The sequence below is a fragment of the Pan troglodytes genome, chromosome 10 (genome assembly GCF_028858775.2).
Source record: "Pan troglodytes isolate AG18354 chromosome 10, NHGRI_mPanTro3-v2.0_pri, whole genome shotgun sequence".
NCBI classification, from domain to species: Eukaryota; Metazoa; Chordata; class Mammalia; order Primates; family Hominidae; genus Pan; species Pan troglodytes.
Window position 1 is genome coordinate 39,525,431 of NC_072408.2, and position 104,401 is coordinate 39,629,831.

The 104,401-nt window shown below is 47.0% G+C and overlaps 4 protein-coding genes and 1 pseudogene across 14 annotated transcripts; 3 read left to right on the top strand and 2 right to left on the bottom strand.

Annotated features, from left to right (window-relative positions):
* The first annotated feature begins 499 nt into the window (after positions 1-499).
* GLS2 (glutaminase 2) lies at positions 500-17,938 on the top strand. 9 transcript variants are annotated; one of them, XM_509148.9, is made up of 18 exons: positions 500-990; positions 8,512-8,611; positions 8,998-9,119; positions 9,709-9,838; positions 10,625-10,704; positions 10,791-10,954; positions 11,169-11,227; positions 12,915-12,947; positions 13,210-13,268; positions 13,782-13,848; positions 13,996-14,046; positions 14,166-14,342; positions 15,296-15,427; positions 15,570-15,662; positions 16,138-16,199; positions 16,693-16,769; positions 17,052-17,115; positions 17,247-17,938. In XM_509148.9, exons 1-18 carry the CDS (start codon positions 809-811, stop codon positions 17,401-17,403), a joined length of 1,809 nt encoding a protein of 602 aa, XP_509148.2. In that variant the 5' UTR covers positions 500-808; the 3' UTR covers positions 17,404-17,938. The 9 variants fall into 9 exon arrangements, with proteins under 9 accessions (XP_509148.2, XP_009423395.1, XP_063642614.1 ...); XM_063786544.1 differs by having other exon boundaries at positions 765-990; positions 13,709-13,848; XM_009425118.5 differs by lacking the exon at positions 500-990 and adding an exon at positions 1,179-1,431.
* SPRYD4 (SPRY domain containing 4) lies at positions 17,905-20,301 on the bottom strand. The gene is made up of 2 exons (XM_001168831.6): positions 20,199-20,301; positions 17,905-19,852 (listed from the first exon to the last, which is right to left on the bottom strand). Exons 1-2 carry the CDS (start codon positions 20,281-20,283, stop codon positions 19,314-19,316), a joined length of 624 nt encoding a protein of 207 aa, XP_001168831.1. The 5' UTR covers positions 20,284-20,301; the 3' UTR covers positions 17,905-19,313.
* MIP (major intrinsic protein of lens fiber) lies at positions 20,296-38,100 on the top strand. Of its 2 annotated transcripts, XM_063786546.1 has the most exons (5): positions 20,296-20,425; positions 32,615-32,694; positions 35,108-35,272; positions 35,711-35,791; positions 37,731-38,100. In XM_063786546.1, the coding sequence occupies exons 1-5, from the start codon at positions 20,296-20,298 to the stop codon at positions 37,914-37,916; spliced, it is 642 nt and encodes a 213-aa protein (XP_063642616.1). In that variant the 3' UTR covers positions 37,917-38,100. The 2 variants fall into 2 exon arrangements, with proteins under 2 accessions (XP_063642616.1, XP_001168857.1); XM_001168857.6 differs by lacking the exons at positions 20,296-20,425; positions 32,615-32,694 and adding an exon at positions 34,235-34,609.
* Positions 38,101-39,743: 1,643 nt separating this feature from the next.
* TIMELESS (timeless circadian regulator) lies at positions 39,744-71,824 on the top strand. 2 transcript variants are annotated; one of them, XM_509535.7, is made up of 29 exons: positions 39,744-39,899; positions 54,759-54,916; positions 55,064-55,217; positions 55,338-55,452; positions 55,547-55,609; positions 55,863-55,964; positions 56,466-56,621; positions 57,383-57,516; positions 58,021-58,108; positions 58,707-58,883; positions 59,874-60,091; positions 60,324-60,427; positions 60,571-60,740; positions 63,829-63,966; positions 64,068-64,219; positions 65,083-65,180; positions 65,270-65,396; positions 65,505-65,706; positions 65,988-66,133; positions 66,789-66,874; positions 66,964-67,072; positions 67,162-67,244; positions 67,478-67,620; positions 67,837-68,008; positions 68,090-68,158; positions 68,284-68,402; positions 70,590-70,815; positions 70,941-71,042; positions 71,161-71,824. In XM_509535.7, the coding sequence occupies exons 2-29, from the start codon at positions 54,820-54,822 to the stop codon at positions 71,229-71,231; spliced, it is 3,621 nt and encodes a 1,206-aa protein (XP_509535.4). In that variant the 5' UTR covers positions 39,744-39,899; positions 54,759-54,819; the 3' UTR covers positions 71,232-71,824. The 2 variants fall into 2 exon arrangements, with proteins under 2 accessions (XP_509535.4, XP_009423401.3); XM_009425126.5 differs by having other exon boundaries at positions 56,469-56,621.
* A 12,843-nt stretch (positions 71,825-84,667) lies between these two features.
* On the bottom strand, positions 84,668-93,178 carry LOC134807529 (uncharacterized; annotated as a pseudogene).
* Between the last annotated feature and the right edge of the window lie 11,223 nt (positions 93,179-104,401).

Below are 104,401 nucleotides of genomic sequence, written 5' to 3' on the forward strand. Positions count from 1 at the left end.
CTAACCGCCAGAGCGACCTTCCCGCCGCCCAATGCCTCCCTGAGGTGCTGGTCGGCTGCTTCTGCCCGGGGTACCCAGCAGTCATCCTACTCTCCACTCAGCACCACCGCACGTCGGCCGCGCGCCACGCTACCCGCCGGGTTACTGGGCGCTGGTTTGGCCTTCGGAGGTCGAGGCTCTCTGAGTGACCTCCTGAACTGGGCTCACTCTTACTTAGCCTCCTCTCTCGAGGCAGCACCCTCCTCTCTACACGACAACTCCATCATTCGCAGCCCCACGGTGTTCCCGGGGAGCGCCTCCCGCCCCCACCGGCTTCGCCTCAGCTTGTCCTCGCCTTTCCCGCCCTCAGCATCCGCGGATACCCGCGCTCGTCGGACCCACGCGGAAGCATCCGCAGACTGTCGCAAGGTCCCACCGTCTTGCTCTCTCATTGGGCAACCTTACCCTTTCCCCGCCTCAATGTTTTTGCTTCCTCAGTGATTGGACCTGGGCATTGTCCATTCCAGCTGCCAGGCACCGCCCTCTCTCCACCCACTAGAACGCCACCCGGGTTCTCCTTCATCCCCAACGCTCCTCACCTAGCCCCTGTCCTGAGGGTGCCCCTAACCCTGGAGCCAGCTTTAAAGGGGCAGGCCCCTTCTCCTGCCCCAGCCCCAGCCCCACCCACCGGGCCCCCATTCTCCGTCTTCCAGGTCCAGCGCTCCCTCACAGAACTCCCCCGCACCTTGTCTCGCTCGCTCCGCCCCTCCTTCCCAGCCACAGCTAGAGGTCCCGGGCGCACCTGCAGAGCCGGAGGCTTGCTGGGGGCATGCGCTCCATGAAGGCTCTGCAGAAGGCCCTGAGCCGGGCTGGCAGTCACTGCGGGCGAGGAGGCTGGGGTCACCCGAGCCGGAGCCCCCTCCTTGGCGGGGGCGTCCGGCACCACCTCAGTGAGGCCGCGGCGCAGGGCAGAGAGACGCCACACAGCCACCAGCCGCAGCACCAGGATCAGTAAGGCTCCTGGGACAGGGCAGGGGACGGGCTTTCCCCCACTCCCACTGTGGTTCTCGCTAGTTCCCGAGTGCCCTTCCAAGGCAGCGCCGCTCATCTCCCCTCTCCTCGCTCACTAGCCCTCGGTGCCTTTTCCTTTGGATGTGGGGCTTTGGGTGCGCCGCGCTCGGGCGGTAATCTGCCGTCTGCCTAGGAGTGCGTTCGGGCAAGCGGGTCCTGGGGATGGCGCCTGTCCAAGGTGCGCACTTAACCCGGATCACAGATGCGCGCCGAGTGTTGCTTGGCTCACGTGTCTGAGTGCAGGGCCGGCGCACGCCGCCAGTCCTCACCTTCCCTAGTCCTCGTGTGTATTTTAGGAGATGCGTGGGTGTGGAACAGCCTCCTGCCTCCGGTCCAGGTGTACTGGGGTCTGTGTGTTGTGTTTCTGCGTGTTCTCGGCAGGTAATGTGTGATGCGCGTGTATTATTGGTGCGCAGGTACGTGCATAAGTGTTGGGTGTGTGCGTAGCAGTGCTCCCTGAACAGCAGAATGGGGGGGAATTTCCAAACTGGTTGTTGAATGGGGAGAATATTTGTAATAGAGGAAAAGTCTTTAAGACGCAGATTTCCCAAACCAGAGCCAGTCAGAGCCTTTATTTGTGCTGCCCAGGCTCCAGAATCTAAAAGGTTCTCTTCCTTTGGGTGTTTCTTCCACCCAGGATGCCAAACCTTTATCTTCCCCACCGCCTAGGACACACTTGGTGGCTGAGCCTTTTTCTCCGAGACCCAGACGGTGCTGAGCAGGAAATCTTGTCCTCCCCAGAGGGCCAGCATAGACACTGTCCAAAGAGCCCCTGCTCTACTGTAGCAGGAACAGGAAATGGGCCATCTCCCTCGTCGCTGCCATCTCCCTGATGACACTCAGAAACATGGACACCATCAGTAAAGTAGCCAGACTGACACAACACTACCTCACCACTACTCGAGTCTCTGTCGTAAGGGACACCAATAGGTATTATTTATTATTAATGACATTATGCAGTACTTTTATTTCTTTCTTTTTTGAGACGGAGTCTCACTCTGTCACACAGGCTGGAGTGCAGTGGCACCATCTCGACTCACTGCAATCTCCACCTCCTGGGTTCAAGTAATTCTCCTGCCTCAGCCTCTAGAATAGCTGGGATTACCTCGAGTAGCTGGGATTACAGGTGTGCGCCACCACAACCCGCTACTTTTTGTAGTTTTAGTAGAGACAGGGTTTCACCATGTTGGCCCTGCTGGTCTTGAACTCCTGACTTCAGGTGATCCGCCTGCCTCAGCCTCCCAAAGTGCTGCGATTACAGGCATGAGCCACCACGCCCGGCCCTTTTCTCTTTTTCATAGTCATGGTGTCTGCTTATCCATATTACACAGTACTTTCCCATCAGCTTCTTCTCAAAGAGACACAGAACATTTAAAGGATAAGCCCTCTCCCTCCTGTTCTAGTCTCCACCCCAACTTCCCCCCAGGTATTCACCATGGGAGAAATAATGGTGGGATACAGCAAAGGCTGAACTTCCCTCATCTGTCCGCCTTCTGCAGAGTAGGGAACTAGAGGTATCCCTGGTTCCCCACACACACACCTCCTTATCCAGTGGAGTCTGGTGATGGAAGTGTTTTTAGGGGACCTTGTTTCTTCTGCCCAGGGAACCCCCTATCATATCCTCGGACTGGTGCTCCCCAGGCAGAAAGGGTTGAGAGCACTGGAGAGTGATGTGCTCTGGCAGTGTGACACCATGATGGGGTGGGGTTCCTGTGTTTGGGGGAGGAAAGAGAGCAGCAAAGAGGAAATGCGCTGTTATTCAGGTTATTGTTTGTTTAATATTTAGCTATTTAGCTGTATTTATGACTTTTTTTTTTTTTTTTTTTGGAGACAGAGTCTCTTTGCCGCCCAGGCTGGAGTGCAGTGGCGCAATCTCGGCTCACTGCAACCTCTGCCTCAGCTTCCTGAGTAGCTGGGATTACAGGCACCCACCACTACGACTGGCTAATTTTTGTATTTTTAATAGAGATGGGGTTTCACCATGTTGGCCAGGCTGGTCTCAAACTCCTGACCTCAGATAATCCACCTGCCTCGGCCTCCCAAAGTGCTGGGATTATAGGCATGAGCCACCATGCCGGGCCATATTTATGACTTTAAAAGAAACACAAGAGTATCAAGAGGAAAATATCCCAACACGAAGAATGATAAATGTTTGAGATGATGGATATACTAATTACCCTTATCTGATCACTATAATTCTGTGTATTTAAACATTGCTATGCATCCCATAAACATATGTACAATTATGTTTCAATTAAAAAATATACAAATTTAGAGCCAGGCGCAGTGGCTCACACCTGTAATCCCAGCACTGTGGGTGGCCAAGGCAGGGGGATCACTTGAGCTCAGGAGTTCGAAATCAGCTTGGGCAGCATGGCAAAACCCTGTCTCTGCCAAAAAAAAAAAAAATACAGAAATTAACCAGGCATGGTGGCGCATGCCTGTAGTCCCAGCTACTTGGGAGACTGATGTGGGAGGATCACTTGAGCCCTGTAGGTCGAGGCTGTAGTGATCCATGATTGCACCACCACACTCCAGCCTAGGCAACAGAGTGAGACCCTGTCTCAAAAATAAATAAATAAGTTTATTACTTAAAAATTTTAAAAAGAAAGATCCCAGTATTAGAGATAACCAATTAATATTGTGATATATTCATATATATCCTATATATGTATATGTAATTTAACAAAAATGGGATAATAGTCATATTCTTGAACTCATCTTTTTCATTTATGAACAGCTTTTAATATCATCGAATGTGTATGACATTGTCATCTTGTCATTTTAAAAGATTCCATTGTTTGAGGTATCATAGTTTATATAACCAGTCTTCAATTTGGTTACTATATAGTCTTGTACACTTGTTCAATTATTTCATAAATTCCAAGGAAATTTTGCCCCCAGAGATAATTTGATGTCATTAATATCATGTATAGTCTTCTAGAGATATTTTATGCATAAAATACATGCTGATACTACTTAACCTTTTTTTATACAAATGGTATCCTATAAACATTGTTCCTATACCTTGCTTTTTTGGTATCATACTATACACATTGCTGTTGTACATTGCTTGTTTTCCCTCAACATTACATTGGTGATCCATCCATATCTGAGGGATATGCAGTTTTTTTAGGCTTGTGATACATTCAGTGGTATAGCATTATTTCCTGTCTTCTGTTGGCTTCCAGGCAGAGTCCTGCCTTCAAAGTGTTCCTATGTACTTTCCTTCTTGAGTTATCCCTCAGATAGCTTTTTTCCTCCTCTCCCCGCTATAGGCACTAGCTTCATTGTGACAACCGGATTTCCCCAGAAGCAGGAAAACTCTTCTGGTATTCCCTCTTCTGGTACTCCTCCTGACTCCAAACACACACATGCCTAGTCTATGCCAAGCTGTTTGAGTATTATTTTTTAATCCATTGTTTCAATAGATAATATATTCCATATGGTTCAAAATTCAAAATATACAAAAGATAGTGAAAAGTATCCTCCCATCCCTTTTTCCTGGCACCTATGTCATCTCTGTAGAAGGAGATGAATCAATCTGACCTATTTATGTATTTATGTATTTGAGATGGAGTCTCGCTCTGTTGCCCAGGCTGGAGAGCAGTGGCGTAATCTCGGCTCACTGCAACCTCCGCCTCCTGGGTTCAAGCGATTCTCCAGCCTCAGCCTCCTGAGTAGCTGGGATTACAGGTGCGTGCCACCACACCCGGCTAATTCTTGTACTTTTAGTAGAGATGGGGTTTCACCATGTTGGTCAGGCTGGTCTCGAACTCCTTACCTCATGATCCGCCCACCTTAGGCTCCCAAAGTGCTGGGATTACAGGCATGAGCCACCATGCCCAGCCAGTCTTACCTATTTCTACCTAAATGGTCTTCTAGAAATATCCTGTGCCTGAATAAGCAAACACATATATATTTTTCCCTTTTAAACCTGTGCTTCAACCTGAGAAAACTGATATAAGAAAAAAAAGAAAAAACAAATGAAAAAATAAAGCTAGCACTAAAGAACTTACTCATGTAACCAAACACCACCTGTTCCCCAAAAACCTATTGAAATAAAAAATAAATTAAAAAATAAAAATAAATAAAACTGGGCATGGTGGCATACACCTATAGTCCCAGCTACTAGGGAGGCTGAGGCAGAAGGATCACTTGAGCCCAGGAGTTCAAGGCCAGCTTGAGCAATACAGCTAAACCCCATCTCTAAAAACAAACAAACAAACATAAATACTACCACACGCTTCTTTTAGTTAATATTATACTGTTCTACAGCACGCTTCTTTTAGTTAATATTATATCTTAGAGATAATTCCATATCAATTCTTAGAGCACACCCCATTTTCTTTTTTTTACACTGCATAATATTGCATTATATGAATATACCATAATTAATCAGTTCCCTATTGTTGCACATCAAGTTGTTTCTAATCTTACTATTACTAACAGTGTGATGAGGGCCGGGCGCGGTGGCTCACTCCTGTAATCCCAGCACTTTGGGAGGGGGAGGCGGGCGGATCACAAGGTCAGGAGTTCAAGACCAGCCTGGCCAACATGGTGAAACCCCGTCTCTACTAAAAATACAAAAATTAGCTGGGCGTGGTGGCACGTGCCTGTAATCCCAGCTACTTGGGAGGCTGAGGCAGGAGAATCACTTGAACCCAGGAGGCAGAGGCTACAGTGAGCCGAGATCACACCATTGCACTCCAGCCTGGGTGACACAGCAAGACTCCGTCTCAAAAAAAAAAAAAAGAAAGAAAGAAAAAGAAAAAAGAAAAAACAACAATGTGATGAATAATTGTAAATATGTTATTTTTGAGGTGTGTAAGTATACCTGTAGGATAAATCACTGAAAGTCAAATTACTGGGTCAAAGATCTTTGAAGGGTTTTAATCGCAACTAGCTGTCATATTTGGAAATAATCTGATAAAATAACTCTGCTTGGCTGGGTGCGGTGGCTCACGCCTATAATCCCAGCACTCTGGGAGGCTGAGGTGGGAGGATCACTTGAGTCCAGGAGTTTGAGATCAGCCTAGGCAACATAGTGAGACCCCTTTTCTACTTAAAAAAACAATAACTCTTCTAAATATTTTAACATATTAATGGAAATCTTGAAAACTAAGAAGTCTTCAGTACCTGGAATTTTAGGTGTTATAAGCCAGAGAGACTTTGGGACACAGGGACCTTGCTAGCAATACAACTTAGTAATTCTTATTGAAGACCCACTGTGTGCTAGGGACTTTGCTGAGTGCTAGGAAGACAAAGATGTATAAAACACAAAGACCTAACTGTGGAGCAAGGGAGATTCTTCTGTCAGTAAGATGGTGTGTTGTGTCAAACCGGCAGCATAAGCAATATCTGGAGGTTTGGGGAAGCCTTTACAGAGTTGGTGACATTTGATCTGGACTTTGAAGAATGAGCAGGACCATACTAAGCAAAGGTCATTCTATGCAGAAGTTACAGCATAAGCAAAGGCCAGGAAGCCTCACAGTTCCTGGCCCATTTTGGGGAACCATCTATATTGCCTGTTATATCTGGAGTATGGGCATGATGGGGAATAGGAAAGTTAAGTGGGCAGGTTTTATTTATTTTACTTTATTTTTTTTTTAAACAAAGTCTCACTCTGTCACCCAGGCTGGAGTGCAGTGGCACAATCTCGACTGACTATAACCTCCACCTCCCAGGCTCAGGCAATTCTCCTGCCTCAGCTTCCCAAGTAGCTGAGATTACAGAAGCCCACCACCACACCTGGCTAATTTTTGTATTTTTAGTAGAGACGGGGTTTTACCATGTTGGTCAGTCTGGTCTCGAACTCCTGACCTCAGGTGATCTGCCCGCCTTGGCCTCCCAAAGTGCTGGGATTACAGGTGTGAACCACCATGCCCGGCCAATTGGCAGGTTTTAAAGAGCTTTTGATGTCCTACCAAGTTTTTGTTTGTTTGTTTGTTTTGAGATGGAGTTTTGCTCTTTTTGCCCAGGCTGGAGTGTAATGGCGTGATCTCGGCTCACTGCAACCTCTGACTCCTGGGTTCAAGCAATTCTCTTGCCTCAGCTTCTGGAGTAGCTGGGATTACAGGCACATGCCACTATGCCCGGTTAATTTTGTATTTTTTAATAGAGACAGGGTTTCACCATGTTGGCCAGGCTGGTCTCAAACTCCTAACCTCAGGTGATCCCCCTGCCTCAGCCTCCCAAAGTGCTGGGATTACAGGTGTGAGCCACCATGCCCAGCCTACTTCTTATTTCAGGCGCTTATTCTGTAGGCACTGGGGAGCTACCAAACGTTTTTGAGTAGAGAAATTACATTTGAGTTTAGAAAGATCACTGGCACATTTTGACTGGGCGTGGTGGCTCATACCTGTAATCCCAGCACTTTGGGAGACTGAGGCAGGCGGATCACGAGGTAAGGCGTTCGAGACCAGCCTGACTGAAATGATGAAACCCCGTCTCTACTAAAAATACAAAAAAATTAGCCAGGCGTGGTGGTGCACACCTGTAATCCCAGCTACTCAGGAGGCTGAGGCAGGAGAATCGCTTGAACCCAGGAGGCGGAGGTTGCAGTGAACCGAGATCGCGCCATTGCGCTCCAGCCTGGGCGACAGAACCAGACTCCATCTCAAAAAAAAAAAAAAAAAAAAAAAAAGATCACTGGCACATTTTAGAAGGTGGATTGAGGCAACAAGAGCAAAACTCTGTCTCAAAAAAAAAAAAAGATGGATTGAAAGTCAAGAGAGTGTAGTGGCAATTAGGTAATAGGGAATAAGGAGCTGATGATAAACATGATTTATTGAACATTTACTTTGTGTCAGGCAGTTTTTCACAGAATATTATCTTAAGCCTCACATCACCCAGGTGAAGTAGACATTACTACCCTTGTATTACAGATAGGAAGCAAGTTCAGCAATATTAAGCGACCTGCTCAAGATCACACAGCTATTAAGGGGCAAACTCTGGTCTACTACACCATGCTGGCACAGGGAAAGGGAGAAGAGAGGGTGGATTTGAGACATTATGAGGCAGATTCATCCAATGTTGGTGACCAACTAAGCATGGACTTAAGGTGTGGCAACTATCAAAATGATGCCACATTTCCAGCTTGGCACCCAGGTGGGTGGTAATGCTGTTAACCCAGGTGGGAAACAAGAGGAGAAGAAGAGGGAAGGAAGTGAGATGACTCAGGTTTGGACATATTTTTCAGTGCTTGTGGGGAACCTATAGGTGGAAGTGTGAGAAGGGAGCTAAAAATAAAGATCTGAAGGTCAGGAGTAAAAGCTAGAGAAAAGATCTACAACTTCTTAGGACAGACATGAAAGTTAGATTTATAGGGATAGATCAGATGGCTTAAGGAGGAGGCATAGAATGAGGACACTCACCTACTTATAAGCCCATGTTGCAGAAGGAGGAGCAGGTAGCAGTTCTCAGGCCCCACTTTCCTCCCCATTCTCTGCCCCCAAACAGTGATTCATCAGAAACTGGCATGCTGTCCCGCCTGGGTGATTTGCTCTTTTACACTATTGCTGAAGGACAGGAACGAATCCCTATCCACAAGTTCACCACTGTAAGTTGCCCTCTACCTGTTCAGGATCCTAATTCCTTAAGATCTCTGAAAAGTGGGGAAAGGAGGGTATGACAAGTGCAGGGCAGCTAATGGGTTGCTACATGAGGGTGAAGCATACAGATGGATGAGAATCCAGATGTCTAGGCTGACAAGACAAGCCCATCCCTGCCCCAGGGTCAGAAGATTAAACCCTCTGGAAAAAGGACAGGAAACCCTTGTTAGCCTTCAGAGCTACTCCATCCCCTCCTTTCTTATTCTCCAAACCCATTTGTTCCACCTATTGTAGTGGTTGGGGTTCAGCTAATTGGGTATCCAGTGGGAAAGATTATGAGGAGTACATCACTGTCCTTGTAGCTGACCTTTCTGGCCTCTTCTTTCCTCTAAAGGCACTAAAGGCCACTGGACTGCAGACATCAGATCCTCGGCTCCGAGACTGCATGAGCGAGATGCACCGCGTGGTCCAAGAGTCCAGTAGTGGTGGCCTCTTGGACCGAGATCTCTTCCGAAAGTGAGGGCCCCAGAAACAAGGGCACTGCTCTCTGAAAACTGTCCTGTGGACATAGACTCTCAGAGCAGGGAGGAATTTGGGAATTGTATAGTTCAATTCCTCATTTTATTACTTATTACATAAGTTATACATGAATACTCATCATAAGAGTTCAAACAATATAGAAATACATGTTCTCCTTTCCCTCCCTACTCAATCCCTGTCCTCTTTTCCCAGAAGTAAATATTAGCAGATTAGTGGGTATCTTCTAGATAATGTCCTATGTACTGACATACATACATGAATATATATATACTTTTATGATTTAGGATTTTTTAAATATCAAGGTAACATACATACATATTATTCTGGTATTTATTTTTTTTCTCATATCCCAAGACATAGTGTCTTTCCACATCATTAAAACCCCTCATTTTAGAGGTACGGAAACTAAGACCTAGAAAGGTAAACTGATTTGCCAAAGGTAACAGAGCTGTTGATCCCAAACCTGAAGACCACTCAACCTTCTTTATTCCCAATTTCCGTGGCTCCAGAGTGAGTCCCAGCTGCATTTCTCTAGCCCCCTAATCCAATCGTGTCTGGGATCCAGGTGTGTGAGCAGCAACATTGTGCTCCTGACCCAGGCATTCCGAAAGAAGTTTGTCATTCCTGATTTTGAGGAGTTCACGGGCCATGTGGATCGAATCTTTGAGGATGTCAAAGAGCTCACTGGAGGCAAAGTGAGAGTCAGGGGACTAAGGGAGGGGTCAGGGACCTGGGCCAGATTTTTTTTTTTTTTTTTTCTGAGACAGAGTTTTGCTCTGTCACCCGGGCTGGAGTGCAATGGTGCAATCTCAGCTCACTGCAACCTCCACCTCCCGGGTTCAAGCGATTCTCCTGTCTCAGCCTCCCGAGTAGCTGGCATACACCACCATGCCCGACTAATTTTTGTATTTTTAGTAGAGATGGGGTTTTGCCATATTGGCCAGGCTGGTCTTGAACTCCTGATCTCAAGTGATCCACCCACCTCGGCCTCCCAAAGTGCTGGGATTACAGGCATGAGCCACCACACCTAGATATACCTCGCTTCTCAGAGATTTCCTGGGGCTGGGAATCCTATGAATGAGAGATGAGAAGCAGAACTTCTGTAAATGGTGACATGGCTTCATGTGTTTCTATACGCGATTCCTAGAGCAGGTGAGGGAATCAAGATCGAATAGAGCCTTCAAAGGGATTTATAGGGTAACTGAGCCTAAGAACCAAAAGGGGAAGGTTGTCTCAGAATTCTCCTTTTTTAACTTCCATTGGCTTTACTGCTATCTCTACAGGATTGCGAATACACAAAGATATGGCCTTCTAGGACTTAAGGCTCGGGCATTTCTGGGAGCAACAGGCAGGAGGGAACCCCTCTGCCCTATAGAAGACAGAATTTTAGCTTTTATCTAAAAGATTCTCTTGACCCTCAACCTCAACTCTGTTCCTCTTCTCCACATCCATCTCCCTTTTCTCTACCCACTCATGTCCAGGTGGCAGCCTACATCCCTCAGCTGGCCAAGTCAAACCCAGACCTGTGGGGTGTCTCCCTGTGCACTGTGGATGGTCAACGGTGAGATGCTGGGCAAGAGGAAGGGGAGGCAGGGCACAGGTGCCGAACACAGGCCAACCCCTTTCATGGCATCTGTCTGCCTCCAGGCACTCTGTGGGCCACACAAAGATCCCCTTCTGCCTGCAGTCCTGTGTGAAGCCCCTCACCTATGCCATCTCCATAAGCACCCTAGGCACTGACTACGTGCACAAGTTTGTGGGCAAAGAGCCAAGTGGCCTGCGCTACAACAAGCTCTCCCTCAATGAGGAAGGTGAGCACTACCAAGGCTCAGACCGTACTTACAGCTGTCCCCTTCTCCTTATCCCCACCCCATCTCCCAGCCTTTTTTGTTTCTCTGCCCTTCCTGATTAGCCCTGTCATGCCTTTCTCCCTAGCAGTCTTTCTTGTCTAACCCACAAAGTGAGCGGGCTGTCAGGGAGGCTTTGTTCAGTGGCTAAGACTCTTGGTGGTTTGTATTTCCCCAGGAATCCCCCATAACCCCATGGTCAATGCTGGTGCCATTGTTGTCAGCTCCCTGATCAAGGTCAGTGCCACCTTAACCTTCTGATAGGTATCATCCTCTAAGCTCCTGTGTTCCTGTATCCCTCATATTTGTTCAGCTCTCCAGGGAGACTGGTGGGGCTCTGATTCCTTTGAGGGTCCCCAGAAGGCACATGAGGCACAGCAGGGACCCACATGTTATGCTGACAATGTCAGTATAAGAGACTGCACCACCTCCGTCATCCCCACTCAGTACTGTTCCCTGCCCCCACCTATGAGTCTAGAGCCTAGAGCTTTCTGACCCTTAGAGAAGTGAGCAGGTCCTGACCCCTGCCTAGGACCAAGGGCCAAATGCCAGAGACAAGGGGAGGACAGCACTATTGGGCACTGATTGGCCACTTCTGGGTGTGGGACACCTGCAGGCAAGGGTGAATGGCCAGGCCAGGGCAGTTATTCACGTCACCTGGAACTGTGAGTTGGCCTTGAACAGGGTGTCAGACTAGCCCATCAGCTGTAGGTCTCCCAGGGCTTGAGCAAGAACCTGGGAGCAGCTGGGCAGCAACACCCTGGAGCCAATCACAGCCCCTCCTGGGGAAGGTGGTGTTAGGAATCCTCCCCTCAGGGACTCAGGTATCAGAGTCCCTGTGGTATTGACTCTGTAGTTGACACATGAGTAAGCAATGAGTCTGGGTGAGAAAACGAGGCTGAGTCTCTCCCCTTGTTCTGTGATGGCTCCATCTACAAACCTGTATCTGGGACCTGCCTCATCCCATTCCCATCTAAGTAGGACCTTTTTTAAAAAATATAGAGGCGAGGCGCGGTGGCTCACGCCTGTAATCCCAACACTTTGGGAGGCCGAGGTGGGCAAATCACAAGGTCAGGAGATCGAGACCATCCTGGCTAGCACGGTGAAACCCCGTCTCTACTAAAAATACAAAAAATTAGCCAGGCTTGGTGGTGGGCACCTGTGGTCCCAGCTGCTCGGGAGGCTAAGGCAGGAGAATGGTATGAACCTGGGAGGCGGAGCTTGCAGTTGAGCCGAGATCCTGCCACTGCACTCCAGCCTGGGCAACAGAGCAAAACTCCATCTCAAAAAAAAAAAAAAAAAAAAAAAAAATTGAGGCAGGGTCTCTCCTATGTTGCCTAGGCTGGTCTCAAACCCCTGGTCTCAAGCGATCCTCCTGCCTCAGCCCCCCAAATTGCTGAGATTACAGGCATGAACCATCATGCTGGCCAATGGGATAGAGTAAAGCTCCAGCATGGGGTGTAAGGAATGGGGATGGAGATCAGGGATTGGGTGGGGCTAGGAGACAGGATTCGAGTCAGGAAAATGAACGTGGGAGTCAGGGATGAGGGTTTGGATTGAGAATGGAAGTGGGATGGCCCAGCAAGCTGGCTCATGCCTGTAATCCGAGCTACTTGGAGGCTGAAGTGGGAGGATCGCTTGAGCCTGGGAGGTCAAAGCTGCAGTGAGCCATGATCGTGCCACTGCACTCCAGCCTGGGTGACAAGGGTGACAAAGCAAGACTGTCTCAAAAAAAAGAAAGAGAAAGAGAGGAGCCAATGGAAGTGCGGTGTTTTCAGAAGGATAAAAAAAGGGCCATTATAAAATTGAACACATTTGCAGCAGCAGGACCAGACTAACACTAGAACTCCACTAGATCCTTCTGACCCTTCCCTCTGTCATCCTCCTACACTTAGAATGCTGACATCTCTCTCTTTCTCTGCAGATGGACTGTAACAAAGCAGAGAAGTTTGATTTTGTAAGTTCCCTTGCTACTTAGCCCCTGGCTGCATTTCTCCATGGCATGCTGTCCTCTCCAGCTGCCCCAGTGGCTCTCTAACCCCACTACCAGGTGCACCAGCCCATACTAGAAGCCTTATTTCCAGAAATGTGGAAATCTGCTGGCCTCAGAGAGGAAAGCCTCTTGACAAGACCTGAGTTCAGAAGGGCTAGTCAACCTGTGAGGTATTAATAGAGCTTCTTAACCAAGTGGAGCCTCAATGTCCCTTTTTCTCTTCCAGGTGTTGCAGTATCTCAACAAAATGGCTGGGAATGAATACATGGGTTTCAGCAATGCCACGTAAGTTCCTACTCAGAGGACTGACTGAAAGCATTGTGGTGTATGTGTGTGTACTTAGGATGGGGACAAGAGGAATGGGGGAGAGAGAATCTTAGGAGGAAGAAATCCCAGGGGAACTTTGGCCCTCCAGCTTCCTCTGAGTCCCTTCATAAACATTTGTTTATCTTGTAAAATAATTTGTTCCATTTCTAATTAGTACATAATGAGAGAGGCAGTGTGATGGTTTGTGCCTAAGCCCTTTCTTGCCAAGACTTTCAAAGCCAAAAACTTCACCAGTTTTCCTAGATGACTAGACAGTTTGGGGTGTTTGGTTTGGGTTTACTTTATAACAAAACTATGCTGAGTGTTTGCTCAGGTTCAGAAATTTCCTCTAATATTACTGTGAGAAGTTATAAAGGGGTTCATTTAGTTTGTGGTGTGATGTAGTTCTGTCTCTCCAGGGAAGGTAATTTTCCCCCTTCTCCCAACACCCACTCCTCCAACTTCAAGTACTAAATTGGGTGTTTGCTTCAGATTCCAGTCAGAGAAGGAAACAGGGGATCGGAATTATGCCATCGGCTATTATCTCAAGGAAAAGAAGGTAACCAGAAGAGGCCGGAAGAGAAAGTCCCTGGGAATTCTGCTGCTAGTGGAAGGGCAGTAGGGGTTGGGGGCTTCAGCTGAGACCCTGACAGTGTGAAAGGGCTGATGTCCTGAAGAGAAATGCTCTCCCCTCTCTTCCTTGCAGTGCTTTCCTAAGGGGGTGGACATGATGGCTGCCCTTGATCTCTACTTCCAGGTAAGAAAACATTGCTCAGGGCCGAGGGAACAGGACAGACTGTCCTTGCCCTTGCCCTACACCTGAGGGTCCCATGTGCAGGTTCACGTCACATCTTCACCTATTCTTTGTTTTCATAGCTGTGCTCTGTGGAGGTCACTTGTGAATCAGGCAGTGTCATGGCAGCCACCCTCGCCAATGGTGGGATCTGCCCCATCACAGGCGAGAGTGTGCTGAGTGCTGAAGCAGTGCGCAACACCCTCAGCCTCATGCATTCCTGCGGCATGTATGACTTCTCTGGCCAGTTTGCCTTCCACGTGAGTTTCTGGCTCTGCTATCCATCTGTCATGAGCCCAGTGCTAAGAAGAGAGAACACTGACTCTCTCAAGATAGAGGTGGAAGCTTGTTCCTGCCTCTCATTCACTAACTTCCAGGAAGGCAATTAGGTTGAGACTCCTTAGACGAGTTTCTCAAAAACACCAAGTTCCTCGAATATATAAAGAGATGTCTTTGGGAGGCCGAGGCAGGTGGATCACCTGAGGTCAGGAGTTCGAGACCAGCCTGACCTACATGGTGAAACCCCATCTCTACTAAATACAAAAAATTAGCCGGGGGTGGTGGTGTGCACCTGTAATCCCAGCTACTTGGGAGGCTGAGGCAGGAGAAGTGCTTGAACCTGGGAGGCAGAGGTTGCACTGAGCCGAGATTGTGCCATTACACTGTAGCCTGGGCAACAAGAGCAAAACTCCATCTCAAAAAAAAAAGAAAAAGAAAAAGAAAAAAAAACCAACCAGAGGTGTTGCAGCTCCTGAATTGTGCTTCACATTGCTGGCTCTTCTCCTTGGGGTCTCAGCTTAGATGTCATTTCCAAAGAAAGACTTTTCTGACCACTCTATCTCACGTGGCCCCCCTCTACCTCTATTTACAGCACCCTACTTCTCACTATTTATCACAATTACTTTAAAAAATTACGTGTCTATTTATTTACCTGTTTATTACCTATCTCCTAACACCAGAATGGAAGTTCCTAGTTCTAGCACAGCATCTAGCACAGAATGCTGTATTTCAAAAAATATTTTCTAGCTGAATCAATGAATTTAAGAGAAGGAAAGGACAGGAGTAATAAAAGAAGCTAATTAACAAGCCAAAAGGTTGAGGTGGATTGTGGTCATGCAGTCATTTGTAAACTTGTTAAGAGTACAGCCTAACTTGTTTATTTTCTGATTTGGGGCACACCCACTTTATCCTCAGCTTCAGTTCTGTTCCCCAGGTGGGCCTGCCAGCCAAGTCAGCTGTATCAGGAGCCATCCTCCTGGTGGTACCCAATGTCATGGGAATGATGTGCCTGTCACCCCCATTGGACAAGCTGGGGAACAGCCATAGGGGGACCAGCTTCTGCCAGGTGAGATGCTTTGCATGTAGTACTTACTATTTTTGAAGCAATAAATTTGTTTAATGGTACCACTTTTACTATAATAAAGCAATTTTGAGCTCCTACTAAGTGTAAGGAGTAAATAAACAATATATTTGGCTTACAATTCTAGAAGTTGGTGTCTCTCTTCAATTTCCACAACTATGACAACCTGAGGCACTGTGCTCGGAAGTTAGACCCACGGCGTGAAGGGGCAGAAGTTCGGGTAAGGAAAACTCCAGGTGACTTGTAAGAATATTTCAAAGGCCAGGTGCGGTGGCTCACGCCTGTAATCCCTGCACTTTGAGAGGCCAAGGCGGGCGGATCACGAGGTCAGGAGATCAAGACCGTCCTGGCTAACACGGTGAAACCTGGTCTCTATTGAAAATACAAAAAATTAGCCAGACGTGGTGGCACGCGCCTGTGGTCCCAGCTACTTGGGAGGCTGAGGCAGGAGAATCGCTTGAAACCGGGAGGCAGAGGTTGCAGTGAGCCAAGACCGCGCGCCACTACACTTCAGCCTGAACGACAGAGCGAGACTCCGTCTCAAAAAAAAAAAAAAAAAAAGAATATTTCAGAGTAGCATATTCCATAACACTTCAGCAATACCCTTGGACTAAGCATCCATGGAGGAGGGTCACAGGGCACAGCTGGCACAGGTGAGTTCAATTAATGTCATGTGGGTATGATTTGTGTTCCAGAACAAGACTGTGGTCAACCTGTTATTTGCTGCCTATAGTGGCGATGTCTCAGCTCTTCGAAGGTAATGCTACTGTGACCAAATATACACAATAAAATACTCCTGGTCAGAGATTTTACTAGGAGGCAGCATAACAAAATAGTTAAGTGCTTCAGCTTTGGAATTAGAATGGATATAGATTGCATTTAAATGAAATTTTTTTTAAAAAGGAGATTTTTTTAAAAAAAGTAAACTGCCTGCTCTATGATAATTAATGTTAGCCATTGTTATTGAGTGTTAAGAGCAGTGTCCTAGGAAGTAGGTACCCTGCCTCAAATGGGCACTTACCACAGGTAGGCAGTGAGTGATATTTCTGGAAGGATCACATTCCCATCTCTCTAATATGAGTATAACAGTCTCATCTGGATATGGAAAAAAGATTATTCAGAGCCAACAAATCTGGCTATAGGCTGTTTCACTTTCTCTGAAACTCATCCAGTCTGACACCAGTTCACAAAGAACACCTGTGATTCCAGTCTGATCTAGGCAACTCTAGCTGCTTTCCCACTACCCTCAGGTTTGCCTTGTCAGCCATGGATATGGAACAGAAAGACTATGACTCGCGCACAGCTCTGCATGTTGCTGCAGCTGAAGGTACTGAAGGGTTAAGGAGGGGAGGAGGAGGGTAATCATAAGACCCTTTCTTTTTCACCAAAAGTACCTTCATTATATGTGCCCTCAAGGTTATAGGGGCAGCAACTAGTTTTATCTAGACACCCTTCGGTTTGCAGCTAGACTATGACTGAGTGCTGCAGGGTACAAAATGGGAAGAGGCCTTTTCCCCTCCCCTCTTGGTAAAGACTTCAGTGGCTAAGTGTCTGCACCAAAGGGTTCAAGACCTGCGCCTTCTCATTTTCCTTCTGCCCATATTCCTAGGACACATCGAAGTTGTTAAATTCCTGATCGAGGCTTGCAAAGTGAATCCTTTTGCCAAGGACAGGTGAGGAATAGGCTAAAAGTGGAGGAGGGTGGGCACAGCTTCTCCACCTACCCTCCAGCCACCATGCAAATATATACAACCACCACACTCTCCACGTCTCCTTTGCCTGATCATATCATTATTCCTCTCAGGTGGGGCAACATTCCCCTGGATGATGCTGTGCAGTTCAACCATCTGGAGGTGGTCAAACTGCTTCAAGATTACCAGGACTCCTACACACTCTCTGAGACTCAGGCTGAGGCAGCAGCTGAGGCCCTGTCCAAAGAGAACTTAGAAAGCATGGTATGAGCACAGGTCATGGACAGCCCCTGCTCAAGAAAAAGCATGAGCTGGCCACACATGTAATCCATAACCACCAAAAATACTATGGAGAGCTACACTGCTTCAGTGGGGACCAAGCAGTCATTTGGTGACTTAGGCTAGTGCTTTCTATGGGAGTCAAAATACCCCATTCCCTCAGCAGACAGAGTACAGAGAAGGGCCTCAGAGGACACCTGCAGTAGAGCTATCCAGAGAGAATGGGCTTCAAGGTACAGCCTAATGGCTTGCCCCACTCAAAACCATCCCAGCTCTTCACCCAGGTCTCCTCTTCCTCTCCCTGAAGAAACCATCATGAGAGAGATACTCTGGTGGAGGGACTCTAGCTACCATGCACATGTACATATCCACAGAATATGGGAAGTGGGAATGGCTATATACATGGCTTTAGTAGTCTGGAGAAATCTACTCCCCTTGGCCAGGACATGCTGCTGCTACTGCTAACAGCCAATTTTATAGACAGAGAAAGTATTTTGTGTTCAAATAAACTTTAATTACCAAATCATTTTTGCTAAACCCAGTCCTTCTTTCTTCCCTAGGGGTATCTAGCTTCATCACCATCATAGAAGGTAGAAAAAGATGGAATCACAGGGTCAAAGCACAGCTTCTCTACCTACCCTACCAAACAGTACATATTCACTTACCCCACCAGGTTTTTCTCAACTCCAAATACTGCTTTAGGTTAAGTGTATTCTGCTGCCAAGGGAAGCGTAGGTTTGAGTCTAAACAGGCTCTGAAACAGATTGTGCAAAACCTCAGGCCTCCTTCCTTCCTCGGGAAGTTCCAACTGTGGCAGAAATGAAGATGGAATTTCTCAAGAATAAACAGTTTTGGCCGGGTGTGGTGGCTCACGCCTGAAATCCCAGCACTTTGGGAGGCGAAGGTGGGCTGATCACATGAGGCCAGGAGTTCGAGACCAGCCTGGCCAATATGGTGAAACCCCATCTCTACTAAAAATATAAAAATTAGACGGGCATGGTGGCACACACCTGTAATCCCAGCTACTCAGGAGGCTGAGGCACAAGAGTCGCTTGAACCCAAAAGGCAGAGTTTGCAGTGAGCCAAGATCATGCCACTGCACTCCAGCCTGGGTGACAGAGTGAGACTCTGTCTCAAAAAATAAATAAATAGTTTCTAGCACTCATCCCCTAGATATCGCCCAAGTGTCTCTCTTCCCCTTTGGTCAAGGTTATAACTGGGATAATGATTATGACAGACTGGCTGGGTGTCAGAGGTACAGATTTAAGGTAGATGGACTCAGGGTAAGGATAGCTACAGCTGTGTGGGGCTGAAGGTCTGTGGCACTGAGCTACTGGGGAAGGAGGGCTCTGTTTTCATTTTGACACACTGAGTTAATAAAGCACTTACTGAGGGAGCCAGAGCCCAAACTCTAAATGTGCTGTAGAAAAAGGGCCAAGTCATTGACTGCACCACTCCTTCAGCCAGAGGTAGAAAGGATTTACTCTTCAGCGATCTGGTAGAGCCCCAAGAACAAGTTACATGTGGACAAAGGGAGGGAGAGGTATCATGGTGATTAATAAATTCAAACAAAGCTGAATGATAAGACCCCAGGATGGAATACAGTCTGAGAAAGGCCTGGGCAAAGGGAGGCAGAGAGACTGAAGGAAGCAGGTCAGGGAAGATACACCCATGGTAGCCTAGGAAATTGGCAGTAGTTGGTGGGTGGGGAAAAGGAGGGTTTGGCTGTATGCCTAGCTTTCACAAGGTAGGGGATGAGGAAGATGATTATGATATTGCACAGAGGATCCAACACTGAATTGTGGGAGCTAGAGGTTGCTTGAGGCAAAGTAAAAAGGCTTCAGACACTTTCAAAAGGAGGCTGGCCAAAGGCGTGATTAGGGACTCCAGTAATGGACATACTAGAGGCCCTCGGGCACCTCAAGCCCTGAATGGGTCAGCAGCTCCCCATCCCAGAGAGCAAAGGCAGGCACCACTGGACCCCGGAAATCTGTCTGTAGCGTGTGAACCACAGAGACCTGGCTCACATCCACCAGGCTCAGCTTCTGGGCCTCATACTCCAGCAACAGCCCCACCTTCTCTGGCTGCCCAATACCCTCAACTGGGGCTTTCTCGTTGGCCAACATGGTGTACCACTTGCGCTGGGCATAGGTGAACACCCAGGAACGATCATCAACACCAATGCAGCTATCCCGGGACATGTCCACATCTGCCACTCCTATCCGGAACTGCTGGGAGCGCTTCACTGTCACTTCCCAGTAGTGTCTGCCACTGGTGACCGCTGTGTCTGCCAGCACCACTGCCCACTCCCGGAAGCGCTCCACATTCAAGGCCACCTTGGTGGGCTCCAATCCCACCAAGCCATATTTGACACCCGTATCATCTCTGAAGAGTGCCAGGCTGCTGTGGGCGGTTTTTTCTTCCAGTTTGAAACTGACGCCTGCGGGCAGAGCAAAAAGACGGGATAATAACAGGGGCTAGAACCCTAGGGCTGGTGATATATTCAGATCTGAGGCAGGCAGCCATGATACACGAGCAACTAGGGAAGAGTCAGAATGCCAAGCGGGCAAGAGAGTCGCGAGGTCGCTTTACTACGGATAGCTCACGGAGCTGAAAAACTCGGAATTTAAAGAAACCAAATGGTATCACAGGTTTGGAATCTCGAGACCAAGGCAGGTAAGGAAGGAAAAGACCCGAGAGGGTTGGAGTTGCTTCTCGGAGTGGGGTCTGGGAATAATAGACGGCAGCCATTCTGGAGGTAAAAGAGTAAAAACAGATAATCCTACCTCTCTGGGCCTCTGTGGAGGCAACTCCCAATCGTTTGGCTCCCCAGCGGCACAAGCGCAAAGAACGTGCAAAAAGCAGCGCCATCTTGCGCCTTGGATGAACCGGGCACGCCTCCCGCTTACAAACACAGCCATCTGCCCGCCCGCTCCCCTAGCACGTGGTGCGCGAGGGGCGGCCGCGCAGTGTTATGACGTAGAGCGACGCCCGGGGGCGGGCGGCCGCCAAGGTAGTGGTTTCTGTTCTGTTTCTACCCGCGGTTAATGCTGCTTATTCAGTTTTTCTGCGTAGACGAACGCTGCTCACATTTGAACTACGTAAAACTTTTAGAGATATAGTGTAGCCAGATGCTTAGAAGTATAGATTTTAAAATTAGACAGTACTGTAATTAGCTTTGATCCCGGCTTCACTGTGTGAGTTTGGGCAACTCACTCCACTTTTCTGAGCCTTAGTGTTCTAATTTATAAAATAGAAATTATATACAGACCTTAGTAATAATTAAGTGAGAATAATCTAGGCCGGGTGCGGTGGCTCACGCCTGTAATCTCAGCACTTTGGGAGGCCGAGGCAGGCGGATCACGAGGTCAGGAGATCAAGACCATCCTGGCCAATATGGTGAAACCCCGCCTCTACCAAAAGTACAAAAATTAGCCGGGCGTGGTGGCGCGCGCCTGTAATCCCAGCTACCCGGGAGGCTGAGGCAGGAGAATCGCTTGAACCAGGGAGTGGGAGGTTGCAGTGAGCCGAGATTCTGCCACTGCACTCCAGCCTGGTGACAGAGCAAGACTCCATCTCAAAAAATAATAATAATAATAATTAATCTAGATATATATTGGCAAATAGCAACCATTGGGTAATTCACAGTTGTTTATAATTAATAGTAAATACATAAATACTGTTAATGTTGGTTTTGTATGTTCAAGGCTAGGAACGGATGGTTTAACTCAGCATTCAGTTTTCTGAACTTAACCAAGAGTAGCAATATTTTGGTTCAGGGTATGAGGTAGGAGATTATGGACAGCCTATATTGAACATTTCGATCTGCATTCCATTTTATTTTATTTTTTGAGACAGGGTCTCATTCTGTCACCCAGGCTGCATGCAGCACAGTGGCGCAAACACAGCTCACTGCAACCTTCATCTCCGAGGCACAAGCGATCTTCCTGCTTCAGCCTCCCATGTAGCTGGGACCACATGTGCACGCACCATGCCCCGTTAACTTTTTTGTAGAAACGGGGGTTTCACTTTGTTGACCAAGTTGTTCTCGAATTCTCGGGCTCAAGCCATCCTCCCTCCCACCTTTGCCTCCCAAAGTGCTGTGATTACAGGTGTTAGCCACTATGCCAGGCCTACATGTTTTGAATCAGTCCACTTCTCAAGGTTCTGCTGGCCAGTGCAATAGCAACATACATCCCACCTCCATCCTCCTACCCCTCAAAAAAGGATTTTAGATATATATTTTTAAAATGTATATTCTGAGACGGAGTGTCACTCTATCACCCAGGCTGGAGTGCAGTGGTTTGATCTTGGCTAACTGCAGCCTCTGCCTCTGGAGTTCAAGCAATTTTCCTGTCTCAGCCTCCTGAGTAGCTGGAATTACAGGTGCCCACCAACCACACCTGGCTAATTTTTATTTGAGACTGAGTCTCACTCTGTTGCCCAGGCTGGAGTGCAGTGGCGCAACCTTGGCTCACTGTAACCTCCGCCTCCCGGGTTCAAGCAATTCTCTTGTCTCAGCTTCCTGAGTAGCTGGGACTATAGGCGCATGCCGCTAATTTTTGTATTTTTAGTAGAGACGGGTTTCACCATATTGGTCAGGCTGGTCTCAAACTCCTGACCTCAGGTGATCCACCCATCTCAGCCTCCCAAAGTGCCGGGATTACAGACGTGAGCCACTGCACCTGGCCTAATTTTTGTATTTTTAGTAGAGACAGGGTTTCACCATGTTGGCCAGGCTGGTCTCGAACTCCTGACCTCAAGTGATCCACCCACCTTAGCTTCCCAAAGTGCTGGGATTACAGGTGTGAGCCACCACACCTGGCTTCTGGCCTAGATATTTAAAAGCCTAAATAACTAACCAAAAATTCTTCCTCCTCTCCCAGAGTGGTAACTGCCTTGAATGGTGCACATGGCCCTAGTTCAGGCCACTGTCATCCTTGGCCTTAAGGCTTTCTCATTTCTTTTATTTATTTATTTTATTTTATTATTTTTTTATTGAGACTGAGTCTCACTCTGTCACCCAGGCTGGAGTGCAGTGGCACAGTCTCGGCTCACTGCAACCTCCACTGCCCAGGTTCAAGCAATTCTCCTGCCTCAGCCTCCTAAGTAGTTGGGACTACAGGCGCCCACCACCACGCCCTGCTAATTTTTGTACTTTTAGTAGAGACAGGGTTTTGCCATGTTGGCCAGGCTTGTCTCAAACTCCTGACCTCAGGTGATCTGCCCGCCTCTGCTTCCCAAAGTTCTGGGATTACAGGCATGAGCCACCGCGCCTGGCCAAGGCTTTCTCATTTCAATGTAGAAATGTGAGTAGTTTCTAAGCTGATCTGCCAGCTTCTATCTGTCTGCTTCTAATTCAATGTCGGCATTACAGTCAGACATGCAACCTCCCTGCTTAAATCTGTTAATGTGCCTGCCTCAAATTCCCTTACATGGTCACAAGGCTTTACATGATATGACTACTGCCTACCTTCTTTGTTCATTTTCACAAAACATGATTTCTTCAAGAGTTCACAGGGCCATTGCAGTATAATTCACTAGGTGCCATGACTGAAGTCATACAGGATGCTCAGGAAACAAAGGAGAAACCTCTGATTTAGTATATTTGAGAGTGGTGGGAAGAGACTTCCCAAAAGCCATACCTATGGCTTGAAAAGCAGAAATGGTTAAGCAAGTGAGGGAATCTCATGAATTGCAACCCATATTCAGCCAGTTGCCCAGAAACCATGGAGTCCTTGGCTTGTCTGTCTCCTCTCACATATCTGATTGTCACTGAATCCCTATCACATTCCCCCTACTCCTACCAGCCCCCACCGTCAACTGCATCAGCCGTCTAACTTGTCTCCATTCTCCCCAGTGCTGCTGAGTGAAACCTATATCACCCATTAGGTTGTGAATTCTTTTTTTTTTTTTGAGACAGAGTCTCACTGTGTTGCCCAGGCTCAAGTGCCGTGGTGTGATCTTGGCTCACTGCAACCTCCGCCTCCCAGGTTCAAGCGATTCTCTTGCCTCAGCCTCCTGAATAGCTGGGATTACGTGCACCTGCCACCACACCTGGCTAATTTTTTTGTATTTTTAGTAGAGACGGGGGTTTCACCATCTTGGTCAGGCTGTTCTTGAACTCCCGACCTTGTGATCCACCTGCCTCAGTCTCCCAAAGTGCTGGGATTACAGGCATGAGCCACCACTCCCGGCTTAGGTCGTGAATTCTTAAGAAAGGTGATTAAATACTGTGTTCTCTTTGCCCCAGGGCCTTAGTGTTCCCTTTACCACAGAATATGTGCTCATTAAAACGAATGAGTATAAAAGGAGAGGGTGGTTGGGCATGGTAGCTCATGCCTGTAATCCCAGCACTTTGGGAGGCTGAGGTGAGAGGATCACTTGAGCCCAGGAGTTCGAGACCAGCCTGGGCAACATAGGGAGACCGTATCTCTACAAAATAAATTTTAGAATTAGCCAGGTGTGGTGGTGCACGGCTGTAGTCCCAGCTAATTGGGAAGCTGAGGCACGAGGATTGCTTGAGCCCAGGAGGTCGAGGCTACAGTGAGCCTGGGCAACGAAGTGAGACCCTGTCTAAAAAAAAAAAAAAAAAAAAAAGTTTTGTTCCCATATTTTTTGGACTGCAGTGGCTCATTCTCTCCACCAGTTTTTTTTTTTTCTTTTGAGACAGAGTCTGGCTCTGTCACCCAGGCTGGAGTTCAGTGGCGTGATCTCAACTCACCGCAACCTCCGCCTCCCAGGTTCAAGCGATTCTCCTGCCTCAGCCTCCCGAGTAGCTGGGACTACAGGCATGCACCACCATGCCTGGCTAATTTTTTGTATTTTTAATAGAGACGGGGTTTCACCGTGTTGGCCAGGCTGATCTTGAACCCCTTTCCTCAAGCGATCTACCCGTCTTGGCCTCCCGCCCGGCCTCGCCACCAGTTTGGAGTGCAGTGGCCCATTGTCTCCACCAGGGGTCAGCATGGCCCAGACTTTTCAGTCAGCTAAATAACGTGAGAAGAGAGCTTAGAGATTTCCTTCAGCAAAGTCCTGCTCTGTCAATACTTTGCATTTTGGTAGTAATGGGAAGGTTCCAGGATTGTGTTTCTGTAGGATTTCCCCTTTGGTTCCTGTGAGAGCTGAAGCAATCACTACACATCCCTCACACCGTCACTTAAGACACATCCATTACTTTATTCCTTATTCAGGGAATAGCCTTGCTTGTCATCTCTTGTATTATTTACCTTTTACAGGCTGACCATTCATTTGATAAACTCACCTTCCTCATTCAGATGATTTAGCTGCCTCGTTGCTCATTGTAATTATAATTCTTTTTTTTTTTTTTTTTAAACAGATTCTCGCTCTGTCACCCAGGCTGCAGTGCAGTTCAGCTCACTGCAAACGCCGCCTCCTGGGTTCAAGCAGTTCTCCTACCTCAGCCACCCAAGTAGTTGGGATCACAGATGCGCACCACCATGCCTGGCTGTATTTTTAGTAGAGACGGGGTTTCACCACGTTGCCCAGGCTGGTCTCGAACTCCTGGCGTCCAGTGATCCGCCCACCTCAGCCTCCCAAAGTGCTGACCACACCCAGCCTATAATTCTTAACTTAAATGCAAAATAATTAGAATATGATAGAATTTTACTTAACAGACAAAACGGGAAAGACATTGAGGCAACAGGAACAGCTTAGACTAACGCACTGCGTTATGAAATTTAGAACAGAATATTGGAAGGAACCACAAGGAACACGATATTGCCAGAGTCTCATGTTGGGGAGACAAGGAAAGCAGTTGGAAAACTTGAGGCTGGATGATGAAGTGGCTTACATGCCATGAGAAGGAGTTTAGACTGTCTTTCAGGCATTCAGGAACTGTTGAAGGGAACACAGAGAAGTTACAAATTATGGGTACCATATAAAGATAAAGCTGGCAGCAATATGGAGAATGAATTGGAAGGGACGAGACTAGAAACAGGGACAAACAGGGTCTGAGACCACTAAAGTTCTCAGGTGAAACGTGGTGCAGACTCAGTTAACTGAGAGGTAGAATTCTTGGAGCTTTGGTGACATTAGATGGAAGTGAGAGGATGAGGGAAGGTGTCAAAGCTGATTCATAAGTTTCTGACTTTCTGACTTAATAAGGGAATGCAGAAGGAGAAGCATGTTTGGATGAGAAGATAATCAGTTCAGTTTTGGACAGGCTAAATGAAATGTTCTATAGATATATGGATATGCATCTCAAGGGTGAGGTGGATGTAGATGTAGATGAGGTCATCCAAAGAGAGGGTATATGGTAAGTAGGGAATAAACGGAAGGTACAACCCTAAAAAATACCAATACATGAGATAAATATAAAATGCTTAGAACAGAACCTGACCATAGTGAGCACTGGTCTGCTTGGCTTGAAGTTGTATCTGACTCCCTAGGAAAAGAAAGGAGGAGGCAAGGTGGGCTAATCTCTTTATTACTTGATTTCTTGGATTACCCCATTTCTAATTTGTGGGAATCCTGGCCTGATCCAAGTGCTAATTGGATCCCTTAACTATGGATGGGAGAAAGATGATGCACTCAGTGCTTGGTGATTGTTCTGGACTTTGCCAGTAGTCAGCAGTCAGCAAAGCATAACCAGAGAAAGAGAGAGAAGGGCAGGGGGTGGGGAGGGCCTCAGGAGCTAGCCAAAGGGGCTGCTGGGCTGGCTTGTGCTATGCTGGGGCCTTTGTCCTGCTGAAACTGTCCACACAATGGAGCTGGGTTACATGCTGACCTGGCATTCTGAGTAGGGGGCTGGGATAGAGATTCTGTACGGTGGAAGCAGAGATGGATAGTCACCTAGTTCCTGAGGACTGCATCTCCATTCATCCACAATGAAATCACTAGAGAGGATGTTCAATATATGATAATAATAACTTATGTTTATATGTGATTCACACGTCAATTCATTTATACTTTGATTTTTTTTTTTTAAGAGACAGGTCTGCCTACACTGTCCAGGCTGGATTTAAATTCCTGGGCTCAAGCAATCCTTAACCTCAGGCTCCCAAATAGCAGGGACTACAGGCATGTGCTACTGCACCCAGCTCATTTATTTGTATTTATTTTATTTTGTTTTTATTATTTTTATTTTATCTATTTATTTATTTTTTTTTTTTTTTGTGAGACGTAGTCTCATTCTGTCACCCAGGCTGGAGTGCAATGGCATGATCTCAGCTCACTGCAGCCTCCACCTCCCGGGTTCAAGCCATTCTCCTGCCTCACCCTCCCAAGTAGCTGGGACTACAGGCATACAACACCATGCCCAGCTAATTTTTATATTTTTAGTAGAGACGGGTTTCACCATGTTGGCCAGGCTGGTCATGAACTCCTGGCCTCAAGTAATCTGCCTGCCTCGGCCTCCAGAGTGCTAGGATTACAGGTGTGAACCCCTGCGCCTGGCCTTTATTTATTGTTTTGAAGAGAGTCTCCCTCTGTTGCCAAGGCTAAAGTGCAGTGGTGCCATAAGCTTACTGCAGCCTTGAACTCCTGGCCTCTGGTGATCCTCCTGCCTTGGCCTCCCAAAGTGCTGGGATTACAGGCATGAGTCACCATGACTGGCTATTTTTCCTTTTACATTTTATTTATTTATTTTATATATAATTTATATATATAATTTATTTATATATATTTACATTTATTTATATTTTTACAATCTGGCCGGATAGGCAATAAAATACTATTTTGTTTTCTTTTAAAGAGACACAGTCTCGCTCCATCACCCAGGCTGGAATGCAGTGACATAATCATAGCTCACTGTAGCCTTGAATTCCCGGACTCAAGTGAACCTTCCACCTCAGCCTCCTGAGTAGCTAAGACTACAGGCACGTGCCACCACACCCTCTAATTTTTAAAAATTTCTTGTAGAGACAGGGTCTTGTTATGTTGCCCAAGCTGGACTTGAACTCCTGACAAGGTAGTCCTCCTGCCTTGGCCTCCCAAAGTGTTGAGGTTACAGGCACGAGCCACCACACCTGTCCAGCGTAGATCGTTTATGGAACTCAAACCTGATATATTCTTCAGGTCCTGATAATATGAGCTGGCTAGGGAGTAGCTGCAGTAAGATGGTGAGTCAGTCCTGGACATCCTTAGAGGTGACTATGGTAATCACATGGGACCCACTGTGGAGGAACACAGCAAGAAAAATAGCTCTGCCTGCAGATTTCCTAAGCTATATAGACCCACTTGCTCTCTATTACTATGGATTATGGTTGTATAGCACTCTCTGGGACTAAGCAATGGAACCTTCCTTATTGAAGTGGGGAGTAAGCTAGGATCACTGTCACTGTCCTAAAGTTTGAAAGACTGATCATTAGTAATCAAGAGCTAACTCAGTTAAGTATAGAGACAAATGAGAATTCAGGGTGATTACTGCTAGGAGCCATTAAGATTTATAATAACTTTGTAATTACTCAAATTTGTTATTTTACAAATCCTTTCTCCATTTTCATAGTCCCTGTTGGAAAAAACTTCAAAAACATTTGTATACTTACTTAATGCCAGAAGAAAAGAAAGGTGGAGAATCTATAGCTAAAAACATTTTGCAATCCCTGAAAAGAACCCCAAATACAAGAATGAAGTAGAATAATAGCAAAGGGGGGAACAAGTGAACAAGAAAAAAAGAGGAAGATGAATTGGAGTGTGTCCTGGCATCACCCGGGAGGGTTAGACCCCAGAAATCCCCTTATTCCTAGGCAATTCTCCAAAGTCACCTTCCTTGGCAGATTTCTTTTCTTTTGTTTTTGTTTTTGTTTTGTTTTGTTTTTTAAGACAGAGTCTCACTCTGTGGTCCAGGCTGGAGTGCAGTAGTGCAATCATGGCCCACTGCAGCCTCAACCTCCACAGGCTCAGTGAACCAGGCTAAGGCCTGGTTATTTTATGGTGTTGTTTTGAGACAGGGTTTCACTCTGTTGCCCAGGCTGGAGTGCAGTGGCACCATCACAGCTCACCGCCTCAGCCTTCCAAGTAACTGGGACCACAGGTGCATCCCACTTCTGAAGGGAGACACAGCCTTTTTTTGTTTTTTGTTTTGAGATGAAGTCTTGCTCTGTCGCCCAAGCTAGAGTGCAGTGGTGCAATCTCGGCTCACTGCAAGCTCCACCTCTCTGGTTCACGCCATTCTCCTGCCTCAGCCTACCGAGGAGCTGGGACTACAGGCGCCCGCCACCACGCCCGGCTAATTTTTTGTATTTTTAGTAGAGACGGGGTTTCACCGTGTTAGCCAGGATGGTCTCGATCTCCTGACCTCATGATCCGCTCGCCTCGGCCTCCCAAGGGCTGGTATTACAGGCGTGAGCCACTGCGCCTGGATTGTATTTGTTTTTTGTTGTTTTTTTGTTTAAAAGGCTAGGCTAAGGCTGGGTGAGGTGCCTCACGCCTGTAATCCCAGCACTTTGGGAGGCCAAGGCAGGCAGATTGCTTGAGCCCAAGAGTTCAAGATAAGCTTGGGTCACACGGCAAAACCCCATCTCTACAAAAAATACAAACATTAGCTAGGTGTGATGGTGCATGCCTGTAGTCCCAGCTATTTGGGAGGCTGAGGTGGTGGGAGGATTGTTTGAGCCTGGGAGATTGCGTCACTACACCCCAGCCTGGAGTCTCTCCTTTTTTGAGACAGAGCAAGACCCCGTCTCAAAAAAAAGAGGCCAGGTTCTATGGCTTATGCTTGTAATCCCAGCACTTTGGGAGGCTGAGGTGGTAGAATCGGTAGGTTGGCTTGAAGCCAGGAGTTTGAGACTAGCCTGGGCAACGCAGTAACACCTCATCTCTAAAAAAAATTTTTAAATAAGCTGGGTGCAGTGGCACGTGCCTGTAGTCTCAGCTACTCAGGGGGCTTAGGTGGGAGGATTGCATGAGCCCAGAAGTTTAAGACTGCAATGACCTTTGATAGCGCCACTGCACTCCAGCCTGGGCAACACAGTGAGACTATGTCTGTAAAAAAAATAAAAATAAAAGGCTAGGCTAGTAGAAAACAATAAGCATACTAATTGTATGTAAATCTATGCAAAAACTCAAGTAAGCTTTTAAGAGTTCATCTCTAGTTAGGTTTGAAAGAGGCTGGCATTTATCTAAGTGGGGAGACTGATGTCAAAGGAAATGGGCCGAGGTTTAGTTCTCCATGGAATTCTTGTCAACGTTTGATGAAGAATAGAGGCAAGAGGATGGTAGCTGCAGATAAGGAAAGCTAGCCATTTTATTTGTCATCTATAAGAGATTGAATTAACTGCCCTTTGCTGTTCCATCTCTTATTATAAGAGGCTACAGGATTAGTGGGTAGAGATAACCCGTTCCTGTTAATAAAACCCCATTGAGTGGTTTCTGTTTACTTTTTAAATTTTTTAATTATAATTTTTTTTTTTTTTTGAGACGGAGTCTCACTCTGTCTCCCAGGCTGGAGTGCAGTGGTGTGATCTCAGCTCACCACAGCCTCCACTTCCTGGGTTCAAGTGATTCTCTTGCCTCAGCCTCCCAAGTAGCTGGGATGACAGGTGAACACCATGACGCCTGGCTAATTTTTTTGTGTATTTTTAGTAGAGATGGGGTTTTGCCATGTTGGCTAGGCTGGTCTTGAATTCCCAACCTCAGATGATCCGCCCACCTCAGCTTCCCAAAGTGCTGGGATTACAGGTGTAAGCCACCGCACCCAGCCAAATTTTCAATTTTTTTTGAGACAGGGCCTGACTCTGTCACCAAGGCTGGAGTGCAGTGGTGCCATCTCAGTCCACTGCAACCTCTACTTCCCAGGCTCAAGTCATCCTCCCACCTCAGCCTCCCCAGTAGCTGGGACTACAGATGTGTGCCATTGTGCCTGGCTAATTTTTGTATTTTTTGTACAGGAGGGGTTTTGCCATATTGCCCATGCTGCTCTCTGACTCCTGAGCTCAAACGATCCTCCTACCTCAGCCTCCTGATTTGCTGGGACTACAGGTGCAGGTAGCTCCTGTTTTTAAATGCTTTATTCTGTGCCAGACACTGTACTGGTCTCTTTACCTACATTATCTTATTTGATACAGAGGAAACTGAGACTCAGAAAGCTTATGCTAATCTGGCCAGGTGCAGTGACTCAGGCTTGTAATCCCAGCACTTTGGGAGGCCTCGGCAGGCGGATCACTTGAGGCCAGGAGTTCGAGATCAGCCTGGCCAACGTGGTGAAACCCTGTCTCTACTAAAAATACAAAAATTAGGCAGGTGTGGTGGCGTGCACCTGTAATCCCAGCTATTTGGGAGGCTTGAACCCAGGAGGTGGAGGTTGCAGTGAGCTGAGATGGCACCACTGCACTCCAGAGTGAGAGACTCTGTCTCAAAAAAAAAAAAAAAAAAAGCAAGCAAGCTTATGCTAATCTAATCTATTCGGCAAATATTTATTTACTGCCTTCTGTGTGTTAAGCACCAGGTTCGCACTGGTGAAAAATCAGACATGGGCCCTGCCCTCCTGGAACCTATATATAGCGGGGATAACTTGCCCAACTAGAAAGTGGTAAAGCATATATTGTTGTCACTGCTGTTTTTAATTAATTTGGGGTACACAGAATATTTTGTTGTTCATGATATCCTCTCCTCATTGGCCTATATATATGGCTCCCACTTATTTGTTTTTAATAATGATGATTAAGCATCATTTCTAACCATCCATCCAATAGAAAAACTAGAACCTTGACAATTACTTTATTTTATTTTATTTTATTTTATTTTTGAGACTGAGTTTCGCTCTTGTCGCCCAGGCTGGAGTGCAGTGGCACAATCTTGGCTCACTGCAACCTCCACCTCCCGGGTTCAAGCGATTCTCCTGTCTCAGCCTCCCGAGTAGCTGGGATTACAGGCACCCACCACCATGCCCGACTAATTATTGTATTTTTAGTAGAGATGGGGTTTCACCATGTTGGCCAGGCTGGTCTCCAACTCCTGACCTCAGGTGATCCGCCTGCCTCAGCCTCCCAAAGTGCTGGGATTACAGGCATGAGCCATTGCCCCCAGCCAACAATTACATAAAGTTACATGATGTGCTACCCAAGTTTCTCTTGGGTATATAAGTGAGAAGTGGAGATGCTGAGTCAGAAATTATGTAATTTGACCTGGCATGGTGGCTCACACCTGTAATCCCAGCACTTTGGGAGGCCGAGAGGGGCAGATCACTTAAGGTCAGGAGTTCGAGACCAGAGTGGCCAACATGGTAAAACCCCGTTTCTACTAAAAATACAAAAATTAGCTGGGCATGGTGGTGGGCACCTCTATAGTCCCAGCTACTTGGGAGGCTGAGACATAAAAATTGCAGAGGTTGCAGTGAGCTGATTGTGCCATTGCACTCCAGCCTGGGCAACAGAGTGAGACTCTGTCTCAAAGAAAAAAAAAAAGAAATTATGTAATTTGTTCATCTTTATAAGTAGGTGTTAAACTGTGTCCCAAAGTCATTATCTCAGGTGGGGAACAGTGCCTCACACCTGTAATCTCAACACTTTGGGAGGCTGAGGTGACAGGATCACTTGAGCCCAGGAGTTTGAGACCAGATTAGGCAACACAGTGAGACCCCATCTCTACAAAAAATAAAAAAGTTAGCTGAGCATGGTGGTAAACACCTGTAGTCCCAGCTATTTGGGAGGCTGGGGTAGGAGGATCGCTTGAGCCCAGGAGGTTGAAAATGCAATGAGCTGTGATTGCACCACTCGACTCCAGCATGGGTGACAGGGTGAAACCCTGTCTAAAAAAAAAAAAAAAAAAAAAAAAAAAAAGTAATATCTCAGTTTATATTCCCACCAGCAGTTGTAACTGGTTCTTTTTTTTTTTTTTTTTTTTTTTTTTTTGAGACGGAGTTTCGCTCTTGTTGCCCAGGCTAGAGTACAATGGCGTGATCTTGGCTCACCACAACCTCTGCCTCCCGGGTTCCAACGATTCTCCTGCCTCAACCTCCCGAGTAGCTGGGATTACAGGTACCCACCACCATGGCCAGCTAATTTTTCGTATTTTTAGTAGAGACGGGGTTTCATTATGTTGGTCAGGCTGGTCTCGAACTCCTGACCTCAGGTGATCCACCCGCGTTGGCCTCCCAAAGTGCTGAGATTACAGGCGTGAGCCACTGCACCCAGCTGGTTCTGTCACTTTTTATCCTCACCTAATTGGACCAGAGTATCTGTGGCCAAAATCTCTGCTCTTAACACTATGATGTGCTACCCTCTCTCTTTATCCTGTCCAGGGGAACTTTTCTGGAGGCAGCGTGAACCTGCATGCTTCCTGAGGCCAGCAGTGGTGACTGGGATCTGGGAGCATTACTGGGTGAGATGCACTGAGGGTTACAGGGCCTTAAGTCAGGAGACTGATGAGGCTTCTAGAATATAGGAGATTCCAATGACTTCTAGTGGACTGTTTCTCTTCTATGTAATTGAGAGCTCCAAACCCTTTGGGTGCTCTCTGACCTGTTCTCAGCAACTCTTCCTGCCAGTGGATAGGTTAGATGGACCCTCTACCTTCACTATAACTCTCTTTCTGTCCATCCCCAAGCTGGGTATTATGAGGAGAAAGCACAGCCCCTGATCTGTGTTCCTTCTCTCTCCCCACAGGTGTACTGGGTAGGACCCATGCTGGGCACCATTCTTGCAGGCCTCGCCTCGAATTTCTGCTCTCTGGTGCTTCATGAGAAAAGTTTGTGGCCGGTATGACTTGCCACTATGTGGAGATGGTAGAACCTATCAGTATGTCCCATTCTACCTTCTCCATCACCACACATCCCCACGCCTAGGTCCCAAGTCCCTCACCAAGCCCGAGCACAACTGAACCTCTTTCCCCAAACTTTCCTTCCCCATATTATCCTTTTCCCTCTCCTTGATCGGCTGTTTCCCCAGATCTGATCCCAGCACACCCATACCTTTCCCTGGGGATCAAGGCTTAGGGTGTGCTGATCATGGCTGTATTAAAGGACATTAGACCTTCCCATTGCTTCATAGCCATGACTGTTTCCTTCCTTTCAGTACTTCTTGCTATGACCATGTGAGTTAGGAAAGATGAAATACAAGCTGATTCTAAGGTTTAAATACGAGTCCCTTTCTTATTCCTATCCCTCCAACCCCACTCCCAGCCCATGCAGGGATGATAGTGTCTTCTCTCTGTCGGTCCCTGTAGTTTAAAAAGCCAGGCCTAGGGTTTGAAAAGGGAGGTGCCGTCATGGACTGGGGGTAGGGAACCCGGGCTCAGAGAAAGCCAGACGCAGCAGAACTATTTTGTCCCAGAGCTGCAGGGTCCACAGATTCCAGCCCAAACTAGCCAATGGGAGAAAGGCTTCTAATCCCTGGGAACTAAAGAATTCTCTTTAGTTATCCAACTTCCCTGCTGAACCCCACTCCTTACCACTCCCCCCAACCCTTACCCCTGGCAGACTCAGAGGAGGCTGAGGCCCCCAGGAGCTCAGTCCCAAATGCCATGAAGTGAGCTCAGCTTGATGGACCTTCCAAAGAGAGCTGAAGAGTATTCTAATGTTGATGTCAATCAGGACAATGAACCCCAATTTTGACACACACAGAAGGGCAGACTCTTCCAGTCCTGCTGTTCTTCACCCCCACTTCTTGTAGTCTCTCTTGCTGTGACCCCAATCCCACCCTCACTGCCATGGGTCTGTCGGCTCATCTCCCAGTTGAGAAAGGCGGGAAAATCCAGCATCTTTACCATGTAGGGGAGGGGACTTAGCCCTCCACAGCTGTGAAGGGGTTAAGAGGCTGGGCCTGCTACCTCAGCCTGCCCCTCCCAGGGATTAAGAGTCCTCTATAAAGGGGACTGTCCACCCAGACAAGGCCATGGGGGTAGCAGGGACCCAGGCACTGTGACCATCCCCCCTGCCATGTGGGAACTGCGATCAGCCTCCTTTTGGAGGGCCATATTCGCTGAGTTCTTTGCCACCCTCTTCTATGTCTTCTTTGGGCTGGGGTCCTCACTGCGCTGGGCTCCTGGACCCCTGCATGTTCTGCAGGTGGCTATGGCATTTGGCTTGGCCCTGGCTACACTGGTGCAGTCTGTGGGCCACATCAGTGGAGCCCACGTCAATCCTGCAGTCACTTTTGCTTTCCTTGTGGGCTCCCAGATGTCCCTGCTCCGTGCCTTCTGCTATATGGCAGCCCAGCTCCTGGGAGCTGTGGCTGGGGCCGCTGTGCTGTATAGCGTTACCCCACCTGCCGTCCGAGGAAACCTAGCACTCAACACGGTAATGGTTGGCTGAGAGGGGATGGGGAACCTGGTGTCCTGACTCTCTGTTGCCCTGACTCCCTGACTGGTGCAGGTGAATCAGCTCCCCTGGGGTCTGGGACAATATGTGCATGTGTGAGCATGTGTGTGTTGAAGTGGTGAGGATTGACAGGTGGTTTAGAGCTTTAAGGAAGGCATAGGGCCCTGGACTGAGAATTAAGAAACCTGAGTTTGAGTTTCAGCTTTCCTTCCAACTCCTTGCAGGTTCTTAAGGAAACTTATTTTACCTTTCAAGGCCTCAGTTTCCTCATACATGTAAGTGGCTGCAATCATTTCCATCATGAAGGAGCACTGTTAGGAGACGCTAAGATGCAAATACAATGATTATGAACGGGGTTGTATTATCCTTCCTCTCCAGGGACCTGATGCCATAACGAGATCCTTGCCGGGGAAGTCTTGAGGAGGTAACACTGTGGCAGCCCTCCTGAGCTGTCTCTCTTCTTCTTCCTTTGCACAGTTGCACCCTGCGGTGAGCGTGGGCCAGGCAACCACAGTGGAGATCTTCCTGACGCTCCAGTTCGTGCTCTGCATCTTTGCCACATACGACGAGAGGCGGAATGGCCAACTGGGCTCCGTGGCCCTGGCCGTTGGCTTCTCCCTTGCCCTGGGGCACCTCTTTGGGGTAAGCAGGAAGGAGAGCAACTTCTCATTCAAGGATTCCGGGGCCCCTAAACCTTTCCCAGCTTTTAAGGGTTCTTCCTGCCTACTTCACTGTCAAACATGAACATTGTCCATTGCACTCTCTACTGGCACAAAGGAATCAACTCTGCCCTATCCCTCTCTTGTGACTGCTATATCTAGTCCTTCTTGACCCCAAGGTAGAAATGAACGTATCATGGCTAGACATGGGCTTTGCCTATGGATCCATAGTCTGTTCCCAGACAGGGCATCAGTCGCCCTCACCCCATTGCAGGAACCCCTGGAGAGTCATGCAGGCTGTCCCTCTCCACTTGCTGCTGGCTGGAGAAAAGATGGCAGCTCTCAGGGGCAATGTGGGTTGTGGGGAGAGAAGCTGGGGTGCAGTAGGGGGGTGTCTCAGTTACAACTGTCTCTTTTGCAGATGTATTATACTGGTGCAGGCATGAATCCTGCCCGCTCCTTTGCTCCTGCCATTCTCACTGGGAACTTCACTAACCACTGGGTGAGTGAAGGGAGAGGGGCAAGATCCTGGAGCCCTTCTGGATGGTTGTGGACTGCAGGTTCCAGGCTGGATTCCTGCTTTCCTTCTGTGTGTGTTGGCTTCTCTACCAGCACTCAGCTAAGGGGGCTGTCAGAGAGTTTGGCATGCCTGTGTAAGCAGGATTCATGATTTTGCTAGAAGGAGAGGCTCTTGCTCATATTTTTCCTTCTCTGGTTAGTCAGGGAGTATGCACTGAGTATTCACTGGTTGCTGAACTAGGGGGTATGAAGAGAGACAACTAAATATGAGCAGAATAAATTCTGCTCTCAGAGATCAAGATGTGTTGTGAGCACAGATGGGCCTCAGCCCCATTCCAGTTCTAATACGTTATCGGCTTTGTGTGTGACCATGGGCAAATAATCACTCTGTGCTTCAGTTTGTTTTACTATAAAATGGGACATTACGAGAAATGTGTGAAAGTTATATGTGAGAAACATTTAGCACAGAATCTGATATAAAGTAAGCACTCAATAAATATTGCTTATGTTGATGTTGTGCAAGCCAAACATATGGAAATAATTTAAAAATTTTTCAAAGCTGTACACCCATTTTCATAACAGCATTATTCACAATAGCCAAGAGGTAAAAGCAACCCAAGTGTTCCTCAGTGGATGAATGGATAAACAAAATGTGGTATATACATAAATGGAATATTAGCTGTAAAAAGGAAGGAAATTGTGACACATACCACAACATGGATGAATCTTGAAGACATTATGCTAAGTGAATAAGCCAGTCACAAAAAGACAAATACTGTATGATTACATTTATATGGGGTACTTAGAGTACTCAAATTCACAGACGCAAAGTAGAAGGATAGTTACCAGGGGCTGATGGGGGTGGGGTGGAATAGGCAGTTGTTTAATGGGTATAGAGTTACAGCTTTGCAAGATGAAAAAGTTCTACACATAGGTTGCACAACAATGTGAATATACTTAACACTACTAAACTGTACACTTAAAAACATATATATATTTTTTTGAGACGGAGTCTCCCTCTGTCACCCAGGCTGGAGTGCAGTGGAGCTTGATCTCAGGATCTCAGCTCACTGCAACCTCCGCCTCCTGGGTTCAAGCAATTCTCCTGCCTCAGCCTCCCGAGTAGCTGGGATTTCAGGCGCCTGCCACCACGCCCAGCTAATTTTTATATTTTTAGTAGAGATGGGGTTTCTCCCTGTTGGTCAGGCTGTTCTCAAATGGCTGACCTTGTGATCCGCCCGTCTTGTGATCCGCCCGTCTCAGCCTCCCAAAGTGCTGGGATTACAGGCGTAAGCCACTGCGCCTGTCCAAAAATATTTATTTATTTATTTATTTATTTTTTTTATTTTTTTTTTTTGTGAGACAGTGTGTCACTCTGTCACCCAGGCTGGAGTGCAATGGCACGATCTCAGCTCACTGCAACCTCCACCTCCCAGGTTCAAGCGATTCTCCTGCCTCAGCCTCCTGAGTAGCTGGGATTACAGGCATCTGCCACCACGCCCAGCTAATTTTCTTATTTTTAGTAGAGATGGGGTTTCACCATATTGGCCAGGCTGGTCTCGAACTCCTGACCTCAGGGGATCCGCCCACCTCGGCCTCTCAAAGTGCTGGGATTACAGGCGTGAGCCACCACGCCCGGCCCAAAAATATTTAATATGGTAAATTTTATATGTGTTTTACCACAATTTATAAAATTTTTTTGAAAGCAACATACAAACTAGTGCAAATTGATAACAAATAGAATATACACATGCTAAGGTGTGGGATAAAGGAGTAATTTGATGAATCAGAAAATAAATGGTGAGTTTATTGTAGATATCAAGTGTACAATATCTTGTTTTCCACTAAGGTGGCTGGAAAAAGAGCAGCGTTGCTGCTCTGTCCCCTCCCCAAGCCTGAGTATTCCTTTTCTCTTTCCACAGGTGTACTGGGTAGGCCCAATCATTGGAGGGGGTCTGGGCAGCCTCCTGTACGACTTTCTTCTCTTCCCCCGGCTCAAGAGTATTTCTGAGAGACTGTCTGTCCTCAAGGGTGCCAAACCCGATGTCTCCAATGGACAACCAGAGGTCACAGGGGAACCTGTTGAACTGAACACCCAGGCCCTGTAGAAGCTCCAGCTGAATAGAGGGAGTAGAAAGCTTCTGAGTTTACGTGGAGGGGTTTAGCCAGCCCCTAGATGAAGAAAGAGACTGTGGGGAGGGGCATGTACTTCTTTATTTTTTAACTTATGTATGTGGTTGTTTTTTTTTTTTTTCCTTTTGCTGTGTGAAATCTTTCAAGTTGCATTCATGAGCTGGTTGGTGCAAACTTCCCTTCCTCCCCATCCCACCACCCTTCGCCGTGTGTGCTGATTGTGCATATGAATGTGAGTGTGGCTGTGTCTGAGTTTTGGGGCATGAGAGCTAAGGAAGCAAAAAGAGGTGCCATCCTATACCTCCCTTCCTCGACCCAGTATGGTGAGTACTGGGTAACCGACACCTTAAGTTTCTGGCCTTTACCCTGCTGCCAGTCAAGTGTGTGGCTCTTGATTTCTGAGGGAACAGAGAAGCAGGGAGTTACTCCTCACACGAGGCAGATGGAGAGAAGTGGAGGAGACAAGGCTTCCAAGGGTTAGGAGAAGGGACTCAAGGGAGGTGGGTGGTGAAAATGGAGTATTAGCCCCAGATCAGGATGTAGGTGTACTGAAGAATTGGGGGGAAGTTAATGGGAATATATAGCCTACTTATCTTAGGGATGCTTGCCCCAGGGACTTGGGTGGGGAAGTAGCTCTGAGAAAAGTGAACACTAGGATTTAGCTGTTCTGTAAAGCCACGTAAACCTGTCTACATCCGCTGGCTGGTTGTGTTCATTCTGACATAATGGATCTCTTCAGAGGTCCTGGGCCAAGGAGCTTCCAACCTAAATAGAGCTTGAGCAAGCCTAGAATCTAGAAAAATTAAGCAGCTTAACTGGTCAGCCTGACATCCACTGTTGTGGCTGCCTGGCAGATGGTATTTAAGCCCCACAATTGTTCCCTAAGGCCAACACAGGAAATCTGATTCCTGGAGCAAATAAATGAACGGGTGGTAGTAGGGGGCATGAGGGGAGAGGCTTTGACGCTGTTCTAATTTATTTAGAGCAAATCAAAACACTCCTCAAATGGCATCTTTCTGCTTTTATCACTAGTTCCGTGTTTTTTTTCTTGTTTTGTGTCTGTGTATTTTCATCTCTCTGTCATCTGTCCTTTCATCTTGAAGCAAATCTCTTCTAACTCCCTCATACCCCAGAAATTGATTCCTTCTATTCAAATGCTTAATAATTCAGGAGATTATTATTTGTTTGAGCCCTATCTTCTTTTTTTTTTTTTTTTTTTTTTTTTTGAGAGGGGGTCTTACTATGTTGACCAGGTTGGAGTGCAATGGATATTCACAGGCACGATCATCGCACACTACAGTCTAGAAATCCTGGGCTCAAGCGATCTTCCTGCTTCAGCCTCCCCAGTAGCTGGGATTACAGGGGGCCAGAGCACAGCCCTATTTTATTTTCCTTTTGGCAAGATCATCTCAGCAGAGGCCAGAAGAGACCCTCAACTGTTCAATGAATATTTACGGTTGCTTTCTTCCTTTTATGAGCCTCTTGCATACTTTGAAAGCTTTAAATTTATACCTATAATACAACGGACATCCCCTATCCCAGAAGACCATTCCTCCCTGTACTTCAGCTCTTTACTTCCTCCCAAATAAAACCTAACTTTTCTAACTAACTATTTAAGACTTGGAATAGTCCGCTTGACTAGAAGAAGGGGAAGAATGTTTGTAAATTCACCTCTAATCGGACTTTGATTCTACTATAATTCAGCAGAAAATTCATAGCGCTGTGATTTTTAGATCGACCTCACATAAAACAGTCCCTGCACTCGCTTCCCTTTTCCTTCCTTCTTCACCAATCTCCGCCCCAGCTCGCTCGGAGTCACGTGGACCAGCCCGGCGCGCCCCGCCTCGCTCTCCGCGCAGGCGGGGACCGGTCCAGCTGAGCCTGGTGGCGGAAAGGCTGCGGCCCCGCGCCGGAGGGCCGGTGGCTCCTCCGGGCTTCTGAGGACCCGCAGGGAGCGGGTGAGTGAGTGTGTGGCGAGAGGGCGCTAAGCGGACACGGGGATCCTTTCGAAGCTATGGGGGCATTCTCGGGAGACGCTGAGTCCCTTTTCCCGCCACCCGGTTTAGAGCCAGGGGGCGGGGCTCGTGCTGCAGGCGCGCACGCGCAATTCTGTACTCTGCTCCTTAGTCTCCCGCGCCGCGTTCCCGGGTCTCACCGGACGCGGGCTTATCCCTGCGCTGCTCCGCACAGCTTGGGTCTCCCGCGGGATGGGGTTGTGATGGAAAGGGGCTTGGAATTCCTGAATTAGAACAGAAAGTGCCTGGGGGAGTTCCACTTCGGAGCTTAGCATCTAGTTGAGACCTCCTGAAAAAAACCGGTGTGTGGCCTGGCGGTCAGCAGTGGTCGGAATTCACAGGCCGCTTTACTTATATCGTGGGTTTTATGGAATGAATTTCTCACTCCCTCCCTTCGTTGCCTTGTTTGGGTTTGTCACCTGGACCTCAGCCGCTAATGAAGCTTTTTTCCTTGAGCCTCTCAATTCTTTGCCATTCGTGCTTCGACTAGTACTTTCAATTTTTTATTTATTTTCTTTTATTTTGAGACGGAGTCTCGTTCTGTCGCCCAGGATGGAGTGCAGTGGCGCCATCTCGGCTCACTGCAAGCTCCGCCTCCCGGGTTCAAGCGATTCTCTTGCCTCAGCTTCCTGAGTAGCTGGGATTACAGGCGCGCGTCACCATGCCCGGCTAATTTTTGTATTTTTTTTTAGTAGAGATGGGGGTTTCACCTTATTGGTCAGGATGATCTCAAACTCCTGACCTCGTGATCCGCCCGCCTCGGCCTCCCAAAGTGCTGGGATTATAGGCGTGAGCCACCGCGCGTGGCCTGTTTGTTTTTTTTTGGTTGTTTTGTTTTGTTTTTGAGATGGAGTCTGGCTCTGTCGCCCAGGCTGGAGTGCAGTGGTCCGATCTCGGCTCACTGCAACCTCCGCCTCCCCGGTTCAAGCGATTCTCCTGCCTCAGCCTCCCCAGGAGCTGGGATTACAGGTGCCCGCCACCACGCCCAGCTAATTTTTGTATTTTTAGTAGAGATGGGGTTTCGCCATGTTGGCCAGGCCGGTCTCGAATTCCTGACCTCAAATGATCCGCCCGCCTCGGCCTCCCACAGTGCTGGGATTACAGGTGTGAACCATCGCACCCAGCCCTACTAGTACTTTGTACAAAGTAAAGGTAGATCATCTGATGTTAAATTTAAAACTCCTCTTTGACCACCCACAGTTAGCCTTAAATCCGTAGGTGGGTGTCTGTGGCCTCTCAGTCTGGCCCTGACCCTCTCAATCTCATTTTGTAAATCTCTTACGCACCTGACTCCTGGCCACGTGGAAAGATTGTGGCTGCCCTCTTTCATATCTCAGTACTTAGTTCCTGCTGTTCCTTCTGCTTGGAAGTTCTTGACACTGCTCTGCCAAGCGAACTTCTCTTTGAAGACTGAGCTTAATTGTCCCTCTGAAAATCAATGTATCCAGCTTCCTATGCCAAGTTAGTCACTTCTTCCTGTGTGTCCCTGAAGTTTTTTACCCCCCTCTATTACCAGGGGCACTGATACAGCTCAATAAAAGATCAATAAAAGGTTACTGAGCTCCTAACATATCCCATGCACTGTGCTTTGCGCCAGGCTTACAGAGATGAGTAGGACGGAGAGTTCCTGACCCTTAAGGAACTCAAGTCCTAAGGAAAACACATGTAATTGAGTCTTCCGTGGTTACAGTGAAAGGGTCATCAAGAAATCCTTCCTGGCTTCCTTCCTCCTCTCACTGCACTCACACCATCTTACATCCTGATGCCTCCAAATCTTTAGCTCCAAACTCTTCTCCCTCATCTTCCAGACTTCTCTGTTTCAGTTCAATTTAGTAAAGCATTTATTGAGCACTTACATTGTGCTGCGTAATGATAATTCCTGATGTGAAAGAGTTTACGTTTTCGTGCAGTTAACTAACATAGGATAGTTAGAATCACCTGAGGAACATTGTCAAAACACTTGCCTAAGCCCCATCTCTGGAAATTCTGATCCCGTAGCAAGGCTCTGAAAGTTCAAGGGTGAATAAGAATTCCTATCTCTACTAAAAAAAAAAAATATACAAAAATTAGGTGGGTATGGTGGCATGTTCCTGTAATCCCAGCTACTTGGGAGGCTGAGGCAGGAGAATCACTTGAACCTGGGAGGCGGAGGTTGCAGTGAGCCGAGATTGCACCATTGCATTCCAGCCTGAGTGACAGAGTGAGACTCGTCTCCAAAAAAAAAAAAACAAAACAAAAAGAATTCCTGTCCTCAGGGAATCTAAGGCTAATGGAGGGAGATAGACTTTGATTTTAACTATTATATACAACATGAATTGTAAGTACCATGTTGGAAGTCTGAATATGGTACACAGTAGACATTAAGGAAAAGGAGGTCACTTCTGTATGAAGTCAGGAGGAAGTCCCTTTTGGGCAGTTTTTTTTTTTTTTGAGATGGAGTTTTGCTCTTATTGTCCAGGCTGGAGTGCAGTGGCGCGGTCTCCCAGGTTCAAGTGATTCTCCTGGCTCAGCCTCCCAGTAGCTGGAATTACAGGCACCCACCACCACACCTGGCTAATTTTTTTTATTTTTAGTAGAGACAGGGTTTCACCATGTTGGCCAAGCTGGTCTTGAAGTCCTGACCTCAGGCGATCCACCCGCCTCGGCCACCCAAAGTGCTGGGATTACAGACGTGAGCCACTGCGCCTGGCCTGCACAGAGTCTTCAGAGCTAAGTTGATATTTGGATGGGAGGCCATCCTAGATAGAATAGTGGCTTGAGAGAGAAGCGTGAGAGGTAAACAGGAGAGAGATTCATGAAAGACTTTGTATTGTAGGCACTGGAGGTCACTGAAACTTTAGTTTTGTATAGTAATGCATGCTAATAGTAAAGAATTCAAATAGTACCAAAGGGAAAGACAAATATTTCTCCTATCCTAGATCCCCTAGTTCTCAGAGACCATCACTATGAAGTTTCTTATGTATCCATTGAAGTGTTTTAAGCAGGATTGTTATATGCCTAAATCAGGTAACCAATATTGAGGCTAGATTGAACAAGACTGGAGGCAGCTGCATTCATGCCTGTAATCCCAGCACTTTGGGAGCCCAGGTGGGTGGATCGCTTGAGCCCAGGAGTTAAAGACCAGCCCGGGCAACATGGCAAAACCTTGTCTCTACAAAAAATACAAAAATTAGCAGGGTGTGATGATGTACCCTATAGTCCCAGCTACTTGGGAGGCTGAGGTGGGAAAGTCGCTTGAGCCTGGGAGGTTGAGGCTGCCGGGAGCTGTGATTGCACCACTGCACTCCAGTCTGGGTGACAAAGCGAGACCCTCTTTCAAAAAAGAAAAAAAGTCTGGAGGCAGAGAAAGAGGATAGGAAGAGGTTGAGTAACCTAAGCAAGAGCTACTCAGGAACTGAACTAAGGCAGTAGCAATTGGGATAGAAGGATAGACAGCAACTGATAGAAGAACTTAAGGAAGTTAAGTGAGATGGAGCTAAGGTGACTCCTAGGTTTCTTTTTTTTTTTGAGACAGAGTTTCGCTCTTGTTGCCCAGGCTGGAGTGCAATGGTGCGATCTCAGCTCACTGCAACCTCCACCTCAAGCGATTCTCCTGCCTCAGCTTCCTGAGTAGCTGGGATTACAGGCATGCACCACTACACCCAGCTAATTTTGTATTTTTAGTAGAGACAGGGTTTCTCCATGTTGGTCAGGCTAGTCTTGAACTCCCGACCTCAGGTGATCCACCCGCCTCGGCCTCCCAAAGTGCTGGGATTACAGGCATGAGCCACCACATCCAGCCTCTTTTTTTTTTTTTTTTTTTTGACGTGGAGTTTCACTCTTGTTTCCCAGGCTGGAATGCAATGGTGCGATCTCAGCTCACCGCAACCTCCACCTCCTGGGTTCAAACAATTCTGCCTCAGCCTCCCAAGTAGCTGGGATTACAGGCATGCACCACCACACCCAACTAATTTTGTATTTTTAGTAGAGATGGGGTTTCTCCATGTTGGTCAGGCTGGTCTCGAACTCCCAACCTCAGGTGATCCGCCCACCTCGGCCTCCCAAAGTGCTGGGATTACAGGCATGAGCCACTGCGCCTGGCCCTAGGTTTCTTTTAATAAGGTGAAACTCTTAGCCTTCTTCACTGAGGAGATAGTGTCAGTCCTTGAGAGAGCCAAAGTGGAGACAGACTTGGGAAGATGAGTTCAGCTTTAGACCTATTGAGTGTAAGGTATCTTTGAGACATAAAGGTAGAGAATGCTATTCAGTTAGTCAGTTTAACATATGAGATTGTCAACTCAATAGCTCAGAGGGGCCAGAAATACAGATTTGCTGGCTTCTGGCTTGGATGGTAGTTGAAGTGCATGGGAGAGGGTGAGTTTGCCCAATCAGGCCGTGTACAGTGAGAAGGGAAGAAGGCTAAAGATGCAGGCCTAAGGAAAATCAGCACTTAAGTAGGAGGAGGAACAGCCAATAAGAAGTCAAAGGGGAAAGTTTTGTTTTATGTTGGATTTTTTCCCCCCTTAAGGTGAGCTAGGACAGGTGTGGGGGCACATGCCTGTAATCCCAGCACTTTGGGAGGCTGCGGTCAGAGGATAGCTTGAGCCTGGGGGCTTGAGGCTGCAGTGAGCCGAGATCGCACCACTGCACATCACTACACTTTTGAGATACTGCCTCAAAAGAAAAAAACAGATGGAATAGCCTTGAGCAACTCATAATATATGGGGATGGGGCTAGTATAAAGGGAAGGTTGGAAATAAGGAATAACCAACTAAGGGACAGGAAGTGATTAATGAGGATCACAGAGTACTTAGATTAGAAGCAAAGAACTAAGGGTGGGTGTTTGAAATATGTATGTTTTTAGGCTTGGGTGGAGAGAGTTGAGAGAGTTCATGTCTGATAACCTCAATTGTTCCTAACAGGAAGGAAGCAGATAAACCAGGTGGGAGGCAAGGAAGCAGTAGAGTGAAGGGGCTTGAGGATAATGATGAAAGTTAGGAATAGAGGTTCTTTGGGAAGAGACAATGAAGGGGACCAAGAATACAGAAATGAGGCTGGGCACGGTGGCTCATGTCTGTAATCCCAGCATTTTGGGAGGCCGAGGCAGGCGGATCACAAGGTCAGGTGTTCCAGACCAGCCTGGCCAACATGGTGAAACCATGTCTCTACTAAAAATACAAAAATTAGCCAAGCGTGGTGGCGGGCACCTGTAATCCCAGCTACTTGGGAGGCTGAGGCAAGAGAATCGCTTGAACCCAGGAGGCAGAGTTGCAGTGAGCCGAGATCGCGCCACTGCACTCCAGCCTGGATGACAGAGCAAGACTCTGTCTCAAAAAAAAAAAAAAGAGAGAGTACCAAAATGATTTGCTGGACCAGGCTGAAGGCCCTGCTCAGGTTGCAGGCTATACATGTTATCGGGGGAACCAGCCCCCAATATTTCAATGTAGGTTCTTTTCTATTTTCCCTAAGTGTCAGCTGGTCTCATAAATAAAGAGAAAGACTACAAAGAGAAGAATTTTACAGCTAGGCCTCTGTGGGTGCCATCACATATTGGTAGGACCATGATGGCGACTTGAGCCGCAAAACCAGCAAGTTTTTATTAGGGATTTTAGAAGGGGAGGGGGTTACGAATAGGGAGTGGATCACAGAGATCACATGCTTCAAAGGGCAATAAAAGATCACAAGGCAAAAGGGCAGAGCAGGATCACAAGGCAAGGGCGAAATTAGAATTACTGATGAGGGTCCATGTCCCGCTGGGCACACATTGTCTTGATAAACATCTTAACAGGAAACAGGGTTTGAGAGCAGAAAACCAGTCTGACTAGAATTCACCAGGCTGGAATTTCCCAATCCTAGTAAGCCTGAGGGCACTGCAGGAGACCAGGGCATATTTCATCCCTTGTCTCAACCGCATAAGACAGATACTCCCAGAGCAGTCGTCTATAGGCCTACCCCTGGGAATGCATTCCTTCCCCAGGGTTATCAATTATTAATATTCCTTGCTGGGAAAAGAATTCAGTGATATTTCTCCTACTCACACGTCTGTTTATAGGCTCCCTGCAAGAAGAAAACTATGGCTCTATTCTGCCCGACCCCCCAGGCAGTCAGACCTTATGGTATCTTTCCTTGTTCCCTGAAAATTGCTGTTGTTCTGTTCTTTTTCAGGGTGCCCTGATTTCATATTGTTCAAACACACATGTTTTACAAACAATTTGTACAGTTAATGCAGTGATCACAGGGTCCTGAGATGACATACATCGTCAGTTTATGAAGATGACGGGATTAAGAGATTAAAGACAGGCATAGGAAATTATAAGAGTATTGATTGGGGAAGTGATAAATGTCCATGAAATCTTCATAATTTATGTTCACAGATTGCAGTAAAGACAGGCGTAATAAATTATAAAAGTATTAATTTGGGGAACTAATAAATGTCCATGAAATCTTCACAATTTATGTTCTTCTGCTGTGGCTTCAGCCGGTCTCTCCGTTCGGGGTCCCTGACTTCCTGCAACATCATCTATCTTCTATCACTATACAGGGTCGTTTGGTTTTCTCCAGCACATCTGGGCCTAGATTTGAATTGACGTCTAGGAAGCAGATGGTTGCATTGATCTGAGGTTATGTATGGTCTTTTGCAGGGTGAGTGCACTGAAAGGAAAAGAGATAGAGGCCACACGGGAAAATGGCCAAACTGATGTATATAGTGATACAGTAGTAGGATATGTGTGACCCTGGTTTGATCATTTTGTTTTCTAGCTCAGAAATCTTCAGTGGCTCCCTGGCTTAGGTTCTAAATCTTTGAACTGATGGACAAAGATGAGGTTTTTCCCATAAAGCTGGTTCCAGCTGCTTTTCCATTGCTTTCCTGTTGGACTCATCTATTCATAATGGCTCCCTCTTTGGTTTTGCACTGGCAGTTCTCTGCTTAAATGCCCATCCTATTCCCAGCTGCCTTAATCCTATGCAGCTTTCAGAGGCCCAGTTCTAATCATGCTTCCTCAGACAAAACCTCCTTGACCACTTTAACCTGAAAAGAGTACTAGTTTTTTAGTTTTTTTCAGTATCACGTATTTAGAGCTTGTACTGCCTTATCTTTTACATTGTTTGTTCTATATTTGTGGATTTTATTTCTGCAACTACATTTCTTTTTCTTTTTTTTTTTTTTTTGAGATGGAGTCTCACTCTGTCGCCCAGGCTGGAGTGCAGTGGCACGATCTCAACTCACTGTAACCTCCACCTCCCTGGTTCAAGTGATTCTCCTGCCTCAGCCTCCCGAGGAGCTGGGATTACAGGCACCCGCCACCACACCCGACTAATTTTTTGTTAGTTTTAGTAGAGACGGGGTTTCATCATGTTGGCCAGACTAGTCTTGAACTCCTGACTTTGTGATCCACCCACCTTGGCTTCCCAAAGTGCTGGGATTACAGGCGTGAGCCACCGCGCCTGGCCTCTGCAACTACATTTCTTAAATTTCTTTAGCACTACCATTGCACCTGCACGCTATCTTTTGCCAGGAAGGTTCTCCCTAAGCATTTAGTAACTGACTATAGAATCTGACAGATGGAGAGGAAATTAATATTTGCGGGGGGGAGGGGTTCTGTTTGTTTTGTTTGTTTGTCTTTTGAGACAGGGTCTCACTCTGTTACTCAGGCTGGAATGCAGTGGCACGATTTCAGCTCGTTGCAACTTCAACCTCCTGGGCTCAAGTGATCCTCCTGCCTTAGCCTCCTGGGTAGCTGGGACTAAAGGTGTATATCAGCATGCCCGGCTGATTTTTGTATTTTATTTTTTGTAGAGACTGGGCTTCGCTATGTTGCCCAGGCTGGTCTCAAACTCCTGGACTCAAGTGATCCTCCCACCTCAACCTCCCAAAGTATTAGTATTACAGGCGTGAGCCACCATGTCCAGCCAGGGATTCTTACTTTGTGCTCAGCACTGGGTAGAGTGCTTAATATCACTGCTTCTCAAACTGTCTTGGTAAAGGACCAGGTAGATTTTTCCCTCAAGCTGTTGCAGATCAGTAGTGTTCTAAAAGCACTTCTGTAAAGTAAAATTACTAGAAAAATAACATTTAAAAAGACATAAAGAATACAGGCTTTTTATTATTATTAGATTCAACAAACATTGGCTGGGGGCAGTGGCTCATGCCTGTAATCCCAGCACTTTGGGAGGCCGAGGTGGGTGGATCACTTGAGGCCAGGAGTTCAGCAGCCTAGGCAACATGGCGAAACCCCATCTCAACTACAAAACACAAAAAAATTAGCCTGGCATGGTGGCACAGGCCTGTAATCCCAGCTACTTGGGAGGCTGAGGCACGATAATAGTTTGAACCCGGGAGGCAGAGGTTACAGTGAGCCAAGATCACACCACTGCAGTCCAGCCTGGGTGACAGAGGGAGACCCTGTCTCAAAACAAAACTGTAAACTGCCTGTCAAATTGCCCTAAGATGTTCTAAGTGCTAATGCTTTCTTTCTGTACTTACCTTGATGCAGACTGCTAATAGTTTGTGGATTGGCAGTGGTCTGAAGACCAAGGTTTGAGTAGCATTGCTTTACATTATCTCATTTACACTTCCCTAATATCTTGTGAGGGTGGGTATTATTATTATTTCCTCAGTATACTGATAAGGAAAGAGATTTAGTTAAGCCACCTGCTCAAGTTCACCAATTTAGTACCAGACAGAATTGGAATTTAAGTGCTAGATGCCATTTTGTTCATACTACTGGGTCTCAAAGAGGATCCTTGGAGCAGAGTTGGTTTGGGGCAGGTAGAGTGTTTTGTTTCGTCTTCAAAAAGTAAGTTAATTTGGTCGGGCGCAGTGGCTCATGCCTGTTATCCCAGCACTTTGGGAGGCCGAGGTGGGCAGATCATGAGGTCAGGAGTTCGAGACCAGCCTGGCCAATATGGTGAAACCCCATCTCTACTAAAAATACAAAAATTAGCTGGGCATGGTGGCGCACGCCTGTAGTCCCAGCTACTTGGGAGGCTGAGGCAGAAGAGTTGCTTGAATCCAGGAGGTGGCGGTTGCAGTGAACTGAGATCGTGCCACTGCACTCCAGCCTGGGCGACAGAGCAAGACTCTGTCTCAAAAAAAAAAAAAAAAGGTTAATTTGAATTGCAAATACATTTAATATTTTATCTGTTGTTTTCTTTTGGTTCTTGCATTTTAATGCCTCCAAGTATTGATTTCAGATGCATATTGCTTCATCTGAACTGCTTGATACTTAGTTGAGTAGGAAAAGTAACTAACATCCCTTTTAAATGTCCAGATCCACTGGCTCTGTGGTGTTTGACAAAGTTCTCACCTGGTCTATGATGAAATGTGAAAATAAAGTCAATGTAATGAATTTTTTCATGAAGTCATATTTATTAAATTTAAAGGACAGTATTTTATCCTGAGATTTTTGTCTATAGTTTTTTTGGTGTTAAAATGGTAGAAACAGAATGCGTATAGTAATTGTGTGGAGTGTTGTTTATAACGGCTGTTTGAGATATAATTCATATACTGTAAAATTCACCCTTTTAAAGTGTACAATTCAGGCTAGGTGTGGTGGTTCACACCTGTAATCTCAGCACTTTGGGAGGCCAAGGCAGGAGGATTGCTTGAGGCCAGTCAGGAGTTTGAGACCAGTGTGGGCAACATAGGGAGGTACCAGCTCTATACAAATTTTAAAAATTAGCCAGGTGTGGTATTGAATGCCTGTGGTCCCGGCTACTTGGGAGGCTGAGGTGGGAGGATTGCTTGGGCCAAGGAGTTGAGGCTATAGCGAGTCATGATTGATCTGTACTCCAGCCTGGGCTGGTCAACAGAGTGAGACCCTGTCTCAAAAGAAAAAAAAAAAAAAAAACCCTGTACAATTCTGTGATTTTTAGTATATTCAGAGAGTTGTACAACCATTTCTGCCCACCTCAGCCTCCTAAAGTGCTGGGATTACAGGCGTGAGCCACTGTGCCCATATCAGCCTATTGCATTTGCCTATTCTGGACATTTCATATAAATTCCATCATACAATATATGACCTTTTGTGTTTGGCTTCTTTTTTTTTTTTTTTTTTGAGATGGAGTTTTCACTCTTGTTGCCCAGGCTGGAGTGCAGTGGCGCGATTTGGGCTCACTGCTACCTCCACCTCCAGGGCTTAAGCGATTCTCCTGCCTCAGCCTCCTGAGTAGCTGGGATTACAGGCTCCCGCCACCATGCCCAGCTAATTTTTTTGTATTTTTAGTAGAGACGGGGTTTCACCATGTTGGCCAGGCTGGTCTCAACTCCTGACCTCAGGGTGATCTGCCCACCTTGGCCTCCAAAAGTGCTGGGATTACAGGTGTGAGCCACTGCACCCGGCTGTGTTTGGCTTCTTTCACTGAACATGTTTTCAAGTTTCATCTACTTCATGGCATGTATCAGTCAGTATTCCATTCCTTTTTTTTTTTTTTTTTTTTGAGACAGAGCCTTGCTCTGTCATCTAGGCTGGAATGCAGTGGCGCAATATCAGCCCATTGCAGCCTCCACCTCCCAGGCTCAAGTAATTCTCCCACCTCAGCTTCTCTAGTAGCTGGGACCACAAGCCCACACCACCACACTAGGATAATTTTGTTTTTTAAATTTTTTGTAGAGACGAGGTCTCACTATATTGCCCAAACTGGTCTTAAACTCCTGGGCTCAAGTGATCCTCCCGCCTTGGCCTCCCAAAGTACTGGGATTTCAGGCGTGAGCCACTGAGCCTGGCTGTGCCCTTTTTAAATATAGACTTTCAAATTTGAGTTAGCATAGTTAGGAGGAAGGAGGATCACTTGAAGTCAGGAGTTCCAGAGCAGCCTGGGCAACATGGTGAAACCCTGTCTCTACCAGAAATACCAAAAAATTAGCTGGGCAAGCCAGGCACGGTGGCTCACGCCTGTAATCCCTGCACTTTGTGAGGCCAAGACGGGCAGATCACCAGAGGTCGGGAGTTTGAGACCAGCCTGACCAACATGGAGAAACCTCGTTTCTACTAAAAATACAAAATTAGCTGGGTATGGTGGTGCATGCCTGTAATCCCAGCTACTTGGGATGCTGAGGCAGGAGAATCGCTTGAACCCGGGAGGGAGGTGGAGGTTGCAGTGAGCCGAGATCGTGCCACTGCACCCCAGGCTGGGTGACAGAGCGAAACTCCGTCTCAGAAAAAAAAAAAATGTTTATCAAGCCCAGTATTAACACTCTCGGAGCGAGAGAGCAGACTGACCTCTGCAAAATGAGATCAGCGTTAGTTTGGTGTAGTTTGGGTCTTTTTATGTGTTTTTTTTGGCTGCCTAATCTCTAGTCAGTGTCTGCCTTTTTGATTGATGGGTGTGTTGCTTAGTGCTTGCAACTTGATCCTGCGGGCCATGGGGTCCTTGCTTGCTTCTCTTAGCTTACTTTTTGTTTTGGTCTGCTTAACTTCTGCCTTTTATCTTGCTTCTTGCTCACCTACCCCTTCACCTTGCTTCTGCTCTCATGTTCTTACTCATTCTGCCCTTTATCCAACTTTAAATTGCCTTTACTATTATCCTGCCTCATTTTCCGTATTCTGCTTCCTCAGTTACAGTGAGTCGTGATTGTACCACTGCACTCCTGGGTGCTAGCCTGGGTGCCTGAGTGAGACCCTGTCTCAAAAAAAAAAAAAGCTATAAAATCATTTTGCAAACTCGAGTGTACTAGGAAAAGGTATTACTATTTTTGGTTTTGTACAAATGATTTCCTTTCTTTTATGAATTATTTTCTTCGGTTATATTTTCCGAAATGAGTTTACTGTTTCAAAGGGTATGACCCAGGATAATCTGTTGATTCAAAATTCGGCAAGTATTTATTGCATGCTGGGCGCGGTGGCTCAAGCATGTAATCCCAGCACTTTGGGAGGCCGAGGTGTGTGGATCACCTGAGGTCAGGAGTTCAAGACCCATCTGGCCAATATGGTAAAACCCCGTCTCTACTAAAAATACAAAATTAGCCTGGTATGGTGGCATGCACCTGTAATTCTAGCTACTTGGGAGGCTGAGGCAAAGAATCACTTAAACGTGGGAGGCACAGGTTGCAGTGAGCCGAGATCACGCCACTACACTCCAGCCTGGGCAACAGAGTGTGAGACTCTGTCTCAAAAAAAAAAAAAAAATTGCATGCTCGCTATATGCCAAGCTCTATTCTAGGCACTGGAGAATGCAGCAATGAGCAAAACAAAATGAAGCCCTGCAGCATGGAGCTTTCCTTTTGTTGGACTGGTTTATGATTTTTACTATATAAATCAATGATTTCTAAATGCTAGAAGAACACTAATATATGATGACATTTCCATCCGTCTGAAGTGAAATGAGAAAAATAAGGATAATGTATTCTTACTGAATTCTGACCACTGTTCGGTGTTCTAAATTCCTTTCTGAGGAGCCTGGAGAGAGCCATGTCTGCAGCCCATCCATCTTGCTAAACAGGTCACTTGGACCCAGTATGTTATGGCTTGCTCTCATAACTTGACTCTGGCATAGCATCAATCACACTATGGTTAGCAGACTTCCTTAACTAAGTTACACTAATATTAAACATTCCTTTTTACTGACTCCAACTCTTTATTTTTATTTATTTCTATTTATTTTTTGAGATGGAGTCTTGCTCTGTGGCCCAGGCTGGAGTGTGGTGGCGTGATCTCGGCCTACTGCAACCTCTGCCTCCCGGGTTAAAGTGATTCTCCTGCCTCAGCCTCCCAAGTAGCTGGGACTACAGGTGCACACCACCACACCCAGCTAATTTTTGTATTTTTAGTAGAGACAGTCTTTCATCATGTTGGTCAGGCTGGTCTTGAACTCCTGACCTAAGGTGATCCACACACCTCGGCCTCCCAAAGTGCTGAGATAACAGGCATGAGCTACCACGCCCAGCCAAGACTTCTTAAATTAGTGTTTTCTTGGACTGCAGTTATTCATTGGCTAAGAATAAGTCTCTTTAAATATTTGTCAGAGTTTGGTTTTTCCATAGACAGTATGGAGTTTTTCATAGTGATTATGGATTTTAAAGAACATAGCTGAGATTATATCATATACTGTATACTTTTTCGGAGTGTTAAACAAGCTGTTTCTTTTTTTTTTTTTTTTAGACGGAGTCTCGCTCAGTCGCCCAGGCTGGAGTGCAGTGGCGCGACCTCGGCTCACTGCAAGCTCCGCCTCTCGGGTTCACTCCATTCTCCTGCCTCAGCCTCCTGAGTAGCTGGGATTACAGGCGCCTGCCATCGCGCCCGGCTAATTTTTTGTATTTTTGGTAGAGAGGGGGTTTCACCGTGTTAGCCAGGATTGTCTCGATCTCCTGACCTCATGATCCGCCCGCCTCAGCCTCCCAAAGTGCTGGGATTACAGGCATGAGCCACCGCGCCCGGCCAACGCCCAGCTAATGTTTGTATTTTTAGTAGAAGATGGGGTTTCACCATGTTGGCCAAGTTGGTCTCGAACTCCTGACCTTAGGTGATCTGCCTGCCTTGGCCTTCCAAAGTGCTGGGATGCCACCACACCTGGCCTACAAAAATTTTTTAAAAGGCCAGGCATGATGGCACATGCCCAGAGTCATAGCTACTCAGGAGGCTGAGGCAGGAGGACTGCTTGAGCCCAGGAATTTGAGGTTACAATGAGCTGTGATCATGCCACTGTACTCCAGCCTGGGCAACAGAGTGAAACCCTGTTTCTCTTTTTTCTTTTTTTTAAAGGAAGATGATTCTTTGGGAGATAGTGATAGGGAATGTACCAGTTTCTATTCACTCCATTTCCTCACCTGTTCTGTTAGATGCTGATTTCTACTGAAATTACCAAGGTTTAAGAGTAACTTTGGAGAGGAGAGTGAAGGACCTTTCTCTACACATTCGCAGTGTCTCAGAAGCCTCAGGGCTCCTGAGATGTATTAGATCCTTGGTGGAATCACTGTATGGCCAGAGCTCGGTTTTTTTAATTCCTGTGGTACATCAGAGCTGTGTCTGCATGGAAGAGCCACAGAAGGTGGAGGGTGACAGGGTTGAGCAATTTATTTTTTCCAGAGACTCTGTAGACCAGGCTGGAGTGTAGTGGTGCAATCACAGCTCACTGCAACCTCGAACGCCTAGGCGCAAGTAGTCCTCTCGTCTCAGCCAGCCTCCCGAGTAGGTAGGACTACAGGTGTGTGCCACAACGCTTGGCTTTTTGTACAGATGGGGTCTCACATTGTTGCCCAGGCTAATCTTGAACACTGGGGCAAATGATCATCATGTCTTGGCCTCCTAAAATGCTGAGATTATAGGCATGAGCCACTGTGCCCAGCCAGGGTCTAACAATTTTATTTATTTATTTATTTTGAGACAGAGTCTCGCTCTGTTGCCCAGGCCAGAGTGCAGCGGCATGATCTTGGCTCACCACAACCTCTGCCTCCTGGGTTCAAGCCACTCTCCTGCCTCAGCCTTCCGAGTAGCTGGGATTATAGGCATGCGCCACCACGCCCGGCTAATTTTGTATTTTTAGTAGGGACAGGGTTTCTCCATGTTGGTCAGGCTGGTCTCGAACTCCCAACCTCAGGTGATCTGCCCGCCTTGGCCTCCCAAAGTGCTGGGATTACAGACGTGAGCCACCGCGCCTGGCCAGGGCAGGCGCTTAATTCATAGGCTGGAGCCTCTTTGGTTTTGATCAGGTAGAAGCCATTATTTAAAACTTTCTCTGGGACTGAGAGCAGAACTTTTGGTTGTGACAAAAGTCAAACATTTGAGGATCTTGTTCAGAATATTCTGAGCATTAGGGCCTCGTCCTGTTCCTATCTTCTTTTCATGGAGAGGAACTTACATTTTTTATCTTTCTCTATCTCTCCAGGCCTCATCATTTCTGTCTCCTGTTTCTCCACTTCCTTGTCTGTTGGTTGGTCCACTGATATATGGACTTGCACATGATGAACTGTGAACTTCTAGCCACATGTAGTGCCCTTGGGTACTTGGAGGGAGACACTTACCATAAGGAACCAGATTGCTTAGGTGAGTACCTTTTTGATGAAACAGGAAAAAAATTGGCTTGAATTAAGGAGGTCTGTTGAATTCCTCAAACCATGGGTGTGAAAAGATGTGGGTCTGGATGGAGCTTCTTCCAAGGTTCCACATGCATGTTTTGTTCTGTCTCTGAAGAGAGTGTGAAGGATCTGATCCGCTATTTGAGGCATGAGGATGAGACACGAGATGTGCGGCAGCAGCTGGGGGCAGCCCAGATCCTACAGAGCGACCTTCTGCCCATCCTCACCCAGCACCACCAGGACAAGCCTCTCTTTGATGCTGTTATCAGGTTGCCTCCCTAGCTTTTAAACTTTTGCCACCTGCCAGGCTTTGGTGTTTGAGCTGATAGGTTTGGCGTTTGAGCTGGTAAGGAAACTTAACAACTTCTCCCTCCTTCATTGTCTCCCAGACTGATGGTGAACTTGACACAACCAGCCTTGCTCTGTTTTGGCAATCTGCCTAAGGAGCCCAGCTTTCGGCACCATTTTTTGCAGGTGCTAACTTATTTGCAGGCCTACAAAGAGGTGAGGATTTCCTTTGGAGTCCCTGGGGCGGAATATGGGGCAGTGGTGAAGAAGTGGATGACTGCTACTGAAGATCAGGTTCCCTATTTCACAGGCCTTTGCCAGTGAGAAGGCTTTTGGAGTCCTCAGTGAAACCTTGTATGAGCTGCTGCAGCTGGTGAGTGAGTCTTCACCTTACAGGATACCATGGGACAGCATTTTGCACCTTCTCCAGGCAGAGGAGGAGATGCTGAGATATGGTCCCAGTCCTTGGGGATGTGGTAGTCCGATCCATAGTCTCTGGCTGCCTCAGTACTGTTTGAACTCTTTCTTTTTAATCCTGCTTCTCTTCTATGCCTGGGTCTTCCAGCCAGAGTACATACTGCCTGCCTTCCACAGGGAGTCTCTTCCTCTTACTCTCTTCTGGTTAGGGCTGGGAGGAACGGCAGGAGGAAGACAACTTGCTGATTGAACGGATCCTACTGCTGGTCAGAAATATTCTCCATGTCCCAGCTGACCTTGATCAGGAGAAGGTGAGGGTCTTGGGTGTTCTGTGTTCTTGTGCATGGTTAGGTTGAGGTGCCTTTTTTTTTTTTTTTTTTTTTGAGACGGAGTCTCTCTCTGTCGCCAGGCTGGAGTGCAGTGGTGCGATCTCGGCTCACTGCAAGCTCCGTCTCCTGGGTTCACGCCATTCTCCTGCCTCAGCCTCTGCCTCCTGCGTAGCTGGGACTACAGGTTCCCGCCACCATGCCTGGCTAATTTTTTTTTTTGTATTTTTAGTAGAGACAGGGTTTCACCATGTTAGCCAGGATGGCCTCGATCTCCTGACCTTGTGATCCACCCGCTTTGGCCTCCCAAAGTGCTGGGATTACAGGCGTGAGCCACCGCGCCCGGCCAAGCTGCCCTTTTCGGGCTATTCTGTCCTCTGACAAGTCTGGGAGAGGAGGCTTGGTCAAAGAATGAGTTGGAGAGCTTCAAGGCAGGGCAGTGGGATTGAATGAGCTCCCTTTCTACCCTCACCACTCACTGCTCAGAAGATTGATGATGACGCCAGTGCCCATGACCAGCTCCTCTGGGCGATTCACCTCAGCGGCCTGGATGACCTGCTCCTCTTTCTGGCCAGCTCGTCTGCTGAGGAGCAATGGAGCCTACATGTGCTAGAGATTGTCTCCCTTATGTTTCGTGACCAGGTGAGACCCCGGCCTATTGCCCGAGTCCCCTCCGCCCATGTACTTTTCTGCTGTACAGCCAGAATTGCTCTTGTGATAACGGCTGCATTATTTGGGGAAGGCAGGCGACAGCAGGAGTAGCCATGTCTTGAGTACAGTAGTACCCCCTTATTCATGGTTTTCGTTCCTTGATTTCAGTTACTCACAGTCAACCATGGTCTGAAAATATTAAGTGGAAAATTTCAGAAATAAACATTTTAGAAGTTTTAAACTTGTACATTGTTCTGAGTAGTGTGATGAAATCTTTTGTCCCTGTTTGTCCTAAACAAGATGTGAATCATCCCTCTGCCCAGCATATCCACACTGTATACCCGCCTGTTAGTCACGTACTAGCCATCTTGGTTATCAAATTGAAAAAACATAATAGAATATGTGTGTGTGCGTATATATATATGTATACATGTTCTGTTTTCTGATAACGTATATATATAGCACATATATACATTCTGTAAAACATAGAACGTACATGTTCTATGTATATGTGTATACACATACAAATATATATATATATGAATATATACATATATATATTTCAGCACTGTCTGCAGTTTCAGGCATCCAGTGGGTGTCTTAGAACATTTCCCCCTCAGATAAGGGAGAACGACAGCACAATGCCCCATTAATGGGGTTCTATTTTGTTCACTCTTTGCATCCCCAGTAGGCGTGAACTCAGGATAAGGAATGACTGTCCTCCTGATTCTTCCCTCTTTGTTCCAATCTAGAACCCCGAGCAGCTGGCGGGAGTAGGGCAGGGACGCTTAGCTCAGGAGCGGAGTGCAGATTTTGCAGAACTGGAGGTGTTGCGCCAGCGAGAGATGGCAGAAAAGAAGACTCGAGCCCTCCAGCGAGGCAACAGGTGAGTGACAGAGAGGCAGGTTCTTTTTCCTACATCATGGAATGCTGAGGGCATAGAAGGCAAATTCTAAGGTGGGGTGATTGAACAACATTTTAGTGTTTTTTTTTTTTTTTTTTTTTGAGACAGAATTTTGCCTTGTCGCCCAGGCTGGAGGGCACTGGCACGATCTCTGCTCACTGCAACCTCCGTCTCCTGGGTTCAAGCGATTCTCCTGCCTCAGCCTCCCCAGTAGCTGGGACTACAGGCGCATGCCACCATGCCAGGCTAATTTTTGTATTTTTAGTAGAGACAGGGTTTCACCATGTTGGCCAGGCTGGTCTCAAACTCCCGACCTCAGGTGATCCGCCTGCCTCAGCCTCCCAAAGTGCTGGGATTATAGGCGTGAGCCACTGTGCCCGACCAACATTTTGTAGTTTTAACTTGCTCCAATGTGCCGATGATAGAGAATGGAGATAAAGTTTCCAGAGAACTGAAAAATCACCTTGGACCTTTTTGTTTCTGCAGGCATTCTCGATTTGGGGGCTCCTATATTGTCCAGGGGTTGAAATCCATTGGGGAGAGGGACCTCATCTTTCACAAAGGCCTTCACAACGTGAGTATTCTTACATCTGGAGTGGGAACATAGTGGAGTTGCATAGCTTAAGCAGGGTAATCATCTTAAGAGTTCTTGGCTGTGCCTGGTGGCTCACACTTGTGGTCCCAGCACTTTGGGAGGCTGAGGCAGGAGGATTGCTTGAGCCCAGAAGTTCAAGATCAGACTGGGCAACATGGCAAGACCCTGTCTCTAAAAAAAAATTAAAGTAAAGGTTGGGTACAATGGCTCATGCCTGTAATCTTAACACTTTGAGAAGCTAAGGAAGGAGGATTGCTTGAGCCCAGGAGTTCGAGACCAGCCTGGGCAACATGGCAAAACCCTGTCCCTACAACAAGTGAAAAATACTAACTGAGCATGGTGGCACCCGCCTGTGGTCCTGACTACTCGGGAGGCTGAGGTGGGAGGATTCCTTGAGCCCAGGAGTTCAAGGCTCCAGTGTGCTATGATTGCATCATTATACTCCAGCCTGGGTGACAGAGCAAGTTCTTGTCTCAAAACAAAAACAAAAATTAGTTTCTTCTGAGAAAATTGACGAGAGCTGCAAGGGGAAGGTGGTATTTAGGAGTAATTCTGATCCCCCAACCGACACACCCAGCTACGAAACTACAGTTCAGATTTGGGAAAGCAGCCGAAAAAGGTGCCTAAACGTCGCCAGGCCGCCCGAGAGCTGTCCATTCAGCGCCGTTCTGCCCTCAATGTGAGGCTCTTCCTCAGAGACTTCTGCTCTGAGTTCCTGGAGAACTGTTACAACCGGCTCATGGGATCAGTAAAGGTGAGAACCTGTGAAGGATATGGAGATAATCAGGAATGGAATAGACAGGTGATGATGCAGCTGTTGGTGGGTAAGAAGTGGGGAGGAGCTCGGGGAGGCTGCCCCTGGAACGTGGACTCGTAGGTGGGAAGGATATACAGTTAGGATGTCCCTGAGAGATAGTGAAAATGCCAGGAGCGAGTGGGCTCCTGGCATGACAAAAGAGGCTCTGGAAAAATTGCCTCAGAGGGAGAGGAAAGGGAGAACAGGAGAGAGTTGGAAATTGTGGATCCTAGAGTATTATAGCGGTGTCCCGGCGTGGTGGCTCACACCTGTAATCCCAGCGCTTTGAGAGGCTGAGGCAGTGGATCACTTGAGGTCAGGAGTTCAAGACCAACCTGGCCAATATGGTGAAACCGTATCTCTACTAAAAAAAAAAATACAAAAGAAAAAAATTAGCCGGCATGGTGATGTGCATTTGTAGTCCCAGTTACTCGGGAGCCTGAGGCAGGATAATCACTTGAACCTGGGAGGCAGAGGTTGCAGTGAGCCGAGATCAGACCAGTGCACTCCAGCCTCATCATGACAGCGCAAGACTGTCAAAAAAAAAAGACCAGGCGCAGTGGCTCACGCCTGTAATACCAGCACTTTGGGAGTCCAAGGCAGGTGGATCACCTGAGATCGGGAGTTTGAGACCAGCCTGCAACATGGTGAAACCCCATCTCTACTGAAAATACAAAAAATTAACTGGGTGTGGCGGCGGGCACCTATAATCCCAGCTACCCAGGAGGCTGAGGCAGGAGAATCGCTTGAACCCAGGAGGTGGAAGTTGCGGTGAGCCGAGATCATGCCATTGCACTCCAGCCTGGGCAATAGAGTGAGACTCCGCCTCAAAAAAAAAAAAATTATGACAGTGGTGTCCAGCATCCATTCCATCATCATAGGACAGGAAGGAAGAAGTTGGAAGCCCTGAAGTCATGGTGATCTTTTTTTTTCTTTTTTAAATGTCAGGATCACCTGCTTCGGGAGAAAGCTCAGCAGCATGATGAGACCTATTATATGTGGGCCTTGGCTTTCTTCATGGCCTTCAACCGAGCTGCCTCCTTCCGACCAGGCCTGGTTTCTGAGACCCTCAGTGTCCGTACCTTCCACTTCATTGAGCAGAACCTCACCAACTACTATGAGATGATGCTGACTGACCGCAAGGAAGCTGCCTCCTGGGCACGCCGGTGAGTGGGATGGTTACTGGAGATAGAGTGAGCTAGGGATCTGAATGCTTGAATTCTGGCTGGTGCTTTTTTCCTGATTCAGGGTTCAGGTGATCAGTCTGGGGAGCAAGGACTGGCTGGGAAATTTAGTTTGGGTGGCACATTTTTTTTTTTTTGGCTGTGGGAAGTTGCTGTTTCCATGGGCCATTTCCCTAAGTTGTCCTCCATTTCACCGTTTCCCGTCAACTCTCAGGATGCACTTGGCTCTGAAGGCCTATCAGGAGCTGCTGGCAACAGTGAATGAGATGGACATATCTCCAGATGAGGCTGTGAGGGAGAGCAGCCGCATCATCAAGAGTGAGGCCCTGGCCTGGTCCCCGATCCCAGCCTGTCCCATCTCGTGATGAGAATCTCATTCTTCCCAGTCCCAGCTTCATCCATCTCTCCTTTTCAAGCTTTCCAGAATAGCCCTTCCATCCCTTTCTCTTCCCCATTCCTAGACAATATTTTCTATGTGATGGAGTACCGAGAACTATTCCTGGCACTTTTTCGAAAGTTTGATGAGAGATGCCAGCCCCGCTCTTTCCTTCGTGACCTGGTGGAGACCACCCACCTCTTCCTCAAAATGTTGGAGCGATTCTGTCGGAGCCGTGGGAACCTGGTGGTGCAGGTACTGGGCAGCCCCACAATGTAGAAAGAGCTGTAAGGGAGAGTCAAGGAAGGGAGGCTCTTTCTTCTCACAGTTTGTACAGCTTAAGTTCATCTGTTAAACGTGCTCTGAACTACGACAGCAAGAGGTTTGTGGGTGTTGGCCAGTGTGAGTCTACTACAGTTTCCTTCTCCCATTAGAATAATCTCTGATCTGCCATAAATATTTTAGTTCAGTCAGGAAACATTTATTGAACACCTACCACGTGCCAAGTACAAAAACCCTGGGGATTCATAATTTTAGAGTCTAATAATTATGCTATAGCATTTTCTGGTTATACCTTGAAAGCATTGTGGTGAGGTGGAAAGAGCCTTAAATTGCGGCCAGGCATGGTGGCGCACACCTGTAATCCCCGCGCTTGAGGAGGCCAAGGTGGGCAGATTACTTGAGGTCAGGGGTTCAAGACCAGCCTGGCCAACATGGTGAAACCCCGTCTCTACTAAAAATACAAAAATTAGCCAGGCGTGTTGATGCACACCTGTAATCCCAGCTACTCAGAAGGCTGAGACAGAATCGCTTGAATCCAGGAGGTGGAGATTGCAGTGAGCCAAGATCATGTCACTGCACTCCAGCCTGGGTGACACAGTGAGACTCTGTCTCAACAGCAACACAAAAAGAGCCTTAAATTGAACTTTAGAAAGTCTGGAATCTAGTCCTGTATTGGTTATTATTGGAATAAGCTCAAGCTGGTCGTGTCGGTCTCCAGATCCATAAAGTTGGGATTGTGACAGTTGTCCATGAACCCAAAGTAGAATCAGTGAAAAGCCTAGGACAGGCTGGGCACAGTGGCTCATGCCTGTAATTCCAGCACTTTGGGAGGCCACAGTGGGTGGATCATTTGAGGCCAGGAGTTTGAGACCAGCCTGGGCAACATGACAAAACTCCTTCTCTACTAAAAATACAAAAATTAGCTGGGTGTGATGGCACGCACCTGTAGTCCCAGCTATTTGGGAAGCTGAGGAACGAGAATTGCTTGAACCCATGAGGCAGAGGTTGCAGTAGGCCAAGATCATGCCACTGCACTCCAGTCTGGGCCACAGAGCAAGACTCTGTCTCAAAAAAAAAACAAAAAACAACAACAATTCACCAGCATGGTGGCACATACCTGTAGTCCCAGCTGCTCAGGAGGCTGAGGCACGAGGATCACTGGAACTTAGGAGTTTGAGGATGCAGTGAGCTGTGATTGAGACATTGCACTCCAGTCTGGGCGAGACCAAGACCCTATCTCTGAAAAATAAAATTATTGGTTCACATTAAAATAAAAAAAACCCTGGGACAAAATGCAAACTCCAAGGAATTTGTATCCTGGAAACACAGAGACTTTGCTTTGTATAAACAGATTTTGGGCCAGGCGCGGTGGCTCATGCCTGTAATCCCGGCACTTTGGGAGGCTGAGACGGGCAGATCACTTGAGGTCAGGAGTTCACGACCAGCCTGGCCAACATGGTGAAACCCTGTCTCTACTAAAAATACAAAAATTAGCCAGGCATGGTCATGCGCACCTGTAATCCCAGCTTCTTGGGAGGCTGAAGTGGGAGAATCACTTGAACCCGGGAGGCGGAGGTTGCAGTGAGCCAAGATCATGCCATTGCACTCCAGCCTGGGCAACAGAGCAAGACTCCGTCTCAAAAAACAAACGAACAAAAATTAGCCTGGTGTGGTGGCACACACCTGTAATCCCAGCTACTTGGGAGGCTGAGGCAGGAGAATCGCTTGAACCCAGGTGGCAGAGGTTGCAGTGAGCCGAGATCACGCCATTGCACTCCAGCCTGGGCAACAAGAGTGAAATTCTGTCTTAAAAAAAAAAAAAAAAAGATTTTGTACCAGAACCTTCCTATAACTCTAGTTGCTACAGCTTAAAATTCTGTCATAACTGGACTTGAAAGATGCAGTAGTACCAACGAGACTTTGCTAAAGGGTATTTTTGCACTCAGAGCTCTGTGGTATTATCTGTAATACTAGGTACTATCATTTATTGAGCATTTACTGTGTGTCAGACACTGTGCTGACGTTTTCATGTAATCCTCACAGTAGCACATGTGCCCAAAGTGGTTAAGCAACTTGTCCAAAGTCTTGTTAGTAATACTAGTTCAATACTCAAATCCAGATCTGCTGGACTCCATGCTCCTAAGATTTGGTGTGTTTGATTGTAAGTTCTTTAATGGAGCATGACCTTCAGGGGCCTCTCAGTTCATCCTGTTTGACTTTTGAGTACCCACACCAAAGACTGGTTCACAGCCCTGACTTGGGAGAAGCAGGATTTGGGTATTGACTCACTCTCCTGCTTTTCTTTTTTTAAAATTATTTATTTATTTATTTTTTTTTTTAAGCAGGGTCTCGCTCTGTTACCTAAGCTGGAGTGCAGTGGCTCAATCTCAGCTCACTGCAACCTCTCCTTCCCGTGCCCAAGTGATTCTTCTGCCTCAGCCTCCCAAGTAGCTGGGACTACAGGTACACACCACCATGCCTGGCTAATTTTTGTATTTTTTGTAGACACAGGGTCTCGCTGTGTTGCTCAGGCTGGTCTTGAACTCCTGACCTCAAGCGATCCACCTGCCTAGGCTTCCCAAAGTGTTGGGACTACAGGTGTGAGCCACTGCGCCTGGCTGTCCCACTTTTCAGGAGAAAAAATTAGAGGCTTTATTTACATAGTGCTTTGCATTTTATGAAGCTTTTCCATGTGTCTTATTTGATCCTCATAGCATCTGCTTATTCTATAGACCTCTTGAGATAGCACTGCTTTTGGCAAACCTCTGAACTCAGGAAATGGGTCAGGAGTTTTGCCATGGCATCTTATGCTCACTCACATTATAGCTCTTATCCACACTCTAGTGTAATTACCTTTCTACTTCCTGTCTCCACCACTAGAGTAAAAGCTCCTCAAAGGGAAGGAAATATGCTGTTCACTATTGCTTTCTATTACTGATGGATAGCCGATAATGGGCACTCTGCGAATGTCCAGTTAATTAGTTTTGTAATAGAAAAGACACTGATGGGGAAAAGGCCTCTTTAGCTCTCTTGACATCCTAATACAATTCTTTCCCCACAGAACAAACAAAAGAAGAGAAGGAAGAAGAAGAAGAAGGTCCTAGACCAGGCCATTGTTTCTGGTAATGTCCCATCTAGCCCAGAAGAAGTGGAGGCTGTGTGGCCAGCCCTGGCTGAGCAGCTACAGTGCTGTGCCCAGGTAGGTGGTTACAGAAACCCTGTCTTTTTTGAGAATAGTGCTCAGGGTATACAATCTGGGTTTTCCACTCCCTCCGCTCCCATAGCTTTATCCATCTCTAGAATTCTGAGCTCAGCATGGACTCCGTGGTTCCCTTTGATGCGGCCTCAGAGGTGCCAGTGGAGGAGCAGCGGGCAGAAGCTATGGTACGGATCCAAGACTGTCTCCTGGCTGGCCAGGCCCCACAGGCCCTGACTCTCCTGAGGTCTGCTCGGTAAGAACCCTGCCTGCTCATCCTCTTGGGCTTTGGGGGAAGGAGGAGGCCATCACTGCGGTACAGTGTTCTTAGTCTTCAAAAGAGAGTCATCTCATCAAGGCTCTGGGACTGTATACCAACTGACTCCTGGGGCGTTTTGATTGGTTTGTTGGGTTTTTTTGTTTCTGAAAAACATTAAAAAAGCATAGTTAATTGAGAAAAAAATAAAGCAAATCCTCACTTGACATCATCAATAAGTCCTTGGTAATTGCAGCTTTGAGTAAAATGACCTACAGCATGTTTCTTATAACGTTAAGAGAAAAAAAACTGGTTTTGTTATACATTGTTTCACTTAAAGTGGCAGTATCCAAGAACCTATTGAAGACATTAAGGGTGGACTTAACTTTAATTCTAGTAGCCAAAGATATGCATCATTAACATTTTGATGAGTAACCATCCAGAGGTTTTTTTGCTCTGTTACATGTAAAAATATCGTATATACTTTGTTTTACAAAAATGAAATACTGTACATGCTGATTTATAGTAATTTTTCACTTCTCAGTATATTATGAGCATGATTTCTCATCAGATATATTTCTGTAATTGTTAATGGCTTTAAAACACCATTGTGTGAATATGTACATTTGTTCAACCAGGTGTCAAACATTTAGATTGTTTGCATTTTGTTCTTACCTGGTTTTTATTGAATTGTGGCTTATGAGGAAAATTTTCCCTGGAGTCTTTGTTTCATTTGAGGTAACAGTTTGCATTCTGTTTCTGGCCAACAAAAGAAATAAGTCTAAATTCCTTCTTCTACTTCGAATTATAAATTTAAAGCCAGATTTCCCCTGGGTAAAGCCTTTTTTCTATCTGTGCTCCAGGGAGGTGTGGCCTGAAGGAGATGTGTTTGGCTCTCAAGACATTTTTCCAGAGGAAGAGATCCAGTTGCTGAAACAAATCCTCTCTGCTCCACTTCCCCGTGAGTCTCCACCCTTCACATCTGTCTCCTTCCAGCTCTTTTCTAGCACCAACATAACAGAGACTCAGTAATCCTCCCTCTGTCTATAGGGCAGCAGGGCCCAGAGGAACGTGGGGCAGAGGAAGAAGAAGAGGAGGAGGAGGAGGAGGAAGAGGAGGAGTTGCAAGTGGTCCAGGTGTCGGAGAAAGAATTTAATTTTCTGGACTACCTGAAACGGTGCGGGCTGAGAGGCCTGAGTTGGTCCTAGAATGGCAATTGTGCGGCTGTAAGGATGAGCTATGTCTTCCTTATGCTGACATCCTCTCCCTCCTTGTTTTGGTGCAGCTTTGCATGTTCAACTGTCGTTCGAGCCTATGTGCTGCTACTAAGGAGCTACCAGCAGAATAGTGCTCACACTAACCATTGCATTGTGAAGATGCTGCACCGGCTGGCCCATGACCTCAAAATGGAAGCCCTACTTTTTCAGCTGTCAGTCTTCTGCCTCTTCAATCGTCTGCTTAGTGACCCTGCTGCTGGAGCCTACAAAGTGAGGGAATAACAAGGAATGGGGTTCTGGAAGGGTATGGGAACCCTCAGGTAAATAAATAATCTTCAGGAGATAGAAGGTGCTGAGAGGTGTCAAGGGCTGGAAGATGGGAAAACAATGAGAAAGTAGACAGGCAGGTTGAGGGAGCTGCATGGAGAAGGACAGAAGAGAGTGAGTGAGGAGGGGGCAGCTGGGAACAGCTATAGAGAAAATACCTAGAGGGCCAGGTTCGGGTCTGCATTGGACCAGAGAGGCCTCATAGTAACCTCCTTCTCCTACAGGAGCTAGTGACTTTTGCCAAATACATCCTGGGCAAATTTTTTGCACTGGCTGCAGTCAACCAAAAAGCCTTTGTGGAGCTGTTGTTCTGGAAGAACACAGCTGTGGTTCGAGAGATGACTGAGGGCTACGGCTCCCTGGATGACAGGTGAGCTTGAAGTTGGCAAAGGGTGGGTGGGGGTAGGGGAAGTTTGATGCAGAGTCACAGAATGTCAAAGCTGTTAAGAGCTTGCATGTCATTTAGCCCACTGTTTCTTTCCCTATCATGGGTGAGAAAACAGGCTCAGGAGGTGAAATGCTTTACCTAAAGTTATCCAAGAGAGGAGCAGGGACTGGAGCCTAAGTCTAGTGTGTATCTAGTTTCCTTCTCCATCACCAGCCTCCATAGAGGTAGTCACTGTTGGGAGCTGGGTGGTTGCCCAGAGAGAGTCTGTGTGCGACCTCTCCCAAAATGTGCTGGGAAACCATGAGGATTTGTAGAAATGTTTGTCCTCTTTCCCTTAGTATCTCAGCCCCTCTCCTTTCACACTTAGTCTCTTTTTCCCATAATATTCTCAGTCCCTAGAGTCAGAATGGTCAGGGTTCCATTGGCCCAACCTGGAAAATCTCTTAGTTTGACTTTTAGGTTCTTACGTGGAAGGAAAGTGAAGGGAAGGAGGCACACTGTAGGCCTCTGCTGGCTGGCTTCTTTCAGTTACCTGCCTCGTCCTTCCTGTTCTTTTCAGAACTGATCAGAGAAGGCCTTTGGTCTCCTCTTTTTGGGCCAAGAACCTATATGCTCCCTTTCTCCTTTCACCATTCAGGTCTTCCAGTCGCAGAGCACCTACATGGAGCCCCGAAGAAGAGGCTCATCTTCGGGAGCTGTACCTCGCCAATAAGGACGTGGAAGGTGAGAGGCCTTGGGATCTGGAGAGTTTATGAGGAGGGCAGCTTGAGCTGTGGGACCTTCTTTACTGCCTTAGTCCTTCCCCACGCCAGGGCAGGATGTGGTGGAAGCCATCTTGGCCCACCTGCCTCGAACACGCAAGCAGATCATCCACCATCTGGTACAGATGGGACTGGCTGACAGTGTCAAGGACTTCCAAAGGTAGAGAGGCACATGCTCTGGTGGCTATTGGGATGGGGACTCGTGATCACTTCCTGGGCTTCCTCTTCCACTGACACCTTCCTAATCAGGAAAGGAACCCATATTGTACTGTGGACGGGGGATCAGGAGTTGGAGCTGCAGCGGCTTTTTGAGGAATTCCGGGACTCAGATGGTGAGTAAGCTGGAAACTCAGGGGACCTTTGAGATGAAAGCCAAGCTATCCATTTATTTTGGGGCTGCCTTTTATTCCCAAGGAAAGATTCTCCCATCCCTTCTGTTCACTTACTATATTTGTAAGTGTCATTTTTGGATGAATTGAGGTACCCTCTTTCCAGAGACCTCTGATTTATTTTACTCATCTCTTTCCCTGTTGCCCTTGGGTATTCACATGCTTGCTTTTTATAGATGTCCTGGGTCATATCATGAAGAATATCACAGCCAAACGCTCACGGGCCCGAATAGTGGATAAACTCTTGGCTCTGGGGCTGGTGGCTGAGCGGCGGGAGCTGTACAAGAAACGGCGGAAAAAGTTGGCATCCTCCATCTTGGTAACAATCTGACCCTAGCTCTGCTGGCATGGGCTCGCTTCCCTTGAAGTGCTCCTTAGGAGCAGTCCACCCGGATTCTTCCTGCCTGAGGCTGTTCTGACCAGGTCCTTCCGAGAGAGCAGGCGCGGGGGGGTGCGGCGGTCAGGAACGAGGAGACTCCACTAAGTTCCTTGTGTTGCCTTCATTTTCATTCCCCCAACGCCCAATGAATTTTAGCCAAATGGAGCGGAGTCCCTGAAAGATTTTTGCCAGGAAGATCTGGAAGAAGAGGAAAACCTGCCTGAGGAAGACAGCGAAGAGGAAGAAGAAGGGGGCTCAGAAGCAGAACAAGTCCAGGGTAGCTTAGTCCTTTCAAATGAAAACCTTGGTCAAAGCCTGCATCAGGAAGGTGAGGACTTTGGCTGGGAGAGATGTCTCAGGTGGAGGGCTTGGGAGTAGGGTCAAATGTAAGTTTCCCTCATTTCCTTAGGCTTTTCTATCCCGCTCCTATGGCTCCAGAACTGCCTGATCCGAGCAGCTGATGATCGGGAAGAGGATGGTGAGTGGACAGGCGACACTTTTAGGAGAAGAGCCCTGGAGGCTATTGGAGACCTACCTGGTCATGGGATGGAGAACCAGTTCTTCCCTTATATCTTCACCATATGACTATTGACCCTGTCTTAGGCTGCTCCCAGGCCGTTCCATTGGTGCCACTCACAGAGGAAAATGAGGAAGCCATGGAAAACGAACAGTTTCAGCAGCTGTTGCGCAAGCTAGGGGTTCGGCCCCCTGCCTCTGGGCAGGTAAATATGTCAGTTACAGTGTCAACCAAGGCGAGTTAGTCCTATTTCCAAATACATCTCCTCCTCCTCCTCACTGTCATGGTGGTCCTCCTTATCATCCTTATCGTCATCTTGGTCCTTCTCATTGTCTTGTCATCTCTGACCAAGATTCCTGCAGCAGCCATTCTGCTAGTCTTCTTTTCCTCTCTCTAATCTCCCCTTCCCCTAGATCCATCTTCCAGACTGCCTCCAGATTTATCTTTTTAAAATATAGTCTTGATTACAGTTGTCCCTTAGTATCTGAGAGGGGATTGGTTCCAGGACCCCCCTGCCCACAGATACCAAAATCTATAGATGCTGAAGTCCCTTTTTGTAGTATTTGTAAATAACCTAGGTACAACCTGTATACTTCGTCATTTCTAGATTACATATAATACCTATACAATGTAAATGTTAGGTAAATAATTGTTATACTGTATTGTAAATATATATATACATTTTATTTATATATATATACACACACACACACACACATATATATATATATAATTTTTTTTTTTTTTTTTTTTTTTTTTTTGAGGCAGAGTCTCACTCCATCACCCAGGCTGGAGTGCAGTGGCTCAGTCTCAGCTCACTGTCGCCTCAACCTCCCAGACTCAGGTGATCCTCCCACCTCAGCCTCCTGAGTAGCTGGGACTACAGGCCTATATTACCACTCCCAGCTAATTTTTTGTATTTTTTGTAGAGATGGGGTTATGCCATGTTGCCCAGGCTGTGTATTATTGTTTAATGTTGTATTGTTATTTTTTTTTAATATTGTCGATCTACAGTGGTTTGAATCCACAGACTCAGAACTTGTGGATATGGAGGGTCAAGTCCCCTGTCCAGAGCCATTGATGGTTCCTTACTGCTTGCAGGACAGAATCCACAAACTCCAAATGGCATCCCCATTCTTGGCCAACCTTTGCAGCCTCACAGCCACACCACTCACACACCGACTTTACATCATAGTCACCCTGGTAGGCTTTTTCATGCCTCCAAATGGTTAATCATGCCAGTCCCTTTATTGGAAGGCTGCAACCGTGCACACAAGGTGACACACACACACACACACTCCATCTGTCTTACTGATGGACCTCTACCCAGTCTTCAAGAGTCTGCTCAATTGTCACCTTGTCAGAGAAGCAGTCCTTGTCATTCTTTCAACCCCTGAAGTAAAAAAAATCACTTTTGCAGCTGTGATTTGTTCATGCCCCTGATGCAGCCTTAATCCTGTGGAATCTGCTGGGTACGGTGGCTCACACCTGTAATCCCAGCACTTTGGGAGGCTGAGGCAGGCGGATCACCTGAGGTCAGGAGTTCAAGACCAGCCTGGCCAACATGGCAAAACCCTGTCTCTACTAAAAATACAAAAATTAGCCCGGTGTGGTGGTAGGCACCTGTAGTCCCACCTACTTGGGAGGCTGAGGCAGGAGAATTGCTTGAACCCAGGAGGGTGAGCCTTTATTGCTTTGCCACGGCACTCTAGCCTGGGCAACAGAGTGAGACTCTGCCTCAAAAAAAAAAAAAAAAAATCCTGTGATATTACAGTACATTTGTTCTTTTTCCCACTGGATTGTGAGTTATTTGATAGCAAGGATCATACCTGATTCACCTTTACATCCCCAGGATTTATTTATTTATTTATTTATTCAATTGACAACTATAGCCAGGTGTAGTGGCTCATGCCTGTAATCCCAGCACTTTGGGAGGCTGAGGTGGGAGGATCGTTTGAGACTGGCCTGGGCAACACAGCAAGACCCTGTCTCTACAAAAAATTTTAAGTAGTTGGGCATCATGGTGGCATGCACCCCTGTGGTCCTGGCTACTTGAGAGGCTGAGGCAGGAGGATAGCTTGATCCCAAGAGATCGAGACTACAGTGGACCATGATTGTGCCACTGCACTTCAGCCTGAGTGACAGAGGCAGACCCCTTCTCATTTAAAAAAAAAAAAAAGAACAACCAAAAAAACCTATAACTGGGAACCTCCTAATGTAGCAGGCACTGTGCTAGGCACTGGGTATATATTAGATAGTAAGTATTATAATAAGTAGAGTTCACAACCCTTGTGGATCTTCACCAATGTTGGGTCATATATATTCAATGAATATCATACTCTGGGAAACAAAAAGCTGGTCCTTTCCCTTTTCAACTTTTTGGCCCCTGTAGGAAACCTTCTGGCGAATTCCAGCCAAGCTGAGTCCTACCCAGCTCCGGAGGGTAGCAGCTTCTTTGAGTCAACCAGAGGAGGAACAGAAGCTGCAGCCAGAGCTACAGCCTAAAGTCCCTGGAGAGCAAGGCTCTGATGAGGAGCACTGTAAAGAGCACCGAGCACAAGCCCTGAGGGCCCTCTTGCTAGCCCACAAGAAGAAAGCAGGCCTGGCATCCCCAGAGGGTAATAGTGCGACAGCCATCTTCTGAGTATTAACGTGTCAGCCATGTTGGTCTAGAGGGCAGGAAAGGTGTTCTGAGAATATGAGGACCAAGTTCCTAATTTTGTGTCATTTATGGTCATTGCAGAGGAAGACGCTGTTGGTAAAGAGCCGCTGAAGGCAGCACCCAAGAAACGACAATTGCTGGACAGCGACGAGGAACAGGAAGAAGATGAGGGCAGGAACAGAGGTAGGGAATTTAATGGGACCTTCTTTTTCTTCTCTAATCCTGAAGACAAACTCTACCACGTCCTTACCCCTTAACATATTTAGATATTCTCTCTCTCTCACCCCCATCGTTCCCACAGCACCAGAGTTGGGAGCTCCAGGAATCCAAAAGAAGAAACGATATCAGATTGAGGATGATGAGGATGACTGAAGAGCTAAGAAGCCTAGGGGTAGAGATAGACACGTTTTTAGATGGTGCATTCAAGTCAGAGTTGGAAGGGTCATACAGGACCTGGAAGCTCCTCTTACTGGACAGAGCAGTAGAATCCCAGGCTCTTCCACGGATTTAGGCTGAGAAACTTCAGCAGCAGTATTGGACTTCTCTGCTGTCAGTCTTTGTTTCTCCCAGTTTTTATCGGTATGCCCCAGCAGCTCTCTGGAGATTTAGTTCTCTTCTTCTAGGAACCATTTCTTTTGGTTATTGGAGCTCCTTAGCAAATAAGAGGAGTGAGTGAAATAGAGAAAGCACCCTGGACCCCTTTTATTGGTCTGTTCCTTTGGCTTTCTCTTGGAGGTGGGTCGCAGCACCAGATGGGGAGCTTTATGACATGACAGGCGGGAGTTTTGTACCACTTTTAGAAGATACCAGATGCCTCTGTCCTCATTTTCTTTCCTATGATCATCCTCTAGATACCAGATAGAGGCCCATTCCTGCATTTGAGATAGGGTTGGAATATAGTACTCTAGATGATGAATGTGTTTGCTTTGTGTTTGGTATTAAACATGTAAGATTAGAAGTTCTCATCTCAGTCTGACTTGTCGATATGTCTAAGTTCCCCAGCCCTTCCCCTGCTGTGCTCTTGAAAGAAGAACTTAACAATTTTAGGGTAAAAAGAGACCAACAGACCGGCACAGTGGCTCAAACCTGTTGTCCTAGCACTTTGGGAGGCTGAGGCGGGCAGATCACCTGAGGTCAGGAGTTTGAGACCAGCCTGGACAATATGGCGAAATCCCACCTCCACTAAAAATACAAAAATTAGCCGGCCATGGTGGCACGCGCCTGTAATCCCAGCCACTCGGGTGGCTGAGGCAGGAGAATTGCCTGAACCCAGGAGGCAGAGGTTGCAGTGAGCTAAGGTCACGCCAGTGCATATGCCTGGGCGACAGAGCGAGACTCTGTCTCAAAAAAAAAAGAAAAAAAAAAAGACCAACAACCTTCCCTTTTCTTCCGCTTTCCCTACAGAAGACACAGAAAAGCATTTTTGCCTCTAGATCCTTTTGTCTAGGGTAAATTCTTAGGGTGACAAGAGTATGCGGCAGGAAGAAGGAGGAGCCATAAAGGAAGAGAAGCCAGCTTGTTGGCATGGGGCATAGAAAAGGACAAAATCTAGGCATGAAAAGGATGGATAAATACTGCAAATATTATGTTCTTACCCATTCTTGGAAATGTCAGCTTTCTTGCTTCCTGTGCTTCCAGCCGAGGTAGGGCGAAGGTGAGATTGAGAAAATAGCCATTCAGCTCAGGAAGGCTTCTAAGTAAAGGATGGATTTGGATTGTCCTGTTGCTTTGACTTTTCATTCTTATTTTTTCCTGAAAAGATGAGGATCTCCCATAGCCTCTAAAAGTGGGAGTGAAGCTATTTCCATGGTAATTGAAGTTTCCACGGGCTAGACACTTTCTAGCTCTGGCCAGTCTTGGTGTCTCTTCATCCTGAGCCTTTCTCCACTTCGCAACCTGAGCACTGCTTCCTTCCAGCAGAGCTGCTCTGTTGTCCCCCCATGGTCCGGGCTGTGCTGCTCCTTTGCTGTGTCCTGCTGTCCCCAGTATCTGCCTTTTTTTTTTTGGAGACAAAGTCTCGCTCTGTCACCCAGGCTGGAGTGTGCCAGCGTGATCTCGGCTCGCTGCAGCCTCTGCCTGCCGGGTTCAAGTGATTCTCTTGCCTTGGCCTCCCAAGTAGCTGGAATTACAGGTACGAGCCACCACGCCCAGCAAATTTTTTGTATTTTTAATAGAGACAGGATTTCACCACGTTGGCCAGGCTGGTCTTGAACTCCTGACCGAAGGTGATCCGCCTGCCTTGGCCTCCCAAAGTGCTGGGATTACAAGCGTGAGCCACCGTGCTCGGCCTAGCAGCTGCCTTTTTTTTTTTTTTTTTTTTTCTTTTTTGTGATGGAATCTCACTCTGTCGCCCAGGCTGGAGTGCAGTGGCACAGTGTCAGTTCACTGCAACCTCTGGCTCCTGGGTTGAAGCAATTCTCCTGCCTCAGCCTCCTGAGTAGCTGGGATTACAAGCATGCACCACCACACCTGGCTAATTTTTGTATTTTTAGTAAAGATGGGGGTTCATCATGTTGACCAGGCTGGTCTGGAACTCCTGACCTCAAATTATCCTCCCACCTCAGCCTCCCAAAGTGCTTGAGCCACCGCATGAGCTGGTGGCTTAATTACAGGCATGAGCCACCGCATCCGGCCGTGGCTGCCTTTCTAAGAAATACCTAGAACTGGACCCTGACTTTCCATCCCTCTTTGAAATTTCCAGCCCCAGTTTCTTCTAGCAGTGTTTATCAGTATAGAAAATTTACTATGTATTGGCCGGGCATGGTGGCTCACACCTGTAATCCCAGCACTTTGGGAGGCCGAGACGGGAGAATGACGAGGTCAGGAGATCGAGACACTGGCTAACACGGTGAAACCCCATCTCTACTAAAAATATAAAAAATAGCCAGGCATGGTGGCGGGCACCTGTAGTCCCAGCTACTCAGGAGACTGAGGCAGGAGAATGGTGTGAACCCAAGAGGCAGAGGTTGCAGTGAGCTGAGATCGCACCACTGCACTCCAGCCTGGGTGACAGAGCGAGACTCCGTCTCAAAAAAAGAAAAAAAGAAAAGAAAATTTACTATTTATTAGGCACAAGAGGTATTTTTGTCCTTTTCCGTTTATTTACCCTTTGGAAATTTTTAAATGAGAAGAGGAGTAAAAAGCTATTTCTCACATATTTGAATCACAGCCATCTGATTTCTCCTTATTCTGGGTCTCTTGGATTAAGCTGGGAATGTGGGAGCAAGAGGTAGATACTGCTTTTGCGGCATTTCTGACACCTAAACAAGCTCTGATTAGTCAGTACATATCAATTCAGGTATAGATTGGGAGAACCTATAGATCACGATGACAGTCACACATGTATGAAAGGGAGAAAGAGAAAAATTACAGTGCTACTCAGAAAATCTTGGCCAAGTTGATACAGAGCCCCAGAGTGAAGATTACATGACTGAGGAGTCACATGTCTGGCCGACTTGGCTGGGCTCTAGCACTGTCCACCTGTCATTGTCTCAGAGCAGCCTGTAGAGAGGGATGCTGCTGTGATCACTGCAGAACATTCTAAAGAGTGGAAGCTGTCGGCCAAATAGAATGTTCACTCTGTGTTCTCTTGAAGGGAGATCTGAGCAGAACACCACAGGGCAAATAGGCAAATGTTTGCCAAAATTGTGCCCTTACTGACCTTAGAGACAAGCAACTGTCCCCTCTCATGAGACAGAGAACTGGGACTGGAACAACCTACCTGGGAAAGCCCACCTCTCACTGACTACCCTCTGGTAATTTGGTGCTCTCAAATATTTAAGTAGAAAGTGAAGCAGAGGAAGGTCCTGGTGACCAGGGAATAGGAGAAGTCAAATAAGATCAGTGGGGTACCATTTCCTATGTAACTGGGCTTTAACCTAAAATGAACACAAGCCTGGAGGTAATGGGTGAGTGAAACGGTCTGTTTTCTAACTCCCACTTCAGCTGATCATTTACTGCTACATGTTGCACACACTCTGGCTGCCATTTCATATGGAACCCAAACTAAGGCCCTGATGTCCCTTGCTTCGTATTTGCAGAGCCCTGGTTCTGCCAGACCTGGCTTCCAAAGTTCCTGCCTGGTGTCTTCCATATGTCCTCTCTACCCAGGATCTAGTAGGCCCGGCACTAAGGAAAGCCCTGGAGCAGGCTGACTACTAAACTTGATGCCAGGCCCTGAAGATTTGGCTATACAGGGTGGGATGTGTGAAAGCCACATAGTCCCATACACACCAGCTCCAAGGATTCTGGAATTTCAGTGGCATAAGGAGGAGCCTGCCAGGTGATACCGTGGCCTCTGTTCTGCAGGTGTTAAGACAGGCTTCAGTCAGACCCAGGAAAAGCCAGATGTGTCTTTCCCACTGAGTACTGTGAGCAGGGGCAGGAATATCCTGAGCACAATGTGTTCCAGTTTTTGCCAGGAGTGGGAACCTACTCCTGGCAGTGGCGGCCCATCTGGAGTGGTCACTGCAAAGACGCCAGCTGCAGCCGGGGAGGTGCGGTGAGGGCTGCATGCTCCACAGAACCAGGGAGAGCCAGGAACAGGCAGGAGCCCCGCCCCCTTTCAAGTTGGCGGGTCCCCACCCTCCTGGGTACAGCTACAGCAGCACAGCCACAGCTGTGGATCCAGGCATCCCTATGCTCTTAGGGGCCTACGAAGCCTCACTGCACCCGCAGGCTTAGAAGTGCCTGCTCCCACTGCCTAGCCTCTTCCCAGTCTGTTTTTAGAGCAAAGTTGAGGCCAAGCCCAGCACTGTTGTGACCTGGCCATGTGTGCACGCCCTCCTGGCAGTGCTGACACACCAGCCCCCTGCCACCTTGGCCCCCTCTAAACTTTGTACACTAACAAGCATGGGAGAGGGGCTGAGGGGGAGCCAAGGGTGACTTGGCAGGGGCCTGCAAGTGCCCCTCAGCAGGAACAGCTTGGGTCCCGTGGATGACATTATTGATGGTGGCAGAAGGCAGGCTCCTGGGTGGAAAGGTGCAGGTCCAGTGAAGTCCCACCTTCAAGCCAGGGACAGCCTGAAGCCTGGGTGCCGGACTGTCACTTCTGGGTGGAGTCCATTTCCCAGAATGAGAACTCATGATGCTTATTCTGGGCCATCCATGGCCCAATCAGCATGCACTTCCTCCCTTCTGAAGCCCATGAAAACCTTGGACTCAGCCACTCACAGAGACATTGAATCGACCTGCATGTGGAAAGGAGCTACTCACTGCCAGTCTCCTGAGGGCTGCTGTGTCGCTCAATGAAGCTCCTCTCTGCCCTGCCCTCCAGTTGTCTGTGTACCTCATTCTTCCTGGATATGGACAAGAACTCAGGACCCACGGAATGGTGGAACTGAAAGAGCTGTAACACAAACAGGGCTGAAACACGCCCGCCGCCCCCCCCCGCCCGGCCCTGTCACTCCACTGCTTGCCACTATGTGGGCGACTAGAAGAAGAGAAGAGCTGTGGCTCTTTGAGAAGCCCAGACCCAGGGGCTCCCAGAGCCAGGGCTATGACACCCTCTTTGGGGCTCTGCGGTTCCTGGTGTCTCCAAGCTCCCAGGTGCCACCGCATTCCCTGGTGCCTGCAGTGGAAGCTGCTTGCAGTATGTCTGGTCCAGCCACAACCTCACATGGAGCCGGTGCCTGGAGCTCCCTGTCTGCTGCAGCCGGCATGCCTGGCTGTGCACAGTGTGGCCAGACCCCATGCTCACACACCCCTTGCTGCTGCACATCTGGTTCACCCATGGCAGGCATGGAATCCAGGCCAGTAGCACAAGCAGAGCACAGCCTGCCAGGCCAAGTGGGTGGAACAAACACAGTGAGCTCGAGCAACACTTGGGCAAAGGCACCACTGGCCACAGAGGTTTCCAGCTGGAAAAGTGACATCCCAAGAATCCCATGACACTACTATAAACTGGCACAGCTTTGTACTATGCTGCTCAGATAGAACTGGCCAGATAAGGCTAATGGGTCAGAGGTAATTCTCTCTGCTACAGGTGAGTCTCGCTGAAGAGCCATAGCTTAGAACCTGGGGCTGGGAGTTTTGTGCTATAGGAAAATTGGATAGCAATAGAAGGGATGAATTCTAATTTTTTGGCAAGCTGTATATGTGGTGTTCAGAATCCAAAATAAACATCACCTGATATCCACAGGATACACAATGATGAAAAATACAATGATTAAAAAACGTGCTGGCCAGATGTGGTGGCTCATGCCAATAATGCCAGTACTTTGAGGGGCTGAGGTGGGAGTATCCCTTTACCCCAGGAATTTGAGACCAGCCTGGGCAACATAATGGGATCTTGTCTCCACAAAGAATTTCAAACATCAGCCAGACATGTTGGCTGAGGCAGGAGGATCTCTTGAACCCTGGAGTTTGAGGTTATAGTGAGATATGATTGTGTCACTGCACTCCAGCCTGAGCAATAGAGCAACACCCTGTCTCTTAACCAAAAAAAAAAAAAAAAAAAACCAATTATTTTAAATGTGTTGAGGTTTCTTCTAAGGCCCAGATATGGTATACCTTGGTGAGTGTTCTATAGGTACTTGAGAATGTGCATTCTGCTGTTGGAGTATTCTATAAATGTCAATTAGACGGGTTGATGATATTGTTAAGTTCTTCTATATTCTTGCTGACTTTGCACGTAGTAAGTCTATCAGTTGTTGAAAGAAGCATGTTAAAGTCACCAACTATAATATTGGATTTATCTATTTTTTTCTTTTAGTTCTGTTATTATTATTTTTAAATAGAGACTGGGTTTCTCTTTGTCACCTAGGCTACAGTGCGGTGATGTGATCATAGCTCACTGCAGCCTCAAACTCCTGGGCTCAAGCTATCCTCCCATCTCAGCCTCCCAAGTAGCAGGACTACAGGCACCCATGCCTGGCTAATTTTTAATTTTAAAATTTTTTTTTATGTTTGTAGAGATGGGATCTCACCATCTTGCTCAGGCTAGTCTTGTACTCCTGGGCTCAAATGATCCTCCTGCCTTAGCCTCCCAAAGTGCTGGTGGTGGCAGAGGCTGCTGCCATCATGCCAGCTGTGCAGCTGGGGCTGCACACTCCATGGAGCCGTTGGGAACCCTGCCCCTTCTGAGTTGGGATGGGAGCTCCTGGGGTGCCGCTGCAGCTGCCTAAACTGCAGCTGCAGATCCAGGCCTCCTGCTCTATGAAGCAGGCAGGACCCCCACCCTCCTGGGCTGGGCTACAGCCACCCAAACCGCAGCTGTAGACTGGAGCCTCTCTGTGCTGTTGCGGGAGGGCCAGGAGCAAGCAGGATCTACCTTCCCGGGTGCCGCTGCAGCTACCCTCCCAGGTGCAGGAGCCAGGTGTCTCTTCAGCTTGCACCCTTAGGGGCCCCAGGAAGGACCCTCCCTCATCCCTGCAGGCTCGGGGGTGTCTGCCTGCCCTCTCTCCACTACTGGTGCCCGCTCCAATCTTGGAGTAGGGGTTGGGGCCAAGCCTGGGGGCCATGAATGGCAGCAGGAGAGAGATTGATTCCTGGGCAGAAGGGGGTGGGTCCCCAGTAAGGCCCCCACCTTTGGGCCAGGGAAGACCTGAAGGCTGGGAGCTGGGCTGCCAGTCCCATGGACCAGAGTGGTGGGGACTTGTGATTCCTCTTCCAGGCCTGCTCATGGGCCAATTGGCACACACTTTCTCCCCTCTGAGGTCCATGGGTTCAGCCAGAGCAGGGCACAGGATGGCCAGAGGATAAAGAAGGCAGAGATACCATGGGCCACCCTCTCCAGGGCCTTGTCTCTGCTGAGAGCTGAACACTCCACAGGACGACCTGTCTACGAAGAGGAGCTACCCACTGTGGGTCTCCTCTGAACTGTTCTTTTTTTTTTTTTTTTGACAGTCTCTGTTGCCCAGGCTGCAGTGCAGTAGTGTGGTCTCAGCTCCCTGCAACCTCTGCCTCCCAGGTTCAAGCAATTCTCATGCCTCGGCCACCCTAGTAGCTGGGATTACAGGTGTGCGCCACCACTCCCAGCTAATTTTTGTATTATTAGTAGAGTCAGCGTTTCACCATGTTGGCCAGGCTGGTCTCGAATGCCTGACCTCACGTGATCCACCTGCCTCAGCCTCCCAAAGTGCTGGGGTTACAGGCATGAGCCACTGCGCCTGGCCTTCTCTGTGCTGTTCTAACACTAAATACAACTCTTCATCTTCTTCACCCTTCATTTGTCTGCGTCACTCGTTTTTCCTGGATTAAGGACAAGAACTCAGGCACCATGGCCACAGAGGTTTTTAGCCAGAAAAAATTTACACCCCAGAGATCCCATAATATTTTGGAGGCTTGTCCGGGATTTGCAGAAGGGTGAGTAAAAGCAATTCTGTCCATTTTTTTCAGAGTCTCTAAACTCCACAATAGTAAAAATGAAGGAAAAATACCAGGCCTCTGTCAGCCAGTTAAAAGTAACTAGCACAGCTGCCAGACTTAAGACATGGAGGACAGGCTTGCTGGGGAGGACAGTGTCAACCCCCCATCACCCTCGAGTATTGGGAATGTTGGCTTTGTTCCAACCCAGTTTCCCCTCATTGAGGTCTAGCTGTCGCATGGGACTGGAAGGAGGTCCTAGGGTAACAGGGTATCTGGCCGAGGCCATACCTTAGTGTTATCCAAAGGTCCTTGGACTAACTCCAGTCCCCGACTGCCCGTTGGGGTGTTGACACTAGGACCTCCAATCTTTTTTATTGTTATTTGTTTATTTCTTGCTTTCTTTCTAGGCTGTCATGGTTCCTATCTCTTTTATATACAATGTTAAATTGTAACACCTGCCCCCACAGCTTCACCTGCTTGTGATAGGGCGGCAACATCCTTAAATGTTAAGGATGTTGTTGCAAACCAGAGAGATTTCTGGGTAAAATGAGCATTTGGCTTAGTCATCAAGTATAAAATAGAAGGTTAAGGGTACCACAAAGCAAAGTGTGCCGTCATATCTGTATGTAAATTTGTGGTGAAAATGTTCTTGTAATTTACTTGATTGCCAATTTAGGGCCAAGCACCTTGAGGCACAGAAAAGAAGCATTGCCTCAGGAAAAAAGCTTTTCTGTAAACACGAAGGCAAATAGTCCGAGGTCCTTTATGTGCAGGCCTTTGCCTTGCAGGGTGACCCAGACCTTTGCCAACATTGTAGAATTGATTCAGCCCTCCTAGTGGCCATCTCAGGAGAGGCTGCAAGGGGCAATCCCAGGGAACTGGGGAAGCAAATCCCAGAGTTACCTCCAGCGGGGGAATCAACTCCCTCCGCTCCTCCCTATCCAGGTTCTTTTCCAAGCTTGCCTCATCCTAGAAATAATTTTAGACTGTTCCCAGTCTCACTCCTGCCCCTGCAACAGATGCCTAGTGAATATGGCCCCATTAAGGTCCAGGTCTCCTTTTCTCTTCAGGACTTAAGGCAAATTAAGGGGGATCTTGGCAGGTTTTGAGATGGCCCTGAAAAATATAAAAAGGATTTCCAGGCCGGGCGCGGTGGCTCATGCCTGTAATCCCAGCACTTTGGGAGGCCGAGGCGGGCGGATCACGAGGTCAGGAGATCGAGACCGTCCTGGCTAACACGGTGAAACCCCATCTCTACTAAAAATACAAAAAATTAGCCAGGTGTCGTGGTGGGCGCCTGTAGTCCCAGCTACTCGGGAGGCTGAGGCAGGAGAATGGCGTGAACCCGGGAGGCAGAGCTTGCAGTGAGCCAAGATCGCGCCACTATACTCCAGCCTGGGTGACAAAGCGAGACTCCGTCTCAAAAAAAAAAAAAAAAAAAAAAGAAAAGGATTTCCAGAACTTAACCCAAGTATTTTAGCTCTCCTGGAAGGATGGCCATGTTACTTTTGAATCAAACCCTGAACACTGCTGAAAAGCAGGCCACTCTCGTCAAGTGGCAGAGAATTTTGGGGATGAGCTTTACATCTTGTATAGGGCCAGGGAACAGGAAGAGCCTTTTCCAGTTGGAAGAATACCAGTGCCATTAGAGGACCCTAAACGGGACCCCAGTAATGAAATGGGACAATGGAAGAAGAAATTCTTTCAGGTGTGCATATTGGAGGGCTTGTGAGGGACCGGAACTGAGCCTCTGAATTGCACTGGGCTATCTGTGGTACATCAGGGATTGGATGGGAGTCCCACTGACGTCCTGGAAAGGCTAAGAGGGGTCTTGGTAAAACACACCCCTCTATCTCCTGATTCAATAGAGTGACACCTGGTCATAGGGAATGAGTTTACTACTCAGTCAGCCCCTGATATCAAGAGGAAGCTGCAGAAGCAGGCCATAGGACCAGGTAGTATTTTAGAGGACCTCCTGAAAGCGGCCACCTCGGTCTTTTACTATAGGGATCAGGAGGCCCAAGAGAAGGAAAGGAAACACCAGAAAAAGGCAGAGGCTCTAATAGCCAGCTTGCAGGCTCACAAACCACAGAGCTCCTAAGTTGTACCTGTTGACTGCTACAAATATGGACCATTGGAGGGAGGACTGTTCCCAAGACACCAGTCCCCAGGTACAGGGCTGGTCTCCCAAATGATGCAGCAGAACTGATGGGTCCCGGGGTTCCTTTCCCTGGCTTTGGTAATTTACACCACCATTACCATCCAGGAGCCCTGGGTGATTCTGGGGATCAAGGGAAGGAGAATGGACTTCCTCCTGGACTCAAGCGGTCCTTTCAGTTCTCCTCTCCAATCTAGGCACCCCCTCTCTTAGCATGACTGTGAGGTACATCTCAGGAAAAGCCCAACCTTTTAGTTGTCACCTTGGGCCAGGTCCCCTATTCCCGAGACTCCCTTTCTCTCCCTTATTTGAGGAGGACCTTCCCCCACAGCTTCACCTGCTTGTGATAGGGAAGCAACAGAGGAGCGCCCCCTGCCAGCTGCTAGCTGCAATTTGGCAAGGGCCATCTGGGACTAATTTAAAGGGTTCATACACTCTCCTGAGGCATCTTCTTGTCCCAGGCTTTGGTTTGAATCCCTTGAATGGAACACTAGACCTGAGGCAGATGACAGCAGGAGTCAGGGCACAGCACAGGTGAGCATGGATAATTCCTGCTGATTAGTCCCCCCCACTTCATGGGTGGAGTGCATCCTCCATCACTGGACTCCTTTGACCCTCAGACTCTGGAGAAAGAAGAAAGCTTTTTCCCCTTCACAGGACTTCAGGGCCAATAGGGCTCCATGGCTTGGGGGAAGGGAACCCAGAAGCCTGACATGCCAGTAAAAGGGTAAAAGTTGTGGGACTTCTGGCTTCTCTCTCTCCATGCAAACTGGTTGCAGGAATGATATAAATCACTGTATTCTCTACTCCATGGTTCAGTTGGCCTTTTTGGCATGGCTAAGGTTGGGTAGTAAGAGATTTAAAAGGGGCCGGGTGCAGTGGCTCACGCCTGTAATCCCAGCACTTTGGGAGGCCAAGGTGGGTGGATCACTTGAGGTCAGGAGTTCAAGACCAGGCTGGCCAACATGGTGAAACTCTGTCTCTACTAAATATACAAAAATTAGCTGTGTGTGGTGGCATGCACCTGTAGTCCCAGCTATCTGGGAGGCTGAGGTATGAGAAACGCTTGAACACAGGAGGCAGAGGTTGCAGTGAGCCCAGATTGCACCACTGCACCCCAGCCTGGGCGACAGAGTGAGACTCTACCTTAAAAAAGAAAAAACAAAAAGATTTAAAAGGACTTCTTTAAAAGGAGCACTATGGTTAAAAGTTAGCTTAACTAAAAGTAGATATTCATAGATATCCAAGCTTTAGGTATACTTAAAAGGCCTTTATGTAATTTCTCTGTTTTTCTGGTGAAGGGTCTTTTCTTCTCAGTAAACTGAATTATCTTTCTCCATTCTTGTCTTGCCACTCTTGATGCACACATGAGGGGCCCCAAGATATCCTCTGATGGCCTGGGACTCCTTGGGAAAATGAAAGAGGTGCCACTGACCCATTTTGGGAAAGACTTCTGTTTTCCTCATGGAGCCCCAGGAATTAGGAGCAGATGGATCCCTCTCAAAATGTTTTTGTCTTCCAGTTATGCGTACTTATTAGGCCATAGAAACTACATGTTTTCCTGGCCCTGCTTCTTAAAGGGCTTAACCCCAGGGCCAGCAATGCAATTAGGAGATTGGCACATGAAAAATCTTAAAACTACTGGATCTCTGTCTGTTTCTTTGTGGATATATATGTGTCAGGTGTGTCATGTTTATATAAAAGAGCTCTAACTGATTGGCTTAAAGGAAAATAAGTGTTTAAATCAAATATTTTGAAAGAAAAATAAAGCTGTAATGCCTTTTAGTTCATGGCTATCACTCTAGTGGAACAGGAAGCATGAGAAAGTATGGCCTTACACAGCTCATAGTAGGCCATTGCCTCTGGAGGGAAAACGTAAAGTGGCACTGGTGCCCACCTAAGGTCAGAGTAAGACTGGATCCCAAAGGGGGATGCTCCAGGGGATCCTCTGGACTTCCACCTCTCCAAAGAGGATGCTTTTGGCAGAGGTTCTGAGGTCTACTAATAAGCCCTCCTTAGAACTTTCTCGCAGTTGCAATACTGTTTGGCCCCAGTATTGCATGGAATCTGGAGTTACTGCTGAAAGGGAAAGTGGGATGCCATTGCCTGTATCCAGGCTTTTATGCTGTTGTTCTAAGCAGGGGGCCTGGTTAGCCTGTGATGCTCTCCTTTGGTGCTGTTTGACCCCAGTGTTCTTTGAAGTCTGGGGGAGTTTGGCCTTTAAATATCAAACTGCCATGGAAACTGCTTTACCGGAAATTTTGTTTCACAGTTGTATTAGGGATATATATATACAGCATTTAGGTATTGTTAACTATGCAATAATATTGGGGTTGGTGATTGGTGCATTTCTGGTTGTGGGAAGGATAGTTGTATTATGTTAGGCACAATTATTACCTTATTATTGTCTTTATTCGAAGATTATATATGATCTCAGGAGATGTGTACATATATATGTACATATATGTGTGTATATATATGTGTGTGTGTATATATATATATATATATATGCATTTACTAATTATTAACTAACATGATCACAAGGTCCCATGATAGGCTGTCTGCAAGCTTGAGGAGCAAGGAGAGCCAGTCCGAGTCTCAAAACTGAAGAACTTGGACACCGATGTTTGAGGGCAGGAAGCATCCAGCACAGGAGAAAGATGTAGGCTGGGAGGCTAGGTCCATCTCACGTTTTCACATTTTTCTGCCTGCTTTATATTCACTGACAGCTGATTAGATTGTGCCCACCAAATTAAAGGTGGGTCTGCCTTCCCCAGCCCACTGACTCAAATGTTAATCTTCTTTGTCAACATCCTTGCAGATACACCCAGGATCAATGCTTTGCATCCTTCAATCCAATCAAGTTGACACTCAGTATTAACCATCACAAGTCCACCGCTTGTCAACTTGAACCCATACACATCTCCTAAGATCATACATAATCTTCGAATAAAGCCAATAATAAGGTCATAATTGTGCCTAACATAATACAACTATCCTTCGCATAACCAGAAATGCACCAAACCCCAACCCCAATATTATTACATAAAGTTAACAATACCTAAATGCTGATAGGACAACAATAAATCTTATGTCACATGATAAAGGAAAAGGAAATAAAATGAAGATATTTTCTTAGTACAAGTGTTTACATGCATAAGCATGTTTTTAACAAAAGGAGGAAATACTCATGACAATTACAGTCCTTGTTTCTGCAGCTGGTCACGTGGTCATAGCTGGTATTGATGACTACCTTCTTCTACTACCCATTCTGTATTCCCTTTGCCTTCAGCAAGCACCTCAGCAGGTCATGGTTTTTTTCCTGGTGGAATGACCCAAACCTTTATTCCTGAGGGGTCTGGACTGTTTGTCGTCTGCCTGGATTGGGGTGTTGTAGTTTCCCATTGACTTTAATCACGGGGCATGGTAATACTAAGAGATGCCCTAATGGATCTCCTATATTCCATGCATACTCTTTCTTATCTCTGTTGTGGAGTAGTAGACTGATTTCATCTTGATAGTGCGGGTCAATCACCCCAGCCAACACTGTAATTCCCTTCTTAGCCTGTTGACTTAAAGGTAGGAGGAGCCCAAAGTGTCCAGGTGACAATCTTAACTTCCAATTTAATGGAATCATTGTGTCTACTGGTGGCAGCATTCCTCCCTCTGGAACTAAGACATGTAGGCCAGCAGAACTTAATGTTGCAGGAACAGGAAGGAAAAATTTTGCTAGTGGGTCACTGGGGGTGATGGTGAGTGGTGCCACTTCCACTTCCACCCCCTTGATTCCTGGACCTGTGAATCCTGGCTATGGGAGAAACTACCATATATTGGATGCTGATTCAGAGCGTACATGGCCTTCTGGAGAACTTTGCCCCAGCCCTGCAGAATATCGTCACCTAGTTGGTGTTGTAATTATGACTTAAAAAGGCCATTCCTCCATTCTGTCAATCCAGCTGCTTCAGGATGATGGGGAACATGGTAAGACCCATGAATTCCATGAGCATGAGCCCACTGCTGCACTTCTTTAGCTGTAAAGTGAGTGCCTTGGTCAGAGGCAATGCTGTGTGGAATACCATAATGATGGATAAGGCATTCCATGAGTCCACGGGTGGTAGTCTTGGCAGAAGCATTGCGTGGAGGATGGGTAAACCCATATGCGGAGTAAGTGTCTATTCCAGTGAGGACAAACCTGTGCCCTTTCCATGATGGAAGAGGTCCAATATAATCAACCTGCCACCAGGTAGCTGATCACCCTGAGGAATGGTGTCATATCGAGGGCTCAGTGTTGGTCTCTGCTGCTGGCAAATTGGGCACTCAGCAGTGATTGAACGCAGGTCAGCCTTAATGAGTGGATGTCCATGTTGCTGAGCCCATGTGTAACCTCCATCCCTGCAATCATGGCCAGTTTGTTTATGGACCCATTGGGCAATGACAGGGGTGGCTGGGGAAAGAGGCTGAGTGGTGTCCACAGAACAGGTCATCCTATCCACTTGGTTATTAAAATCCTCCTCTGCTGATGTCACCCTTTGGTGAACACTCACATGGGATACAAATATCTTCAGTTTTGACCACTCAGAGAGGTCCATCCACATACCTCTTTCAAGTCCCTGACCATCCAGCCAAACCATTGGCTACAGCCGATGAATCAGTATATAATCGCACATCTAGCCATTTCTCCTGCCATGCAAAGTGCACAACCAGATGCACTGCTCAAAGTTTTGCCCACTGGGAAGATTCCCCTTCACCGCTGTCCTTCAGGGATGTCCTAGAAAGGGGCTGTAGTACTGCAGCTGTCCACTTTCGGATGGTGCCTGCATACCATGCAGAACCATCTGTGAACCAGGCCTTAGTCTTCTCTTTCTCTGTCAGCTGATCATAGGGCACTCCCTGTGAGGCCATCAGTGCAGGCTGGGAAAGAAAAGGCAGGGTGGCAGGAGTGGAGACCATGGGCATTTGAGCCACTTCCCCATGTAACTTACTTGTGCCTCCAGGACCTGCTCTAGCCTGATCACATATATGCAACTTCCATTTGATGACAGAATGCTTCTGTGCAGGACCCACTTTATGGCTAGATGGATCAGAAAGCACCCAGTTCATGATAGGCAGTTCAGGTCGCATGGTGACTTGATGACCTATAGTCAAACGTTCAGTTTCCATCAAAGCCCAGTAACAGGTCAAGAGCTGTCTCTCAAAAGGAGAGTAGTTATCGCCAGAAGATGGCAGGGCCTTGCTCCAAAATCCTAGAGGCCTCCACTGTGATTCACCTATGGGGGCCTCCCAAAGGCTCCAAACAGCATCCCTATCTGTGACTGACAGCTCAAGCACCATTGGATCTGCCGGGTCATATGGCCCAAGTGGCAGAGCAGCTTGCACAGCAGTCTGGACCTGTTGCAGAGCCTTCTCCTGTACTGGACCCCACTCAAAACTGGCAGCCTTTTGAGCCACTTGATAAACGGGCCTGAGTAACACACCCAAATGAGGAATATGTTGCCTCCAAAATCCAAATAAGCCCACTTGGTGTTGTGCCTCTTTCTTGGTTGTAGGAGGGGCCAAATGCAGCAATTTATCCTTCACCTTAGAGGGAATAACCCCTGAATTTTAGTCAGATTTATTTCCCATCCTCTAGCACACAAATGTCTCACCAATAAGTCCAGTGTGTTTGCTACTTCTTGCTCACTGGATCCAATCAGCGTAATGTCATCAATGTAATGGACCAGTGTGATATCTTGCAGAAGTGAAAAGTGGTCAAGGTCTCTCAATAAGATTATGACACAAAGCTGGAGAGTTGATATACCCCTAAGGTAGGACAGAAAATGTATATTGCTGGCCTTGCCAGCTGAAGGCAAAGTGCTTCTGGTAGGCCTTATGGACAGGAATGGAGAAAAAGGCATTTGCCAAGTCAATGGCTGCATACCAGGCACCAGGAGATACGTTAATTTGCTCAAGCAATGAAACCACATCTGGTACAGCAGCTGCAATTGGAGTCACCACTTGGTTAAGCTTACAATACTCCACTGTCATTCTCCAAGATCCATCTGTCTTCTGCACAGGACAGATGGGAGAGTCGAACAGGGATGTGGTGGGAATCATCACCGCTGTGTCTTTCAAGTCCTTGATGGTGGTACTAATCTCTGCTATTCCTCCAGGGATGTGATATTGTTTTTGATTTTTGATTTTTCTAGGTAGAGGCAGCTCTAATGGCTTCCATTTGGCCTTTCCCACCATAATAGCCCTCACCCTACCAGTCAGGGAGCCAATGTGGGGGTTCTGCCAGCTGCTAAGTATGTCTGTGCCAATTATGGATTCTGGCACCAGGGAAATGACCACAGGATGAGTTCGGGGACTCACTGGACCCACTGTAAGTCAGACCTGAGCTAAAACTCCATTAATTACCTGACCTCCATAAGTCCCTACTTTAACTGGAGGACCATAATGACGTTTTGGGTCCCCTGGAATCAACATCAACTCAGAACCAGCGTCCCGTAGTCCCCAAAATGTCTGATCATTTCCCTTTCGCCAATGCAGTTACCCTGGTAAAAGGCTGGAGATCTCCTTGGGGAAGGATGGGAGAAAGATTTACTGCATAAATTGTTGGTAATGTAGTGCGGTCCTTCCTCAAGGGGACCTGGTCTCCCCTTCGTTCAAGGGGTTCTGGGTCTGTAAACTGGTTCAAATCTAGAAATTGATTGAGGGGGCATGATTCTCTGTTTTTATCATTCAAATTAGTCTTTTGTCCATTCAACCTAGAAGTTTTCTCCTTATATAAATTAAGTAGGAATGCAGTAGGCTTCCTATCAATTTCACTTCTAGGAACACTGTGATTAATTAGCCAATGCCAGAGCTCTACACAAGTCAGACTATTCTGATTGCTGCTTTGTCTCTGCTGTCCATTATGGTAGCTGTGCCCACCTTGCCTTTGACAGTTGAATGCCACCGCTTGGCCACTGCCACCTTGTGATCCAATTATTCCCATTGTATTTAAATTTTGTAGTTGAGTGACTGTGGTTCCCACCGTTAGATCTGACATGCAGAGAAGAGCAATTACAGGGCTCTTCAAAGATTCAGGTGCTGCCCTCACAAATCTATTTTGCAAGGCATTGGTAAAGGGTATATCTTCTGGACCCTCCCAGCTGAGATGAGTAGGTCTAATGTGACTAATCCACTCCACCATCCCAGTCTCCCTAAGCCTTTGGATCCCTTCGTCTACATTAAACCAAGGGAGATCAGGCATTTCCAGCTTGCTCACAGTCGGCCATCTTTTAATCCATATTTCAGCTAACTAAGCAAATAAACTATTAGAACCTTTTTTAACTCCCCAACCTGCAACATTAAATGCAGAGTCCCTACTTAGTGGGCCCAAATCAATAAATTCAACCTGATCCAACTCTGTGTTCCTTCCACCATTATCCCACACCCTTAATATCTATTCCCATGCCTGTTCTCCAGATCTCTGTTTATACAAATTAAAGAACTCAAGCAGTTCTTTTTGAGTGTAGTGCACCTCCTTATGGGTCACACTCTCAACTTCACTTCTAGGGGCCTGCTGGGACTTTAGTTATAGGTCTAGAAGAAGCAAATAGGGGTGTTGGGGTGGGATCCTGAGGAGAATCAACATTTTTTTGCCTGGCAACTGCCTCAGGGGAGGGCATTGCTGTTGCCTCAGGCAACACAGGGTTTATCTCCTCAGACAGGTGGAAAGGCTGATGGCAGCATGGGTCAGGGACAGGATGTTGCCACTACTGGGGATGGGGAAGCTGTTCCTTCTGGCAAAAAAGGTTAATCAGAGTTTCAAACTCAGTGTCCCCAGCTTCATAAGAGTCCTCCCACACATCCCCATCCCAAGTTGTGGGGTCCCATTCTTTTCCAATCAATGCCCTCACTTTAACAGTAGACACCTGGCAAGTCTGTGCATGCACTTTTAGTTGCAGGTCAGCCAGTTACATGATAAGATCCTGAGTTTGTTTTTCCACAATTTCAGTTCTTCCTCTACAGGAGATGAGACTCTCACTCAGGGTGATCTTAGCAGATTTGGGGCTCAGTATCTGCTTCTGAAGCTGGAAGATAGAATCCCTGAGTTCATCATTTTCTTTCTTCACTTTGTCCACTGAACTTAGGATCAAAGGTATTATGTCACATCATAGGATTGTTGAAATAAGGTGGTGTGTGATCCTCAGGTTATATTTTAGTGAACAATGTTAATGTGTATTCCAAAATCGCATGGGATTTCTACAGTTCTGATATCTGAGTTTGTGTTATCAAACATAATTAAGGTTATTGTGTTAGATTATTTTAAGTCCCAGAGTTGACCAAATTTCTTTGTCAGTTGTGTTTTTTACTGTGACTACCCTAGAACATTTGGACATTCATAGACAATTGTTGTCTTGTTTTGATCCTCTTCGAAGGATGGATTATAACCCTCAAGTGCAGGTTTCTGATAACTTTCAAAATTGTGAACAGGAGTTGACTGGGTAAACTGAATGAACTATTGGAAGCCTAATCTTTTTTGACTTTTTGCTTTTTGGAATGTTGCTGATCCTTATATTCTGTTTTTTCAGAATGAAGGAAGTTTTTCTTTTGAGCTGTTTATAGCTTTTAACAATTATAGGTTGAATGAACCAGTGATCTCTGACTGCAGCTCAGAAGAACCAAGGGATGGGCCATCAAACTTCAAATGGCCATGCAAATGGAGCCTTGGACGATGGCTGCCTTTTACTAGGGACTCTTAGATAGGCCTCTAAGACCTGACTGTTGTTTTCCCAAAACAGCACCCCTTGTCAGCATGAAGCAATTAAGAATGGTCATCATCTCTATCCTAACAGCAATTAGGTGTACTTCTTCAGAGGGAGAAATGATGACAGTGTGCCATGACGCTGGCTGCACAGGTGGGGCTGCACACTCCATGGAGCCAATGGGAGCCCTGCCCCTTCTGAATTGGGACAGGAGCTCCCTGGGTGCTGCTGCAGCCACCCAAACCGCAGCTGCAGACCCAGGCCTCCTGCTCTAGGAAGCAGGCAGGAGCCCCACCCTCTTGGATGGAGCTACAGCTACCCAAACTGCAGCTGTGGATCCGAGCTTCCCTGTGTTCTTGAGGGAGCCGGGAGCAGGAGAGATCTGCCTTCCCAGGTGCCACTGTGGCTGCCCTTCCAGGTACGGGAGCTGGGTGTTTCTACAGCCTGCATGCTTGGGAGCCCCAGGAAGGACCCCCGAACCCTGCAGTCATGGGGGTGTCTGGTGTCTGCCTGGCCTACCTCCAGTCCAGGCACCTGCTCTGATCTTGGAGCGGGGTTTGGGGCTGAACCCAGGGACCATGAATGGCAGTGGGAGGCAGATTGATTCCAAGGCAGAAGGGGGCAGATCCCCAGTAAGGCCCCACCTTTGGGCCAGGGAGGACCTGAAGGCTGGGGGCTGGACTGACAGTCCCATGGACCAGAGTGGGGACTTGTGGTATCTCTTCCAGGCCCACCCATGGCTTCCCGTGGGCCAATTGGCACAAACTTTCTCCCCTCTGAGGTCCATAAAAGCCCTGGGGTCAGCCAGAGCAGGGCAGAGGATGGCCAGAGGACAAAGAAGGCAGAAAGACGTCAGTGCGACCAGCTGCAGAGAGGAGGAGTATCCTCTGCTGAGAGCTGCAGAGATGACCTGTTGGCAGAGAGGAGTTACTCTCTCTGCAGAGAGCTTCAGAGACCTGCAGAGATGTCTGAATGACCTGCCTGCAGAGAGGAGCCACCCTCTCCAGGGCCTCCTCTCTGCTGAGAACTGAATACTCCATGGGACAACCTGCCTACAGAGAGGAGCTACCCACTGTGGGTCTCTTCTGAGCTGTTCTAACACTAAATAAAACTCTTCATCTTCACCCTTCACTTGTCTGTGACCCTTATTCTTCCTGGATGCAGGACAAGAACAAGAACTCAGGCACCGTGGCCACAGAGGTTTTTCTATAAGAAAAATCGATCCCATAACACTAGGATTACAGACACAAGCCACTGGGCCTGGCCTTAATTTTTGTCTAATAGACCTTTTTTTTTTTTTTTTTTTTTGAGACAGTCTCACTCTGTCGCCCAGGCTGGAGTGCAGTGGTGCGATCTCGGTTCACTGCAACCTCCGCCTCCTGGGTTCAAGCGACTCTCGTGCCTCAGCCTCCCAAGTAGCTGGGATTACAGGTGCACACCACCACGCCTGGCTAATTTTTTGTATCTTTTTTAGTAGAGATGGGCTTTCACCATGTTGCCCCAGCTGGTCTCGAGCTCCTGAGCTCAGGCAATCCGCCTGCCTTGGCCTCCAAAAGTGCTGGGACTACAGCCATGAGCTACCATGCCCGGCCTCAGCCTGATATATCTTGAAGCTCTGTTTTATTGGGGCTTTTTTGTTTTTGTTTTTTTGATACACATTGTTGCTCTGTTGCCCAAGCTGGAGTGCAGTGGTGCTATCTCGGCTCACTACAGCCTTTGCCTCCTGGGTTCAACTGATTCTCATGACTCGGCCTCCTGAGTAGCTGGGATAACAGGCACATGCCACCACACCTGGCAGATTTTTGTATTTTTTAGTAGAGACGGGGTTTCACCATGTTGGCTAGGCTGATCTTGAACCCCTGGCCTCAAGTGACCTGCCTGTCTCTACCTCCTCCCAAAGTGCTGGGATTACAGGCATGAGCCACTGCACCTGGCCTCTGTTGTTTGATATGTACACATTTAGGATTGCTGTGTCTTAGGCTGGGCACGGTGGCTCATGCCTCTAATCCCAGCACTTTGGAAGATTGAGGCAGGTGGATCACTTGATGCCAGGAGTTCAAGACCAGCCTGGGCAACATGGTGAAAGTATCTTTACAAAAAAAATACAAAAATTAGTCAGGTGTGGTGGTGTGCATCTGTAGTCCCAGCTACTTAGGAGGCTGAGGTCAGAGGATCTTGTGAGCCTGGGAGGTCAAGGCTGCAGAGAGCCATGATCTGACCACTGCATTCTAGCCTGGGTGACAGAGCAAAACTATATTTTAAAAAATGGCTGTGTCCTCTTGGTGGGTTAACCCTTTATTAATTAAACAATGTTCCTCTCTGCAGTAATTTTCATTGCTCTTAATTCATTTTATCTGGTATTAGCATGGCCAGTCCTGATTTCTTTTGAGTAATATGTGTATGATTTATCTTTTACTTTTTTTTTTTTTTTTTTTGAGATGGTCTTTCACTCTTGTTGCCTAGGCTGGAGTGCAATGGCGTGATCTCGGCTCACTGCAGCCTCCGCCTCCTGGGTTCAAGCGATTCTCCTGCCTCAGTCTCCCGAGTAGCTGGGATTACAGGCAGGCGCCACCACGCCTGGCTAATTTTTTGTATTTTTAGTAGAGGTGGGGTTTCTCCACGTTGGCCAGGCTGATCTCAAACTCCTGGCTTCAGATGATCCACCCACCTCAGCCTCCCAAAGTGCTGGGATTACAGGTGTGAGCCACCGCGCCTGGCCTATCCTTTTACATTCAACTTACCTATGTCATTATATTTGCATATGCATGTACATGTACATATACATGTTGTTTTTTATTTTTCTACCAGTCTTTTAATTGGTATGCCTAGATCATTTACATTTAATGTAATTTTTGATATATTAGGGCTAAGTCTGCCATTTTATGTTTCTTTTTGTTTGTTTCATCTCTCATTTTCATTACTCTTTGACCTTTTTCCCCCTTCCTATGGATTACTTGAACATCTCTTTAAATTCCTTTTTGATTTATCTGTTATAAATTTTTATTTATTATGAATGTTTTTAGTGGTTGGTCTAGATATTGCATTATACATATGAAACCTATCACAATTACTGGTGTCAACATTTTATCAGTTTGAGTAAAGTATAGAAATCTTACCTCCATTTAGGTCCCTTAACATTCCCTCCCCCTTGTATACTATAATTATCTTAAATATTTCCTATCTATATATTGAGAACCATATCAGATAATATAATTTTTACTTCAGCCATCCAATATAATTTAGAAAACTTAAGATGAGAAGATTGACCTATTGTCATGTATTTATATTTTTATACTTCCTCTTCTTTCTTCATAATTTTTGTTTTGTTTGGTTTTTTGGTTTTTTTTTTTTTTGAGATGGAGTCTCACTCTGTTGCCCAGTGTTGGAGTGCAGTGATGTGATCTTGGTTCACTGCAACCTCTGCCTCCCAGGTTCAAGTGATTCTCCTGCCTCAGCCTCTCGAGTAGCTAAGACTACAGGCGTGCGGCACCATGCCCGGCTAATTTTTGTATTTTCAGTAGAGATGGGGTTTCGCCATGTTGGCCATGCTGGTCTTGAACTCCTGACCTCACGTGATCTGCCTATCTCAGCCTCCCAAATTTTCTTCACAATGTTTTAAGCTTTGTTTCTTTCTTTTTTTTTTTTTTTAAGAGTAGGTCTGGTGGAAGCAAATTATCTTAGTTTCCCTTATCTGAGAATCTCTTGATTTCACCTTCATTCCTGAAGGATATTTTTGCTGGGTATGGGATTTAAAGTTGACGTTTGTCTGTTTGTTTGTTTGTTTGTTTGTTTCAGTACTTGGAAAATGTGCCATTCCCTGCTGGTCTCTATGGCTTCTTATAAGAAATCTACTGTCAATGGAATAATTGTTCCTTTATAGGTACTATGTTGTTTCTATTTGCTTCCAAGACTTTTTTCCTTGTCTTTATTTTAGGAACTTTGCTTATAATGTGTCTTGCATTAGATTTCTTTGAATTTATTCTACTTAGGGTTCACTCCATTTCTTGAATCTGTATGTTCATGTGCTCTAAATTTCCTTCTAAGCACAGCTTTAGCAACATCTTACAAATTTTGACATGTTGTGTTTTTATTTTCATTCAGCTCAAAGTACTTTTTGAATTTTCTTTTCACTCTTTGAAATGAAAATTACTTAAATGTGTGTTATTTAGTTTCCAAATACTAGGCTATCATCCAGATATCAGTAATTAGTTTCTAATTTAATTCCACTGTGCTCAAGGAACATACTTTGTATGACTTGAATCCTTTTAAATTTATTGGTACATTGTTTTGGATTTTTTTTTTTTTTTTTGAAACAGCGTCTTGCTCTGTCACCCAGGCTGGAGTGCAGTGGCATGATATCAGCTCACTGCAACCTCTGCCTCCCGGTTTTAAGCAATTCTCATGCCTCAGCTTCCCAAGTAGATGGGACTACAGGTGTGCACCACTACACCTGGCTAATTTTTGTATTTTTAGTAGAGATAGGGTTTTGCCATGTTGGGCAGGCTGGTGTCAAACTCCTGACCTCAAGTCATCTACCTGTCTCAGCTTCCCAAAGTACTGGGATTAGACATGAGCCACAGTGCCCAGCCTGCTTCTTGTGTTTTGAAGCTCTGTTATCATATGTATAAATGCTTAGAATTGTTAGGTTATCTTAATAAATTGGCCCCTTTTTCACTGTCAAATGACATTATTTATCCCTATAATATTCTTTCCTCTGAAGTCTACTTTTCTTTTTTTCTTTTTTTTTTGAGATGGAGTCTCGCTCTGTCAACCAGCCTGGAGTGCAGTGACATGATCTTGGCTCACTGCAACCTCCACCTCCCGGGTTCAAGCAATTCTCCTGCCTCAGCCTTCTGAGTAGCTGGGACTACAGGTACACGCCACCACACCCAGCTAATTTGTATATTTTTAGTAGAGATGGAGTTTCACCATGTTGGTCAGGCTGATCTCGAACTCCTGACCTCGTGATCTGCCCACCTTGGCCTCCCAAAGTGCTGGAATTACAGGCGTGAGCCACCACTGCCGGCCTACTTTTCTTTCTTTCTTAAAAAAAAAAAAAATCTGTTTTTATAGTGACAGTGTCTCACTATGTTGCCCAAGATGGTCTCAAACTTCTCAGCTCACACATTCCTCCTGCCTCGGCCTCCCAAAGTTCTGGGATTACAGGCGTGAGCCACCATTTCCAGCCCTGAAGTCTGCTTTTGTGATATTAACGTAGCCACTCCAGCTCTCTCTAGGTTAGTGTTAGCATGGTATAGTTTTAAAAATCCTTTTACTTATAATTTATTTGTTTCTTTTAAAGTGGGTTTCTTGTAGAAAGCACATAGTTGGACTTTTTTCTTTTATCCAATCTGACAATCTTTGCCTTTTAATTTTGTTGTTTAGACCATTTATATTTAATATCATTATTGACATTGTCAGGTTTAAATATTACATTTTGCTACTTGTTTTCTATTTGTCTCATCTGTTCTTTGTTCTCCTTTCCTCTCTTTCTTCTTTGGGGTTTTTGTGTGTGTGTGTGTGTTTTTCTGAGACAGAGTCTTGCTCTGTCACCCAGGCTGGAGTGGAGTGGCGTGATCTTGGCTCACTGCAACCTCTGGGTTCACACCATTCTCCTGCCTCAGCCTCCCGAGTAGCTGGGACTACAGGCGCCCACCACCACACCCAGCTAATTTTTTATATTTTTAGTAGAGACGGGGTTTCACTGTGTTAGCCAGGATGGTCTTGATCTTCTGACCTTATGATCTGCCCACCTCGGCCTCCCAAAGTGCTGGGATTATAGGCGTGAACCACTGCACCCAGCTCTTCTTTGGGTTTAACTGAGTATTTTTTTATAATTCTATCTTCTGTTTTTGTTTTGTTTTGTTTTGTTTTTCCCTTTCTGTAACAGGGTCTTGCTCTGTCACCCAGTGTGGAGTGCATTTTGCAATTATGACTCACTGCAGTCTCAAACTCCTGGGCTCAAGCAATCTTCCCACCTTGGCCTCCCAAGTAGCTGGGACTACAGGTATGTGCCGCTACATCTGGCTTTTTTTTTTTTTTTAGACATGGTTTTGCTCTATCACCCAGGCTGGAGTGCAGTGGTGCAATCATGGCTCACTGCAGTCTCCACCTCCCACATCCAAGTGATCCTCCCACCTTCAAGTAGCTGAGACCACAGGTTTGTGCCATCACACCTGGCTAATTTTTTATTTTTTATAGAGATGGAGGGTCCGTATGTTGCCCAGGCTGGTCTTGAACTTCTGGGCTCACATAATCCTTCTGCCTCAGCTTCCCAAAGTCCTGAGATTACAGATGTGAGCCACTGCACCCAGCCCCTGAATAACATTTTTTATTTTTTGTAGAGATGGCATCTCGCTATGTTGCTCAGGCTAATCTCAAACTCCTGGCTTCAAGTGATCCTCCTGCCTCAGCCTCAAAAGTGCTGAGATTACAGATATAAGCCACTGTGCCACACCTGCTTTGTTATTTTAGTGTTGCTTTAGGGTTTATAGTAATCATCTCTAATTTATTACAGACTACCTTCAGGTGCTATTTACAGTGTAAGAAACCATAGTATACTTCCACTTTCTCCCTCCCAGCCTTTGTGCTGTTGTTACATTTTACACTTACATATGTTATAAACTACATTATTTTTGCCTTAAATAGTCAATAGTCAATTATCTCTTTTAAAAATGTATATTTAAGGGGCTGGGCACGGTGGTTCATGCCTGTAATCCCAGCACTTTGGGAGGCCGAGGCAGGTGGATCACCTGAGGTCAGGAGTTTGAGACCATCCTGGCCAACATGGTGAAATCTCATCTCTACTAAAAATATTTTAAAAATTAGCCAGATGTAATGGTGGGCGCCTGTAATCCCAGCTACTCGGGAGGCTGAGGCAGAATTGCTTGAACCCAGGAGACGGAGGTTGCAGTGAGCCGATACTGTGCCACTGCACTCCAGCCTGAGCTACAGAGTGAGACTCCATCTCAAAAGAAAACACACACACACACACACACACACACAAATGTATATTTACCTATTTACTATTTCCTATGGTCTTCATTTCTTTATGTACATCCAGATTTTCAATGGAAGTCATTTTCCTCTGTCTACAGACTTTTATTAACATTTCTTAGGCCAGGTGCAGTGGCTCATGCCTGTAATCCCAGCACTTTGGGAGGCCAAGGTGAGTGGATCAACTGAGCTCAAGAGTTTCAGACCAGCCTGGGCAACATGGTAAAACCCTGTCTCTACAAAAAGTACAACAATTAGCTGGGTGTGGTGGTACGTGCCTGTAATCCCAGCTACTCAGGAGGCTGAGGCAGGAGGATGGCTTCAGCCTGGGAGGCAGAGGTTGCAGTGAGCTGAGATTGGGCCACTGCACTCCAGCCTCAGAGACAGAGCAAGACCCTCCCCCTGAAAAAAGAAACAAAAAACATTTCTTATACTGCAAGTCTGCCAGTGATGAATCCTTTGAGATTTTGAATGTCTTCTTTTTATTTTGGGGGTGGGGGGTAGAATTCACATAACATTCACTATTTTAACCATTTTGAAGTGTACAACTCAGTATCTTTCAGTACATTTACAGTTTTGTGCAACTGTCACCAATAATTCCAGAACATTTTCTTCACCCCAAAAAGAAACCCCATACCCGTTTTGTCTAAAGACCTTTCACTTACTTCCTGGGTTCTTTTTTGTCGCATTCAGCTACTGGCTCTCCATGTATGTAAAAGAGACCTCTTGGGACTAAGGTTGGGACTCCAGGAAACTAATTGGTTCCCTCCTCCTTAACTTCCACCACCCAGGGTCATAGATCAAATAAAGTTGTTTTTACTGCAGCTGCTGCTGACGGAGCTTAAGAGAATGAGACACATACTATAATACATTGGTTCAACCACCAAAAGGCATCCCCTCCTCCTTTTTTTCTTTTTCTTTTTTTTTTTTTCCTTTTTTGAGATAGGATCTCCTTCTGTCACCTAGGATGAAGTGCGGTGGTGCGATTACAACTCACCGTAGCCTCGACCTCTGGAGCTCAAGTGATCCTCCCACCTCAGCTTCCCAAGGAGCTGGGACTACAGGAATGCACCATCATGCTCAGCTACTTTGAAAGTTTTTGTAGAGACAAGGTCTCACTATGCTGTCCAGGCTGGTCTCAAACCCCTGGGCCCAAGTGATCCTCCTGCCTTGGCCTCCCAAAGGCATAAGCCACTGTGCCTGGCCTGACCTAGACTCTTAAAATAGCTGGCTCTCTAGGGTTCTAGGGTTCCTCCCTCTAATCTCTTCTTCCTTTAGTTCCTTAGTTCAAGTTCATTTTCTATTCTGTCTGCAGAAATTCTTTTTTTTTTTTTTTTTGGAGACAGTCTTGCTCTGTCACCCAGGCTGGAGTGCAGTGGCATGATCTTGGCTCACTGAAACTCCGCCTCCCAGGTTCAATCAATTCTTGTGCCTCAGCGCCTCCCAAGTAGATGGGATTACACCTGGCTAATTTTTCTTTCTTTCTTTCTTTCCTTTTTTTTTTTTTTTTTTTTTTTTGAGACAGAGTTTTACTCTTGTCGCCCAGGCTGGAGTGCAATGGCATGATCTCGACTCACTGCAACCTCCACCTCCCAGGTACAAGCAATTCTCCTGCCTCAGCCTCCGGAGTAGCTGAGATTACAGGCCACCACGCCTGGCTAATTTTTATATTTTTAGTAAAGACAGGGTTTCACCATGTTGGCGAGGCTGGTCTTGAATTCCTGACCTCAGGTGATCCACCCGCCTTAGCCTTCCAAAGTGCTGGAATTAGAGGCATGAGCCACCACGCCAGGCCTAATTTTTGTATTTTTAGTAGAGATGGAGTTTCACCATGTTGTCCAGGCTGGTCTCAAACGCCTAGCCTCAAGTGATCTGCCTGCCATGGCCTCCCAAAGTGCTAGGATTATAGGCGTGAGTCACTAAGCCCAGCCTCTGAAAAAATTCTTTTTTTTTTTTTTGAGACAGAGTCTCCATTTTTCTGTTGCCCAGGCTGGAGTACAGTGGCGCAATCTTGGCTCACTGCAGCCTCCACCTCCCGGCTTCAAGCAATTTTCCTGCCTCAGCCTCCCGAGTAGCTGGGATTACAGGTGTGCACCACCACACTCAGCTAATTTTTTTATATTTTTAGTAAAGATGGGATTTCACCATGTTGGCCAGGCTGGTCTCTAACTCCTGACCTCAGGTGATCCACCCACCTTGGCCTCCCAAAGTGCTGGATTACAGGCGTGAGCCACCATTCCCAGCCCCCCTTGACTATTTTCAGTCACCCACACAGAGCAGGCCTTTTCATGCCCCAAGCTGTGGATCATGCCAGTCTCTTTATTGGAGGGTTCTATCCAACCACTAGCCATCCTTCCAGAATCAGCTCAAGCCTGGGCAACAAAGTGAGACCCTGTCTCTACAGAATATTAAAAAATTAGCCAAGCATCATGGTACATGCCTGTTGTCCCACCTACATGGATGGCTAAAGCAGCAGGAGGATCACTTGAGCCTGGGAGGTCAAGGCTGCAGTGAGCTATTATCACACCACTGCACTACTGCCTTGGTGACAGAGTGAGACCTTGTCTCAATAATAATAATACAATAATCAATTATAACAAATGTAGCACACCTATGGAAGATGTTAATAATAGGGAAAACTGACGGGTGTGGGAAGAGGGATTATATGGGAACTCTACTTTCTGCTCAATGTTTTTGTAAACCTAAAATTGCCCTAAAAAATACTCTATTAGTTAAAAACAAACAACAATAATGAAAACCCAAGTGCGCAAGAAGTGACAACTGCTGGGCATTGATGAGGAACACGTGGCAGACAAGGGCAGGAGGTCTGGTTGGGGGACGTGCCTTTGTCTTCATGTCCTCTGTCATTCTACTCCTCAGTCCTGAAGATAAACTCACCCCCACTTTCCCTGTCCCCTCCCATGTTTATGCATTCAATTTCCCCTGTCATTCCCAAAGCGCCAGAGTTAGAAATTCAAAGAATTTCTGAGAAAAGGCAGTTTCATACTGAAATAGTTTGGATATTTGTCCCCTCGAAGTCTCATGCTGAAATTTGATCCCCAGTGTTGGAGCTGGGGCCTGGTGGGAGTTGTTTGGATTGTGGGGTGGATCCCTCGTGAATTGCTTGGTGCCGTTCTCGAGGGAATGAGTGAGTTGTCTTAGTTCCTGCAAGAACTGATTATTAAGAAGAGCCTGACACTTCCCTCCCCTGTTGTTCCCTTCCACTCTTGCTGTGTGCTGCCTGCTCCCTTTTGCCTTCTACCATGAGTGGAAGCTTCTGAGGCCCAGAAGCAGATGCTGGCAGCATGCTTTTTTTTTTTTGAGATGGAATTTCACTCTTTCACCCAGGCTGAAGTGAAGTGGCATGATCTCAGCTCACTGCAACCTCTGCCGCCTGGGTTCAAACAATTCTTCTGCCTCAGCCTCCTGAGTAGCTGGGATTATAGGCGCCTGCCACCACACCTGGCTAATTTTTGTATTTTTAGTAGAGATGGTGTTTTGCCATGTTGGCCAGGCTAGTCTCAAACTCTTGACCTCAGCCTGACTCACCCACCTTCACCTCCCAAAATGCTAAGATTACAGGCATGAGCCACCACACCCAGCCACACCATGCTTCTTGTACAGTCTGCAGAATCATGAGCAAAATAAACCTCTTTTCTTTATAAATTACGCAGCCTCAGGTATTTCCTTTATAGCAGCACAAATAAACTAAGATACATACTGAGGATGAGGATGCCAGCTGAAGAACCAGAAGGCTAGAGGAGGAGATGGGTCCAGTTATGGTTGGTGAACTCAGGTCAGAAATGGGAGACTTAGACAAGATCCAAAAATCTCCCTGAGCTGTGCAGCAGCAGTAGAGGCTTGAGATTCGGGTGACAGGTTTGGATATCGCTACATCTAGTTCTCTCAGTTTTAGGTGTGTGTCCCAGTAGCTCCCTGTTTTAAAAGTTTTTTTTCTGATTTCTTCATTGTTAGGTGCCTTTTCTGGGGACTAAGAGAAGTGAGAGAACTGGACCTCTTTTTTTTTTTGGACGGAGTTTTGCTCTTGTCGCCTAGGCTGAAGTGCAATGGTGTGATCTTGGCTCACTGCAACCTCCACCTCCCGGCTCCAAGTGATTCTCTTACCTCAGCCTCCCATGTAGCTGGGGCTACAGGCACTGCCGCCATGCCTAGCTAATTTTTGTATTTTTTTGTAATGACAGGGTTTCACCATGTTGTCCAGGCTGGTCTCAAACTCCTGAGCTCACGTAATACACCCACCTCAGCCTCCCAAAGTGTTGGGATTACAGGCGAGAGCCATTGCACCTGGCCTGGCCTGGACTTCTTCACTGGCCTGTTTCCTTTGGCTGTCTGCCAGAGGTTGGTCATAGCTCCAGGGAGGAACCATTAGGTGCCTCCCATTAGGGTACAATCATGTGGGCCCTTTTACCAGTTGTAGGAGGAACTATATGCCATCTTTCCCTATTTTCCAAACTGTAGATACCCCTAGAAGAGAGATGAAGCCCAATTCATGTTGTTTTGATATAAGCTTAGAAAGTGGTACTAGCATGGGAATGAATGTGTTCAATTTGGGTATTGCATTGGAATTAAATAGGTAAAGACTAAAAAGTTACTCTGATTTGGTCTGACTTGCTAATAGATTCTATTCTCCCAGTCTTCTACTTGATAAGTCCATAGAGTAATAACTTTTTTTTTTTTTTTGAGACAGAGTTTCCCTCTTGTTGCCCAGGCTGGAGTGCAATGGTGCCATCTCAGCTCACCGCAACCTCTGCCTCCCAGGTCCAAGTGATTCTCCTGCCTCAGCCTCCCAAGTAGCTGGGATTACAGGTGTGTGCCACCACGCCCGGCTAATTTTATATTTCTAGTAGAGACGGGGTTTCTCCATGTTGGCCAGGCTGTTCTCAAACTCCTGACCTCAGGTGATCTGCCCACATTGGCCTCCCAAAGTGCTGGGATTACAGGCATAAGCCACCGTGCCCGGCCTGTAATAACTCTTTTAGAGTCTTTTCTTAGTTTGTTTTCTGTTGCTTAGAACACCTAAAACTGGGTAATTTACAAAGAAATTTATCTCTTTCAATTCTGGTAGCTGGAAGGTCCAAGGCTATGGCTCAGCATCCAGTGAGGGCCTTCTTCATGGTGGGGACTCTAGAGTCCTGATGTGGCCTGGGCTGTGAGCATTACACAGCAAAGGGGTTCAGCATGCTAGCTCCAGTATTTCTCTTCTTATAAAGCCACCAGTAACACTCCCTTGATATTCTGTTAATCCATGAATTAATCATTCTGAAACGCATTTTAATCCATTCATGAAGGCAGACCCCTCATGACCAAATCACCTCTTTTTTTTTTTTTTTTTTTTTTTTTGAGACGGAGTCTTGCTCTGTCACCCAGGTTGGAGTGCAGTGGCACGATCTCGGCTCACTGCAACCTCCGCCTCCCGGGTTCAAGAGATTCTCCTGCTTCAGCCTCCTGAGTAGCTGGGACTACAGGCGCATGCCACCACACCCGGCTAATTTTTGTATTTTTAGTAGAGACAAGGTTTCACCATGTTGGCCAGGATGGTCTCAATCTCCTGACCTCGTGATCCACCTGCCTTGGCCTCCCAAAGTGCTGGGATGACAGGTGTGAGTCACCCCGCCCAGCCGACTCAATCACCTCTTAAAGACAGTATCTTTCTTTTCCATTTTTTTTTTTTTTTTTTGGAGACGGAGTCTCGCTCTGTCACCCAGACTGCAATGCAATGGCGTGATCTCGCCTCACTGCAACCTCCGCCTCCCGGGTTTGAGTGATTCTCCTACATCAGCCTCCCCAGTAGCTGGGATTACAGGCACTGGCCATCATGCCCGGCTAATTTTTTTTGTATTTTTGTAGAGACGGGATTTCACCATGTTGATCAGGCTGGTCTCAAACTCCTGACCTCAGGTGATCCGCCCACCTTGGCCTCCCAAAGTGCTGGGATTACAGGCATAAGACTGTATCTTTCAATACTCCCATATTGGGGATTAAGTTTTAACAGGATTTTTGGAGGGTACGAACATTCAGGCCAGAGCAGTTCTTCTACCCAGAGGTGAAAGGCACCCCTGCCTTTCTCTCCTCTCTGTTTCCTCAGAAGGTACAGAGGAAACTTTTTAAATCTAAGTTTAGGTCTAGGGTAAATCCTTAGGGTGACAAGGATATGGGGCAGCAGAAGCAGAAGCCATGAAGGGAAAAATGTTTGTCGGCGTGGGACAAAGGTGAGAAGGACAAAGTCTGGGCCAGGAAAAGGTAGATAAATATTTGTGAATGTTACATTCTTCACTGTTCTTAGAAGGCATCAGCTTTTTTGGCTGGGGTAAAGACGTCAGGTCTAAAAAGTAGTCATTCAGATTAGGGAAACACTGAAGCAAAGAATGTGTCTTGGGCCAACTCCTGGCTTGTTTTTCTGGAGCAGGTGAGGATCACCTACATCCTTTAAGAGTGAGGGTGAGGTGTGTTCAGGGCAATTGAAATTTCCAAGAGCTAAGACACTTTCTAGCTCTGGCCAGTCTTGGTGTCTTTTTGTCCTGAGCCTTTCTCCACTTCCCAACCTGAGCACTGCTTCCTTCCAGCAGGGCTGCTCTGCTGTCCCCCAGTGGTCCAGGCTGTGCTGCTCCTCTGCTGTGTCTTGCTGCCCCTGGTAGCTGCCTTTCCAAGAAATGCCCAAAGTGGGGCCCTAACCTTCCAGCTGTCTTTTCCAGAGACTGGGCATCCATCTCCCATTTCTGGGAGAGCCAGATTCCTCTCCCAGATCCCAGGACCAGCCAGGATCTCTTACACACAGCCCCCTCCCTAGCCCCTCTGCCTGAGTACCTGTCCAAATTAGCTCTGAGGGTGGCCTTGGAGGAGGTGAGCTGCCCAGCTGAGGCCCATGTTCTGTAGCTTCAGCTCATTAGGATGGGAGGAAAGGATACTACTGAAACCCTCATCCATGAGAGTCAAAAGTTCAAGGAGGAGGAAGTGATTGGCAATACTAATATCATCGTGAGGGATCTGAGGGGAACCCCAGGGGAGCTTATGCGGGTCCAGCACTCCCGTTACCCTTCCTGAGGCATATACCTATAGATATGGGCAGGTGCTCTATGAGACAGCAGTGCTGATGTTTGAATTTACTGAGAAGCTCCCTTCGCCTAAGCTGGTAACAAGCTTCTGCTCAGCGTCACCCAGAAGTGCACGGATGAGTCTTGGGAGCATTTGGAAGAAGTAGGCAAACGGCTGATGAATAACTCCGAAATTAAGAATTTCACAATGGCCAGGCGCAGTGGCTCACACCTGTCATACCAGCACTTTGGGAAGCTGAGGCGGGTGGATCACAAGATCAGGAGTTCAAGACCTGC

Coding starts and splice junctions, on each gene's coding strand:
- GLS2 (XM_509148.9), top strand. CDS start 809: ATGCGCTCCATGAAGGCTCTGCAGAAGGCCCTGAGCCGGGCTGGCAGT. Junction 8,612..8,997: donor CTATCCACAAGTTCACCACT/GTAAGTTGCCCT, acceptor TTTCCTCTAAAG/GCACTAAAGGCCACTGGACT. Junction 9,120..9,708: donor GACCGAGATCTCTTCCGAAA/GTGAGGGCCCCA, acceptor TCTGGGATCCAG/GTGTGTGAGCAGCAACATTG.
- MIP (XM_001168857.6), top strand. CDS start 34,250: ATGTGGGAACTGCGATCAGCCTCCTTTTGGAGGGCCATATTCGCTGAG. Junction 35,273..35,710: donor CCCTGGGGCACCTCTTTGGG/GTAAGCAGGAAG, acceptor TCTCTTTTGCAG/ATGTATTATACTGGTGCAGG. Junction 35,792..37,730: donor GGAACTTCACTAACCACTGG/GTGAGTGAAGGG, acceptor CTCTTTCCACAG/GTGTACTGGGTAGGCCCAAT.
- SPRYD4 (XM_001168831.6), bottom strand. CDS start 20,283: ATGGCGCTGCTTTTTGCACGTTCTTTGCGCTTGTGCCGCTGGGGAGCC. Junction 19,853..20,198: donor CTCCACAGAGGCCCAGAGAG/GTAGGATTATCT, acceptor CTCTGCCCGCAG/GCGTCAGTTTCAAACTGGAA.
- TIMELESS (XM_509535.7), top strand. CDS start 54,820: ATGGACTTGCACATGATGAACTGTGAACTTCTAGCCACATGTAGTGCC. Junction 58,884..59,873: donor GGCTCATGGGATCAGTAAAG/GTGAGAACCTGT, acceptor TTTAAATGTCAG/GATCACCTGCTTCGGGAGAA. Junction 65,181..65,269: donor CCTCTCTGCTCCACTTCCCC/GTGAGTCTCCAC, acceptor CTCTGTCTATAG/GGCAGCAGGGCCCAGAGGAA.